This window comes from Plectropomus leopardus, chromosome 9, assembly GCF_008729295.1.
Source record: "Plectropomus leopardus isolate mb chromosome 9, YSFRI_Pleo_2.0, whole genome shotgun sequence".
NCBI lineage: Eukaryota > Metazoa > Chordata > Actinopteri > Perciformes > Serranidae > Plectropomus > Plectropomus leopardus.
This window is the reverse complement of record NC_056471.1, coordinates 12,025,329-12,169,507: the sequence shown is the minus strand read 5'-3', so window position 1 is coordinate 12,169,507 and position 144,179 is coordinate 12,025,329. Positions and strand designations below refer to the sequence as shown.

At 39.4% G+C, this 144,179-nt stretch overlaps 2 protein-coding genes across 3 annotated transcripts; one reads left to right on the top strand and one right to left on the bottom strand.

Annotated features, from left to right (window-relative positions):
- The first annotated feature begins 24,743 nt into the window (after positions 1 to 24,743).
- Positions 24,744 to 113,598, top strand: ctnna1 (catenin (cadherin-associated protein), alpha 1). 2 transcript variants are annotated; one of them, XM_042493563.1, is made up of 18 exons: positions 24,744 to 24,850; positions 26,865 to 26,982; positions 27,291 to 27,486; positions 35,264 to 35,430; positions 36,124 to 36,243; positions 37,991 to 38,260; positions 44,446 to 44,649; positions 70,672 to 70,752; positions 70,982 to 71,134; positions 78,842 to 78,934; positions 80,319 to 80,475; positions 81,194 to 81,394; positions 84,486 to 84,637; positions 88,076 to 88,186; positions 90,824 to 91,005; positions 96,881 to 96,986; positions 110,623 to 110,757; positions 111,718 to 113,598. In XM_042493563.1, the coding sequence occupies exons 2-18, from the start codon at positions 26,878 to 26,880 to the stop codon at positions 112,006 to 112,008; spliced, it is 2,724 nt and encodes a 907-aa protein (XP_042349497.1). In that variant the 5' UTR covers positions 24,744 to 24,850; positions 26,865 to 26,877; the 3' UTR covers positions 112,009 to 113,598. The 2 variants fall into 2 exon arrangements, with proteins under 2 accessions (XP_042349497.1, XP_042349496.1); XM_042493562.1 differs by lacking the exon at positions 24,744 to 24,850 and adding an exon at positions 24,857 to 25,060.
- Positions 63,590 to 65,961, bottom strand: lrrtm2 (leucine rich repeat transmembrane neuronal 2). Its single transcript, XM_042493564.1, has 2 exons — positions 65,882 to 65,961; positions 63,590 to 65,232 (listed from the first exon to the last, which is right to left on the bottom strand). The coding sequence occupies exons 1-2, from the start codon at positions 65,883 to 65,885 to the stop codon at positions 63,590 to 63,592; spliced, it is 1,647 nt and encodes a 548-aa protein (XP_042349498.1). The 5' UTR covers positions 65,886 to 65,961.
- Positions 113,599 to 144,179: the final 30,581 nt, after the last annotated feature.

The following is a 144,179-nucleotide window of genomic DNA, read 5'->3' as shown; positions in this document are numbered from 1 at the left end:
AGGATTTGAAAGATTTTGTATGTTCATGTGCTTCTGCCAACTAAAGTGATGAAAATAGCACAAAAGATGGGCGTGCAGTGCACTGTTGACCTGGTTTGAGCAAGTGGAACAAATGTAGCGGACATCACATATAGAAAAACTGAGAAGATTACATGCAGTTAAACCAAAGAATTCTCCTTTTTTCCAAATGTTTTTCCAAGTTACATTTCAAATTCAAAGTACTTGTAAAGTCCCTCAATAAATAAATAAATAGATAAATAAATAAAATGAATTGTTTGCAACTCCCTGTAGCGTGACACACAGAAGCGTTTTCTAATTTGACACCTCCATCATCAACCAGGTTATTTTCTATTGTCCCAGTTTACAGGTGTTCCCTAAATGCCTCCAAGCAAGCTGTTTTTAGGTGCCTTCTAAAATAGGCTAGTTTGCATGCAAAGTCTCTAGAAGAAATAAAAGAATTTTCTTTTGACCTCAGTTCCTTGTTCACGTAGTGGGTGCTCAAGGATTCTGCAATGACCTCAGACCCATCATGTGAGTATGAAGCCTTGATTAAAGAGACACACAGACATAATGACATGAAAACATGACTCCATATATGTGAGAGATGATATGGGCCACAGACTTTTCCCAGCCTTGTTTCAACTTCATCATGTGACATTTAAAGGAGCTGCACGCAGTATTAAGAGCATATCTGTGATTCAGAGTCTGGTGCAAGATTGCTACCACAAGGATCTCAACATAAAGGTGGCTGAACCGGCAGCTAGCAGCTTATGGTGATACCCCAGCCTGTTCTCATTCATAAGTCATCACAAAGCACCGCTTTTGCAGTGCTTTAGGCATAACATCTCGATGCCAAAAGCCACCTTTGGCATCTGCATGATATGCCGCTGGACCCTGTCAGCTGAGAACGCGGCCAGACAGAATCGTTAGCAGTGTTATTATACTCGGCCAGATGGCACCTGCCGTGGCAGCATGATATGTGGACGGGCAGCATCAGTTGAGAACTCGGCCAGATTGAACTTGTCGTGTCCGCATGATAAGCAGCTGAACAGTGTCAAGATGAAACACTGCTATTAACAACATAATATAAGAAGCAAAAAGGTCCCTACAGGGCAGTTGAAAGAGGTGGTGGATGGGTCCAGCAAACCCTGGACTTTCATATGGGATTTCAGAGTTCATGCCCTTGCTTTAACCTCACCAATCATGCCAGCATGTGTGTCTGTGGATGTCCCAGCATTGGTTGTCATGTGCTTTTGTTGCCTAAACATATGCATGTGCAGCGTTATTCCACCATGCGCTTGTGTTGACATCACGATAGTTGAATCCAGGAACATCAATGGCAGATGCAAAGAGCGTAATATGTAGACACAGAAGTCCACTGTGAAGCGGCAGTATGTGACAACTTGGAATATGTGTTGGGATAACCCCATAAACAGCACTAACAATGACAACAAGATCAACAGAGCTAACATTGTTAACCTTGGGTGAAACTGGACAGACTTAAGTGTCGAGTCAAGTCAAGAAGTGATACGGTTTGTGGGTGCAGCTCAGTAGAAAGAAAATAGTCCCTACATTAAAAGTGCTCACAAAAAGGTCTGTGGATTATCTTGAGTAACCTGGCACCACAAGCCAGGTGACATCTAGTTCCATTTGAGAGATGGGAGACATCTCTACAGCTGATGTTTTCCACACTCGGATATTCACACCAAAACAATCTAGATTAATAAATATAGGTAAGACTATAGGTATAGACTATAGGTAAGAGGAAAAATACTTTTGATTTGGGAATAAACTGTCCCTTTAAGGTTAGGGAGGATGCTAAAAACAGAAAATGTTGTATGTTGGAAACAGAAACAAACAGATTTTCAAGTTAGAAGCTTTGTAGTCGCATCAAACCTCTGTGACCTTCCTCTGAACAACAAACTACCTCACATGAAAAGGAAAAAAACTCTCTGTCTGAAAGGAGCTTTTTGCTACATGCACGGACAGAGAAGCACTGTTTTCTCTTTTGAGTACATAATGACCATGACCACCGCTCAGCAAACACTGTTATCTGTCATTTAGATAAGAATATTTATATTTATAAACGGAATCAGTGGTATGTGTGTGGGATGACAATATGTCAGGATGTGTGCCCTAGCTGCCTCTATGGGTGGAGTCATTCCAGTGAAAGAAAAGGGCAAAATGAAGTGACGTTAAAAGAATAGCCTGAGGCAGCCTGCCAAACTTGTGTTAAAGAAAGATAATTACTGTAACAAATTGTCTCTATGATTTAAGTATTGCCTAACTTTTTTTTCTTACATTACTCTGTAATTGCATTTGTGTCAATGATGCAACTGATGGAGAACTTTGATTTGCTCTTCTTTAATCACAGCTTCTGAGTGATCCCCTTTCATCTCTTTATCTTTATTCCTCCTGTCTGGGCTTCTGTTAATGTCCTGGCTCCTGCAGACCCATTGATGCACCAGGCAGTGACTGATTGCCTTCCCGTATTTTCAAAAACTATATCTATTAATATGTGTGCCAAATTTGCTGGATGTGGAAAATCTATCAGTTATGCTGCACAGTAGCGTGCACAACATTTGGTTACAGATTTTTAAAATAGATTTTTTTTGTTGCAACTGCAATCAAAGCACAAAATCACAATTTGTCTTCCTGCCATGCCCAACTCTGTTTCGCTGAGTGCCAAACGCAGCATTGTTGAACTGACAAATTTCTAGTGCTATTCTTTTTACGTCATTTTGACTTTTTAATGGCATAATTACTCTATTCTTAAGGCTTCAGAGAGGGCACCAATGTTTTGTTTTTTTCTTTCCTGACAGTCATCTAAGTGTTTTTATTCAGAAGTATAAAATGGCTCCATGCCCTTTATCCTTTACAGGTCTTTTGATGGTTGTGTAAAGAGTGTAAGTGCACATCAATCAGCTTTCCAGAAATAAACAAAATTCAAACAGCTTATTTTCACCTCCAAGATGTAAAAAGAAATCTGTATGCTGTATTGATCCTGCTGGGCCCAGTGGGCTTGATGAATTAGTGTTCACCATCTCCACAGCGAGAGCTCTCACCTCTCTGTTGCATCTGGGGATTCATACAGTGTCTGTGGGGTTTCTGCATTATCAGTATGCAGCACACATGCCCGCAGGTCTGCAAATAACTCTGTGACATGCCCTCCACCCACCCACCCCGCCCCTTTGTTGATCTATACTTTATTGCTATATTTATGAGTAATACACAGGCTCCAACACAGTCGTTCCAATCAACCAGGGCTTGTGCAAATTTTTTCCCCACTGGCCATAAAATTTGATGAATAATTTGAATAGGTGCTGATGCAGATGGAGCCGATGGTCAAGTGGGTTTATCTGATTAGTTTTTAAATATGCTGAGCGGAAGTTACATGCTAATAGACACTTGAATCTCATGAGCAAAACGATCAAATCATGTTCATCTGAACAGCCCAACCATCAGCTTGTGAGATGTAAAAATGAACATGTCTAACAGAATGTGATTCAAGATAACATCTCTTCACTGCCTTTCTTCAAAGGACTACATTCTGCATCAGTGCAAATGGTCCCAAGCAAATCGACTTGTGGCCAACCTCAAACATAATCCTCTGTGGACTTCAGTGATTTCACCATGGAGATACGGTCAAGCTCTAGGCCTATACAGCGGTGAGAATCAATAATAGATTTTTTTTTTGTACCAGAGGGGAATACTTTATGCCTGACAAGTTACAGTCTTTGTTCTTCTAGACATTATTCCATCTGAAAATGTGACTCTGGCCAAATTTTAGTAATTTGAAGCGTAGCAGATGTAGGAGCAGACAGGAACAAAGAAGTTCTTCTGTGGTATCAAGTCCCCCAGATATAATATGATTACAGCATGGTCCTGTGGATCAAAAATCCATCAGGTCTGGGTTTTTTTTTTGTTTATCGTCCTGAGTGATGGTCAGGATTGCCATTCAAGTATTCTTGTGTTGTTCCCTGTGCTAAAATTGGATGGAAGACAGTGCAACATCTATCTTTGAAGTTTTCTGAAAACTTGGCAGTATGCCCCTCATGACAAATAAGTAACAAAAGTACAAACTCATATGCCTTTGGTTTGTCTATTTAGGGCTACTGTAAAAACAATATGGCAGAATCAGTGGAGGAGGACCCGCTTTATGGAGATATTAACGTCTCATTCAAAGGTTACTATTCTTAGTTTCAGGTGAAACTAATGAAAACATAGTCTTTATTATTTTTGCCAATATAACCCCCCAAATCCTACACATTGGACCTTTAAGAGGAATGTTTGATATGGTTGAAAGCCCCAGAACAAGTATGTGGACTTTGAGTGGAGATGTTTGTGTTAGCTGCTGTTTCCAAGAGCAGGTCTGCTTTTTTTTGTGTTCCTTTATTTATTTATTTTTTTAACGAGTGCTGACATCGTAGCGGAGCTTCTCTCGTTGCACCACCAGCTCGTCACCAAAAATGGCAATTTGCTGAGTGCTCATGGACACACACATTTTTCAGCATGTCATTATCTTACCAGAAACACCAATGTTAAAAAAAGCAGTTAAGTTATTTTCAGGTGATTAGATATAAATGAAACCATATTCATGATATTATATTCCATTTCTGCCTAAATATCCTCCTAAATCCTATGCACTGGACCTTTAAGAGGACTATTTGATACAATCAAAAGCTCCAGAACTAGTGGGTTGACCTTGAGTGAAGATTTTTTTGTTAGCTGCTGTTTCCAAGGGCAGGTTTACTTTTTCCCCCCTTTTTTTAATACAGGTTCTTACATCATGGAAAGTTTTAACATTTCCATTTCCATGGCAACTGAACAAACTCAGTCTACTGGTGGTGAGAAAGCTTCATAACTTGTGGGCAAGTGGACCTTGAGAGGAGATTGTTTTATTATCAAATGTTGATATTACTTTCATGTTACTTTCAAAATAATGATCAAATTTCCCAAAACTAACAGCAAAACCCCCGAGTCATGTTTAACAATGACAATACTGTCATGTTTTCAGTGACATAGTGGATATATTTTATGTATTAATAGTTCATATATATCATACTATTCTAAAGTCAATACATCTTGTCAATAATTGATATTGGTATAAAGTAAAAAGTAAGTGTTTGCCTCCAAACTTTAAAGGTTCCTCCTTGTGCTCCTGGCACTGCAGTAAAAGCTCTTTGGCACTGACTCAGCCACTTAATATGCATGTATTTCCACCTGCTGGTCAAGTGATAACACTGCACATCCACCCTGTCCCTTTTATTCTCCAGCTTGTGATACATATCTAAATTACTGCTGCAAAATAGAGATGTGGGCAGATAGTAGACATGCATGTAAGAATTTTAGCATATTTATATAATAGATTGCAGTCAGTGGAGCATATCACTTGCTGCCTGTGGGGTTTACAGCTGTTATCAAAACAGGCTGAGACAGGCCTGCGTTGATTTGTGCCTCTGTTCTCAGGTGCATATAATTTGTCCGGTGCATCCCTGTTTTGATCCATGCTGCAAATTTCCTCTTAAATGGAACGGCAGTATGCAAGCCATTCTTGTAGTGCTTTTTACATTAAGGCTGTCATCCTGCTCTGATGTTCAGCTATTGGGAATAAAATAGGTGGTGCCTCCCCCCTCTTGTGGTTTGATGCAATATTACATTGGTTTGAAGTTGCAGCTCTTAACTGTGCCAGGTCATTAGAGCTTTTGATAACCGTATTGAGGCTGAAACTGTGATTGAGCTACGCGTTCGCAATCTGCAATTCATGAGGAAAAATGTAAGTGCACGTACAGTACTACGTGTTTCATCCCCGGCGAAAAAATCACAGACACTCATTTCCGTGAGTGTAATGTGGAGTTATGTGACTGTCTGTGACCATGAAGACAATGTTAGAGAGGAAAGGGAAAGAAATCAATGTCAGGATTGAAGTGGTTGCCTTATTTCCTTTGGAGTGCAGTGTATTGCTGATTGAACGTTCAGACCCATTCAGAACTAAGATTGCCTCTCCTCTTTATAGGCAGCTCCAGCTTGGATTGACTCTCAGTCTCATGATGCTGGTAAAAATAGCTTTATTCTCAAAAGGCGAGATTTAATTTAGCAAGCCCGTGTCTTTGCAGTGATAGCTGATGGAAGGAAGTGTATTCCTAACAGAGGAGTGGACGGATCGGATTGTTATTATTTTCCATCAGAAAACAGCAACCTCAGTGATCACCATAGCAGAAAACATCACAATAGCCAATGTGGTAGTTTTGCATTGTCTGCATTTGTGCAAACAATTTCCTCCGCCGTCATGTGTGTCATTGTGCATGTGTTTTTCCTCTGACGGCAAAGACAAGTGTCCAGAGCAGAAAATGTTTCTCCATGCGTTCCAAATTTTCTTCTTTAATCTCCTCCAAGGAAGCTCCTGGGCTTGGCTGCAAAGCATGGGTGGCTGTGTGAGTTATGGCATGCGAGCTCTTCGGGAGGGTTAAGGAGAAAGAAAGGATTTCACCCAATAGTGAAAACTTATCACTGTGCAGAACAAGAGCAGTCTTCCTAGATACTTAGCAGATATGAAAAAACTACAATATAGGACAGAAAGTATCGCGCACAAGGGAGCGCTGGTCCCTCGGGGTGACAGTAAAAAAGCCACAGGAAAGTGTGCTTTCTCTGGCAATGAAATGGTGAGCAAGGAGGCCCGGGTTCATTCGTCTTCACCCTCCTAAGGGCACCGAATTCCTGCCTATCTTTCTCTTTTCTCTCCCTCCTCTTGTGTGTTTACGTGATCGTGCATGCTGCACTCTTGTGTGTGTGTCTGTTTGTGTGTGTGTAGGGTGAGTGTGCCGGGGCATCATTGGGTTGAAGCTATGTGGAATGGAATTTATCAAAGTCAGTGGAGCATTGTGATGAAAGCTTTGTGAGGAAATTTCAACCATGACTATAACCACGGTCCATGCAAAGTGGTTAGCTTTCTCTTGCTTTTTAATGAAAATTCTCCCCAGCTATTTTGGTTCAAGGGATCTCAATATAGCTTTAACCTTTGCTGTTTATACTGTCAGCTGAATTGGACGGTGCCATCCACTGGGCGGGCTGCAAAGAAATTAGAATCATCCAGAAGTTGTTTAGCATGCTGAGAATCTGACCAGGCACCTATCTATCTGCTGTGTCCCTCGAGACAGATTCTCCATATTCAATTTGTATTTGTTCCATCCAGTTTCCATTTGGAAACTGATTGACTCTGAGCCTCCCCATCCACCATATTCACCAAATAATTTACCTTGTTGTTATCAAGAGGCAGATAATGGAAAAGAAAATAAATCCCAATCTCAACTTTGTTAGGCCAGATCATTACAATCAAATGTTCGAGTTGTTTGTTAGGGAGCAAGAAAGGAAAAAAAGGAAGAAAATACTCTCTGTGTAATACTTGATTGCTTTTGTGGGTTCTTACCTGTGCTCTGTGTCTCTGTGCCCAAATGGCTTCCTCTACCTAAGGCCAGTCATTTATTTACAATAACCCAGCACATTACTGTAAATGGCACGGCTGAGACCAGCTATGATGTCCTCTGCTCCTCGCAGAATGAGCACAGCCCATCGCCTATGCATTTACATGCCCCAGGTAGAGCACATGATATACAATTGACATGAGCTCACTACCACTGTAAATGGACCACAGTAAACACAGTCATGATTGCAGCACAATAGCCTTGTGTCTGGGGCATGATGGATGATTGATGACAGATTTGCTATAACAGTTTTTATGCTGCAGGTGTGACAGTATTGGGAGGCAGACAGCAGCTGAATTAAAAATAAAAAAAGAGTGTGCATCAGTACTTCACTATTAGCAGCCATGTGTCAGTTAACATCATTTAGATTCATTTTTTTTAGGCAGTGTTCGATCTGCTGCCAACATACAGCAATATCTTATATACACTGATGTGGAATTTCATTTTCAACTGTGAAAAAGTATCAACAGTGTATAATTATTTTCAGATAATGAAATTCACGCCATCATTGTGGATACAACATGATTACGTGTAATATAACCACAGTTTCATCAGGTGCGCAGGTAAGCATACAGAGACAGAAAAAGAGCTTTAAGTTATGCGTGGCAAGAAATCCTCCTTTCTTCACTACACACACACACACACACACACACACACACACACACACACACACACACACACACACACAATTTAGAACGGCAGTATTTTCTTGCCACATTCTTAGGTTTAATATAGCACATCCATGCCAGGCTCCAGACAGATCTCACAACACATCATTGACTGCTGTCTAAAAACCCAGTGATATATTTTCACATTTATATAAGACTTGCATAACATGCTGGATGTCATTATTTAAAGAAAAAAATATTCCACCTCATTACTTTTATTCTAATAGAAAATGCCAATCACTTACCAATTACTAAACAGATTACCGCAATCCATTAGCAGAAATACTTGTTCTAACACCATTAGCTTACAAGTACTCCAAATAGCGCTGCTTTCTCCCACTCACGCCTCTGGCTATCGTATCTGTATTTGAGCTCTGGTCCTGTGCTACTCAACATTCCTGACCACTCTGCCATTGACAACTTTGCATTTCGGTGCAGTGCAGGGAGGAAGGTCAGAGGAAGAACATACTGTAAGCCTATCAATGAGTAAACTGGTGTCAAACATATTTCTTCAGCTCCTTATGCTCATCTGTCTTATCGTCGGGATGGATTTGGCCCAGTTTTAGCGACAAGGGTTCAAAGTATAACATGCAAAAAAAGCATCTAGGATGCAACGATGTAACAGATTACAGCGCTAAAACACAGCACAGATTCACAATTCCTAAGAGCAAGCATATCTTTAGGGGCACATGATGTTTTCTGAGGCTTATTACAAGCCTGAATGCTTATTACCTCAGTTTACTCAATCAGTACAACATGTATTTTTAATCATGTCTTGTTTCCAACAACACTGGCCAAGTTAATAGCACTGCAACATAATTAATACATGATGAGTTTGTAGACACACACAGAGAGAAGGTGCACTTAGCCTCGTGCTTTACCCTCAGTTGCACTAAAAGACGTATAAATTTTAATCAACAGAAACACACAGAACTGGAAAGCAGAAAAGGCAAAATCAATTCCAATCAGCAGGAACCTGACTTAATGCTAACTATGAGGTACTGAGTCACTTGCGGTAACTGTGTAAAGCTGGGGATGACCACATTAAAGGGGGAAAAAAATAACATTTTCAGCCCGGCTTTAAGGAGATCTGCAGAGTTTGTCTCCCCAGTCTGAACAGACATAATTCTAATGCAAGGGAGTGTTGCTGAAGCTACCTGGTGGCATTGATTGATAGTAATGACCCTGAATGGCAGTGATGAATCAACAAGATCTGATAAACAGAATGATGTCAATCCAAGTAATGTGTCATCAAATGCTAGCAGCGTTTAAACACCTCAGACTTGCGGATTAAAGCATCTTGAGAAAATCCAACATAAATACTGGGAGAACATGCAAACTTTACTTCCTGCAGTGAGATGTTAGTGTTAACAACTGAGAGGCTACAGGACACTTACTGTTGTCAAAATAAGTAAGAAAAAGGTTTGTTTTGATATGACTGAGGAGCAACACACTTACAGGCATCTGTAGTTCGAATGTAGTACATGTCTAAGATGAGAAGTAACCGAAAAAAGCTTTCCTGTTTAAAGTCAAGAGTCGTCAGCATAGCAGTGTACAAAAATGAAAGCCTAATTTACAAGTTATTATATAAACTGAGTTATATGCCCTTTTTCAACAAAATGTATCCTGTATGTGTAGGTTTTTTTTACATGCGGTATAAACTCAGAAAAAAATAAGCGACAGGCTTCTTTCCCATTGCCAGTAGAAAAACATGCCTTTCTGTTCCAAACTCGGTGCAGAATTATTTGGAACAATGTTTGAGTGCTGCTCGGAGGAAATCGACGGAAATTATGGCTGAGAATCTCAGAAGTTAGGATGTACTACCGGATGTCATGTTTCCATCACTTTCAATCAGAGCTGGAGCTGATAAAAACCTGTAACTTCTGTAGAGTCATTTGTCCATGAATGAATAATGTAATCTTTCCCACAATAAACAAAAGCCAAATATTAGTGGGTTGTTTTGCACAGTGGGGAAGTGGCCAATGAAAACGGTGGTCAGCTCAGAACTGTGGTTTATTTTGCTTTAAGATAATACTCTTTTATAATTGAAATGGAAGCAGACAACTTTTTAACTTGTCCCTCCTAGTGTTTCAAACTTGTGTTATTGTTGCTGCCGTTGGCACAAAACAACGGGATTATGTTTTCAGAGCTATCACATTTTCCACAGTCACTTTTGCTGTTCCACCATCTGTTATGTCCACTATTGGGTAGCTGCAAAATGCAACAAAGTTACGTGGATACTCTTTGGTAACTGGGGATAGCTACCAATAGCTTCTGGGGAAAACAAAAGTGCTATCCTCTTCCTGTTTTGTTTGGGCAGTGGTTGACACATTTCCTTTGTTCATTTTCCCAGGCGATCGTACCCAGTGGTAGACAGAATTGCACAGTGAAAGCGAGGAACATAAAAAAAGATTTTAAAGCTGACAGTATCATTATTCTTTAGCCATTACATTGTGGAATCAACATTTATGTCTGAATGATAAGTGAAGTTAAAGCCAAAAACTACTTCCACTAAAATCTCTGTACCTACCTTCCTATGTGCCTGTTTTCACCGTTCCGGACCACAACATTGTAGGCAGGTCCCTATGATCTTAGGCTATTCAGAAGACCTTGTCAGACATAGACTAAAAGCAACACTCAGATGGATAGTACTCATAGTATTAGTGCCTTCCCTTATGGTGACATAGAATTGTTCCTGCAGTGCAGAGTTGCCCTCAAGTTTTAGTGGTAAAATAATTAAAAACTAATTTTAAAGGGAGAGGGAAAGTGCTGAAGACTTTCCAGCAGTTGATGGTATTTTTTATTTTACATTTTTAACTCACCTTAGATTAGTTAATCTGAAAGACCCCACCTTTTGTTCATTTTCAAATGCTCTAGCAGTACACCTAATTCTGTGTAATAATGTGGTGCACATGATGTTAACAACTAAATTTGTCTTTGTTTTATGTTATGTTTAAAAGTTTAGAGAGTGTGGAAGGACAAAAAAGCTGAAATAATTAAATAACAGTGAAATCTGTCAAGAGTATTAAGTGTCCTTCTACTTTTACATTAAGAGATTAGGATGTGGCTCATCTTTCTGTATAGAACGGTGTCTGCTGACGAGTGAAGGGCACTTATTAGAAAAGATGTGTTGACTCAGTCCATACTAGCTCTTAAGACACCCACCCACACACACACACACACACACACACACACACACACACACACACACACACACCCACACACACACACCCTAACGGTGTCGTCATTGAAGCTGGTAATCTTTTTTTAAACAATAAGTGAGGAAATGTCAGTATTTTGTATTTGTAGTCCATATGGAATGTCCTAGCATACAGCCCACTAATGAAATTGAAGCGACTCTGATGCTACAATGCCATAAATCCTTTTAAGCTGCAAACATGCTGACGTTTTGCCAGTAGGGGGCTGAAACATAGTTGTGACAGCCACAAACCCACTCCCAAATTATGGCATTACAAAGTTATAATGGCTAATATATAAGCAAACAACAGGATAAGTAGGCATAGGGCAACATTAGCAGTCATTTGGAGCCATTAGTCTGGGTGCATTCAAGTCTCATATTTTTATTCTCTCCTTTTAGCTCTGTTACTGTTTAGCTCTGGACTCCTTTAACTCATGAGAGAAAATATCTGGGTTTTTAGCTGCTAGGTGTTCAATTTTCCTCACCACAGCTAATAGCTAATCTTTCTCTTTGTTTGATGAGAATGGCTCCCACTCAACCTTACAGTGAATGTGTGGGCTGCCTGTACAACCAAAATAATGAGAAAAACAGCCTAAAAAGATCTGTAGAGCTGAGTTATTATTCTCCATGATTTTGGCACTTTTCATACCACACATATTTTGTTGAATTTTAATATAAGGAGCATTGATTTATTCATGTTTGGGAGAAATATCTTTACTGTACAATATTGTACAGAGTAGCATATGTAAGCCCCTCCAGGATGCTGCAATGTTGCAATTGCAACAATTAACACAATTTTAACCATCCCTATGAATTCTGTGCAACCTTGTAATCTTTTCCAATTACTGCAACTATTTGACCAATCAAATTCTAATTGTAGTTTCCAACATCATACATTAACCAATAGAAATTACTGTGAAAGGCTGTGCAAGGCAAATTCCCTAATTGCAGTTGTTGCTCTGTATGAAAGCAGGGATAAACTATGTTTTGTACCGTGAGCAATGCTGTGGTGGAGCACAAAGGCATGTTACCAATAGACAGACACTTTTCTCCAAAACACACCTGAAGATTGGCTGAAACTTCTGGACAACAGACAACGACACATGCCATTGTATCCAGATCTTTTCATGTGCTAAAGGAACCTTTGTGAGTTAGATTAAATACGTATGGTTGGTGGTAACGTTAGTGCAGTATAAATCACAAACTCAGTGGAGAGCAGCTTTATTCTCTCTGGAACAAGTTACCTTTTTTATTTTTTTTAATGAATCAAAAACAAAAATGCTGTCTTTTGCAATTTTTACGCACTCCCACAATTTAATTGCAAAAATACACCAATGCATCACAAAATTTAGAAAGCTGTGAATCAGGCATTTAAGGCCACAACAATCCCCCCAAAAATCTGTTATGTCCTAGAGGGACTGCAACATAAATTTATATAAATTTATACAACTTTTCATCTAATATCCTATGAATTAGCAGCCACAAATGATGTTCAGTACTTTACCTAAAGTTATGAAAATTAGGTTTAGGAAAGTAAAGTCACTGTGGTTGTACCCTAAAATGACTCTAAGGTCAGTCAAAGTCTTGTTTTTGTGACCTATCTACTACCCCAACCTGCTTCTTTAACTAGGGGTTGACAGATTATCGGCCTGGCCAATTAATGGGGCCGATATTTGGAATTTTGACGATTATCTGTATCGGCATTTTATTTAAATGATGGCCAATAAAATTAATTAATTAAAAAGTGCAAAGAAAGTGTCAGCATTTGAGGGACTCTTTTTATTTATTCATTTTTTAATGAATTTTCACTTGACTTTATTAAAAAAGTTGCAGGGAACTTGCTGTATGAGATGTTGAAAGTCTCAGTTTTGGTTGAACATTTGCCAAAGGCATTTAAACTAAGTTTTGTGTGGGAGTTTGTTATACTCAAAATTCTAGATTTTGAAAGAGAGACTTTCATTTACAGTCGACCCTTACCTTTAACACAAATTGACATTTCCCAGGATAGTAAAGGCATTACCCGCCCAACTCTCCCTGTTATTCGCTAGTATTTGTTTCCTTCATTGATTGGATTGGTTAGGTTTAGGTATCGGAAGAAGATTGGTTAGGGTTAGGGTAAAAATGTAAGGGTAAGCCAATCAGAGGCAGAGTAAGGTAAAGTAGGCCAGGTCATGTCTTCGCCATCCTAGGAAATGCAAATTTGCCTCCTCAATGGATCGCTTCCTTCTTTACTCCTGTCGGGCCACTGGTCATGTGGTCACATCTTTCCCAGATACGTGAGTTATGCACACGCTACTGGCTTATAATTTTGTGGGATATGTACAGATTTTGGTGCATTCGTTTACAGAGGAAAATGTATGAATAGTGTACAAGAATGGTGGCTTAGTGGCTCAGTACCTTTAGTGTTACTGATTTGCAATTATTTTCCTCAAATGCAACTGAAAGCAAGGCAGCATTGAAGAATTTGTCCTCACAGTGAGCACAGATAGCTTTCTAATCAATTCTCTGTTGGCTTAGATGAGCGTTACATGGCAGGGGAGGCAGACCTAGACATCTGTCGGGATAAATTTTTCATAAGGAAGCTCTCCTTGTGGGCATACCCTCTCCAATAGTGTATGAAACATTTACCAAAATCAGTGAAATGAAGCTAAGCAATCAGCAAGAAATGAGTCAAAGGTTCGGACTGTGGTCGTGCATGTGAGAAAGGGGCCAATAGAAGTGCTTTGACATACACACAGTGGGGGACCTGATGCTGCAACACCAAGCTGGTTGCAGATTCTTTATATATTCCTTTGCTTTGATCGCTGCCTCTTCTTAACTAGGACCATCCCTCATTTTGCACTCTCCTTTTATTCAGCCTCTCCAAACCCACTTCCCCTCTCCGATACTGCAGCAACACAGCTGGGTCATTCTTCTCTTTCCACTTGTTATTCTCATCTTTTCATGCTTCATGCTTAATGGTTTCATTATACTTAAGAGAGGACACATTTTTGGATAAGTTGCATTATATTTGTCACAGTATTTTTTTCAGGCTTGTCTCCTGTCACCAGATAACCTTGGTATGTTAAATGGAGCTACAATAGTTCTTTCCCCCGATGAAATTGCAATGTGACAGTGTCTTTTATTATCACTTTGTCTCGTCTTTGTCTGTCTTCAAAGAAATGTCAGCGCTACAGTCAACTGTAGTTTAACCCTGGGATTAGTTTTCTCTGCCATGTACTTTATCCTGCTGTGGATGTTTTGCCACAGAGTGGATGTCAGCTCTGTCACACAAAATGTAAACTGACAGGGTGTGATCAGTTTTTTCTGGACATTAATCCTTTTCTCTTAGTATCGGTCATTTGTACACATCCAAGTGCAATTAGAGGTCTTTTCAATGAAAGGTCACTAATGTCACTAAATGAAATGTCATTTTGCAACAGCCCTAATAACTGGACAAATTATTACAGTTTATCAGTGTTAGGACCTTGGCATTTAACCTATGCCAGACATCATAATTGTCTTCAAATTTGCAAACTGAGTACAATAGTAGAGATGTGACATTACAACAGATAGTCCCTATCTGTCTAAATCAAAATTTGACTTTTTGTGTTTTGTCTATCTTGCAGATAAGGAATTACTGGTTTTGCTTTGCTGCAATTTAGACTGTTGAATAGTCTTTTTAAAACTATTCACTGTATTTGTCTTCCTCTTCATCTTACACCATGGAGAGAGCATTAAATTAGTGAACACAATGATCACTGTTTAAGCTCATATGGTGAACTTGCCAACAAACAAGTGCTTTAGCACTTATTTGGAGCCACTTTTCTGGCCAGCTGATGAATGTTAATCCAATGTTCACTCCCATTTTAGCTCTGGTTTTGGTCTCTACCAGCTAGGGAAATGTCTGGCTCTTGAGCTTCTAAAACATAATAGATATTATAGCACGTTATTTGATTATAACTTTTCTAAAGGTACTCGAATACACTTTGCATGAAATGATTCTCTATGTTCACCAGCTAGTTGCTGTGTCTGTCTGTGGTTTGATCCTTAAGAAGAAGGCTAAACAACACTAGAAACAACCATGGTTGGAGAGATGTTTTCAGGTTGTCCATCCTACCGTCTGTCAGTCCAATAGCAATATCTCAAGACCATCTTGAGGGGAATTCTTAAAATTTCCCACAAATGTCCACTTGGACTCAGCAATGAACTGATCAGGATTTGGTGGTCAGAGGTCAAAAATCAAAACCACTATGATCTCACAAAACACATTTCTGGCCATAACTCAAGAGTTCACATGCTAATTGTGACAACATTTCACACAAATTTCTAACAGGATAAAATTATGACATTTTATATCCAAAAGGCCCAAGGTCAACCTAACTGCGACATCATAATGTTCTGCAAAAAAACATTTTTCTAGCCATTATTTAGTGAAATAACTCAGGGACAGAAGGGGGGCATGTTTACCACAACATCCATATTTGAAGCATCATCAACTGTCGTGGACACATATGAGTCTTGACAGATATGGATGTAAACTTTAACTGCAACTGGTTCGCAGGGGCATACAAATGTGAGGTGGTACACCTTATTTTTCTTTCTTTTTTTAGTTGTCTCTGATAGTAAAACCGAATAGCTTTAGGCTATGAGATTTGCTGCATGGACCAAACGTCTAATTAAGATAGTAGTAGAAGAACATTAATCAATAAAGCAAATAATCCTTAGTTGCAGCACTTGTAGTGTGTACAAGAGGAGTACAAATGAACAAACTCCTATTTACTTTTATGGTTGGATAAGGCAATCTGGTGGTCAAAACCAGTGAATTAAAATTACCCAGTCCAAGAAATCTGTCCATTGATTTTATGCTACAACAGAATTTATCTCCTCTTATGAAATATCATGAAATTTTGATAATAGACGCATGGGATTCCCTGTTATTGGCAACATTGACGTGTCAAAATAGAAATCCATAAACCTCCCTTGACAGTGCATTAAAGTGGACACATTCCCATGATTGATTAGACATCCAGCTGACAGATACCCAGCGATTGTTTACTGTGGTGGACCCTGGCAACGACTGGGCGTTTATTGCTGTCTGGTCCAGCAGTATTTCAACATTGCATCTCACTCCTCAGAGCCATCAGCGAGCAGCAACCACACACTTCCAAATAACCAGTGCTGGTTTGTTAGCAAACTGCAGCACAGACCTGCTGTGTTTGTGTGTGCCGTTGCTTCTTCAAACGGATGTTTTCACTCGCAGGTATATTGAATTTACAGAGAGTGAGGAATGTCAATCTGGATAATTCATGGGTAATTATGCATCGTGCTGTGACGATGACTGAATTTCCTTCAGGTTTGTAAGTACTCTTCGAGAAATAAAAACTGCTGTTTACCATGTTGGCATTGGGAAATGGTAGGTGCGTTAAACATTTGATGGATAATAACTACAGTCGCATTTGCAGTTTGTGGATTTTTTTTTCATACAAGATTTTTACATATGAGTGGCTCAGCTCTTCTTCAATCTGGAATTCATTATTCAAAACACAGCTATGTGCATGAAATGCATCTTGAATTTTAAGACCCTTGCAGGAGGGGGGGGGGTTGCTTCTATCAGGTGCTACTAAAAACTTTGTCCTCATTGTCCATTCAAATCACAACAGCACATCAGGTGAGAATGACTGACAATGACTTAAGATGGAAACCACAAATAAACGATGATACTGGTGACATCCTCCCTACCAGGAGTCCTTACATCGGAAGGAATCAATGTCAGACAGACGGAGCATCGCTCTCCCTCGCTGCATTTTCTGTCATGTGTGAGAATTTTATGCTTTCAATGACCCATGCCTTGCACCGTATCAAAAACAAAGCTCGGCCGAGTACACAGAAAGAGCAACATTACTTTCCCCCTTTTTCCGCTGTTTTGTCAACTGAAGAAAACATATGATTCTGCAAAGATGATTGCATTTGTACTATTTGGAGAACATTTGATTCTATACATCTTGTGAGCTGTAACCAGGCCAATAAACAATCTCATATTTGGGGCTATCAGTTCTGCTTTAGCTGGAGAAAAGAAAAAAACTACTGCATTTCAACAAGACATCATCAGCTGTGTGGAGAGTGGGAGGATGTGCTCATTGAATTACTACACTTCTGCTGCTGCATTCAATAAAGAGTGACTCAAGCCTAGAGCGTGGTAGTTGGTTTGATACGTTTTTATTAAAGTAAATATGGCGTAAATGAGGCTGTGGGTGAGCTGGTACTCTCGCACAGTCACATCTATTCATTTCCTATGGATCACATGGACCTAAACAGCTCCTGATGATGTCATGGCTCTCTGCATCATTAATATTGAAAGGTCATTTCCCCTACTTGGAAGTCGTGTCTATCACATGCTGGGTTCAATTTCCAATTTGCCACAAGACTGCCTGGGTCATTCCTACTATTTATCTGGGAAAAGACTACCTAATAGTGTTATAAAATTCCTCTGGAAATTAGCTGACGACTTCTCTTATTGTTTCCTATGGAGCCCTTGACATGGACAGGCAGCACAATGTACCATCTACTGTTTTCCTACTATACTCTGACCCCAGTCACATTATTTTCAGTGGATACAATTTATTCAAAAACTGATCTAAAAACGATTATGATGCTCAAAATGTTAACAATGCTGCACCATTTTTAAAGATTAATTAAAGGTGTAATGTGTTGGATTTAGTGACATCTAATGGTGAGGTTGCAGATTACAACCAATGACAGTTAGTGCCTTTACATGCATGTCCAGTTACAGCAGTTATAGCTTGATTAAGCCGTTTAATTGGACTACTGTCCTTGTTCCAGTATGCATGCACCAGGGGAGAATCGATTTATTTATGGAAGTGTCTGACTCCGCTATGGCAGGTGGAGATACGCCCTCTTACTGCTAGTTACTATAAACCTTTATTATTATTATTATTATTATTATTATTATTATTGTCATTTACAATAACTTTGATGTTGAACACTGCTGCATCACATACATATAATCAAACAGAGAGCTGAGCAAACCCTGCCTTAATTGGTTAGTTTTAGGCCACTGAAATAAATCAGTATCAGTTTAAGTGTGCACTATATTCACAAAATTTCTTTACTGCTTTACCTTGCTGTAAGACAACTTTCACTGATGGGATTTGAAGCCATTATATAAAAAACACAAGACACTGAAAAGAACAGTCCTGAACACCACACAGACTATGCATCTGTGCTGCTACCTCTCACTGTAAAAAAAGCCAAACAAAAAAAAGTCACACCTCCTTTTTATATTATTATTTATTATTATTATTTTGATGTGATTGTATAGTTTGGCGCATGTCCCATCCATTAACATGGAGGGGGCGGGGTTTATGACCTGTACATACTGCAGCCATCCACCAGAGAGTGATTGAGATGTTTTGGCTTTGCTTTTGGGCAGCTGTTCACTGTTCATTTGCTTTATGGGCCCCAAAATGCAGAAGATCAGGGTACTTTCATACTGCATAAACAGAGCATTTTTTCACTTCATGCACTACTTAGAAGCTCTTATATGAATAAACGGGGCCCACCTCTATGTTATATTCAGGTTTTCTTAATATATCCATGGCATCTTTAGCAACAACATGGTAACCTTCATGGATGAGGAGCCTCTCTGGATGTAGATATAAACAAGGAAACAATGAAAACACAGTTATGAATAGTATATACCATTTCTGCCAAATTCCACTAAATTCCTATACACTGGACCTTTAAGTAGAAATATGCTTTGAGTTAGTGTATAAAAAAAACAACAAACAAGCACAAGACCAACTCCATACATACTGTAAAATGTTATTTTCAGGCTTCTCAACTATTTGAGTCATGAACACAGATTTGTTGCCAGTCGTAAGATCAACAACTCACTGATTTTTTCCCCCTCACAAATCCAAAACTAACTCCAAATTATATTTTTTCTTTAGGCTGCTTTGTAGTGTTCTAATTAGGAACCTAAGGCTACAGCGGTACTTTTACAGGCATAATTAGTTTTGAATCCTCTAAGAAGTCTTACTTTCTATCAGCCCAAATACTTCTATGCATTTTTATTTTATTCTAATTCCATACCAATTATTTCACTTAAAAATATGTCCTTGGCATAGGACATATGATGATGTAATATATTTTTTTTTTACAAATAAAAGCTCAACAAATACATTTAGCCTCTATGTATGAAAAAATGCACTTTGCTACCAAAAGTCACAGATTGATTTTTAAACCTTGTGGTGCACAGATGTCCTCAAGCTTCTTATTAAGAAATGAAAGCCATACAGTAGTGCATCATATTAATGTTTTACACATTTTCTTCAGCTTTTCAGTGCGAGTAATATTGTGGCCTTGTTCATGTTTACTGCGAGCATTAACAAAGCGTACACTGTATACTGAATATCTGAAGCACGCAGGCATTTCGTTTAAAAGCTTTTGATGGTGTCTGAACCTGTAACTCATTACCGCTTTGAAATGCATTATGTTTCATTTTGTGGCTTCCTCCACATTCTTCACCTTCCTTTTAGCTTGAATCCCATTTGGAAAGCAAGAAATTAGGGCAGTCGCTCCCTGGAGAAGTTTGGAATAAAATAAGGTCTCTGGAATAGTATGTGCACTGTGAGTGACGAGTGTGTTTTCAGTCGCTGGTCTGCTAGTAATTGCATTTTCAGTCAGTAATCATTGATTGTGTCAAAATGATTATGAACATGCTATTGTCTCCCCATCTGTGAAACATATCCGGAAACAGGGGTAATGTGATCACAAAAAGAACTGCTGGGAGAGCACAAAAACCAAATCGCTTTTATTAATATTGTCAACAAGCACTTTTTCCCCCCAAAAAGTAATCTCTTTGAGTGGAACTCTTGCTCTGCAGCAAACACTTGTTTGTCTTTTGAAGACCCCTCTCAGACCAAATACAAAGCTTGAGATACCACTCACAGATCTGAGTTTCAGAAGTAAGAAGAGACCATCTGAGGGAAATGACTCTGTCAGAGGTTACTCAGTAGCCCCACAACAGGCACAGAAGCATGTCATTCACTTACTTCCTGCCCCTTCAAAACCTGAGGACAGGCACCACCAGTGTCGTGTGCAGACTTTTTTTCAGTGGGGTGGCCCAAGTGGGGCACTGACTTATGCAGGGGTGGCATAAAGTATGAACGCCACTGCGGGCACACGCATCAGCATATCTTTAATTTACTGTTTTTGTTTCCACTATCCACACCCACTTTCATTACTAACATTGCAATGTCTTACATTCCTATTTATAATTTAGTTTAGAAGATAAATAGACCCACCAATCACAACACGACAGAGTGACACCACACTGGTGTAAAATAAAGCTTCCATACTTTATTCCAAACGTATAGAATACAATAGCAAGTGAAGAGTGGCAACAAAATTAAAGTGCCAAAAATGTATTAAATAAGCCCGTGTAAACAGGTTTTGTTGTATACATTCATTTGTATGTAAAATGAGTCAGGCTAGACACTACTCTGACACATTACTGCCTCTCAGGTTTAAGCCTAAATTGCACCTATAAACGAAAATTCAGTGTACCTGTCAAACAGTTCAAACTGAGTGGGCAGGCAACCAGTCATACTGGGGTGGCCCTTGGGGTGGCCAATAAGATTTCAAGGGTGGCCTGTGCCAAAACAGACCATTCCCTACTAGACACGCCCCTGAGCACCACACAGATGAACTATCTCAGAACAGAAGGCAGCAGTCCGAAATAACAGTGGAAACCAGCAGGTGGAGCTCATCAAACAACGGGCTAGCAGCAGTTGAGTCATAAAGAGCTGCGACCTTCTCAGTGGTCCAGTCAGATGACAAGTGTGACCATGACGTCACTGTCCCAACATCTAACTTTTAACATGTCTGGTATGTCCTCCCATGGGACTTTCTGTTAATTCACTGCAATAATGTATGTTTCTTTTCACCTCTGCCAGAATGTCACAGTGAACGACTCCTGTCGAGGATAATCATTAGTGCCACTGTTGACTTTCCTCTCCACCCCTTGGGTATTGCAGAGGAAGAGTGACGCCTACATCGCACCATAGCTAATCACGGAGGTACAAGGTCTTACTCAAGAGATGGGAGAGCCTGCAGATGACATCATGCAGCTCCATGGACAGCTGTCAGGATGAGTCAGGTGAATGTGGGCAGACTGAAAGTCGCTGTGTTCGTAATGTCAGGGAACAAAATCCTCCTTCAGTGAGGGAGCTTCCAATTTAGTCAACGTCAAACTCTGAGTAACTGCTCTGACAGGAAGCTTTGATGTACAGTAATTTCCATGTCTTCGAAACAATAGATAACACAATTATAAAAGAAGCTCACCTGTGGCTGCAATCACGAGTGTTTCTCTTATCAGCATGGAGCGGTGCCAGGACTGCCATTTGATAAGACATTGTGTTTCCTGAATAGAAATGTAAAACTAATCTATAGTATTACTAAGTAGAAAGCCCAGAAAAAAAATGTAATAACATAAAACATATGCTTTTTGGAACATAACATTATAATAATGAATACAAAAATATCTTTTCTACTTTTTTGGATCTACCATCCACACACTACATATTTGCATGTGCTCAATTATACATTCAGTGTGTGACAAACATGTGCACTTCCTCTTAATGAGAAGGAATTATTTATAGCATGCTGTGCTCTTATCATTTGTCGGGCCCAACAGGTACAAAAAGATTGAAGTTCAAGGACACCCCAAACTTGTCCTCCCAGCAAGCTGTTACTTGGACAAACATTCATCATTCAAGCACGCAACTGCACCACATCTAATCCCTCTTCACTACAGAGTATTAATTGGATAAACAAATCTCTGCAACACTACGTAAGTGGCAGTTCCTTCTGTGTCTGACTGAAATTAATATTACACACAAGATAGTTCACTGATATATCTCCGTTTGCAGGAATTTAATATGCCTATTTAATGCATGACCCTTCAGTTTCGGCATGGTCAAAACTCTATGGAGAAAACAATTACTTGGCAAATTATTATTGCACAAAAAACATATTCAGGAGTGTCTTTCTGGAAGATAATTATATTCTGAGGCCTTCATTAAGAGCTTTGTGAGTGCATTTGTAAGCTCATTCTCTTCAGGACTGTAATTCATGCTGCACTGGTGCAGCTTCTTAATTAACACCTACTCCAGCCAACAAATAGAAGTGTGTTAGTTGTACTTGCCTGCAGAACAAAACACCATTGTTGTTTGTAATGTTCTTTGTGGCTACCTTCTTGAATTGCAGATGACTGTCTCCTCTTTTCTGCTGTATTTTTCTGGACGTATATAATTGGAGTTACGACCTATCGGCATGCATTGCTTTTTCATATTTGATTACATATTGCTTTTGTAAACACACTTATCTTTTGCCAACGAGGTTTACTGAGCACACACAGCAGTGGAAAAGGTGCTAAAAGGATGCAGGCTGAAAAAACTTAATGACAAAATTACTAACTGTCAGACTCTTTCCAGTGACTTTATATGAGGTAAAATCTATTAGCATGGTACTACAGTTTAAAGAGGCAGTGTATCCTGTGTGTGTGTGTGTGTGTGTGTGTGTGTGTGTGTGTGTGTGTGTAAGGTGAAAAAGTGAGGCGGGAGGGGTGGCACCTGGTCTCCTCAGATAATCTATTTATGGCTTTCACACTTCATTAGGCCCGAACCAAAATACTTGGCTCTTGAATATGTTTATCAAATATCCCAATGTTATCAGTCACAGCTGCAACAAACCATAAAAGTGTGACATCTGCATACTGATCACAGCTTATATAGTTTTTCTTGACCTTGAAATTGTAAAATGTGTGACATCTGCAAGCCATCTCCAGCTATTTGAATAAAAAGTCGCTTCCGAAATGTCAGGCACTGCTGTAGATAGATGTTTATTATATATTAATAAAATATGAGAAACCCAAGCTACAGCCTGCTCATTGTGCATGTGCACCTGATGCTGTGTCGGGTGACTTGACACTGTCTTCCTCGGGGGTCTTCTGCTGAATTTGTTTGCCCAGCATTTGAACCCAGTGACTTATAAAACAAACATAATCTTAGTTAATCATTAGTATGGGATGTGTGCAATAGTAAATTATTTCTGGGACACTGCTCTATATTTTATTAAAATATTAAAGATAAACAAACAGAGGGAACAGAGTGAGCCATATGGTAGCAATGAAGATAGACTGCAAACTACTAAATAAATAGTTTTAAAATCTGGAAACATCAGAGACTTTGACAGACCCCTTTAGACTGTAAATAGACAAACAAGAAAGTAAGGTAACTTTCAAAATGATGCATCTCTGCCTTTACAAAATATGATACATATTCTGTCAAATAACTGCATGTAGAGCAAAAATACTTTGAAGATTACAGTCACTTGTGATTTGAACAATTTAGTAATGGTAAAAAAGTGGGATTTTCCACAAGGGGATACATATCGCTCGAGAATGAAATCCTGAATCTAAATCATTTTTTATTGTAGTGAACAAAAAAAGAATATGCTGTGTTATGGGGTTTAGAGCATATTATGTATGATCCCATTATTCCAAGGCTGGAATAATGGGATCAGTTTTTGATTAATTTGGGTTGCGGGTTTTGACACGGTACAGCCGGACAGTATTAGAAAACTGAAGAGAAGTGACAAAGGCTCAATTAAATTCTTACAACAGAGAAGAATTGAAATCCCTCAGGGGCAGTTTGTTATTTATGACAGATAAGGGGGGTTGCGAAACATGGAAGGCACTTTAAATTGTTTTTTAAGCACTGGGGAGAGAGTTATGTTTTTGATTTGGCATAGGAGACCCAGTAAACATGTCAAGAAAACATAACTTGCAGATATCCTAACTTCATCATTGGCAAAATCCTCTTTGCCGTGATCGAGTAAAGTCAGACTAACTTGGTTTACTGAGGTTGCTAACACTTGAAAGGAAAAAAGTAATTTCACCTGTCACGTCGTAGCAAGTAGCAACAACTTCATAAAATTAAGTAAATACAGTTTTTTTTTCACTTTACATATAAAATAAACATAAATTAACATGTATAGTTATATTTACTTTATTTTTTCAGGGTTTCTAAGATGATTTTAGGTAAGATCAACATGTCAGATTTTACAGTGTAGGAGCTGCCACAATTTTAACTTCATGCTCTTTCATGATGATCTCATCCCAGAGTTTGACAACCCTGATGACTTGTTCCTTCTTCAGAATGCAGACTGTTAGGAAGGTTAAACTGTTGCCCCACAGCCTGGCCTGGTGGTAGCTACACTGGATTTATGTAAGCAGTAATTAATCCATATATGGACACATACAGTCAGCGCCACGCCCAAAACACCTCCTTGTTTTGTGGACTTGCTGTGTCCTGTGGTCGCCCTGCCCCGCTGCCAGGAAGTTCAGGAACTCGGTCACCGCCCCAGCCCCCCTCTGCCTCATCCATTGTTGGGCAATAGTCTGCGCCATCGAAACAATCTTAACCGAAACTTTTCAGGTAACTAACCGCCGAACATCATTTCAAGCCACTCTTTAGCTTAACTTTCTCTGTTTACTTCAATACGAAGTACCGTGTGAGGTTAGGAGGACAACTAAACTGAGTCAGCGAGGGGAGGAAAGGGAGTAAAACTTTTGAAGCAAGGAACTCCGTAATTCCCATTCCTCCATTTTGAACTTTTAAACTTCAGTTTTCTAGTGGATTGTTTCGGTAAGTTTACAATATTTCCTTACTACTCTATTTATGCCGCGGAATAGTTACTCGGACAGCGCTTTAAAACGAGGGTTAAAGTTTCGCAGTAAGTTTGGCAGCATTAAAGTGGGCTTGTGGAGCTAGCGCTGATGTTTGTTGTGTCGGTTAGCATTAGCATTAGCAAGGTGCAGTGTTTGGCACACTGTACGTTAGCAGGTAACGTTAACACACCGTACGTTAAGCTTAACTAGCTCTAGTGTTGAGGATGGCCGATTACAAAGAAAACGGCTATCGAAAATAGGTTAATTTGATCATCACCGGTTGTAAAGCACGCACAGTCGCATACTTAACTTGCTACAGTGGCGATTAATGTTGATTTAGCCGGGTCAAATCAACGTTAATGTAGGTAAAGTTAGCAACAACAGGTGCAACTTAAGCTACTTATCATTCGTATTAGCGCCTAGCTAGCGTTAGGTGTCCGACCCACCCTTTAGCTCCTCCACTAGTAATTAGTGCTAGTTTAAACGTATTATTCTTTCAATACGGGCTTTAGTTCTTTGAAAAAGCCATTTTGATTATTTCAAAACACAGTCTTGCTGATATCTCTTAGGCCAAAAGGTTTACTGTGAGTTTGCCGAGAGTTTAAAGGGTAATTTCATCAAAATCATAGGCGTCTACTCCTAGTGGTATCTAGCCTTGCAGATAGTTTTAGTTTCAGTTGACCAGATTTTGAGATATTTGTCTCTGATACTTTTTCTGCCACACCCATACTGAGGGAGTGAGCGTATTTTCACATGCGCTGTCACAGTGACTTGAAATAAAAACAGTTTTAATGTAACTACTTCCCAGACATTGTCCACACCTCAGCAAACGGCACCAAAACTATCTGCATGGTGAGATTCTGCTGGGATCACACATTTAGTGATGTATTATACATATTATGTATATTGAATGACCATTTTGAATTATAGTGGATGAGAAGTCTTACAGTGGTTGAGAAGTAATTGTAGAGCGAAGGTCTTTTGAGTAGTTAGAAAGTGCGTTAAGATTTTTGTTCATGATAAAATGAGTTACAACTGCTTCAGGCAATCTGCATCCATCCATACTGGCTGGCTTTTTTAGATTAAAAGTTAAAAAGGGGCCATAGATCATAACAAATGTACCCCCATCCAAATGCAAACATTAGTCAGGATTTTGAGGCAAAATTGAAAGCACACCCACCTCATAAATAATGGTTCAATATAACATTTAGGGAGTCATCATTCACATGACCTTGTGGTGTTGTTAATATTTTAGCCTCTTTGTTAACATTGTAGGCTAAGGGCTATCTATGGCATTCTTCTCATAATGCAGCTGACCAACTTTTCAGTTGAGGCCCCTCAGCCCTCAGGGCCCGCTGATTATCCCTGCTCCTCCATGTTAGATAGCTAATCAATGGAGTTGCAGTCGCTGCCTGAAAAGAGAAATCGAAATTGGGCTACAGTGCTACTGTGGTCTGCCTTTGGCAGTCATTCTGCGAGGGATGGAGCATTGCTGGCTCAAAGAAATACCTTAATATTTTGACCATTGTACCAAGTTTTAGAGACTAGGCTGAAAATCATAAAGAAACTTTAATTTAGCAAGAAAATGTTTCATTTTTCTTGGCAAACTAGAAATCTGTCCTCTATAACATACAGCTAAAATAATCTCAGATGGATGTAGATATTCAATGTTTTGGAAGCAGTATAAATTGTTTTTTATTGTTGCATCTAAAGAATGAGATTGACTCAGCCCTGGTGATCTGTTTCCGTGTTTTTTTTTCTGTCATTTTCTTTATCCCTAGATTTCCAGACACCATGACAAACATCAACACAGCTAACATCAACTTTAAGTGGGACCCAAAAAGTCTGGAGATCCGTACTCTGGCAGTGGAGAGGCTGCTGGAGCCCCTGGTCACCCAGGTAATGTAATCACAGTGTGCATTTTTATTTAGAATTATAGGACAAGGTCACATAACTCATAGGTGGCATGGATTCAGACTCTTTGGTTACAAAAATCCTTTAAAATACCTTCATTTAAATGTTTATATTAAATGAATTTTAAAAAAAATGCTAATTTGAAGAGAAGAAATTACAAGCATTTGCTGTCAATGATATTGCAGTGCTACTGTTTTCTAAGTCAAAAGAGCTGTTGGCAAAACTTCAGTCTGTCAAATACCTCTGAGATCCCGAAGCAGCATCTTCTGAACTATTTTGTATCCCTGCCATAGGTCACCACTTTGGTAAACTCCAGCAACAAAGGCCCGTCTAACAAGAAGAAAGGACGCTCCAAGAAGGCTCATGTTTTGGCGGCATCTGTGGAGACTGCCACCCAGAACTTTCTGGAGAAAGGAGAAAAGATCGCAAAGGAAAGTCAGTTCCTTAAGGATGAGCTGACTGCTGCCGTGGAAGATGTCCGCAAGCAAGGTATATTGAAAATACATACTGCAACAGCGTGTGGCTTCTGGCTTGCACAGAGTGCTTCTTAAGATAGGAGGGATGATAAATAAACCATAAGCTATGTACATATCATCTGCCCCTGTGGAAGACCTTGAAATAAGAATATGCTCTGAGCCTGATAGATTTCCTTTCGCTATGGGGTATTCAGAGAAACCCATTAATAGAGCCTTTTCATTTCAGCATGGAGACGGTTCACTTTCATATCAGCCTATACATTGTCATTACCTTGTCTTCTAGTAGGATCCAATTTAACCCTGTTTCCCCTCAGACCTGTGTTCTTGTGGCCCAGGTTAAGGTTGCTTAGAAGGCATTTGCACTTGAACATCACAAACCTCAATCCTTTCAGTCTTTACTGTTATGTAATGTTTCCCCTCTTCTTTGTTTTGTGTTTTTGTATGACAAAAAGTGAGAGATCGTTAATAGTAGATGTAGGTTTAAATCATTAGAGAGAAATAAGGGCGATTATGAGGAGTATTGATTTATCATTTGCGTTGCTTCCTGTGTTCCTTCAGTTTGGACATTTTGGTTTGATGTGACTTGTAGAACAAGGTGCCTTACTTCCCTATCTACTACAATCTACGACTGATACAGGAAGAGAGTATATTGTATATAGAGCAAAACCAAAACACATCTAAGTCATTACAAGATGATTGCATCATTCTTGTACAGAAATCTGTTGTTTAATCAAGTATCGCTAAGGATTGAAACAATAGAGAAATGAGGTTAAGTTCTCAGTTAACATGTTTTACGAGTTTTATTCTGATCTAATGTATAATGTATGATGCACAACATCAAAAAATCACCTGCAATTTAGGATCATATTCTTTGATTTAAATCATGTTGTCTATCACTATAGTAGTGCCTTCACCCTTTTGTTTGAGCGGCGTCTGACCTTTAACAGACCTTTGTCAGGAGTAGGAGGGCATGTCAGCTTGATGTACTTGTGTTATCTCGTTCAAACAAATGGCAAAAATGGATCCTTCATGGATCTTTGTGTCAGTCTGGAAGACATATTAGTTTGTAGACCCTGCAGCTAAATTTGTCTATCATGATGATGACAAAGTCAAAAGTGAATCGTCACACACTATGGGGTTTGTCTTATCTATGAAGATTATTGAGCGAGCGTGATGATGGTAGAGATTTGTCTGGCATTCTGCGTATGAGGTTATCTGCAGGGTTTCTTAGTGGAGTAGCATCTCGAGCATCTCGAGACTAAAATCTACCATCAACTCATCAGTCAATTACCCAATTAAATTACCATTTGGCTTGCGATAGCAGATTCCATCATCTAACAATCACACTTGCAAGTCTCATTTATTCCTCTCTGCTCTGGATATCGGACTGTCTTCTGACATAGTAGCAGACCACTGAGACCAGGGAGCTATGACTTGAGGGTGGCTGTTATCACCTTGTGAAGCGACATCTGTGTCACTGTGTCTTTTCTCCCCAAATGCCCAGCGAGTTAGATGTCCCCCGCTCGAGCTCCGCTCTGAGTAGTTGGGAGGTAGATGACATGTCGCTAGATAGCCTGCGCAGTGCTCAGTGCCCAGGAATGTTACTGTAGTTGTGGTAAGCTGTCACTGGGCTGGAATTCACTGACTGTTGTTAGCTGGTGCCTAGGCCTGGCTGTCAGCTATGCCATGCTGCTCAGTGGAGCGTGCTTAGACTGATAATACGGCTATTGAGTAGAGTAACACCCCCCACCCCCTGGATTCAGAAAGCATTTTCCACCCAGCTGTGGCTTACCAGCTGTTTAAATGGGAGAAAAATGTCTGACATGATTATTATGAATTTACATACAAAGCATGTTGAGATGGCTAGTATACCAAGTTTTTCTTACTCAAATCATTTGAAATTAATGGACTTAATGTTGTTTCTCCACCCAACATATTCTTTGAATATTTTCAATCCTATATTATGTACCATATACTTCAACGAAATCAGAGGAGATTTCTCTCCCCCTTTTCAAGACTTTCTCTTAATGCAGCCCGTCCTGTCTGCTCTTGTCCTTGTTCTCTCTGTCTTGCCCTTCCCTCCCTGTCTGTGTCTTTGTTGTCCTGCTGTTTGGTGGGCTTATTGTGTGATATACATTTTAATCATTTCATCATGCACTTGGTGGGCCGCAGGTAAGCGTTAGATGGATGGAAGTTTATTAAAGGAGCACTGATCACTATCTGCCCCCTGAAAATGGCCTTATTGATTTTGTTCACAGGGGGGAATAACAGCCTTAAGGTGTGGACTGTGTTTGATGTCCGTGTTGTCCATCATTTGCACAAACTGCTTTAGCTCTTTGTTGAGGTAAAATGTTCAGAATCTCTGTGAGATCTCTGTTCCATAGGTTTGATAGTGCAACCTTTTTCCCTCTTGAAATCTTGACTGGATTTACAGGTTAATTGCAAAATGCCCATTTGGAAATAGAATTTCTTTACAGGAATTGTAATGGAACAAATACAACTTTTAAAGTCAGTCAGTTGTTAAAGTAATTGAACCTCAGTGTCTCAATGTGAATATTTGATGCTTTACTCATTTTTTGGTACCCAGATTTAGCTGCGGAGTGAGTGCTCTTTAATTTCATGCTACTCTTTGATACATGGAGATGCAGGCATGCAAGCAGTGGCACAGAGGAGGAGAGAGGAAAGACCTACACGGAAGTGGTACATTTTCAGCTCACAGCAACTCAGTGCGATACAGTCATCAGCTTTTGTTTGTTATCTAGTGTCTGCAAAATATGTTGTTGCACATTTGCGACAGTTTGTTAGCGCAGTAAGCTTGTGTACTAGATTACGTGAATGGTGCTGTCACACCACAGAGCCTGTTCAAACTGTGTATGGAAAATTAAATGATTGTTGAACAGCTAAATTTGAGGCACAGCCATATTTCCAGCTGTTCTACTATTTACAGAGTTAAACCCTGAAATATAGATTCAGAAATAGAAAAATAGAAATCTGAAGCAAACATTACAGGAATAAAGTAAGGAAAGATTATTATACCATGCAATTAATGAGAACTCAGATTGATACCATGATACTGTACACAAAAGTCTACGAGTTGATTAATATCATGACATTGTGATGTCCTGAGTTTTCAAATCTTGTCATCCATAGATGATGTAAAATGCAACACTGCAATTGCAAATGTTTTTCTCTGGTTGGTAGGACTGCTTGCACACATCGAAACCTCTGATTGTTGAGTAAGTGATTGTAGACCTTTAGTAAGTAATTGATGAAATGTGCATTTATTGAACTGAAAGTGCTGGTGGGCATACATGATGCTGGCGTTAGCAGAGGTTGGGGGATGTGTGTACTAGCACACCAAGCAACATTTATCAGGGTTTCTCACAGGTTGTCAGTTTACTTTCCCCAACGAGGGGGGCTGCTTGCTTGTTATTGATGTTTCATTTACTGAGTAGCTTTTTTTTCTGACACTGAAGTCTCTCAGTCCAGTCAAGCTTGTAAACATTGGGACATTAGCTTACACTTATTCCTGATTGGTGGAGTTGCATTTTATACAGTCTCCAGCTACTGCTACTGATTTGGAGTACTCGAATGGGCACATATTTGATGTGTCAAACAATAAGTCTTGATTGTAACTGAAGGCTTTAGTACCAGTAACCATTTTTTGCAACATAGTGCTAGTAATTCATACATAAGAGGTTAAAAACTATAATTAAATTTCTTCACCTGTAGGAATTTTTATTCATTGCATAATCACGTCCACTGTTGGATACACAAAATAAGTCACGATACTTGACAAGTAATTTTTGAAGAACTAACATGAAAGTCCATATTGCTGCTACTGTAGTTGCAAGGTGATTATTCAATATATCATAATTTTTCAGTCTTCTTTTTTTTCTTTCACAGAGTTTGATGAGAAGATTTATAACACTTAAGTGAGGAGCTGGAAGCAAATAACCTAGCATAAAGATTGGAAGCAGGGGATTACTAGAATGGCTTGATCCTAATTTTCTCTTGAAAGTTAAAGGAATACGTCACCTGCAAAAGGACTTTTTGTATATCTGATTCACTGTGTGTTTCAATTTGCAAAGAAAACATTTTTTTTCTGGCATGCCTCCACAGTAAACAAAAAATCCAAAAAGGTGAACATTCTTCATGTATTGAAGTAAATGGGGACCACGTTTAACAAAAGCAAAATTATGTCAAAACATCTCTTTACAAGCTCTCATGCAAGTTGTGCAGTATAATTCAATTCTTATTTATCCAGTCATGTGCCCAGTCCTTCCCAATCATGTGCATTTTTGCAAAAACATAACGACTCAAAACAAGTCAGTCCAAACAGTGCAAGCAGGGCTGATCAGCATGTCCAGACAAGCACACGTGTTTGAATTTGCTCAAGCGGAGCTCACACACAGCTGCATGCTCAAGTCAGGGTGTGCTACTGTAGGCAGAAGTGTCAAAATTGTAATGTTTTACCAAAAATACATGATTTGGAAGCACTGAGCATATGACTGGATAAATGTGACTTGAATTATACTTAAAGAGTTGTGTAAGAGTTTGTAAAAGAATGTTTTGATACAGTTTTGCTGTTGTTAAAAGCAGCCCCCAATGAACTCAGTTTCATGAAGAATTATCCTTTTGCAGGTGAAGCATTCTTTTTAAGAGCAAATTTATAAACTTGGTTGGACTACAGTCATCAAAATAAAACATTCAAATGACAAATCCCAATTTGCAAAGCAAATGCTGAAATTCAGATCAATTTAACATTTCTGAGAGGCAACATGAAGCAAGTCATGTCTGCATTAATGCAGGCTGCATCAATGCAAGTCAGCGGATAGATCTGAACATAGACAAACAAAGGCAAATGTGCTGTAGATGATGCAAATTATGCTCAAGTTGAAACTGTTTCTACTCAAGTGTAACTATGTAGTTATTCTGAGTTCTGTGACTCAGTGAATGTTGAGACATGGGGGCAGAAAGGAGATGTTCTAAAGGAAAAAAACAAACTGAAGTTCCTGATGAATTTGGGAATCAATCTTTCTGAGCTGTCACACATACAGTCGCCTTTTGTTCTCACAGCAAGCATTATTTGGGGGGGGGACTCATCCATTGACTGCTTGTGGCCAGACCACAAAAAAAATATTCCAGAGCTCAAAGCCATGAAGTCACTTAACGTTGTATCTAAATACGGCTTCCTGGTTATCTTGGAGTGATAGCGTACACTGACACTTTGACGGCACTCAGCTCTTACACTGTAATGTTCTCATAGCCAGTTCATAAGATTGAGATGATATTGAGTTCCACCCCTCATGTGCCTTCTTGCTTTATGAAATACCATGCTGCAGTATTTGTTTCATCCCTGCTAACATATTTTTGTCTTTGAAATAATAATGTCTAATAATAATTTTCTAAGCTGCCTACCCTGTTTAGGCTGTGGTAACTGGAGTCAATCCAGGTACACTTTTGGTAAAAAGGGAAGTACATCCTCTAACATAGCACATCTATTTAGGTAGTATTGCCAAAAGAGAAGAGCTGCTCTATGTGCATGATTGTCAAACAGAAAGTATTAACAAGATGAAAACAACTGATGAGAATGAATGGTTGCTAAATAGTTTTCAGTTGTCTTAAATTTCCAGAGCACATCTCATCGCTGTAAGAAAATAATTCGTGTTACAGCTTGTCATATATATTTTTGTCTCTGTACCAGAGCTGTATCAAATCATAGGAAAGCGGACAAAATAAGTACTTGTCTCTTTTCTGGCTTTGGATCTCCAATACATACATGGCAGTTTTAAGGCATTTTTTGGAGTTTGAATTTGTCTGTGTCTCCACTGAAATAAACTACTTACAGATTTACTGTCTTGTTCATAATGTGAGCTTACAAAGTCTATTTGTGTGCCCAGTCAACTGTGCAGGCCCATCCAATGTAGGACAAAGCACGGTGCTGGACAAACCAGACAGTGAGCCCTTTGTCGTGGCTTTGACCTCTTTTCTTTTTTTTAGAGGGCTGTGTGTGCATGTCTGCGTGCAAGCAGAAATCATTAATGGACATTGAAGAGGTGTGTGTGTCTTTGTGTCTCTGTGTGACACGTGCTGACCCTAAGCAGGCAGGGAAAATGCGTCAGACTGTTGCTTTCCTCCTGCACACTCCTCTTTATCTCTGAAGACTTATAATGCAAGTAGCTTGTAGCCTGGAACAGGCTGTCTGCTCTCAGATGTAGACTACTACTACTGCTAATACTGTAGGCTAAAAATACCACTGCTACAACTATTTACAAAACTGTTCCGTACATGAAGAAGTGTCTGATTGAATGGATAACAAAGAAAGGCAGATCATTGCATTGAAAAACAATCATTTTATTTGACTTTGCCAAACACGGATAAAGATATATATATATATATATTACTTATATATATATATATATATATATATATATATATATATATATATAAATATATATATATATATATATATATTTATATATATATATTAAATATATATATATATATATATATAGTTTGTGTCTCATATTTCCATATCACATCCTGTTTGCTCAGCATATGCCTAATGATATAGCCTATAAATAATACTGCAATATTTTTTGGCCTACCACAATACTAAACTACTAAATAAACTACAGTTTCACTAAAGCTGAATAAAGTAGCTACTATTATGTAAATAAACTTCTGTTACAATAAAGTAAAATAAAATACTTTAATACATTTAAAGTAGTGTTTTAACAAAATTCTCTGGAATACTATAATTACATTAAATAAATTACTGCTATGATCAAGTTAAACTACTGTTACAATAAAGTTAAATAAACTACTGTTGCAATAAAGCCAAATAAAATACTCTTACACTAAAGTTAACTTAAATACTGCAATTATATTAACTATAGTTCAGTTATAATTAAGTTATTAATCTACTGTTACAATTAAGTTAAAGGAAATACTATTATAGAGTAAAATAAAGTACTGTTGCAATAAAGGTTAAAAAAGTATTGTCATAATGAAATAAATCAAAGTGGAACCACTGGTGCTTTTATTTTGAAGCACCTGGCTGGGCTCGGGCTGGAAATGTTTTGCTGTGACTTTGAAGCTTCCGTTCAATAGTTGTTGTAAGCAGTTAGTGAAAAGTTACACTGTGACTGTGGCACCACTGAGGATTTATTCACTGTAAGCTGAAAACAACACAGCAGCTTTTCAGTTCATTTATTTATATTACTTGCTAGTCTTACTGTTGCTCCATGGTTATAAAATATTACTAAATAGTCGTGGTCTGGAGCCCTGCAGATACAAAAACACAAGCGACACATGCTCACACTGTTGCCCAGGAGATAGTGGTCTGGATTGGCAGAGGAGTGTGCGAGACATATCATGTTTGTAAGTCTTTCTTACCTTTTGTATGTGTGTCTGTGAGAGAGAGTGCCATAGTTGAGAGCCAGAGAACCGAACGCCAAAGCAAGTCTCATTCCAGTTGCTTTAAAAATGGCATGACAGTTTACACTTGATGTCCACATTGTAGTCATTTTATACACCCCATGTGGAACAAGACATTGTACATTGAATAAAATCAATAAATCGCCCATCTCTAACAGTAGGATATTTGGTCTGTAATAGTTGCAAAAGATGAAAACACTGCTGCCTTTTCACAGACTACCAGGGATTAAGTACACATATTAGCATTATGAAAGCTTGTTCATAGTGCACTTTTGAACCATGTATTTGAAGTTCAAGTTTAAACCTTGGAGTCACAGCAGATGTTTTGTTTTGTCACTCATTCTCAGGAGAGTCGATGCGTCAAGCTTCTGGAGAATTTGCAGAAGACCCTTGCTCGTCTGTGAAGAGGGGCAATATGGTTCGTGCTGCCAGAGCCCTCCTGTCAGCAGTGACACATCTGCTGGTGCTGGCAGACATGTCTGATGTCTACAAACTTCTACTGCAGCTTAAACTGGTGAGATAGTTACACTCTTCTGCATATTATACATTACAAACAAGCTTAATTATAATTGTAGAAAACCAGATTATTCTACTTAGTAACCAGTGCTGCGAGTTTATATGAGTCGTCTGATGAGAACGTACTTCTGGGTCTAGACTGTTGTGTAGGATGCTTTGACCAAATAGGCCAGATTTGCCAAAATTTCTGTGCTTTTTTTGAACAGAAGAAGGGATGGGTGTCAGTTTGAATGGATGTTGCCTTTTTTTTGTCAGTAACTTATATTTAAAGATTAAAATCATGCTTGAATTTCTCTGGGAAAAAAAACATTTAAATGTGTCAAACAAAAAATGGGTCCTCTTTGAGTCTTTTTTATTTTTGATTGAATTCCAAACTGATATAATTTCAGATGGTTTATCACGTCTCAAAAATTAAGATGACAAGCTACAGCAAATTAAAATCACAGCTCGGTTGATTGCCTTCAGTTAATTGCAGTTTTGCACATTGTTCTTCGAAATGTTGATGTGTTCAGCCCTAGCTCACACCTGGTCATTCTAAATAAGCTAAATAACTATAAATGGCTTGTATTTTATGAGTTATAGCTCAGTATTTTCAGAACTGATCATTCAGTTTATTTAAATTTGCAAACTGGCGGTAAAGAACTGTATTTTTCTCAAGTGATGTCTAACTTTTTCAACCTGCCCAACACAGGTGGAGGAAAATCTTGTGAAAGTGCGTAATGCGGGAACAGAGCAGGACCTTGGGATCCAATATAAGGCCTTGAAACCAGAGGTCGACAAGCTGAACATCATGGCCGCCAAGAGACAGCAGGTAATGTACAGTAAGCAAAAAAGAGAGACAGGGTCAGATTGTGGGAGCAGAGGAGTCTGGTGGATTTAATTGGGTTGGGAGGTTATTGGGCACCTGAATGGATGTTAGTGGTCTTGGCACTTAAAACAAAACATGCTCTTCAACCCACGTAGCAGTAACGGCAAGTGAAACATTGACAGAGAGTAAGCGAGGAGAGTGCCTCACGCTTTAGCTGGACGATTAGATGCAGTAAGCATGAACAATCTTCTTATTACCAATTGCAGTGAAGTGGGCTGAGAGTGCAAAAAAAGAGCATAAAGACCTGACTCTAAATGTGACAAAACCAATTTCCTTGTGATGAGAAATGGCACATCGTTTTTTCTCCACTATGATAAGTGGCAGTCAACAGTAAAGCACATTTCATGATGCCTTTTCCAGATGAAATGACTTCATAAGCTTCTTGGTGCAGATCCAGGAGATGCACACACCTGCTAATTACTGGAAAAGAAGAAAGCTTGGTGAATGGAGTTTTTATATAGATATACCTTTACATCTCACCGTTATTTTTTAAGATTATCATCGAGCTAAGTGCAAACAATACAGTATATATTGTAGAAATATTTTTAAGCTGTCCTTCATGCTGGTTTAGATGTCATGTCTGGGTGTTTAGGTTTTCTATAGGACCACTACAGTAAATAATGGATCACAATTAGGGATTTCTTTATAGTATAAACTTTTAGAAATCATCAAATACAATCAAACTGCAACCTTGTTTGAAAGTAAAAAGGAATGTGAGTCACAAATGTTTGCTTTCTTTCAGTCAAATGCCAACCTACTACACATGCTAATATTATTATGTAAATTAAAGCTGTATGATTGAATGGGTTTAAGTTTCCATATCCTAACACCAACTTTCGCCACTAATTTCGCCCCCTGGCCATATTATATGCAATAGCGTTCCTACAAACTTCATCTAGACACTTTTAGATAAGTTAAATATGAATATATAATTTTCTTTTTTTCCAGTTGTTACATTACACTGAAAAAAATGACAGTGATGTAATTGCATCAAGTCAAAAAGTTGAGGCAGTGATGAGTGGCGGCTACTAATTTTGCACTTAAGTAGTATCTCACATTGCCTAATCCAACCCATGACTAGACAATTCATGTTTCCTGTATAACTCCCCTTTTAAAATGGAAAACTTGCCAGAATGATCACTGATTATCTTGTGAGGAAATTGCTTTTACTTGTAATTGCGCTTTTTTATGGATAGCAAATATGCTTAACCAAAGTAAATGCAGGAAGTAATGGGGCTTAAAGACTGTGTTTTCTCTTAGAGCATGTCTCAAGCAACAGTGGAAAAAAAGCCCTGGGAGTGTTCCATTTGGAGGGGAGGCTTTCGTTTTGTGTATGCAAGCTGGTTTTTTTATGCCATAAATCTATGCCAGTGATCACTATCTTCTCTCCTCTCTTCTATGAAGATGTATTTGCAATATAATGCTGAGGTCTGAATAGCAACGCATTAATTTGCAAAGGCATATTATAATGGCCTGATTATGACTGTGTTGTGTTACCGCAGGGGACAGAAATAAATCTGGGTCATCCAGAACAAACTCTGTCACACTTAGTGTCTCCATAAGGGCATGACAGGCCCATTTTGAATCTAAAGTACATTACCACCCAGCCCCCTGTAAGTATCCCATCCTCCAATTTAACCCTTTATTCATTTGCATCCTTTTCTGCTTTACTTTCATTTCATTCTGCCAGGAGCTAAAGGACGTCCACCACAAGGACCAAATGGCTGCTGCTCGCGGGGTGCTCCAGAGAAACATCCCCATGCTGTACACAGCGTCTCGTGCCTGCCTGCAGCACCCTGACGTGGCAGCCTACAAGGCTAACCGTGACCTGATCTACAAGCAGCTGCAGCACGCGGTCTCCGGCATCTCCAACGCCGCTCAGGCCACTGCCACTGAGGACTCAGCACTCAGTCAGCCAGCAGGGGGTGGAGAGCTTGCCTATGCCCTCAACAATTTTGATGTAAGTCAAATTAGTGGCTTACAAGTCACAAACCTTTTACCGTTTTTTCACATGTCCAGTCACACATCCACGTATCTGCTAGATTAATACAAATATGAACAACAAAACCATATTTTACCCCACAACAGTATGGCTCAGTTCCAAAGGTACGATTACAATATTTATTAACAAATGAATGGGAGCTTGTTCAGAAAGGTTACAGCTAGGTCAGATTATGAGTGTCTAGAACTAACAAAACTGAATCATAAAATGACCAAAAACCCTTGAAGGGCTTGGGGTCGAGGTGGAAATTAGGACAAGATAAGCGGACAAATTGGGACATGGCTTTGGGGTACATTGAATATGTTCTTGAGTCACTGCTACTTCATTCCTTGATTTGCTTCTATGTCAAATGAAGGAGATTTGCACCGCTCAAGCTTTCAGAAAGCAACATAGTCTAGACTGCACTTATAAATACATCAGGTTAACCACTTCTCTGCTGGTAGTTACTGAGATTTACTCTACTGTTGCTGGGTTGGTTGGCCCTGACGAACACAGCTAGGGCATATTTTATTATTGTTAGAAAGCATGGAAAACTGACACAATATCTTCGGCCCTTATATTGCAAACAAAAGTGGCCCTAATTTTGACATTTAACTCAAGGTACAATTTTAATCTGTTAAAAGCACTTTGCATGTTGCTGTCTAGTCTCTTATATTTTCATTCTTAAAAACTTTCTAAGTCTGAAAGTCAGTTAGTGATATCCATTGTTGGCTCAAACTTTATGCAGCATGTTCCCTAAAATCCTCAGTTGACTCAGATGAACTAGTTTTTAGTTTTTTTATGCCTCTGTGCCTGCGATTATGTTTCCCACTCTCATAAACACAATATCTTAAGAACCTCTTGAACGAACCTCCTCAAATTTGGCAGAAACATTCACTCAATTTTGTAACTGATCAGAGTGGTCAAAGGTCAAGGTCACTGTGACCTTGCATCTGTGCTTTTCTCAAGAACGCATTATTTCAGGAATGCTTTGAAGGAATTTCTTAAAATTCAGCTCAAAAGTCACTCAGACTCAAGGATGGCCTGATTAGAATTTCGTGGTCAAAGGTCACTGTGACCACACAAAACATGTTTTTGGCCATAACTCAAGAATTCATCCACTAATTAACACAATTTCACTTGAATGTCTAATAGAATAAGATGATGAAGTGATGACATTTTATATCCCAAAAGGTCAACGTCACTTTGGCATCATAATGTTGCGCAAAAAACATTTTCTGGCCATTGTTCAACATCATAACATCACATTTGGAGACACTAATGTTTGGTGCCCATCCTGAAACTGTGGTGATATATTAGGTCCTTGGATGTGTGTGAAACATCTATGTTTTAAAATATGATGATTGCTTTGCACCAGCACCCATGTTTGAAGTAGTAACTGTCATGGCTACATATAAGTCTGAACGGACATGATGTAAAATCTAACTGCAACTTGACTGTTTCGCAGAGACATACGACCACAAGGCATGCAACTCAAATTTTCATAGAGATGTTATTGGATTAAAACTGCCCTGAGCTGGATGAAGGACATGCTGCATATTTTTTGGACCATATTCAGTAAAAGAGAGCTGATAATAAGATAAATAAGATAATAAGATAAATAAGAATATAAAACTACAAAGGTATATGAAACGTATGACAAGTCATCATAATATTGACATGAAACAGCATCAAGATAGCAGCTGGATAAAACACTGCGCTAATCATCTTAATGCTGCCTGGGGTGATAAATGCAAAGATGATTAACCTGATATTGTTTATTTTTACTGCTTCTGACTTCCGTCAGACTTGCAAGGCACCTTTTTATTTACAGGGGATTTGTTAATATTCACACAGCTTCCAAAGACATTGAACATATCCACAATGTCAACTTGGCATTAAGGGACAATTTTTTCCATTTTGTAGATGTATCACTCATCTTGCATTGATCAGCTATTTAGTCATTTAGCAAATAGCAAAGTGTAAATTGATGTGTTAATCCTGCAGTGACATTGTTTACTTATGTGACCAATGCAATCTGCATGCTCATGATTTATGTGCCCATGGCCATATGATGTACTTTTTAATTACCCATGGCCTTTTGAGGACATCTCAAGGTGGTTATTGCAAACCAAGATTTTTCTGTTGGCGGAGCATGGGATGCAAGTTTGTATTTGTTTTGGTTTAAACAAGAGGGGAAACTTCCTTTGTAGTTAATGAATGTTTATCATAATTACTTAAAGATAGGATCTCAAGCAATTAACCGGATGCCCTGTTTCACACATGTAATTTGCATTTACATGTGTAATTGTGGATGTTAACAAGATGACTGCTATGATGGCATCTATGTGCCTGTCGCTTTTCAGGCAATGCTGCTCCTATGGGCAATCACAAAATATGTTTGACAATTTAAATTTGTACAGTTTGCCTACATGGGTTTAAAGCAGGCATGTGCAGAAATCTAGAAAAAAATCTTTGCAGAATTCAAAAATACACCCTCCTCCTGCAGCTCTTTTTCCAAACCCCTCCCACCAGATACCACAGGTATATGCACGTTGTTGCCTTGCACAGTTACCCTGTGCTTGCCGGTCGGTCTCCTCCTGTTTATTAGATAACAAATGAGACGGTACTTAGCTAGCTAGCCACCCGCCTCACTCCCCACAGCTGGAGATTGTTCCCTTAGGAGGAGAGCAGGCAGCAGCTTGCGAGGTGGACTTTTGGTTGGTGGCTGTAGCAGCTCAAAAACAGTAGGCTGGTTGCCAGCGGCAGCTCCATTAATCTGTGTAATGGCAGCAACAGAAAGTTTACTGATCTGGCAGTGAGTCAGGGCTGTCTGTTCCCTTGAGCTTGGATTTGCACTGGCTGGATTTGGGCTGGCTGGATTTGGCTTGCTGTGTCCGCTAACTGGTGGTCTGTCTTTGGAGCTGCTGCCCACTCTCCTCCTGGGGAGTTGATCTGTAGAGCCAGAAAGTGAGGTGAAGGACACACTGTGATTTGAGGCTCTTGCTAACGTTAGCTACATTAATGTGAACTTGGCTCTGGTTAGCTGGTTAATTAATACTAAACAATTAGCAACATCCTCTGTGCATCTCTGAAATACTTCACTGATATTGATATATTGATAAGTGTTTTATTTAGTTTATTGTCATATTCTCTTCCAGACTCTTGTTTTATTTAGTTTGTCTTCTTTTATTGGTTCGCTAATATTGAAATGGCTGCATTCTATGCAAGACTCTCCCCCAATTAATCCATCTTTCACTGACATGCATGCACATCTGCATTTGTAGAACAGCCAGTGGGAATGCACTCTCTCTGAACTGACCTGTGTTTGGCCACAGTCTATATTCATGGCCTTTTCTAGGGCCTGACAACAAAGGGAAGAGAAGGTGCAAAAGTCAAGTGTTCTCTCGGTCCACTTGAATTATAATACATTTTACTATTTATTATGGGATTTTTGCCCAATGTAGCCAAAGTTTGACTGCCTACCTGAGCTTTAAATGTTAATACTGTATGTTATTTATTGTATTCCTGCCTCTAAACATATGGTAATGGAATTCTTTTTGTATCTAACCTTAATTAAACTAGGAAGTCTCTTTAGGTACATAATCACTTTTTCAAGAGCAACCTGGCCAAAATGATGTCAAGTGGGTATTACATATTGTAGTTACATGCTTAAGTTACCTGCTAAATTGCTTAGCCCTGTTTCTGTTAGTAAAAATGCTTCGGCCCACTTTTTAGATTATCTCTTTGAGTCAGTAGCCCTTAGCAAAACCCATGAAAAATTTACATAAGTTAACCTTTTTTTTTTTTTAATATAAAATTTTAGTCAATACTCTTAAAGCGTCCTTCATCATGTAAACATTTACTTCCAAAGTAGTCTAAATACTGAGTATATAAAAAGATGGCATTCAGCAAATTTGTATTTTCAGTGCAATGGTAACCTGATGGCCTGAGGAAGACTGTTTTTGTGTACTTGATGTGGCAGTTTGCTTCACTCACAAGATTTTGCCATTTTGAGAGTTAAGACAGAGCTTTGCAAGTTTTGTATTCAGGAATGGACTGATGTCTGGCCACTCAGGCTGAGTGGATTACAGTCATGGAAATTTATGTTACACTGTTATAAACTATAAAAGCTTTTCTCTCTGACAGATGGTATGCCAAATGATTAATCTACATAAAACAAGTGTCAACAATGCAGTCTGTCAGAGCTGTTGTATCAGTTGTTGTTTTACAGGTAGTCATGCAGAAAGTCACTCCCCCAAAAAACTCATATGCAGGCCTTTTCCAGACTGGCTCCTTTCTGATGCCCAATTTCAAGTGCAAGGCAAAAATTAGCAAATGAGTCAGCCCCCCCCCCAATTCTCTCTCTCTCTCCCTCCCTCCCTCTCTCTCTCTTTCCTCCTCCGTGTCTCTCTCGTGTGCCTGTTGCCATAGTGATATGACACGCAAGCAGAGGAGGTCAGATGAGACGGAACGGAGGGGGCTGGAGGTGGCTGTGATAGAGGGCGGGCTGCCTAATAAACCACAATTCTAACAGATGAATTGTTGAATATTTTGTAGCAATGAGGCATCTGAAAAAGCCCAGAGTTGGTTTGTCACCGGGGGAATTGGCTTCTCTTCTTTAGCTGCCACAAGCATCTTGGTGATACCTTAACCCTCTGCAGTACCTCTTCAGCATGTCAACTAGTTGCCTCTCTCAGCAGGCTTGCCCCTGTGAAATCAGACATTTAAGTGTTCTCTCTCATCCTGCAGATATAAAAGAGAGGACAGTGGTGTACTACAGCACTTCAGTGACTCAGAAGAAAGGTAGCAATGGCTATAAAATCAAAATTCCTTCACAAAAGGGATTATATATTCATAAATATATAATTACATATTCATAGTCACAGCTGTTGTTTTGAAATGGATCTTGTAGTCTACAATCCAGACATGGTACTTCTGTTTTACTTCTGTTTATTTTTTTTATTCAATCATTAGGTCTTTACAAATATTTTTTACTGTTATTGAGCTAACATTCCAGATGATTAGTTACTTTTTTCCCTTATTTTCTCTTCCTCACCTTCTGTTCCTCACCAGTGCGAATGTAAACTGACTTTTCCCGACTACAGTTTTTGGATAAGCCATTTTATTTTTATATGAGTGACATGGATATAAACAGGCCAGTCATGAGTTTAATTTTGAGAAGCCAGTTGTGTTATGTCCACAAGACAATGAAGTTGTTTTTCAGCTAAATGTGTACATTGCACAAAAACAGGATAGTCCTCAAAGGCTAAAGTACTGCATTATTCATGCTCTTCTGACTACAAATTTTGTGCTCAGAAGTATTTATTTCCTGTTTTCATGCTTTTGTTCATCGGGGTCATATTTGGATGAAGGACATGTTGCTTTGGTTTTGAATTGAGTGTTATTCCTCTTTACTTTTTTCCCAAAACATTTTTAAATATTAGATTAAGGGGATTTGTCATTTAGCTTTTTCTTTTATATTTATTTATTTTTATCTGTTATCTTTTGTTTTTGTTGTGTTTTCTTTTGGGTGCTCAATGAAAAACAGCAGAGAAGCATACAGCTACTACTACTACTAGCATCATGATAATATTTATAGTAATAGTAATAATAAAATCAGGGCGAGTGATGCCCTGCTCATCCAAAGAAAAGCATAGCAGGGACACAGTCAGGGGACTCTAGAATGGGTCAGCAGGGTCAGTCCTGTGGAATCACTCATGTTTGTGTTTAATTTTGTAGTTATTGATTTAAAATCTAAATTACTTTTATTATTGTTATAATTTTTGCCTCACTTTATGCTGATTGTGGGGCAATTTCTTTGAACTGAGGGCAACGGTGAGTTACTGTACCTTGATTCCCTGGTCACTGTACCTGTAACTGGTCAAGCCAGGTATCTGCCAGAATATGCTGCTACATTACTCCACTGCTACTAGAACTGAAGGCCAAGTTATTGTCTTTTGGGCCTGTAGACACAAAAGAGACAGCTTCACACACTCTTCCCTTCAGGTTTTCCAGCAACCCTGTCAGTCTGTCAAATCAGCCCTCCCCTTGCCTGCCAGATCTCTCTCTTTGGGCATGTAGAGGAAGAGATCAGTGCACTGCAGTGACTTTTAGCATTTTTTCATCCATGTTTAATTTCCCCTCTGACCCTTTCCTTACAGAAACAAATCATCGTGGACCCCCTGGCGTTTAGTGAGGAGCGCTTCCGTCCCTCCCTGGAGGAGCGCCTTGAGAGCATTATCAGTGGTGCTGCCCTCATGGCCGACTCTTCTTGCACACGTGATGACCGCAGGGAGCGCATAGTGGCTGAATGCAATTCTGTGCGCCAAGCTCTTCAGGACCTTCTGTCTGAATACATGGGCAATGTAAGTGTCTCACCTTTCCTACCTATTGCCATGCCACATCCACTTCTGTATCCATAACACATCAGCACTCTTAATTAAATTTGATATTTACATTTTGCCTTTATTTGACTGTTGGACCATAAAATTTTGTGATGTCAAAAACAAACAAGGTCTAAAAATGAAGTTCAAGAGATCTCAGTTTCTGCCTTGATATACTTAGAAAAGACAATTAAGAATTACTTTTATGCTGAACCTAATAAATAAATGCATTTTAGATGAAGTTAACTTAATTCACAAATACTGTCATACTTGTGCAAAGAGAAATCCACATGAATATCAGCTCTTCCCTGTAAAAAAAGCCCTGTGGAAAAAAATCCTAATGGTTAAATTGTCATACAGGCAATCATGTACATTGCATTATGTCTATAAGAAAAATGTGAAGTCATCTTACTCTAAACATTTTTTTGTTTACGTGTGGCCTTTTGTTTACATGCCTGTTGTTTACATAAGAATATTCCAGACATGTGAGGCGTTACGATACCAGTAAACAGCAGGGTTTTTCCCTACCACCATAAGTATAGGATGCAGAGCCCAGGCGTCTTTTGACAGTGCCTAAGCTGAATGAATTGAAAAAACTTTGTTGAGACACGTTTTACTGTCATTTCTGGTCACGCTGTTACTGTCCTCTCGTCTGCTCTCTGTCTTGGAGTTTCACCTTGGGCAGGGCTCAGCCAGCTCCATCTCTATTTCTCTCTCTCTCTCTCTCTCTCTCTCTCTCTCTCTCTCTCTCTCTCTCTCTCTCTCTCTCTCCCTGTGTTGAAAGAGCAAATGTTTTCTCAGAACAAATGAACTCTCTCTCTCTCTCTCTCACACACACACACACACAGAATTACACTTAAAATGACAAATGACAAGAATATTAGTTATCACAATTATTTCCTGGACAATATATTGTCTAACAAAAGTATTTATCATGACAGGCCTAACACTTCCTTATCTTACCTTCAGTTAACCTGTGTTGAAAGAGCAAATGTTTTCTCAGAACAAATGAAAGTACCGTCAGCCAGCACTGTCCCAGGTCATTGTCTTGATAATGGCACTCTCCTGCCTATTACATGATTAATCTATGGAAATGAACACTGTCACTGTGTCTTGAAAAACATTCATATACTGGGTTGCAATCAACAGTGTCTCTTGGTAATCAAGTCTTTGTAGTTAACATAAAATGGACTCTAAATTGAACTTTTGTCATTGCTAAGTTGTATAATGCTCAAAAAGTAATAAGCCAGAATAGAAATAGTAAGCACTGGTGTTCCTTGGGTCAGTTTTTTCTGATCAGAGGAATGGTTGCAGCTACACTTGGGTGCATAATGACTTATACAAAATCATTCCATTTGAAGATAAGTGTTACTATTAAACTATTTTCAATAATCAGAATAACGTGGTTTGTTTATTACAATGCATACTCTGTATATTCTTACTTTAGCTTACAGTTCTACATCTCTACTTCTCCAACAAGCTCTACTTTTCAAATGCTTTAGGCCATAGTTGATCAGGTTAGCTGGGGTTAGGCTCTGTGGATTCCTGAAAAAGGAGATGGAGTTTCTATAGAACCTCATCTTCCATCTATTCTATAGAACGCAGAAGAAAATCTGCCTGTGAGACTCAACCCAGGGCCCAGAATTCCCCTGGGCAACCTCTAAGGGAAACAGAAGCCCTCAGCACACTTCTTAATTGCCTGTGTGACTGGTAGGCTATGTGACATGTGTGCTTTGTGATTGTGTTTTTAACTGGAGAAGAAGTTTGGTGGTTTTGATGTGGACTATTGGAGTGTTTGATCTATTCGGTTCTTAAACTGCTATGTGGTGGTACTACTTTAATTGGGTGGCTGCTGTTGCTGCTACTGTTGTTGTAGTTTCAGTAATTGAATATGTCTCTTTTTGAACTACATGGTTAGTTGGATATAGCATTTTGACTGACTTATGTGTCTAGGAGAAATTGAGGCATTTACACCTGTTTAACACCTGACTACAGTGTGTTAGATTACCTTGGATTTCAAGATGTCTTGGTTGCTTCTCGAATACTTCTACATTTTTTTTGAGATTGGCTAGCTATCTAATCGCCATAAAGTAACTGTCTCAATAGTGTTGGTGGGATTTTGGAAAACATATGTCTAAACAAATAATTTTGTTAAATGATGTTTGTGAATGCCATTGAAATCAACATGTTTGTATTTGGGCAAGAGAAAGCAGTTATAAACCAGGAAATCTCCCGAGATAGAAATTAATTTTTTGAGGGAAACCTGGCAGTGCACCAGCACCAGTTACAGTTTAAATAGAAATAAAAGACAACATACAGGAAATACAAGACACAAGGAAAAAAACTGAAACAAGCAGATATAAAGCAGTTGCATTTCTTTGTTAGATGAACTTTTAACATGGCTTTAAGTTTTAATAAGGGGGCTATACTTTTAAAATGTGTTATGTTCTGCAGCTTATTCCAAGTCCAGGGAACAAGACCTTTTTCCCAGCTCAGTGCAAACCCTTGGAAACTGATATGAAAGCCACCTGGTAAAGCAAAGCTGAGAGCTGTTGAAGGTCTTCGTCAGAAGATTACATATATATGAGGGTATTTTACCCCAGCATGGCCTCGTATAGAAAATGTACAAGTGAAGTTGTCTACATAAACTTGGAGATTGCCAGTCTTCCAAATCATAAAGCATACCGTGTTGAGTACGGGGACCATTGTTGGTTATAAATCATAAAGCACTGTGGTACATAGAATCTAAAAGGTGAAGTGTACAAGTGGCAGCATGCATGTAAATAACATCACCACAGTCCAAAACACTTAAAAAGGAAGCCATGTCAAATCAAACCTTATTTCAAAAATAAAAAGGTATCCTTAATTTCAGCTTCTTAACTAGATTTTCATTGTGCACTTTAAAAAAAAGCTAGTCATCCAACAAGATGACTAAATACTTATATGATCACGCCTCTTCAGTTGAATTTACATTTAGAGTGGAGAGATTTGTGTTACCTGTTTTTTGGGATTGAGCCCTAGAAAATATCCCAAATAGGGTTAACTTTAGCTTATGTACTACTGAAGCTTACTAATAGCTGTGCTAAGAGAAAGGGCAACTGATAGCATCACTGTGCTGCCGTGTCAAGGTACAATTTAGCAGTTTGCAAGACCTTTCCATATAGAAAATAAAATAGGGGCTAAAATCGAACCTTGAGGGACACCCATGAAAGTCTGATTTATGACACTATAAAACCATTGCACTTAAAGTAGATCCACTCAAGCAATCAAATTTGTCACTTTACCATTTAGTATATCAACAAATCACCATAACAGCACCATGATCTGTACAAAGCATTAACATTAGCTCAAGCTGACTGACTCAACAGGGACTAAAAATCTTCTCCGTTGCTAGGTTGTTAGTAAGGTTCGACCTGCTTGCTGGATCAGTAAACCAGATTTCATTGCATATGAGTCTACTGACGTGACTAATTGTTCTTCATTTATTAATCAGATCTCATGTATTTCCATGGAAACTGACGTTACTTGCGAGAAGTGTTTTACGTGGAGCACAAATTGCCCCACAATATGAATACTTTTTTATTGTATCTTTTATTTTGTTGGTTACTGTTGTATAATTGCAATATTTCACTCCAGGGTGAGCTTTACCGTCATTATTTGCGCCAAGGTTCATACACATCACTGTCATGCCAAAAATCACAGTAAAGCAGACCCTCTTGTGTAATATTGGCTAATTATGTGTTCTCTGCAAGACCATTTTTGAACCATTTTATAGCTGTGCTTTCTATTCCAATATCACCTAATTGGTTTAGCAATAGCTCATGGTCTACAGAGTGATTTTTTTTTTTTGACAGATCAACAAATAAAGCAGAACAGTCTTGTTTTTTTGTCAGCTCATTTAATACCAGTGTGTTTGCTTTAACAGTGCTGTTCCCCACTCCAAAACCTGACTGTAGTGTTCTGTCCAAAAATGATTTCAGTTGACAGTTTACTTGGTCTTCCAACATTTTAGCATGAATGAAAAACCAGTTCAGTATAATATGGAAAATTTGATTTTGAATATTTAAATAATGACTGTCTGTTACTTGTCTGTCTGAACCTCTCCAAGAGATCATCTCAGTAGAACATCTTGTTGAGGTGGGGACTTTTTTTTTTCAAAGAAGTTGCAATGAAACTGATAACTCTCATCATGTTTTCATTCTGTTCTTCAACTGATGTAATTTTCTTTTACATTTTGTTCCCATATTTTTTCTTTATCTGTTTGGAAACAGTTTGGTTTAACCACTCCCTGAAAATCCTTGCTGTAACAGCAGAGTTTCAGAGTGAGCCAGTCACCCAAATACATTTCATTGCTGTGGTAATGCCTTATTTATTACTATCTATGAGCTTGAACTTTATCTGTTTTCTGCTGTTCTTGCTGTCTTTTAGAGGAAAAATCATAAAGTGCACCGCTTTCCCATTTCATTAGTAAAGTGTTACAGTGGTCCTGTGGCTGTAATGGATGTCTGGCCAGGCAGGGTGTGATAGTGGTACAGATTCTAACTCTTATCCACACACACAGTGGTAGCTCTGCCAGAGCACAAATACCTTAACAATGCAAATGCTTCAGATTGATTTCCAATTTGTCCAAGTACCTGCTTTAAGCTTAAATGGCGACTGCTAATTTTAGTATGCCTGGCATGACTTTCTTACTACCTATAGTAATAACCTTCCTAAACCAATAGGTAACCACCATTATCTATATACAGTATTTTGTGGGTCTGTAGGTTATATTATAAATAGGGCAATTTAGGACTGTCACTGCTGCTGCATGGCTCCTGGGCTCAGTTATTTACTATAGCAGAGAGCTGGGCAATGTCCTGAGCCTGCCTGCTTAATATGTGGGCAAAACTGCACCCAAAAGTAATCTGTGTCTTCTTGGCCCTTGACCAAAGTCTCAGTGCAGTGTCTCAGAGTTCTTTTAGGTAGGTTGTGAGGTTCTCTGCAAAGTAACAGACAAACACACAGGACAAATACACAACCCCTTCTGCAGATGCGATAACTGCATATCAAGGTGGTACTTAAATATTTATGGAAGTCGCAGTAACTCTGCAGCTTGGAGAAAGTGGCTTCATTTCTGTATGGTGAAGTAGTACTTTGTAGTAGTACAGTAGTAGTTTGGCTAAGTTCGGTAGTCAATGGGGGCAAGAATTTGACCCAAAAGGATACATTTATGGCTAAATCTCTGGTTGTTGTTTTTGATCCATATATTTTTTTTTTTAACCTTTTCCTCCGTATTGATGTCTTGTGATTGGATTTCATGGGATGCATTGCACATGAGAAATAGAATACAGACTTTTGAAGGTCTTTTATCATAATCCAAAAAAATGTTGTGGAGATTTATTACATAAACCAGCTTGAAAGCTCAGTTTTTAAACCAGTTAGGAGCTGGTGGATACACATTTGTAACCTAATAATTGTTACAGAGTCAGTAACTGTGGACAAAAAATGTTTCAGTCCCAGAACATTTTCTTGTGTTTTTGTTTTTTTACTGGATATCGACAGACAAAATGACAAGCAGTCAGATGTCAGCTAAGTTTGCATGTCATTTTCTCTCAATAATGTCCTGTCCATGCTCGGGCATCACAGCCATGGTTTGCTCTCATTGCTCATCCAGAACACTGCCAGTTTATTTTAAGGTTCAGGCCATTCATGCAGCATCTCTGGTTTGCTTCAGAACAAGTTTTCTACTTGACTGGACTCCTCCATGCCACTCATGTAGCCCTGTATGACTTAGGAACTTAGATTTACAGGGGGACACATCTCATCACCACAGTGATGATGAGTGGACATGACAGGGATTTGGCCACTCATTTGGCCAGATGAAAGAATCTGATGAGGGGCATAATATGTCTTCGTAGTTAGCATAGTGAGAACACTGGTGTCTCGACCTGGTGCCTTAAACTAATAGTGTGATTGGTAAACTGACTGTATCTGTGATTAAGCTTGGCAGACTAAACAAACCTCAGATTGACTTGACGGGGCTGTGTGTGCTCTCATTCTAAAGCAGAGCTGTGGAGGTGCGATGAAATGTTATTTATGCAGTGAAACAAATGTCCTCCTTGAGCTAAGTATAGACCACAGGGCCATACTTGGCACTTATCTTACTGTATGTGTTTTGGTGGCTATGATATTGTCCACATATTATACTAATTGTAGATGGGACAGTTCAAGTCATTGAACAGTATGTTGCCATTACAGCATATGGGTTTACACTCACAGCTGAGGCTGTTGGATGGACTCCTAACTCATTCTCTCTCTTGTTCCCATCCCTTCTGCTTCTTCATGCCCTCCAGCTACAAGTTGTGTTTACCCCCCTCTCAGTGTTTCTTCCTCTCCTTCAGACTGACAAACATTCAGTCGGACATCCTTACCTCACCATCTTTTTAGTAAGAGATTTCAAGTATGCTTCAAAATCACTCACTAACTACTAGTCTGATGTTTAGAGTCTGCCATAATTTATTCAAAACATTATTTCACGTCAAAATAATGTATGTACTGATATCTTATTATCTTTCAGTTACATATATATACATTACATTTAGTGACTCCTCTTTCATTATACAAGACAGGACATCAGGAAACCCCGCCAGGCCAAAATAAATCTTTTATTAATGCTGCATATAAGGCCAAATAACCGTTACAGTGATGAACTGTAGTCTATGAATGAGGCAAGTATCTGTGGTGAGTTGAAGTGTCTAAACATATAGAATACATGATGTTGTTGTATTACTGGGATAAGGCCAAATGATTTTTTTTTTGGTCCTGGAGTGGAAATTGTGTACTGTGTTGTGATGATCATTTAACAAGACTCGAGCTTGTCTACTCATCCAGTGAAGGGGAAAGGCGGGTGGGGGTAATTTAGCCCCAGCACTGCCACATCGCGTGGCCTCAATTATTCCATATTGTCATGACAGTTTGGCATGGCACGTGTTGAGTGTAACTGTTTCTGCCACTTTTTATTAATAATGCATCTCTGGTTCCCAGCATCTGTAAGGGTTTTGTTTCACAGAAGAGAGTGATGCTAGGTTGCTTTGACATATTAAGCTACTGACATTTAAATTCCTTCAACTTGAAGTGATACATTATCATCTAGACCTGCATTAAAAGGACTTGCCTGGCCACTGCAGTGAGACCCCTGCGTCTCCCCTCGATGGCCTTTTTTCTGTGTATCTCATATACAGTCCACCCACTCTGAGCTCTTTAGCATTTCCCTTACACTTTGCTTTCTCCTTGCTGAATCCTCTTTTACATTTACTCCATCTTTGCAATCTTTCTTTTCCCGTTTGTGTCCCTTTCTCTCTTGACAACTCACTCATTCTCTGACTCTTGCTGTCTTTTTGCCTCTGGCATCTACAGTGAGTGGTAAAGTTTTTTCTTTATCCCTGTTCCTCTGTGCCTACATTGTTGGTGCTCATTTTAAAGACATTAGGTTTGAGTGAATCTTGGAACATTTACCTTGCCTACCTGAACCTGTTGTGAGTTACAATATGTCTAACCTAACAGAAAATGATGGTAGTTTTAATTTAAAAAATATATATATTCGTGCTGGGACAAGTTTCTAAAATGTTAGATGTGATGCCAATTTCAGTGGGTGACAATATAGTGTCCATCCAGGGCTAGAAAACTAACAGACAGTATCTAGAACCGTATAAAGTGTTTTTTAATCATTCTCTAAAAAAAAAAAAAGTGGAAGAAAGTTCAAAGGGGGCTAGACCTAATGCAAGACCAGTGTGAAAGCAGTTCAATTTATCTAGTTGTAATCTCATCTAAATGCATAATTAAAACAAATTACACCCCACACAATGTAACGGGGAAAAGATTTAGTGTCCCCAAGGCTTTTCGTATATTTACAGCCTCCATAAAACACTGGTCTGTCAGTAACAGCCTGTCAGGCAACGTTTTCCAGACCTGGCCCTTGATCTTTTGCTGGTGAATTCTAAGCTTTTTGATTGACTTTGCTGGCAGGTAGATAAGATGCACCCTTTTACTTCCCAGCAGTTAAACCGGCTAAAGAATGCCATGGCCTCACAAATGGTCATTTTGTGATGTGACGACTGAACTCTACATCACAGTTTTGGGTGAATGAACTTGTAGGAAACATGCTTGCTGTCCTTACAAGTCTGTCTGCTGCTTTTTGTACCAGATGATTTTACTGGCAAATATGGCAGCCTTTGTCTGTGCAGGTTGATACATATGTATTTCTTCAGATTAATATTTAATTTTTTGCCAGTCTGATCTTTTCCCCCTTTGCGATACAGTCTGAGGCACAATGTGTCATCACCATGTAAAGCTACAGCACTGATTTGAGTATGCAATTTGCCTTCCATCCTAAAAAGCTCTCTGTTTTGGCCCTTGGGATTACTTAATTCCTCCAAATATCCCTTTTGTGCACACATGGCAGATGTGGTGGTGCAGAGCAGTCTAATTCATCTTGCATTCTTGTTTATAGGTGGAGTTTTATTTCTCCTAAGGAGTGAGGAAAAGTAGTTTTGAAGGTTAAAAACAAACTCTTTGATTATTATCAATCTTTTAACAGCTGCTGCTCTAACAGCACAAGCTAACTGGGCAGGCGTTGACTCGGGGGGCAGTCTTCAGTGCGTTCTAACCTGTGTAATGGTCGCAACAGCAAGTTTACTTATCTGCCAGAAGGCTGGATTAACAAGGACTTCAGCCGAGTAGGTGGTCCTTCAATGTAGCCTAGGACACATTTGTACACACTGCTGACAGAATGTGGCCATATGAAGCCCAGACTAATCCAGAATGTGCGCTAAGTGATCAGATCAGTAGATGACTTGTAGACGCACTGGGTGAGTTCACACCTGTAGGTAGAGCTGTCAACTTGTGATCATATTACCCAAGACTCATGTTAATATCAGGTATATACAGGTCATTTGCCACAATAAAGCCTGTTGACACAGGGGTGTACACAATTTTGCACAGCATCCTTTGCATTCATTTACATTTTATCATAAAAATGCAGACTTTTTAGCTTTTCAGTGCCTCAGCGCTGTAGCAGTGCAGGAAAGGAGTTTTGAATGGATTTCGTTTGATTTTACGACTTACATTAGACGAAAGGCCTATTTTTACCAGGTCATTTAGTGTTTTGCAAACATTATTCTGATATAATATAATGTTGATTAAAAGCTGATTGAAAGTGCCCAAGCTCAGTCGTCCCAGGTTGCAGAAGAAGTAGAAAACGATACCTTAAAATGAGCAAATCTTATAATCTGTGGCCCATGGCGATATTATTTACTTACTGGTCGTCATATTGGTGCATTGGCATTAGCTCAGGCTAATGGTGTGGCTGGAAATACCCCAACAAGCTGGCAGCTTATCAGCCAAGAATAAACAGCAGTCTAATGGAGTCTATTAAAAACTACAACACATTCAATAAGGAATGCTGTGTCCTCTGTTGTCAAGGAACCAGGTCCTTTTTTTGGTGTGTAAATACACAAAATACTCTCACCCAGCTAAAAAATATGATAAATATAATGATAAAAACTTGATTTCTTTTAATAATAGTTTATAAGGCAACGCCAAAATGCACTTCCATAATAATACTGGAAATTTAACATCAGTTATGTGAATGATACTGCATTCAGTTTACTTCGGAAGTCAGAGGTCGGAGCCGGGAATGATGACATACACAAGTTGAAAGCATTCCAGTACAAGTCATAAAACTCAGATGTTTTTACCAGTTCCATTTCTAGTCAAGTTAGCCATTGTAGCATTACCATTATTAACACATTATGCCGTATTTTGCATGTACAAATGCTGTAGAAATGTGTCCACAGATAGAAGTTGGACAGGACTTTGTGAATGTTTTAATGAGACACAAATAAGACAGAAGTGCTAATTAACAATATGTACTGACTTTCCGAGTTAGAATGAAATCCCACACCACGCCAATGAAAATATGTGATGTGCAAATGAAATGCAACATAAGCCTCTATTTCGCTTTCTCAAAAAGTTGTATTGACCATCTTCCTAGATTGTAAGATTGCTATTAACACCTCTGGAATGCTATCACATAGCATGAAGGCTACAGCACGCTCAAGATTAAACCTGTAAAAACTGTTTTTTCCTGTGTGTGTATTCAGATTTTAAGTGTACAGCACTTTGTCATGTTGGTTTTGATAGGTGCTATATACATAAACTTAATTACTATTATTATTATTATTATTATAAACACAAAACTGATATTACCACCTTTCAACTTAGTATGGCAAACTTGTTAGCAGTAGCTAAATACATAGAGAGCTTTAAATAAAGAGAGAAATAATAAGTGTACTGTTGGTCCAACTCCTTGGGGGCACTGTAATGAATTTATTTAGTAATCACATACACAAATCAAATAAATTCAACAAAAGAATTTATATGCTCAATATTATAACACCATTCAAGTCTGTTTCTTAGTCAGATAAGCAGTTGTCCTCCAGCCAGTGGCACATATATTGTTAAAAAGGGGGTAATAAAACCAGAATTAGAATCGCCTGTTTGCAGGTGTGTTTAGCCAGAGAATTACATTGGCTTTGAGGTGGAATTAATTGAAGTGAATTGAGCCGTGATGAATATCTCTGAAAGGGAGGCAAACCACATATATGCACATTTTAACACACACACACACAGACACACACACACACACACACACACACACAAAAAAACAGATACTCAGCTGTAGAGAGGTCCTTTGTTTTCATCAGACATACCACTGACCTTGGCAACAGGAAATTACTGTTTATAACTCTGACATTAAATGAATTATATTAAACAAAAAAGGAGAATGGGTATTTCTTTGCTTTATTATGTTAACCAAATAACTCCTTTGAAGTCATTTCCTTTTTTAAGTTTCCTGGAGACAAACTCCTGTTCATTCAACACATTCTTCACTTGAGATCTTTAATATTTATCAGTTATACATTTTAACCATCCATTACCTATATCCTGTTCAGGGCTCAGAGGACTGGAGCCTATCCAAGCACACATTCAGTGAGATATAGTGGCCACCACAGACAGGTCATTGCTCTGTCACAGGGTATACACACATATATACAGAAAAAAAGAAAAGAAAATACATTCAGAATCACTTTCATGCCGCAACGTGGTAAGTGTTTCCACTTCACTTGACCTGCATGTCTTTGTACTGGAGCACCTGGGGGAGACTCTAGCAGACATGTAGAAAACATGCAGGTTTGACACAGAAAAGTCCTAGTTTGCATTCGAACAAAGTACTTTCTAGCTGTCAGAATACAATGCCAACCACAAGTGTTTGTAATCTGCAGTTTGGGGTAATGTAGCAATATTTTCTGGCATCCTTTTATTTTGTACAGATAACAAGGTTAGTCGAGACTTGAGGTGGGGCTGTCAGAGCTGTACTTAAAGCAAGTGCTTTCAGCAGTGTATTTTATTTAATGATGTATCACATTTTGAACCATTTGCCTATAACTTAAGAACATTGCTTTCTGGGTAGGAGGCAGCAATGGGTGACTTGTCATCTGGAGTGCCAATGCATCACTAAATGAGAAACAAAAACTAGAACAAATCTAAATAATGGGGGTCCTTGACAGCTGATGTGAGTGAGTGAGCCGCTGGCTGATGCCATCAGTCATGGATGCCGTCAGTATGGACACAGTCCTATAGGTGATAGAAATGCTCTTCCAAAAGTGGCTCATTAGTTTTTGCTTTCAGGTGTTTGTGCTCAGATGTTTGTTGGCTGAACATCCTCTCTCTTGCACTTTGTAGCATAACCTCTAAAATTGTCTATTTGCTGTTTCTTTAAGGGCTGGAGTTTGCAAAAATCACTTTTGTTTAACCTGAGCTCAAAAGTACTTGCACTAACACCTTTGCATCGCTCGTCTTCAATACGTTTAAATTCTGTATAGTTGTTTTTAATTCTGCATGGTCATGTTCAAAAATAGTTTTTGTCTGGGCCTGTCACTGGATTCACTCTTATCCTTGATTTAAGGAACCATAACTTTGACGAATGAAGGTTTAGAGCTAAAGATGGGGAGTCGGTGGCTTCTACAAAACAGATCAACAGCAAAGTTAACCATTTTGCACTTAGTTGGTTTGCACATCCCTCTGTCGTTTGTACTTGGATCCCCCAATTATATGGTTGAGAAATTGCTTTAAATGTATTAAGTAATTAATATATTAAGCAGGTATTTTATGATTAGAGTTCAGATCAATATGTCCTTCATAGTAAGCACTTTCTAGATTTATTAGTGGCCTCAGAATGAGAATGTGAAGTATACATGAGTCCTTGAACCATGCAGACTACTGATGCCGTGTAGTCAAGCTCATCAGTTTAGTGCCTCCCCCACCTGGGTACCCTCTGCAGGTTAATTACTGAAGCTTGCGTTTTGTAGGCCTCATCAAAAAAGAGCAGGTGAAATTGAAGTGGCTGTTCTAGCTGGATAGCCATGTCAGCCTATATTCCTCACAATGTTTGCATCAATACTCCGGACTGTCTAAAATTCAGTCATTTGCCTTCAGATCAAGTATATGGTATGTCTTATTTACCTAAAACTACCTACCTTAAGCTTCAATGCACTTGGCAGTGATGTGTAAACAAAAACAGCACTCAAGTAAGATTATTGTTACTTTATATTTATATTGACTCAAGTAGATGTTAAGGTACTCATCAAAATAACCTATTGAGTAAAAGTAAAAAAGCATCTTGTAAAAAAGTACTTGAGTAGTGAATTAAGTTGATAGAATTAATTACATCCATGTAATGTCTTTGAACAGGTCCTCAACAGTTATTAACATATCAATATCCCGAACCAGATAAATGGCAGAATACTTACTGTTATGCAATGTTTAATCTCTTAAAATAAAACAACAAATGAAACACTTTTTGGCACTAGCAGGGCAGAGGGGAGAGATGCCTCTCGGACACTTTTTAAAAGCTCGGCATTTTGTCTGGTAGAATCTTAAGCACTGGCTGTCGCACAGTTGGTTATGCGTGTGAGTCATGCCCCAAGAAAGTGCACTGAAGCCAATTTTCTTAGTGGTCAAACCGTGGAATTACATGTCATGTGGTGCTAGGTCGAAAAATCCTTACATGGGAAAACATAGACTTTGACCCATTCGGTCTAATAGCATTTGGAAGGTTCAGAAGAGTTCCACGATTGAATCATTTTATCTCCATTCTAGTTAGCAGAGCACTAAACTGTAAGTAGCCTGTTCGGCTGGGGGAAGTCTTTAGAGCGCCTGCTCTATGAGCCACAAAGTTCGGTAGCAGTGCAGATCATCCAGGTGATTTAGTAAGCTGCAGTTGAGTGTCTTTGGCTTCATGCGCCACTGAGCAACTTGAACAGGGCTCCTCCACCACTATATGTAATTCTCTTTCTACATCCATGGTGTGAGCTCAGTTGAATATCAAAACTATTTCCAGCATGCGAACATGTATCAGTAGTAAGAAGTGTGTAGTCCATTGTATTGGAGGAGATTTATGCTTATTTCTATTACAAATGCTATTGAGTATGAGTAAAAAAGTATTCTGCAAAACAAGTACTCTTAGAAGTACAATTTATTTAAAAAATACTTAGGTACATTTACTGGAGTACGTGTAATATGTTGCTACCTGCCACTGCAAATTAAAAAAGCTTTTATTAGAGAGTTGTTTTGTTTTGGTCCCCAGTCTGTCCCAGCCAACAATATACAGCTGATACACTATAAATTATAAAACCAGTCAAATCAAAAAATGTTTGACAGAAGCATGGCTGTGCAGTGAGAAAATAGAAACTGTATCACAACTTTTAAAGGTCTGTTGCTATTTTTTTTGTAGTATCCCACAGAAAATATTCCAGCATTTTATTTCTTTATACAACATTGTGAATTCACAGGTACTGATTCTTAAAAATTGGCTATGTATGTGGTTCATCGTTTTAGTTCATTGACACGGACTGATTGTCCAGTCAGCATAATAGGTCAGACCTGTGAAATGGTATATAAGCAGCTCTCGGCCACTAGTAGATGTCCTATCAATGAATTGTCTCATTTGAAAAAAATATCTCTCTCCTTGCAAAAAAAAAACAGAACTGTTTGAAGAGTTACTTGGACTTACCAGATGACACGTGGGTGCTGTTTCTCTTCTTGTAATATATCTATGTAAACATTAAATGTGGAAAAGGAGTGATGCAGTTTTTACTTGGTTTCCTCAGAGATGACTTTGATCTTTACATTTTAACAAACAATTCATATTGTGTATGAGTAAGAGATAATTCGTGCTGTGTTTCTGTTATATTCCAGGTGCACATAATGCAGCTGAAGTTTGTAAATGTGTTACATGGTAGACTACGTAGACTTGTCTTGATTAACATGCATACAGTCTGCTCAGCTGGAAAACCAGAGTTGCATCTGTGCAGGTAGTTTCTGCCATGAGTACAAAGCCAGCTTTTTAAAAATCTTTTTACCCCTCCCTGTTCTAAAAACCCAACGGCAATAATGTGTTTTCTGTAGTTCTGAGTCATTTTAGGTTTTACTGGGTTGCTTAGAGCATTTGCTAATCTGTAGTACCTCTGTACCTCTGTGCTAGAAACACTTGCTTCACAGTACTTAAAACTACTTTTAATTTGTTAAAGATTGTAGTCAGTTAAATGACAAAAGCATAATAGATCAATGTCAGTGACTCAGTTTGTCTAACATGCTTCAATTAATATTATTCCACACTTTGACATTAATCCCAAATCTTATACAAGAAGAAAATGTAAGTTTGTTAATTTTGTATTCACTTTTTTCCCCAATTTAAATAAACAAATAATTGTTACATTAAAATACACCAGAAAAAATGTACTTCACTGGAGTATTAAAGGACAACTGCCAGGACACCCTGATGACAATTTGACATTAAATTCATATTCTTAATTTTATCTGAAGGTTGATGAGTCATGGCATTACTTAGATTTTTTTTTTTTTTTTTTTTTTTAATGAAAACGTGAGTTAACCAAAGGAGTCAGTTAATCGATTAGTTGGTTCAGTCCTTTATCCAGCAAAAAAAATGCCTGAAACATTTGCTGCCTTTATTTTCTTAAATGTGGGAATTTAAGCCATTTCTCTGTTTAACTATTATTATAAATTCAATACCTTTGAGTTTTGGAAAACACTTGAAGTTAAAAGGCACTGCCTTGGGTTCTTGAATCTTATGATGGGCATTTGTCGACATTTTTGGACTCTTAATAGACTAAACGATTGACCTTATTATTTAAAAAAAAAAAGCAGTTGCGAAAGTAATTGATTATTAAAACAGTCAATAGTTGCAGCCTTCTATTAAAGCTTCTTAGGCCCCTTCCTGCAGAATGAATACCACTAGACATAATGGTTAACCACCAAAAATGTCTGCATTGCCCATAATTCAATTTAAATGCCCACATTCAGAACTGTAAAAACACTGCATCACTCTGCCTTAAAGCAGGGATTTTAAAGCTTCCTCACATTATGGACTCCAGAAGCATATGTTTTGCATAACAACATAATTCAACCTTATTTTTTACATGTCATCTACCTGTTGAGTGGATGATCTAATCATGATGTCGACATGCATTGAAATGAACTGGAATTAAATGAATTTCCTAAACCTTTAGGGCCTTAAACTGTGTGTTGCAGAAATAATATTAAAATTGAAGTTTGACTTTCTGAATTTTCACAATTTACTGATGCATATCAACTTCATCAAGGGTTGGGTTTGATGTGCTTTGCCTGAGGATTGCTAAAGATTTATTCATTAAACCAAACTGTAATGACAGACCAAACCAAGTCGTAAGCATCCATCAGTTAGCAAACACTCCGCAAATTATAACCATTTTATTTAAAAAATATATGTTTTAAGGGGAAAATGTTTTTTTTTTCAGTTTGGCACATCTTATCCACTATACAGATATGAAATTGTACATATTACAATACAAAAGGAAAATGGGAAGAGAAAAGCATTCATTTTGCACAAAGAGGTTGGGTAAGAGAGAGGGGATTGGTTCACTTGTTTTTTTTCTTTTTTTTCTTTTTCTTTTTTTATTTTTAGGCAGGGTGGGGACCAGGGCTAGAGGATGACAAGAGGAAACAAAAACAGTTTACAAAGAGCCAGAGTGCAAAGGGATGCATATTTCTACAAATTTTGTGGATTTTCAGTCACTTAGTACAACTGTAGTCTGAAACAGTGAAATGTCAAATGATTGACAAAACTTTATAGGAATTTCACATACATCCCCATTCTTGGTTTTATCAAAAATGAGGTCTCTCCATGTTTGCTGAATGACATTAAGAAATATTCAACTCAACTGACTTTTGAACATGCAAGACAGATTAGAAGGGCAGTAGTAAAAGCAGTGCGAAGCTGGAAGAAAAAGAATTAGAAACAAAGTGGATGTGTTTGACTTTGGAAATCAGAAGGATCTGTGTATGCAATGTTTTTCATTGAATTCAAATGTGAAGTGTAACAGTTTTTGGTTTACACAACCACTTTCTTAGAAGTTGTTTTAGGCATCCTATGACCATGTGCACAGAGACATTGACACAAGCATTCATTTAGAAAATTTAATTTTGACAGCCTCAATAAAGAGACAAAGCCACAAATGGAACATCCTGGCTACCTCTAGGGGGCACCAGCCAAGAACTGCATCCCAGCTGCTGAAAACCAGATATCTCGTTTCCAAGTGCTGTGCTGTCAGAAGCATCTTACTGTCGTGATCACTGACTTGGTTGAGCATAGCCAAACGTTGAACTTAAAATGGCATATTCTAATTTCCAGAGTTAACAATTCAAGAAAATGCCATATTTGGATTTTGTTAAGAATTGCACTTGATCTTGTTGTACTTGTTGGACTGCTCAAACACTGGATAGCACATCAGTTTACTTGAAGCAAAATTGCTGCTGTGTGATCAGTGTGCCTTTCAAGCCCAAGGTGCTGTCAGTCTGTATTTATCATTTCGTTCTCTGCTACCTTTACTCGGCAAAAAAAGATTGGTTGGTTGGTCTTAATAAACCCAGACATTACCCCATCGTTGCCCCTCTCCATCGTCCCATCAATTCCTCTCAATCCCTCTCTCTTTCACCCTGCCCCCACCACCAAACTGAACACAAAGAAGTGCGGAGCTGCGGCAGCAGCTTTAGTCTGATGCTAATGCACATCCTCTCCCTGCTGCATACAAATGTGTCCTGACCCAGGCTTGCTGTTTGCTTATCACTGGATCTCCATTTGCTTTCAGGCTATTGACCGCAGTTTAACTTGACACTTGTGACTGCTAACCAAGGAGCTGTTGTATTTATTATTCACTGTAATCCCTTTTTTAATACTGTGAATGACAACTCGGTATCCCTAACAAGAACAATGTCCAAAAGTAAAAGGTTGATGTTTTTATGTGGAACAGAGGATGATTCTACTTGAACTATTTTTGAGTGGCTGAACAAGCTAAATGTTGCTGGATCACTGGTGTGGGTGACAGAATATTAGATTCTTTTTGCCTTGCCTTAATTGGTTCAATCTTGGGCCTGTCAGTCCTGATTAGTGTGTAAGCAGTAAAGAGCCTGGGCTACTGGGGAAAGGTTTTGTTTTCAGAATGAGATGCTCTCCTATCTGGCATATTGCGCTGGTCATTAGCCTTTGACTTGCCACCCTTACACCTCTCACTAGCTCGTCTGTATATTGATCTTAGAATATGATAGCAAATCGACAAATGGTATTTACTAGGTTAAGTTGTTGGATATATTATGGTCACAGTGTTTATGGCATTTGGGGGCTAGAGAGTTCAAGAAGAGGAGGACATCTGTGTGTTTTTGCCAAGCAGTGTAATATGTTGTAGATTAACCACAGATGAACAATGCTTAGTGTTTCCCACAGGTTGAGAATTTATTTGTGGCGATTGGCCCTCGTGGGCGGGAGCTCCAACATCTGACAAGCTGCAAAACAGCATTGCATTTACGAGCGAACATCTGATTAAAGAGGGCATTTTTCCAATATATATAATTGAACATAAATTCAACATTTCTGCAGTCTTTTCAATCAGTACACACTTGTAATTGCATTTCCACTCAAAATAAAATTTTGGAAGAAATCCAGATTTAAACAAAAGAATCCCTTTTTGGCTAAGGACTGCTTTGTTTTGGGTGGGCCACCCAAATAAATTCTGTAAACAGGAAACACTGAGAGGCCTTTGATCTGATGGAAGGTTATAGACTTGCCTAACTGACTCATGTCTTGTTTGGTGAATGTAATAACATTTGTGTGTATTGAATAGAATTTCAGGGACCCTCTATCCTCGTGAGAGGATTAATTTTTATTGTAACATAACAGTAATGACATTTATTTTTCATTTATAATTCAGAATTTGATGTTGGTCTTAGTGGCCTTTAATGTATCTCTTAAACCATGAAACTCTAAAACAAAAACATTCTGATAATTGATCCAATTCATTTGCCCCAGTGATTGAGTGATTGGCTTACAGTGCCTGTGGTGCAGTTAGAAACATGGTTTCAAATATTTACTTTTTAAAGGAAATAAGACATAAATCACATTTCTCCACTTAATGTATTCTGTTAGCAGAGGGCCATTTGGCTAAGTATTTTCTCTGTGCTGCAGAATATAGAGACAATGTGGAGACAAATCTCACAGTTTACAATTTTCTCGTTTAAAATGATTGCCCCTGCCTGATATGAACAACCTTGCATTCATAGAAAAATAAATTTGTGACTATCTCTACATCATCCCTAAACTGTCATGTCCAGCTTCTATCATTGTAGCATTCAACATTTCTCACATATTCTCAAATCTCACTTGTAGAAATTATGCTTTTTACATAAACTGGAAAAAAAATAAAAAAAGCAAACCCTGTATCATCTGAAATGGTCAAATGGCAAACCATATGCTCTAGGAATAAATAAGAGTTCATACTTCACACTCTTTGTAAGGCAGTTGCTGACACTTGCACTGCCCGTAGCCGTTAATGATCACGAGTGCCCCTTCTTCATGGCTGGGCTCATACTCATTATAGGGTACCTGTGTAGCTAGATCTGCCATAGGCTGCCGCTGCTGGGTCCTCATCTGTCTGCGGTTCTGAATTGCCGAACAGTGGCGTATCCGGCGCAGGGTGGGAGGGCAGCACTTCCGTGAGATATACACAACGAAAATGATGAAAAAGAATGAAAATAGAAGGGCCATAGTTCCAATGATGACCCTGTGAGTCATAACAGTGTTGTCCATTGCAGAGAAGTCCTCCGTTACAGCTGCCTCTTCTAATGTAGCAGTAGTTGCTTGAGCAGTGCGTGGTGTTGTTGTTGTGGTTGTTGTAGTGGTGACTGTGGTAAAGCTCCCAAAATCCTCTGCATAGTCCTGCGTGGGGGTCGGCTGCATAATTCCAAACAAAGAGCTTGTGAACTCTGCAGCTACAGTAGCGTCTGTGGTTGTACTAATGGTCTGAACAACCGGCGCTGAAAAATTCTGGCAAAGCTGGAATCCATAGACAGCATCCAGTATCTCCTCACCTTGGGCATATTCAGGACTATGGCAGAGAATGGAATGTTCCCACCTTCCCTTAAAGGTGCTTAGCCAAGTGGCCAGAGAGCAAATCCTTTTGGTACATTCCCAAAGGTTGCTAGACAGCCCAATGGTACCCAGAGACTGCCACATATCCATGACTTGGGGATCCAGACTGCTCAGTTTGTTGTTATCCAGCAGCAAAATCTTTAAATTTGGCAGCGTTTGAAACACATCAGATGTCAGGACTCGAATCTCATTTCCCGTGAGGTCCAGCTTCTCTAAAGTGGTCCAGGTCCACTCCATGCCACATGTTAAGTTGCTGATTTTATTCCACTGCAGATAAAGAAACTGGAGAGCAACAAGGCGAGGGAAATGGGCCAAGTTGATCTTGGTCAGCTGATTGTGCTCCAAGTGGAGCTCTTTAAGCTTAATGAGCCCAGCAAATCCATTCCGGGCCAGGCTCCGTAGACGGTTGCTGCTGAGGCCCAGATATTCCAGGCTGCGGCAGTCCCAGAATGCTCGGACAGGTGTGGTGCGAAGTAAATTGGAGCGAAGGTGGAGTATCTGGAGCTTCCTCAGTCCATGAAACAGTTCTGGTTCCAGTGCAGTCATCTGATTGAAGGACAGGTCCAGTATCTGGAGATTGATGAGGTGGATGAAGGTTGTGTTGGGCAACTTGGTGATACGATTGGAGCTCAGATTGAGGTCCTTCAGCTTGTAGAGCCCTTGAAAGGCATCCTCTTGTACTGTTGTAATCTGATTGTGGTCTAGGTGTAGCCAGGTGAGCTGGCTGAAGCCATAGAATTGATCAGGGCTGAGCTCAGTGATGCTGTTGTGGCGTAGTGACAACCCCAGGGCCCCCTTGTCCACACCATCTGGGGGAGCTTGAAGCCCCTGGGTGTCGCAGTAGAACTGCAGGTCCTCACAGCGGCATTTTTGAGGGCAGGTTGTGCACGATGCAGGAGGCAGCAGGCACACCAGGAGCATGCTGATCACACACAGACACAGAGCCGCTGGTGCAGGTCCCACCAATGGCCACCTTGAATGGAAACCTGGGTGGGTTCAAAGATAACAAAATGAACTGTGGGGCGGGAAAGCTTATCTCTGCAGAGCACTTATTACTAATTCATGGTGACGATTGTGCTTTTTATGTGTGCTCTCGTTCTTTCTCATACATACACCAGTTTAGACATTACATTGACAACTTTCCCCACGTACGTAAATTTCATGTCTTTGAGCTTCAGTTTAATGGAGATGTGTTTTATTTAGGCATTTAATGATCCATTATGTAAATAAGCTGGACTTTGCTTCCACTCCCTTGCTATTTATATTTAGCCTATTTTCTTCACATTTTGTGCTCTGTAATTTGACTTTAATTCTAATTTACTGCTGATGGCTGTCATGCATCGATTGTTGTCGTATGTATTCTTGTTTAGCAGCTCAAATATGCTGCTAAATCTGAGTTTTTTAAATTGATTGAGGTTTTTTCAACTCCTTTTTATCTCTTATGAGGTCTGCTACGCAGTACAAACGGTATTTTAAATGAATATATTCCCAACTCGTGTGTCAGTGAAGAAGGAAAAATGAAGGACAATTGCAGTAAATAGAGTCGGCTGAAGAGCTTTTAGTCCTTAGCCTCCCTCGCTCTTACTTGTATTCCCTATTCATGTCCAGACCTGCCATATAAAGGGACTAACTTACCCATTCTTTTGTGCACATCGGAGGCTGCATTCAACTGTCCTTTTCCGCAGACTCTTGGAGCAACCAGATGGAAGGAAAATCCAAAGGGAAAAAACCCTTTTGAGTGAGCACAAAAGGAATCAGCCTCTTTGGAAATAAAGCAATTCTGAGCCCACCCAATTGAAACAAAATATGAAATTCCATGTCCCAAGATGATGTTTATTCCTGTTGGTTTGCTTAGAGTCCGTTAAAATCCAAGCTCAAAGAAAGGGTTGAATCTTTTCCTTCATCCCAAAAATCGTTGAAAAAAATATTTATATATTTATATATATTTTTTTAAGTTGATCAGTTGCATCCAGAGCGACTCCGGTGAACAGACCCCCCCCCCTCCTCTCCTTTTTTTCTTTTTCTTTTTTTTACCCTTTTGTTTCCCTTCCACCGCAATGATGTCAGCTCAGATGGTTAATTGAAGATCAAGCGTTCCTCTTTCATGGCTGTGGTCTTCCAACCCTAACTTGTTGATGGCAGCCAGAGATCCTGCTTCCGACGCCGGCTCAGTCTCAGCATAGCCTCTGCAGAGCTGTGAGCGGAGCCCTCGTCTGCTAGCTGAGACGCAGGGAGAGAGAAAAAAGCAGAGCAGGGAGTCAGGGATGTTATTCTGTGCTTTTTGTTGCAGCCACTCACTGCTACAGAGTGGTGGCAGCCTGGCGTCGATCATCACTACTGTTTCTCTCTCTCTTTTTCTCTCCCACACTCACAAACACCCTCTCACTCTCTTGCTCAGTCACTTGCTCTCTGCCTCATACACACTGCTTGTGCACCTCAGTCTTCCTCCACCTCCCTCTTGCATCCCCACTTCCCTCCCACTGGCTCGTCACCATCAGAATATTGATATCTTGAACGTGTTGCGGCAGCTTGCTGTTGAAATTAACTACAGCTGTAAATCTTAGCCTCGCCTTGCTGTTGTTCTGCATACGCTATGTATTAATGTATATTGGAGACATAAACAAAATAATGTAACAAAGCAAAATATAGTTTCTAACGTGGCTGTGGACAACATAAACACAAGCATGGGTGAGCAAAGACGTGCTGCATTCCTGTATCTCTGTACAGGAGTGAGCATGCTATAGCAAATCTAACGTAGGGTGTCTGGCTTATATTCATAATTTACATATCCTGAGTGCAGTGCTGACATGTGATGTATGGCCAGCTGCTCTGAAGTTAAATTAAGATAGCTTTTAACATGTAATAGACAAGGCTGAGTACTTGCTTGATGATGTGAACCACAAGGTGATATCAAAGAAACTAAATACAGTTTTAATGTTGTTTTTTTTTTTTAACCTTAGCAAATGGTTTTTATTTTGTTCAAAGAAGGCTTCATTTCAGCTCCATTTAAAGTGCTAAACAGAATGAGATGTCTGTAGTTCAGTGTATGAAAGTGCTGACTTTTCCTTAATTATTTAATGTGGGTGGAGATGGGTGTGAGTGTAATTTCAATGAACTAGATCTGAAGCAGCTGAAGATTAGATACAAGAGACTCTATGAAGCACGGATATGTTTGTCTTTGGCACTTTAACACCCTCTATTTCACTGAAGTATCTTTTATTTTAACATGACCTCAGCTTGCCATAGCCTGCAAAATCCTTCCCTGCTTTATACTTATATCTTACTTTGATGAATTTACAGTGATATATTTGATATAGATTTTAACTGTTACTGGGACTGTTACTGACAATATTTTATACTTAATGAAAGCAAAAAAAATACATTTCCTCTGTATGCTTTGGAAGTTTATGACAGCAAAGGAGTAACTGAAAGAAACTTTCTGTAATTTAAATTTAATTTGCATGGTAAACTTGAAAAAGATGTTTCTAAAATCATACTTCCTAATTAATTTTATTTCGTAATTCTCAGGTCTTTTAGACAAAACATGCATCTGGCTGTGACTTTCCAGGTCACTTGACCAGCATGCTGCTGTCATTCTCCACATTTATTGTGGTAGACTGCATCTCCTGCTGTGAGTTTTCTGCAGAATGTGAGAGAGGAAAACATGGGGGAAAACTCTTACATCTCAGGGGGCATGATGGATTTTCCCTCTATTTATGTGTGCCAGCTTTCCACTCGGGATTCAAGATGTTTAAGTAGCATTTTAGAAGAAAAAACATGAAATTATAATGTAGGTCAGTTCATTAAATAAATTTGCTGAAAATATTAAAAATCAATATCATAGAACTCTGTGATCATTTGACACTTGAAACATACTTTATTTCCATTGAATTTTTCCATAATCCAGCGGACTAGTGGTTTTGTGGAAAAGGGATGTTCCTAAATCTGTCCTAAAGGAGATGGATAGAGACTCACTTGAGTATCATAAAAGATGCCGCAGAGAAACTGCCTCCATAATAAGCACCTGAAGAAGTGCTTTAGAACCCTCTGGCGTGGAAATGAAATATAGGCTAGGCTTGAATGAAATAGGATTGAGAAAGTAGGGGCAGAGCAGACTAAAGCCCTACCGCAGCATTGCATCCAACCAGCACAAAATCACAGGGGATTAGTGCCTTTGGAGCTCCCTGGCCCCTAACTATGTACACGACCCCCCAATGGGCAAAGGGCAGTGGGGGCAGTGGGGGATGGTGCAGGTCAATGCCACCACCCTACATGATGTGATGTCGCAGTTGATTTGAGCTTTGTAAGGGGGATGAACAGCCCAGAGTCCAACTGGTTCTTTGCCTTTTCTCTGTTGCCCTTTCCTCTTCATCTAATTTTGCTCTAATTGTATTATCCTCTGGTTTCTGTCCATCTATCTGTCTCTCACCCTCTCTCTCTCTCCATCTCTGCATCCTCCCTGAAAGTTTTAGATTTTTCACATTTCGCTTGAGCAGTTTTCACGATGTGACTGAACATCTCTCTGCTCTCAGTGGGGACCAGTAGTTAGGGCCTTGACTACTGCGTAGTGCTTAGCTGTGTCACTACTACCAGTGGTGTTGCAATATTACTGTACACGATTTACACAGTTAGCCGTGTTTATTCAATTGTAACCTTTTAATCAACACCAATTTCTCATTGAGTATGAGAAAGAATGCTCCTGTGGGGAAAGGATTAGAATATTGTTTGTACTGTTACTTTACATTATTAGCGCTCGCTGCGATTAACCTTTTTACAGCTGCTTCTTGTGTATGAACAGAGAATAGACCCAAAAATGTAGCTCTGTGGAAAATAACAATCTCAGGGTGCACTGTTGGTGGAGAGAGCAGAGTTTTTTGAAAATACTTGCATGGTTGTCAGCATGTCAACCTTTCACATGGTTAAAGTGCTTTTGGTAGGCAGCAATGTCAGAAAGTCCAGTTTTTCACATAAGCCAAACCAATCCCTTTGTGGAGAACAGTGTTTCCAGAGGTTTTGTTTTTTTAACAGCTGGGAGCCGTTACTGATGTTAGCCTGTTAAGCCCAAAAATATGCAAGTGTAAGCAATATTGAGCTATACAAATACATTTTAACAGCACAGCCTAATGTTGGAAATAGTGGATTAAAAATTAATGGAAAACACCAAGACAAAGCTATTAAAGCAGAATTAAATTTTATTTGTCCTGTGTCCTCTTCTGTGTTGTTAAAGATTTAGAATCTGCCAATACCATGTCCATCTCTCTCTCTCTCTGACTCTCGGACCTCAGTGTCTATCTCATTAAGAAACTAAAGGTAGCCTTAATTGGTTTGCTGTGATATATTGTACAATGATCTGTACAATATTCTTGTAGAGAGCTGTGGTGGCAGGAAGGCTCGGACAGGATTTGGATAGCCTTTTTTTTATCCCTGCATAAATAAAAAATTCAAATGTAAATGCAGTTTGCAACAGCAGCACTTAAGAGGGTGTGGTGCCCATGAATTACAGCACTGATATAGATGCAAATCAGCTGTTTTTTAACCCAAAGCAGCTGTGCCTTTTACTGATGCATGCTTTCAGCATGTGTATATTATTAATTTAAACTGTTGGCCACTGTTTGTTTGCCTGCTCCATGGTTCACTCGCAATGCTATCAGTTAGAAAATGATTCCAGTGTTTCAACAGAGGACAATGGGGCGCTTTTGACAGCTGGTCTACCACAATGGTTTACAATAAATACAAGGATCAGAAGTGGCTCAGCCTGGGCATCTGCAAAACACGAGCTGTGCTAAACTGTGAACATCTCTTTTACTCTCACTGGAACTGTTTACATATGAATGAGTACTTTTATATTAGTGTGCGATCATTTCAGCAACGCGTCCCTCATGACACATTCATTAACAACAAAACAAAAATTTCTGATGTGTAAACCCAACAGCGTATGCTGGTAAATATACAGACCTCATGCAGAAAGTTTTAGAAAAAATAATTTTATTCAACAGCTAACTTGCAGTTTTCTACTAATCCTGCAATTCCTTGCAAAATAACAGAAAAATGGACACAAATTGCAGTTCTTTTTGGAGAGACTACAGCAAATTCCATAATTTTAGGCAGCAAACACACAAAAACAGATCCTGGAGGGCATGCCTGATGTAAAAACATGTTTAGGTTGTTTTACTACTCGAGTAGTCTAAACACTAAAAACAAGAAAGAGAAAGAAAGCAAGAAAGACACATGACTTAAAATGATGAACGTTCTTTTTTCACTGAAAATAATGAAGCAATGATTTGTCTGCAGAGTTGTAAATTCAGTCTAATCTTTTGATTCATTACAGTGTATGCGTTATGAGCAGCCATATAAGAAATGTTTTGGCAAATACTTGTCTCATCACCAACCAGTTCAGTAATTCCTCTCCCATGTTCATGTTTCAGGCTGGAAGGAAGGACAGGAGTGATGCTCTGAACACAGCCATCGACAGGATGACAAAGAAGACCAGAGACCTCCGCAGACAGGTTTGTTTTTTTCTTTGTCTTAATTTTTTTCCCCCCATTGTGTCTTCAGCACATGACCTGTTCACTGATCTTTTAATGTAATATATCTATCTAGATACATGAATTTGGAGAGAAAGTGTACTATGTAGTCAGTTTAACAAGCTGTAGTGAAAATGTCAGTGCATAATCACAGAGGGATACATTATTTTAACAGTGCCTTTTCTTTTTTAAACAATTTCTTACTTCACAGCTGCGTAAAGCTGTAATGGACCACGTTTCTGACTCTTTCCTGGAGACCAACGTTCCCCTCCTGGTCCTGATCGAAGCTGCCAAGAATGGAAACGAGAAAGAAGTCAAGGAATATGCACAGGTGTTCCGTGAGCACGCCAACAAGCTGATCGAGGTAATGGAAGATTTTGAATGCTTTCACAGTCAAAACCTAATATGACCCAAATACGGAACATTCCTATTTTTCTTGTCCATCCCATTGGTTATAATTTAGCTTCGCTTGTAGTAAACATCCGTCTTGATCCAGCTTCTCTGTTCTCTCTCTGTGGCTCTGTTCTCAGAGATTCCCTTGTGATACAATTTTAGGATTACAGCACCTCCGAAAACAACAATGTGGGATCTTTCTTCCCCCTAATGAAAACAAAGACGTAAACATTGAAATTATTTTCTGTCGTTGCTGTTTTTGTCTGTCACAGTGTGTGTGTGTGTGTGTGTGTGTGTGTGTGTGTGTGTGTGTGTGTGTGTGTGTGTGTGTGTGTCTCTCACTTTCTGTCTCACACACACGCACATTCTGCAAATAGAAGATGATTCTAATCTGCTGCTGTGATGCTATAGTGAGCAGACAAGCAGAACATTGCTATGTGTGGTTGTAGCAACAGATCAAATTTTTAAGCAGAACCAAAAGAGTGAAACAACCACAACTCAAGGATAAGTGCTACCTCTTGGAAAATGTCGTCCTTGCCACAAAAGATTGATGTAGTTCTTCTTATTGGCCAACTCCACATGTGTGCTACAGTGATGCTTAGAAAGATAAATATCTTAAAAGGGCATCCTGCTTCTCAGCCGCTCTCTGTGGTTGGTCTCATGTCTTAACAGAGGTGCGTGTTTTGGGGAATGACATGGATTTTATGTCTCCCATGCTGTATACATAGCAACAAGAATACAGATGCAAAGGCAGAGGCAAAGTGTTAGACTTGAACAAGCAACAAGCCAACAGAGACGCAGACAGTCCTCAGTTGTCATATTTTCTTCAATTTCTTGAATGCCGGCGTCAGAGCGTCATATGCTGACATTTGAAAGTGACTTCTTCCCAGGGGTAGATGACCAATAGCATAGCTGGATTGGTTGGTCTAGTTAAAACAGGGCAGTATCAGCACTCACTGGGGAAACCGCTGAAGCATCATCGGGGAAAGGGGAACTCATTTGGGAGTAGACCCTGAAGGCTTGAGTGTCAGAAGTGGCATTAAAGCATGACATTGGTGGCCTTCCCTTATGCTCGGGCACTACATCTGCTTATAACACTTGGATAGGATACATGAAGAAGCGCTGCTTTGATTAGAGATTACTCATGAATGACATTAAATAGAAAATACTTGTTTTAGTTCTTAAAGGCCGTTGGATGTGATGGAGTTTCGCTCACAATGAACTTGAATACATTAGCATTGAAATAGGCGGCGTGTGGTGTCAATCTAAGCATGGAAGATAAAGGTCTTAAATGTGTTTTTATGCTGCATAAGTGACAAAAAGAACAAACTGTCCTCAAGACCAATTAAATGTCAACAATGAAACTGAAGAAAAAATCTGCTGCAGGAAAATCTACCATACAACCATACTAGATGATGGTAGTTTTCACTATCATGCCTCATATTTTATTACCTGCCCAATCGCCATGTCTATAAAGTGGCACTGAACTGCCAGCTCAGTCAAATTCTTACTAAAATATTTATCAGCAAAAGTATCTTTTGTCAGACATAAATTAGAAATGATAGTTACATATCCAAGAAGCACTACTGGATAGCACATGAACACTGTGCTGTGTCATAAAATTTGGCCAAACTTGAATTAATCTCTAAATATGATACATAAAATGTTTATTTACAACTCAAAGTAGGAGAGAAAAAAATATTTTGTTGCATGCCGATTTTAGACTATTGTGCTGCTATAACCAGTCAGTTGAAAACAGTCAAACATGGACACAGATTATAAAAAAAATCCTCCATATAATGCTGTTAGTTACATTTTAAGCATTTGGCAAACTCGGTTTGTGTTTTCCCCTCAGATGAGAAACTATTGTGTCAAAATCACATATCTCTTTGTTGCTTTAAGGCAAATACTATCAACACATTCTAATGACGTTTCAAGATAATGACGTTGCGCACACAAGGAAGGACACGGATGTAGACAGCTGAATTCATCTTAAGGTATGTTCAGATGCTAAGTGAATTCTGGAGGCGCTGTGATTGTAACCAGAGGCAATGAAGAGACAGGAGCAGATGCATCCATGCGGTGATTCATTCTTGCTGCAGCAGTTTGAGGAAAAATGCGTCTGCGTGACTTGAGTGGAGTGATGATGTCATCAGTTAATTGACAAATGCATGTTTTGTTTTAGCTTTTCAGTAACAAATTGAAGTTCTCCACCTTCTCCAGCAATTAATGCAGTGGTACTTATTAAATGGACATTTTATTGTATTGTTTGTAATAAAATATGCAGAAAATGCGATAATGCCTTCATTGTGGCTAAGAATTGCAATGTTTAAAGGAGCAGCCAGTTTTGCATTTTATCATTTTTTATCAATGGTAAGTTTCCTTGAGCACTAGCTAATATAATTGCCAACGTACACAATCAAGCATCGTATCATTTTTCAGGAAAAACATTCCTGTAGCGCAAGCCAACATCAGTTGTCTTAGAAATAGGTAAGTCATAGTACAGTCTCAGAACCCATCAGCTATTGGTCTGATGATGATGAGCCTCTGAGAGAGAGGGCCTGTGTTTTGGGCTGATCTGGTGTAGCCATGAGATATCTGTGCCAAGATTTCCTCTTCTGAGTGCAAGTCATTTCAGCTAATCGCTATAAGCATATATTTGCATATGAATGCAGATAAACTAAAAAAGCTAATGTAAAGCCAAATGGTTGTCAGACAATAGCTGATGGGTTCAGAGATTGCATTTCAGCCAACCTGCCTTTCAAACATGATTGGTCAATATTTCTTGGACTACAAACAGACTATAGACAGACTACAGACGGAAACTAGAACCCCTCCAGTACCAAAAGATTCTGCACACAAGTAGGTCGTTTCTAGCGATAAGTCACAGTAGGACCTTCAGTCTTTAGCTCTGACTGAAATTGTTGACATTTCCCTGCAAATGCAAGTGAGTATTGAACGGTACTCTTAAGTTGCTGTGGAAAAGGGCTTCTGCCAAACACTATAGATGTAAATGAATGGAGTTACAATGTCCAGAGCGAAGAGTAACACAATCTTAGGTTTCTTATCACATAAGCAATGAATATGTTTAAAATTCAATATGTCCTGATTCAGAGGAAGGAGCGGCGAAGTGCCAGCCATCTCAGGCTCTGCTTTAATGACATCATGAGCTGTGCAGATGTAGGCTGCCTTAAGGCAAATGGTCCATTAGGTCACACACATTTGTTTGAAAGTGACATTATGACTGACCCACATTCACCATTCTTTTGAAGCCTGGTATCTGTATCATGAAATACAGAATAATTACAGGTTTGACTATAGTGGGCTCATGTACCTGAAGTGTCAAATCCTGCTGATACACTTTTTGTAAGCTATAAACAGCAGCCTGTAATTGTATAATGACAAAGTTCAATTCGTCTCTAAATTAAATCAAGTTTATTTGACTTGCCACCTCTACAGCCTTTTGCTGCTGGGAGTCGAGCAGAAATATTCTGCATTGCATTTACAATATATTCACTCTTTTTGTGTGTTCAAATGTAGTCATATCTGAAAGGAAACTATGGCAATAAATGTTCACATTGCTATGTGTTGCCGGATCCAACAGCTAAGTGATTTTTGTCCCATGTTACTCTGCATTTTAAAGCAGTGAAATTCATCATCTTAAGAGCAGGGGAAAAAATAGACTGAGCTTAACGTTGTTGCCTCAAGGCCATGTTCTTAAAGGTTCCAGGGTGCTCAGGACGATGTGGATATTTTAGCACTGAATTAGCAGAGAAAGAGTGTAGCATAGAAAAAAAACCCAGCTGAATAGATTCAGCAGCTGTATTGTCATCATGCAATGTCTTCTTTTAGGCTATCAACAGGGAAAAGGGATGGTAGTGAGATTAGATAGGGAGTTAGCCCACCCTATTTAGATAGTTTGATGTTTGTTTTGAGTGCAGTAAAAATGCACTCTTAAGTCATGAAGATTTGGAACATGACGAGTCAAGATGCAGAGATGCCTCCATTGAGGGTGTGACCAGTGATTCAAGGAATAGTGTAATCAGTAAGGGAAACTGCTAGAATTTACTCAGAGAACCCTCCTCTGAATTTTAACAGAAAATACCATTAGATAACCCTCATATCATAAGATGTTTTCACATATCTTTATTTAATTGTATGATAAATAACTCAGTTTTCAAGTCTCACCCATTAATAAAATAATGGGGTTTTTTGTTAAAAATAAAATAAATGAGAATAAGCTGAATCAGTTTTTAAGCATGTCTTATAAAGTTTCCAGCCTTTTTATTAAGAGAGCTTCTGAAACAGATGTTCAGCTCCAGATTTTTACCTCTGATTTTATTTAACACGATCATGACATTGCATATTTAGCTTCTAAAACCCCTTCTCCTCCTCCTCACTCCTCTCCTCCTGGCAGCCAAGGGGGAAATATTTACGATCTAGTATCTTACCCTGTTTGGCTTTACTTCCTCAAGCTTTCTGTCTGCAATTTCTGAGTATTTCACAGTCAGCTTATTAAGACGGATACATATTATCTTGCATGATATTCATGGAACACTGTGATTATTGAACCTGCTTTCTTTGCATAATGTTGGAACAATGAAATGGTAGTGGTGCTCGTGTATGTCATCTCATCTGTTTAAATCTACATAATACCCATCATGTTTCACTTAGACTCACACAAATAGCATTTCCACTATGCAAGTGTGCAGTGAGCAGTAGTTAAAGAGATGGCGTGGTAAAAAACAGTACACAGTGATAAAGTTGGAATGATAAAGTTTATAGGATTGTCTTTCCATCTTGTTTATGCTTCGACAGCATAATTGGTCCTTACTCATTTCAAGTGATTTGACATGTTAATTATTATTGAGTGAAATACATACTGTTGCAGGTTGGTATAACTATGTAACATGATACACAATAAAGCAGTAATCATGTCTGGGGGTTTTCTGTGGAAATGAAGTTAAACGACCGCATTTTGATAATTATTTGCACAGGCGTGGTAAACTGTGACTCCCCTGACACTTAAAATGGTGCAGTTACAGCATGACAAGTGGAATATTGTAACTTGACTTGAGGGTAGAATCTTCTTGTTTGGCTTCCTCCACGGTCCCTTTGTGCTCAAATGGCTGCTCTCCCAGTGGTATCATAGTGAGTAAGAGTAAGCTTATGTGAAAGATCATGAAAGTGAAAACTGAGGTTTCTCCATAAAGTGGCAGTTTTTCTTTATGTAACCGCTCTCTCACCCCTCCTCTTGGGTTACTGAATGTGCTCCCTGTGCCCCCCCCCCGTGTGTTTGCATAGTGATGTAGGATGTGTTTATATCAATGTTTCAGTGCTTCACCAGCACAGTGGAATAAGTGCTTCTCATCAGCAAAATTGCTCAGGATTTTTTGAGGTGGGGGGTAGGCATCTTCTTGTTGAATTGAAGTGTCAGAGGAGGAGGAGGAGGAGGAGGAGGAGGAGGAGAGGATCTTTCACACTCTCATTCACTCTGCCACTCTTGCAGCCAGTGATGCATTCCACCACCAGTGCTTTAATGAAAATTTCTTTTTCATTTATTTATTTGTCTTTTATACAACCTGAGTCTTATTTTCATAGATTTGCCCCACATTTTTATGCTTTTAGAATCACATTTTATCCCCTAGCAAAAATCTTGAGATCCCAGTCCTCAGTGGAGTTCATTAGGGCAGACATAAAGAAATTTTCTTTTTTTTTTTTTTTTTTTTTTTTGGAAGAAAGAACGATTACAAAAATTAAAATGAATACCTCTGCCTGAGCGGTAGAAACATCCATTTGGTAGAATGCAACTCTTGGCTGTGGTTTTATCCAGTCAAACCTATATAGTTGTAAATGCATGTAGTGTTTAAATGCAATGTCTGATTACAACTGAAAGCTCTGACAGAAAGTGTTGCACTTAAGTTTTACAGTATTATGGTGAAACAAGGGTTTGGTGTTCAACATATACATAATATTCTCCAGGGATGCACAGATTTATGGGCTGAATTTTGCACAGGCTAAAAAGCAGGCCTCGAGACTAACTCCAAAAACACATATTTGGGACAAACAGCCTTTCCCTTTGTTTGCTTTTGGGACAAAGTAATGCACTAAAGTCACAATCATAAAAGCAGAGTGTGTTGAAATAGGCAGGAGGAGAGCTAGTTAGTGTTAGCAGTTAGCCACTGGTGCCTTGACTAACAGCTCACGAAGATGTATCGAGATACATGATGATGCACTAAAGCTCTGTTCAGTAAAAATAAATATTGAGAGAAAGAAAATTACAACAGTCTCATGATGATTTCAAATGTTATCTTGATAAATTTAGTTTTTGGGGAGAAACTTACATAAATAAAGATAAAGAGAGAAAATAATGATGTATGTTGTAAAAAGGCCTTTGAAGCAGTTATTTTTGAAAATTAAAAAAAAAAACATATTTCATGGGACAGTAGGATATACTTAAGGTTGCTTCAGTAAAGTGTAGTATTGAATTTGTGCTTGTACAAAGGCAATGTACTGAAGGTCTGAATGAGTAATTTTTAATAGTTTAGATTTTTTTGTTTCCCTGTCTCCAATGGGGGAATACATGACAAAAAAAGTAAAATGGAAAAAAAAAAAACAGACAAAAATACACCAGTATCTGTATTGGCCATATTGCTATTTTAACATTGATATTGGCCCAGAATTTCACAACTGATGCATTCCCAATATTCACCCTACTAATGTTGCTGTGTGACCCAGATCTCATTAATTAGATTAGTGAGTAATGGCCAAAACTCCAAAAATAAGACCCAGGTTGTTAAAAGATAAAAAAAAAAAAACCTTTCGGTGCTTGTTCCTGCTGTAGCACAATCAAGAGTTGTGTTTTTTTTGCCTTTGTAATTGATTATGTTTCAGCACATTTTCCGTCCATTGGATAATCCCACTCTGGCACAGTTTCTCGCATCCCAGGCATTCTGTTTCAGGATTGTTGCCAGCACATCCCAACCAACAAATGGGAATCTTTAAAGTCTCTGACCTAAATTTTTGTGAATATGAGTAGATGCATAATGTTACTCTGGGAGTTGCAAGAATATTTAGAAATAATTGTGGGAAAGCTTGATTTGTTGATCAATACAAGAAAATATACTCACAAACCATAAATGTTGGCAGCTGCAGGGAAGACTTGCTTAGCTCAGCACTCCCGTTCTCACTCGTTTTTGAAAGTGTCAGGAATATTTGCCTCTCTGATCCAGGAGTGTAATGGCAATCTCGCAGCCTCCTGATTTAGTCACAGAATAACCACGACCTTGAGTCACCAGCTACAACTTACATTTACATTTGGAGCAATGTACTATCTTTTGAGGGGAAAAAATACAAAACTTGTATTTTATCTTTTTACACAACGGCTTAGCTTTTGTTTTCCCTCCTGCTTCTCCTTTCCCCACTCTGTGCTCTCGTATTGTATCATTTTAGCAGCTTTATAAATTAATCCTCAGCAGTGGGTTTGTATTCCACGGGGACCAGTTGTATTGCAGAGCTGCTCCATTTCTGATAGATAAGTTCATTATGGTAGCCTGGGTTAGGGATTCTTCTCAAAGTTTAATTATGCTTTCTTTGTTTCTCTCCAAATAAGAGTCTGTCGGAGTTCTTGTCTGTGGCTAAAAAAAGAGATGTGTGTGTGTGTGTGTTTTGTGTTTAGGTGGCCAACTTGGCATGCTCCATTTCCAACAACGAAGAGGGAGTGAAGCTGGTTCGCATGGCAGCATCTCAGCTGGAAACTCTTTGCCCCCAGGTACCTGTTTGTTTTACCCCCAACTTCCACCCAGCTCACTGTGCACCTCTTTGAGAGGCTTCCACATTAGCTTTTAATACTAGCATTGGGAGCTGGGAGTTTAAAATGAGTTCATACGCATAGTGGCCTCACTTTTTGCAGAGTATAATTAAAGTTGCAGCTCTGATGTGTTTGTTTTTTAATTTTCTCAATTCATGATTTTGACATAAAGACTTAAACTTGTCAGGAGTACTTACATCATGTTAATTATTTAATAACCAGATTAGGAAATATTTAATTTTTGCAGTTGACATATAAGCATCTTAATTGGGTAATTGAATAAATGTAGAAAGAGCATGATGCAAATAATAGACCTCGATTTCTTATCTTTTGAATCAGGGTGGTGTGAATACACTGCAGTCTAATATCTTTCACTGTGATTTTGCATTTGTGTTAGAGGTGGTGGAGTGAACTTGACACAAAACTGTGTGTGGGTGTTGTCTTTCTTCTCACAGTGTGTTCATTTTTAACAATAATAAAATTAAATAGAATATGGAAAAGAGTCACAAACATGCCACACAGGGTGGCATATTTAGTAATGAGCTGCCAGCAACAAGGACATCATCCCCCACTGGTTTCCCAAAGGTTTTTCATGTTTGGAACATTCAACCATGCCAAATGTAACGCAAGGGTCTGGCACAATGTTCCTACTGCAACATTGTTGGGTCAGGATGGTGTTACTAGTGGTAATCACTGAATGAGGGGCGCTACTAGCTAGCTCCTACCACACCTGGTTGGTGTGCAGTGCAGTAAACTGAAGAGTAGTATAGTCAACCTATAGATTGACGTGTAATATCCTTTACTATTAACGATAAACAGTTAACCTTTGACAACCCTTGTTTAGATACATAATTAAACATGTCAAAATTGCAAATGGCTTGATCCAACTCTGTGGTTTGTGTTCCACACATACTGTGGTAGATAAAGGAGTAAATATAGGCAAAACTTCAAGTCGTGTTGTCCATGTGTCCTCCATTGAGCCCATCTTTTCATACCACTTACCATTTTATCTACCAGTCCCTCATCTGTACCTCTGAGTGTTGCCAGCCCTCTCCACTGTGCTGCCACCGCTCCTTTTAATCTCATCTAATGACTCCCATTCATCCTGAGCTTTGATATTCACAGATGTTTCTTCCCCAAAAACAAGCAGCTATTAGTTTTATTTTATTCAATCCCTCAAAACACTCAGTGTCTATAATCACTCCCAGGAATGAATTGGCTTCATGCTGCAGTCCCAACATTGGGGTAGGAGAGCGGGGGGCTTCGCGCAATCAACCTATGCTAATGTTGTGGCTGAGGGCTATGCTGTAATGGAGCTTTAATGGCTGTAATTGGGTGATTACAGGTGATTAATGCAGCGTTGGCCCTTGCTGCCAAGCCCAACAGTAAGGTGGCCCAGGACAATATGGATTTGTTCAAGGAGCAGTGGGAGAAGCAGGTCCGAGTCCTCACCGATGCTGTTGACGATATAACATCCATTGATGACTTCCTTTGTGTTTCTGGTGAGTGTTGCTCAAAAGAATTTTTTAAAATGTGAAAATAATGCACTGTTGATTGCTAGACAGCGCTTTTGGTTAAGATAAATTTGCAAAGAGCACTTAAGACGATTCTTAAGAGGATGTAAAATGGCTGTAAAGTATCTGTGGTATTAGTCTTTTCTGATGAGAGCCATACATACAGAGGCTGATTGGGCTCTACAGAGGAAAGCACTGAAGCATCAGCAGCACTACGTCTGAAATTGACATCCTGTCACGTGTGTTAAAGCGCACAAATGGTTTGTCGAGCATAGCCTTAAAGAGTTCTCGTTAAGCATTAAGCAGAGTGACTTCTCTCACCTCCAGCCAAGGACAGACTATAATTTACACAGTGGACATTTGCATTTTACAGGCTCCCTGTTAATAAGCAGTGTGAGAATTTGTCTTCAGCCCTCCCCGCCCTATACTAGAGCTTCCCAGTGGCCCTCTTAATTTGAGGTCTGTGCAAACACAGAATGAAGGCTGAGGATTTCCTGACTGTGCTTTTTCTCAATATTACTCATATAAACATGTTCTATCTTTGATTAAAGCATGTCTTGTATGAAAAAAAATGAAAATACTATCCTTAGTTAAACTTCCTGACTGATCTCTTTACATCGAGGCAGGCTGATGGCATGTTTGGATTAAAGTGTTAGAGTAATACAAAGTAAACACCACTAACTGCAACATTGTTTTCTGTCCCCAGAGAACCACATCCTGGAGGATGTGAATAAGTGTGTCATCGCTCTGCAGGAGAAAGATGTTGATGGTTTGGATCGCACTGCTGGGGCTATTCGAGGCCGTGCTGCCAGAGTCGTCCATGTGGTCACTTCTGAAATGGACAACTATGAACCCGGAATCTACACAGAGAAGGTCTTGGAGGCAACCAAGCTTCTTACTGACACAGGTACTGCAAAAAGTGGATTATTTAATGAGCCAAAGAACAGTCAAAACACTGCATTTACATACACTTCGATAATTGGACTATTGTAGAGAAATCTGATGATTGCAACTTGTACTTTGACACCTCTGGATTACTTTTGAGTCATTGTAGCATGTTTTGTCCTGTCTAAATTGTTTTATTATTTTAACACTGCACATGCGCTAGAAAATTCATGGATACATTAGAAAATAGAGGCTGTGTTTTATATTCATGTAACTTTATATATATGACACTAGAATATAGTGTAGTGTCCTACCTGATTTCTTATCTCTTCTTAAAGGGCCCGTGTAAGTGATGCGGGCATTGTAAACACACACAACCTTCTTTGAGTTTTTTTTTCTAGTTTATTGTTCATTATGAATTCAGCATGTGTCAAGTTATCTGAACCCATTTGCCTCGGGTTGGGTGTGGTTTTGTGTACCACTATCCTATGGGAAACAGCATCAACAACAGCCTTTGAGCTAACCACCCACACACTGCAAATTGGAAGTTTTTTGTTTTGTTAACATACTTTTGGGGGCTTTTACTGCCTTTATTACAGTACAGCTAGAGAGTGACAGGAAAAGGGGGAGAGAGAGTGGGGATAAGACATGGCAAAAGGCAGCAGGTTGGAATTGAACCTGCGCCGCTGCAAAGGACTTAGCCTACATGGGGTGGATGCTTTACTCATTGAGTAAGAGGCCAACCTGAAAATGGCAAGTTTTGATGAAGATTTGGATCATGCAATAAGGCATGCCAGTTTTGTTCTTTCTTTGAATTGTTGTAAAGTTTGGTCTGGCTATAAGAGAGTATTTTTTGCATTTTTAAGCCTTAGTTATAGCTTTTTTATTTCTTTCCAGTGAGTGTTTCAACTGTGAATGCTATTGGCATTTTCAAAAAAGCAAAATATTTTTCAGATACCTCCAGAGGTGGCTTGGAAAGTGAAGTTTTCTGTTCAGTGAAGTTAAGACTTGTTTTCAGACTTTACTGTATTTATTATGAATGCTGAATTGTGAGATCCAAACACCCTGACTCAACTGACACCACTAATCTGCACAGCCGGCACTGTTCAGTTGTCAGATAGCCCTGAATATCTTAACCCAAGTTATATCAGCGAGTTGTTTTTGTCCATTTTCTGTGCTATATCATTATCAGCCAGTTTGTGTGAGCTGTGTTAGCTTCCATCAGTAGCAAGCTAACAAGATGGCAGAACGATTTGTTGGTTGTCAGATTTGGAAACGGTTTGGTCCTCTCGAGGGTGGGCCCATTAAAACTCAGGAAATGCAAGCTGTAGCTCAGGCAGGATTTTTTCTGTGAGCTCTGGAGGCATAGACTGCCATGAGACTTTTTGTCAGATTTTCTCATGTCAGCACCACAATAAAGTGATGGGATTCAGGTTCAAGCTCAACAGAGCAGCTCTTTAATGTGGACTTTCTGCTCTGACATGCACTGTCATCTTTGTGACAAATAAAGATGAGTATTTGTGCATGTAACCAGGCCAAAATTCCAAGTTTTTTTATGGGTATACTTGGGTTGACCCCAAGTATACCCATACCCATAATTTCAGTGACTTGCATCGAAAGAATATCAAACGAAATGGTATTTTGACAGTCAGTATGTTATTTCATAGGTTCAAATGCTTTCTGACTCAACATCAAACACCTTTCACCTTTCATTTGTCATACATTTAAAGTAAAAATAACTTCTGCATTTATTTAGAGTCCTAGTTGTAAAAAGCTAATTACATTAAAAAATCCAAAGAAGGACTATATGTCACAACACAGTAGAAGAATACAAAAACAATCTTTGTCTTAATTAGATGGCTGACTGAATACAAAATATTGCAGTGAAAAAAATCATAAGATGTCTTCAGGCTTCCATTTAAAAAAACATAATGTGGTGTTATGTATATTGTGATGTGTTTGGTATTAGGATTGTGCTACTGAGAGAAAAGATGTGACTGAAAGAAAGTGGAGTTCATTAGCTGTACATTTGACAAAAATGGCAATGCATTGTTGCTGCTCATTGTCCTTTAGTGTGAAATGAATTGAAAGACTCATCAGTAATTGGGTTGAGGAAAGTGAACGCTGTGATGGTAACAATCACAGCACTACCAGATTTTCTGTTTCCTTTTTAACATCATTTCCACACAGAAGCCTGCAGGTTTTATGTGCTCTGCAAGCACAAACCAAATCCTCTTTTTTTATTTCTTGCTCCTGCTGCTCTTGGCCTCCACATCTGCATCCTGACATGCATGCCTCTCCCATGAAGGCCCAGCTGAATCCTAAATAGTGAATTTGAAATACTGTTAATGCAGATGTGCTGAAGAGCCCTCTGGAGCTGTTATTTTATTGTCAATGGGGCAAAGTACAAGCCTGCTGGGAGAGCTTTGTGAAACCTTCTGTTGGAAAACTCTTTTATGCTAAATCTGGAATCTGTTCCCTTGAGCATTTTGTTCGCTATTTCTCATGCAACCCAAGAAGGCAGTAAGTAAGCAGACCAACATTGCAAAATTCCAACTGTCACAGCTGAACATAATGACTACACTTTTTAATGTATCATTCAAAGGCCACTATCTTCACTGGCACACTAAGAGGTTTTTTTCCTGTCAAAACACAAGGAGGCCTTACTAGTATCTTTGAAGGGATCATCTAGAATGATCTCAAATATCATTTCCTCAGTAGACTGATTGTGGAGATGGTTTATGTCAAGTAGCTTTTGATCACCTGCAATTTCAGGAAGAATTGCACAGATAGGGAGTAGTAAGAAAGCTGAGCAGAGGCATGCTCCTCTTATAAGTTCTCTCACATACTAACAGACTGTGTTTGTGTTGGAGGTGGTAGCCGGACACTTTTTTTTCAACACGTAGCTCGCTCTCTGTTCACTTTTTATCAAATATTCTTGTGATATAACACGTTCCATCCCTCACTCGAAGTATGCGTTTGTTGTCTGTTCTTTTATACCATGCTTACTCTGGCTATGCGCTTCTCTTCTCTTTGTGTTTTCTGAAGTGAATCTTCATCAATATTGTTTTTCTCTCCCCTCTTCTTCCCACCCTTCGTCTTACCTTCGACAGTCATGCCACGGTTCACAGAGCAAGTGGAGTCTGCAGTGGAGGCCTTGAGTGCAAACCCCTCACAACCCGTGGATGAGAACGAGTTCATTGACGCATCCCGTCTGGTGTATGATGGCATCCGCGACATTCGCAAGGCCGTCCTCATGATCAGAGTAAGTCCCACTGTTTTCCTCTGCTCCTGCAGCAGACTTGATTTTCAGAGGGCCATGAGCTCAAAACAAATATGCTTTGTTCTCTGTTCTGTATTAAATCTGAACAGTGCAACCTTTTCCTTACTAGAGCATTGGACACGGTTGAAACTGTCAGGAGTAAATAAATGCTGTTCCACTTCAGGATGTTTTCACATGTAAAGAAAGGTTTGCCTTTGGCCACATTAAGAAGCTGTAACTCCCTGAAAACCACACAAGCTCTGGTAAAGGTTGAAATCCATTCACCATGGACAGCATCAGTTTGATGTAGTTTAATTTAAAACATTTAAACAGAAGTACTCTAATCCACAGCATTGTGAGAGTCCTTGGTTATTGTAGTGTAATGTAATGTAATTATATATACTATATGGTCATGGGTGTGTGCACCAGATGCTGTATTTTAATGGTATGTAAGAAACTGTATGTGCGTGCAGTCCTAGAAGCCAGTGATTAACTTGTCTCATGCAAGAGCAGACCTAATTGACCAGACTTGCAATCCAGTGCAACAGCAGCCCTAGTTGTCTGTGGGTTAATGGCCTTTGCTTGAGTAGAACTATAACTGAGACAGATGGTAGTTGGGTACCTAATTGACTGACAACGAGCTAACAACAAAACCCGCCTCAGTTATAAAAAAGAAATGGATAGTTCTTAAGGCTTTATACTATAACTAGTTTAACTACTCAACACTGCCAAATGAGATTTTGTGTATATTAAGAAGTGGGTTTGTTTAAACCGCGCCTCATGTGTAGCAGTACCTAATTATGTATTTACTACGTTGAGATACAATGTGCTGGTTGGTTGTATTATGCCATCTTCCATTATTTTCAACACTTTAGTCTTTTGAATTGGAATCATTAGTCTTGACAGCACATTTTGTGTTGACAGTGGTGCTCCAAAACTGTGCCTGGGCTCCCATGAATAATGCTGCTCAGACAGACAAGAACCAAATGAGAGAGGGACCATTATGCAGTATTTGCATTATAATAAGCAATTGATTTAAGACGGAGGTTTTAATTAGCATTCTTGAGTTGGACTGTGAGCCAGAGAACTACGTTCACTTTCCATCTGCCCCAGCTCCACTCTTGTTATCCAGATTGATTAAGCTGTTAACATTGGGCCTGTGGGGCGGGCTGCACACTACCTGGTGTGTATATGTGTGTGTATAGGTGTGTGCATGCGTGTTGAAAATAACAGAGAATTTGTGAAAAATCTTGTTTACTTATAATTAATCTGCCAGGTTTCTCCTGCCATTCTTAACTGTGAGCACATGATAAGAGTCAACTTAAATGTCATGCATTATCTTGAAAGTAAAATTATGCAGTTCCCCATGGGGATTGCCAGGATTTCTTGATCAGGCGCATGAGGTAATCATCACATTTATGGTGTTTATTCAGCAGAAAGTGCCTCAGCTGCTTCACTGGATAGTTATGGAATTTCCAGCAGCATCTGCACAGCAGTCTACTTAAGCTTACTCCTAATTGCTGTTGTTTGTAATAAGATTAGACAAGTGTATCAAAAACAATAATTTCAATCTAGAAGAACCGTTTGCTCAGCTGAACTGTCACTCAGAAGAACAGTTTACATGTGAAACTGGGCATATTCTGCTCCAAGTCCAAAGAAATATGAAATATTCCTTATCAGCTGAGTTGAGCACTATGAGACAACTTCTCTAGAGGATACGTCCACACACACACACAAACGCACACGCACCAGCCTGTACACACAGTAGCCCACTCTGTAAATCAGAAGAGACAAGTGTGTGGTTGGGGCAGCTTAGGATAGACAAGTCTTTAACCTCTGTAAGTGGTGCACAGGCAGCCTATGTTGGACATCCCTCGGATATTTGACAGGCGGACAGAGCCCTCTCTCCACCTACAGGGACATCAGAGAATATGCCTCCCAGACATCAAACTGTCTCAAAGTCAGGGAGCTGCTGACAGCGAGATACAGGGGGCAGCTGTCGTTACCTTATGATTTGTGCAGTGCGTCACGGCCCAAGGTGATTTTGTTGGCTCTGTCCTTAAAAAAAAGCCCGCTCTACTTGCAGATGCTATAAGAAGAATGTCACAAAAAGAATTGCAAAGGGCAATTTTACTGTTGGACTGTCCTGTCCACATCGAAAGCAGGCAAAAAAGTACTAGATAACATCTACTTTTTTCTGTTGTCACAATACTGTAATTTCAGCTCTCTCCCTGTCTGCTCTCAGCTATCGAACATCAGACAGCATGTTGTCATACGTGCCACACAGAGGCGATACAGGTGGATTTGATTATTTCAGCTCTCAGACAGTGTAGAGTCTGGACATTACAAAATTAAATATTGACTAATATTTTGCCACAGCATGAAACAAGTATTCAAATTTCGTTTGCTGTGTCAAGAGCACTACCTTAACAAAACCTCTTTTAATTAAACGGCAGGCTGTCGTTGTCACTTCTCTCCAGTAGTGTCCCATTGGGTGCCCACCATGAGCCATCATTTCTGAGCCTCCCACATTCACAGGTTATCTGTTGCACAGGCCACAGCAGGTGATATCTCTGCCCCACTGAGCAGCATTGTCTGGGTTGAAAGAGATGCCTATGAGTCACTACAGCTTTGTATCTGAAACCATACCCCTATTCCCCCGAGAACAAGAGCATCTCTACATTTCATAAAGCAGTGTAAGGTTGTTCAGAGACCTTCAGCTATTTTTAGACATGAGGGCTCCAAATCCATTACAGAAGGGTGGTATTGAGACAGCTGGATAAGCACAAGTAGCGGCACAGGCGTGATAATGCACCTTTATCTGTCCACATCATCTTCCCTTGTGCCCATATCGCCACCAAATACATTTTCCCGTCAATCAGTATTGTATTTTGCCTTAAGCGTGACCTGTTGAGATATACATTCTTTTGAATATTAATATTTATGGAAAAATGTTTGCTGCTCGTGGCTTGTTTTGCACTCAAAGCTGAGGAAGAGGTGAACAATCAGAGATGAAGTAGCAACACTCTTGAAGAGCACAACTCATGCCTCACTTGCAGATAGCAGCGACAGATGGGATGCTGAAGCATTTTGCTCCCAATATGTTTCATACCAGCTTGTACCTTCATTTTCCCTCTCAAAATGCACAGGCAGCACATTACACTTGATTTACAAATTCATTTAGAGTTAACAGTCTACCAAGCCATGGAGAGGAAGACATTTATCTGAAGCTGCCCTGGCTGGCAGCGTCAAGGCATTTCTCATAGATAGTAAGCAGGTCGGTTATTTGATAGTGCTCAAAAGGCTGTGGTATGCCAATATTATTTTATGTTCTCCCCTTACAACTAACTGCCTTTTCTAACCTTTTTTCCCCTTGTTTTTCTCCCCACCTCTCTTCTCTCCTCCTTTGCCCCTTTCTCCCTCTCTGTTGATCCATTACAGACTCCAGAGGAGTTGGACGACTCTGACTTTGAGACCGAAGACTTTGATGTTCGCAGCAGGACCAGCGTGCAGACAGAGGATGACCAGCTCATCGCCGGCCAGAGTGCACGGGTAAGATGTCACAAGATATCACTTCTTGTAGTATTAACAGACATTTCTTAGTCTGATCTCCTGCCTTTTAAATCTGTAGTTGTCAAATGGCATCAACAACACCTGATGAAAATGTGAGATATGTGCAAAGAAAGACATTTCAGCTTTTTTGAATATTCCACAGGAGATTGTATTGGCTATTGCCCCACGAAACAGGTTAAATATTGACTTAAGCAGTTGTGCCTCATTTATGGAGCTGAATTTTGCCATTTAAGTTAATGTGCCATTGTTTGACAATTTATTAGAGGAAAGATTTAATCATTTGCCTTGTACAATAAAATAAAGTTCAAAATACCACATAATCAAAAGAGATTTGATATCTCCTTTTGCAAGGCTGTGGCTTTAAAATGATTTTACACATTTTCTAAAAATGCTAGAAGATGAATTAATGGTGCATTTGTAACAGTATGCTCATGTTAATGTCAGAGACACTGTTTTTTCTTTCAAACACTCCACCCCCATATTTACTGTTAATGGGCCACGCACAGTAGGCTTGACGCCACCATAACTAATGTGACCCAAGTTTTTCCGCATACAACTCTCGTTTACAACTGGGTCTCATTTTCTCTGGTGAAAATATTTGTTTCCGAAAATCTAAAGGCGTGAAGTGAGTCCAAGTCTTCAGAAGAAACTCTAGCCTTTAGTCCTGTAACAGACTGTTGATCTGTCCATGATGTCTTCCCTCCTTCAGTGTAATTCATGCTGTTCTGTTATAACTCATAGTATCTACAAGAAAGTACAGTTTTAAATTTTTTTTAAATTTCTATTATGTGTGCCATTTGTTTTTTGTTATCCTTCGGCACATATAATTTCCTAGTCTGAATCAGTCAATTTGTGTTGGAGGTTGATGTTGAATGTTCAGATTTTTCAAGCCAAAAAGACTCTCATTAGAAAATAGGTCTGCTATTGTTTGTCCTCTTCATAGAAGAGTTGAATTTAAGTGTTTAAAAAATACAAAGTAATCAATTAATCTGCCTAATTATTATCCCTTATGATGGAGAAATCTCTATGCAGTTTTTGTTTTGTTCACCGAAGATTATCTGGCTGTTTTGTTTTTATTTTCTTTTTTTGTTGTTGTTTTTTAGGTAGGGGCTTTTCATCTTTGGGCTGGACTGAACAGCTGTATTAAAGCTTCGGTGACTTGAGAGAGAGAGAGTCCTATTTACCAGTAATAGATGAACGCTCTTGCGATGATATTCGATTTCCTGCTCTTAAGCGTCTGCCCACTTTGGCCTCAAGAGCCCATTCATTGAATGTCTGATTGCCTGTTTGGAAACTGCCCTTTAACCGTCATGCCCAAGAGGATATCTAGAGATAGTGCTAAACACATTTGCACATGATATTAAGTACTGCTAAACAAATGCCCTTATATTGATCTTCTACAGTGGCCAGAGGCACAGAGTTCAATAAATGTATATTTTTTCCAGAGGATGTCACCTAATATTACTTAGTGGCTGTGAACCTCATTTTGAACCCAGCTTTTGTAGTTAAAAAAATTACATTCTCCACTTAACTGCGGCCAATCAAGGAAATGTCCGTCTTAGAGCACTGGTGGTGATGACATTTATTTACAGGGAAGACAAGAACCAATACATGGAGTCATTTATTTCTGTCTTGAGACTTCAATACCATATGCTTATTATATATTTAATGGCTAAAATTGCACACTAAAACTAAAAAAACAAGTGACTGTCCTAATAAATGTATTCTCAGTGCCCCCTTTTTCAGGTACACCTGTAAAATATAATGCAGTCCAATACAGCAGCTCAGCTCTGAATTCTGCCTTTACAATGAAATATGTATAATGCAGTCCAGCACAACACCAGCAACTACAGCCACAGTAATAAACATTACATCGAACACTTCTCAGAAGGTTTTAACAAAATCTGCACATTGTGACAGGGTTCCCAGAGTCATGGAAAACCCGGCAAGTCATGGAATTTCCAATCTTATTATCCAGGCCTTGAAAGGTCATGAAATTAGTAAAAATCATTGAATATTTTGGAGAAGTCATGAAATTTTGTTGTGTAATGAAATTAGTACAGTAATATTGCATGGATAACCTTCCACGTTATGTAACATAGCGACAAATTTATTTTTTGTGGTTTTCGACTGAATGCAGCTCTGATATGCGTCAATATGCGACGGTTCGTTTACCATTGTGTATGTTTTTTTCCTTTTTCTCCCTGAGTTCTATCTCAAGTGTGTTTTTTTGTTTGTTTGTTTTTTTGTAATTATTATTATATTTTTATTTATTAATATGGGCGCTTGAAAAATGGCAATTTCTGTAGATTGTATAGGTATACCTAATAAAGTGACCAGGGAGTACCGCGATCATTTACACCTGGTAAAAAATTTGAGAATGCAAGTTAAACAAGGAAAACAATAGTGTAGTGCACTATAGTACAACAGTGGTCCTCTGCCTTGATCTCAAACAAGACCATCCTCTTGCCTGGGGAAAAAAAAAAAAGCGTGCATCTATGGAAACCATTGGAGATGATGTAAAACAAAATACCCTGCAGACAGAAATGGCCTCAGTAAAAGTATGTTGAGGTCTAGTGTGCTAACTCTCAACGCTTTCCATAATTCCTCCTCCAGGCCATCATGGCACAGTTGCCCCAGGAGCAGAAGGCGAAGATTGCCGAACAGGTGGCTAGCTTCCAGGAAGAGAAGAGCAAGCTGGACGCTGAGGTGTCCAAGTGGGATGACAGCGGCAATGACATCATTGTGTTGGCTAAGCAGATGTGCATGATCATGATGGAGATGACAGACTTCACCAGGTGAGCTTGGACTAACAGCTTGGCTCATGCCCAGAGCTATTTTTCTCCCCCAAATGATGCAAATGATGGCGTGTTCTGTATTTGTGGATGTTTTTCTGGCTTCAGAAAACATCAGAATGAATGGTTAGTAGTATGGCTGCACAATTTAAGTTTGTAGTCTCTGTCACAGGGGCCAATATGCATATGTCATCTTACCATACTCACATTAATATTCTAAAGTCGTGCAATTCAAGCAAAATGCCTCCAAGACTGAATGTATGTTTAAGCTAAGCCAAATACAATTACCAAATAAGCCTGCATTTGTTTCCCAACGTTTGCTCATATCTGCACAATACTATGCACCCAGTTTAACACTACTGTTCATGCATCAACGCTCTTCATTTTCCTTAAGCAGCACTGTAGGTAGGATTTTCTTCTTGATTATTTTTCCCTCCTTGGCTAATCTTCATATGCACAACCATAAGCAGTGCATCAAATCTCCCTCCCTGGTACACGAATAAAGCTGGGTGTGCACTGTAAATTTTAAATGGACAGATTCACTCAGCAGAGCTGCTATAAGGATGCCATATTCAAACCTGTCAGTATTTTTTGAGACAATAAAGGTGGAAGAGAAATGGTTGAAACAAAAAAACAAAGAAATCTCGGGAATCCTGATGTGTTGTGAAATAGTATGAAACCTATTTGCAGTAAACATGGCTGCAACAAATGTCTCCACTAAAAATCAGTGTGTCTGTGGTTACAAGCAGGGTATTTGCTGGAAACTTAGACACTTGTTTCATATTTCAGAAGTATTGATTTCTGCAGAAAAGCTGTTGTTTGGCAAATCTTGACAGTGTAAACAACTACTTGAGAGAGATGAAAAATGTATTTGAATTTAATCAACGTCACATAAGTTTTATAGCATCAGTGATCCAAATGTAAACGAAAGGATGGCACCAACGCCAAGAGAAAAAGGAGGATTGAAATCGATTTGACACTCCTGAATTAATCATCACTCTTGTCCAGACAACATTTATGTAATGATTTCTCATATTTTAAAATGTTTGTTTTACTAAGTGCTGTCCATAACCTCTTAAAGGAACAGTGTGTGAGATTTAGTGGTGAGGATTGCAGATTTCAACCAGCTGAAACTTTTGCCGGTAAGAATTCTTTCATATTTTATTGTTCAGTATGTTTTTACTGAAAGCTGACTTAACTCCTCACCAGAACAAAAGGACCCGGTGATTTAAACTGGTAAAAGCACTGAATATAGCATTACCATGTTAAAAATCTGCTCATCACAGATGGGCTTTGTGCAACTGCAGCTGTTAGGAAAACGTAAATGGCCCCATCTAGAGCTCGTGTTTGATTTGTCCTTTCTGGGCTACTGTAGAAACATGGCAGTGCAAAATGGCAATCTTTGTATGTTTTGATTCGAATCTAATGAAAAAATACCAATATTTTATTTCATTTCTGCCAAAATATCCACTAAATCGTGTATATACTGGACCGTTAAAAACAAAAATATTGACATACCTTGAAGGATATATAGGATTTCTTTTTTTTTATATATATATATATATATATGTATACTATCTCAGTAGTTGTGTCAATGATGGTGTGAATGCATGTGTGTACATGACAGTGAAGTTTGTCACTGGATGTGGTGATATTGACACTTTCTGATTAGGCCTGGACAGCGTTTCCATCTCTGCGTGATTGTCTAGCTCACACAGTGTGAGTGCATTCATGTGGTGGTGTGCGTGGAGGATGTGAGGAGACACTTCGACTAGCTGACTGTATTTGCGCCTGACTGTATTTGTATGACTGTGCCTTTTTCAAATTTTCAAGTGAATTACTCAGAGGACATTTTGTGCCTTACTCTGAGTCACATCCGTAATGACGACGAAATGCTGCCTCTCTATCTTCATCTTCTGAATGGGTCAAAGATCCCGTCTCCTCGGCCAAAGAAGTACAATACTGCAAAGCTGCAGCAGAGTTTCAAATACCAACACAGCCAGCGATCTGACTGAGGTCACACAGAAACCCTGCAATTTTTTATTTGTTGCTTTTTCCTCCATGGGACCAAGAAAAAAAAAATTATTGCTGCCTTTTTACGTTACATCCACAGTAGACACGCATGTAAATGGAATGCAAATGGCGCTGCTTCCATCGCAGAGAGCCATCCATGTTTCTTTATTAGATGGCGTCAGCTGTGTATATATTTTAAGAGGTTATTGATTGCAGTGGCATCTTTATATCAACATAAAGGCTGCCTCTCTCACAGTTTTACAATATAAAGCAGACCCAAGGAATTCAAATGAAAAAGATCTCTCCAAAAAGGAAAACAGCCCACTGAAGGTTTATGCATGCTGCCTTTACTGGAAAACATTTTCTCCATTTGCACCATTACTGGCCGAGCATTGCTGTTTATCAAGTTAATATATTCAATTTGCATGATTCCAAATGTAGTTTATGTTTGTTCTATTGGACGTTTCCAAGCAAAAACAGCAAAGCTAGACTGGTAGAAAAAAAAATTGTGACTACATTTTTGAGAATCACAGCATAGATTGCTTTTAAGTACTGAGCTGTCTGTATCAAAACTGGTTTGGGCTGTTTTTACAAATCAAAAGGGATTGTGTTTGTTACTGAACATCAGTTGTTTTTGCTAAAATGTTGCAGCTTACCTTGAAAGCAAAATACATAAACACTAAATGGCGGATTTACTCATAAGGCTTAAAGGGACAGTTACTCCAAAATAAAAAATAAAAATACACATATTTCCTCTAACCTATAGTGCTATAAATCAATCAGATTTGTTTCGGTGTAAGTTGCCAGTGTTGAAGATACCCGCTGTAGAGACGCCAACAGACACAATTGAAAAACTCAACAGCAATGTCTCCAGAAATCAAGACCTGGTAACTCAGACAATCCACAGATCTTGTTTTAAGCAGTTTCATGTAGGGACTATTTTTTTTCTACCTGACTAGATCTGGCAACTACAGGAGATGCACGAACAATATCTCCAACACTCAGCAACTCACACCAAAACAACTACATTGATAAATAGCAGTACAGGTAAGAATAAAAATATGTGATTTTGATGTGAACTATCCCTTTAAGAGAATGGTAACTTGTGGACAACTCATGGAATTGGATGCCTGACAAGGTATTTTTATAGGCGATGACTGCATTTTAAAACCATAAAAAAAAAAACCAACAATCCTCTTATCTCCTGCATATTTCATCCAGGAGTTAATAACAAATGAGTCACCTTAATCATCTTGTAAAAACAGCTGTTTTCGATTTGGAATGTCGTTTCATAGTCAGACATCATCGGCAGCCAAGGTTTTTCCATATGAAATGTGTATTTGAAATGCACCATAGCTAACCTGCGTCACTGTGACCAAGAAACTGCACCTATGCACTGTCACAGGCTTATAGTATTATTTGCGTAGTTCCTCTGATTTCCCACAAAGAGGTGAGTCCAAAACCCAACTAACAGTTACTTTATTTGTTTTCTAAAAGTTTGCATCATTCATTAAAGACATATGATAATAGAATTCTAAAGAAAGCATAATTCTTAGCTCAGGTTTTTAATACCTTAAAAATCAATATTGTTGAGTAATATTTATCCAGGGTTGCCAAGTTTTGAATTTACAAAGTATTTTGGGTCAAACTTTAATGTTTTGACCTCAGTAATGGTCAGTATGGCCAGAATTCAAAGCTGTTCATTATAATGCCTACTCGATGCCCAGTGATAGCCATTGGAAATAGTGAGAAAATACAATAAATATGTGGGAATGGTGTTTGTGTTGTTTATAGTGCAGTTATGCTGCTAATTTAATGGCAAACAGTATTGTGACTTTTCTTATTTGGCACTCTGAGAATTGGGATTTGCAGTCTGGCCATGCCAGTGTGAGTGTCTGCCAGAACACACGTGGAAGTTTGTCAGGCTGAATATATATCTTCACATTATGCCTTGACTCATGCATGTGGCAGTAGCACATGCAAGGTCAGTGGCTGGCTAATTTAGCCGGGCCCAAATGATTGCCCCCTTAACCTTGAGCTGGCACAAACCCCTGCCAAGGTTAATGCTGTATGAGGTAATTGTTCTGGACCTCTCTCCTGACAAATCTGTGGCGAGTTAGAGAGATTCTTTTCGACTCCCGTGTACCTTATGGCTGTGCGGCGGCACTCATGAATAAGGCATGTGTGGCTTGGAAACATGCGACATATTTGGACGCCACCTGTCTTAGAGCATTCTGTGCTTTGGAGTGCTCGGCCCGATGTGGCGTACACCCATCTGGAGCACTGCGACTGTCAGCAGATCTGAAGCCCCCAGTTTTTTTCTCCATGTAATCCACTGCGGAAATCTTTAAAGGGTGTCCTCCTCTGTTGTCTACCTCCGTGGCCTCTTTGTGCCTTTCCCTCACTCGGCCACCCAGGCAGAGGTGAAGAAATTTAGCAGCTGGCCCTTTTTTCTCGGGGCTAAAGCAAAGGATATTTTTAGGCAGGAAATAAGTGGTTAGGGCAAAATCAGTGGTTGCTGTATTTATGCAATGTGATGTGATGTTTTTTATTGAGGCAAACTACAACATTATACTAGCAACACTCTATTAAACGCACTCCATGTAGGCTTTTTTCCCTCCCAAACCCATCACAATGCCTCCAGCTCTGTCCCCAGGGGTTGACTGGTCCCCGGGGAGCTTCCAGTCTGTGCTGTGACACGTGGCCTCTTCCACGAGGACCCTGACTTGCTTTACAGCAGAGCAGCAGAGGGAGAGCAAGAGAGGGGAAGGGTTGGAGATGGGAGGGGAGGGAAGAGGAAGCGAGAGAACAGAACACAAAATTCCATCTGTTCTGGGTTGGATGGCTCATTTTTTAGCCTGGAGAGAGCAGCTTTGAATCCAATTTGTGCCTCTTGCCAACTGTGTCCCAGAGTCCCTTGTGGGGGCAGGAAAAAAAACCCCGCAAATGGCTGACAAGCTTTACAGTGGGTCAGGTCAGGGCTGGACTGACCTGTGTTGGGACAGGCTTCGTTTGACTCGAGAAGGGTCAAGGATGGGTGTTTAACATTAGGACAGTGACCAAACAATTGAATTGTTCTCTCAATTATCTCCTTTTTTTCCCCCTTGGCTCTCCATCTTTGTCCCATACTTGGATGAACATGCAAACGACGAGCTGGTGTGTGTGTGTGTGTGTGTAGCGTGTTTGAGGGCAACCGACATTACTCTGCCATCAGACACGAAACCAGTCGCATTTGCGTCTTAGCCTTCAAATAAACCCTCTAAAGCTGCTTGAATAAAATGGGCCAAGTAGATTGAACTGAGTATTTCTGTTGCGATAGAAAACATATGGCACTGGTGACCACCATAACACGATGGCCTCGTGAATCTGGGGTTTCCTGAACAGTTCTAGTATTTTTAGAGCACAGCATATCTTATATGTTATATATTTTTTCTACCATATGCTTAAATTACAGGAAAAAATGTTGAACACACAGTTTTGTAAGTGAGGTAATGGTGCTACAAAAGAGTGTGATAGTACAGCAGCATGGTCTCATTCTTATAGGACATCCCTGTGAGAGAATGCCGCCCCTCTGCATTTAATGGGTTATAAAATGTGCTCAGCTCTGACTGAACAATATGGTGCCAGGCTGTTAGTGTTTTGTGTGTGTGGCATCATCCGTGCACCAGCATACACATGTATTTCTGTGACGTTTCCCTGAACTGTTCCCATTAGTCATGCTTCTCTATCCATACTTGCGTCTGACCGAAAAAAACAACCTTCCAAAACAAACAGCCGCTTCATGACCGAGATGCTCCTCCTGCATATTGAATGAGGCTGCAGCAGATCAGAAACAGTGACTGATCTTTCCACTTTTTCTCCCCAGGGGGAAAGGGCCACTGAAGAATACGTCTGATGTCATCAGCGCTGCCAAGAAGATTGCAGAGGCAGGGTCACGAATGGACAAGCTGGGCCGCACCATCGCCGACAATGTAAGTCATTAATGAACCTCCATCCCAAAGGGTTCGATGTAGACTACACCTTTTGTGCTCCCGAGCCCGATTTATAATTAGAAAGGTATTGTACCACATCAATACTGTCAGAGGACAATAAATTAGCAACAAGTACAGCAACACAAAGAACAAATAAAATAAGTTTACCCATTTGTTTGTGTAGAAAAAGTGGCACAGGTTTTTTGAGGTAATGCTAATGCCATGTGAATTACATATAGGGATGAAACAGGGACCTGTTTCACAATAGACCAAATTTTAATTATCATTAAAACTGTGTTTGATCACCGGACTTTAAAAGTCATGGTAAAACTGCCCAACATTAGGCGCACCATGCAGCATGGGTTTGTTTTGCATCACTGAAAACATGGTGGAAGGCAGTGACTGTAGCGCAGAGACATCCCTGCCTGATTGTTTACAGAGTGGGCATGCAGCAGGCAAGCCCGGTGATGCTGCTGGTCCCTTGTCCTCATTTCCAGTGACACTGACACAATCGTTTCAAATACAGGCTGCTTTTGAACTCATTTAAAATAACACTTTGAGCGTGTGCATCAGTACTTTTTCAACACATTTCACAATTCTGCAATAATACTTGTAATCTGTATAATTTTAGTTGCTATAATCATGGGATTTTCACACTGTTCATCTCTAATTGCAAAATGACATGTTTCAGGCAGGTGGGAATACATGAAAGATGTTGTTAAATGCAGAGCTACAAATTAAGTCATTTCCTCCTTAAACTCTGCGTCAGTATGATTTTAACATTACTTCCCTCTTGTGTTTTGGTGAAGCACAATCTCAGAATGTGCCCATAATATCAGACCTACATGTAATTTCTGTGTTAGAAGTCAAGGGCACATATGTCACTTATCCTACTCTTTTTAGCACAAGTATTACTTTATTAATCAATAAGGGGTGCGTGTATTTTACTTGTGGTACAGTCACTGATTTGCCTCAGAAGTTACATTTACCATCTATTAAGTCATGATGGTCTGACTCCATTACACAAGTTGACACCATGTGAAGAGCTGAGTAAAGTTTTTCATTACCCAAATGCACAACTTGCTCTGCGCTCCAGTGTTGCTGAAGGAACTGACATTGCTGCGTGCCTTTGTGCTTGGGTTGAGTTTGAAAAAAGCAAAGCTTTCATACTGATTGCATCTTGACACCCCTTCTCTTTGTTTGTAAATGTTGTCCTTAACAGCACTGTGTGTAAGCCACATCTAAAGACTCAGAATAGAAGGCAAACTTTTCTTGTGCTTACTTTTGGAGATGTTTACAAAACAGCAAACAGAAACTAACCAAAATTAATTTTTACACTTGTTTTATTTAATTTAATTTTTTGACTCATTTGCACATTGCTCACACAGCAGAGCCCCTCAGACGGTAACAACTGCTATGATTTCTGTTATTCATGAGACGCCCCTTACCATCTATGCCAATTTCCTTCAGGATCCAACACTCTCTCCTTTACTCTTCATCTCCCACTCCCCAATTCCCGATTCCATCATCCCTCTACATCTCTCCTTTACCCCAGAGACTATGGTCCTTGACATTGGGAAACACACATTCAATTATCCATGGCCTCATATTTCACTTAAATACTTGCACTGTACCACTCCTCAGGGAGACGCTCTGCGTGATTTATTCCCCAACTTATTCATTTGCCATCTCTTAGGCAGAGACTTATAGCCTCGGTGTCTGCAATATGTATACATTTTGTTGTTAAATCATGGAAGAGTTTAGTTGTGATGTTTGCAACAAGACATGGCTGTCAGATTGAGGTCTTCTCCCGTGAAGGCATCGGTTCCCTCTGTGGTTTAGATGCAGCAGCTGCTGGATTTTTTCTATTTCTAACCAAGAAGACACACACTGGTTTTAGATGTTTTCCGCAAGATTTTTGTTTTGGTAACACTGGAGGCATCATCAGCCTCTTGCTCAGGTTTTGTTGACATCTCTACTGAGTTTTTTTTTTTTTGACAAAATGTTGAAACATCATAAAGCTTCGTTGTTAAGTCATGGGCTTTTACAGGTTGAATGTTTCATGGCTAACTTACAAGGATTTTAAAGCCATGCACTGGTCAATAACAAATCTGTTTAATAGCACCAGAATTAAATATTAATTTCTACACAATCCAGGTTTCCCTACACAAGGCAGTTTAATAAGTGAAGATGTCACATCATAGCTTCTTTCTACTGGTTGTGTGGGCCTTTAGCAGAGATCCGTTGGGGCTGCTGCACATTCCAGATGTACTTATGTTTATACAAAAAGCTCTTGCTTATAAAACACTTTTTAAACTGTTCTTGCATTCAAAGGGGATATTAGAGTACTTTTTTTCTATTGATGCAGGACAAGGTGTTTCAATTATGCCAACACATACTGGAAACATCTGCATGTAGATCTCCCCCTTATAGTCTGACATAATGAGCTGCTGGCCTCCAAAAACCCTGCACGTCTGATATTTTATTTAAGGTGACCTCAGATCCTTAATATACCAGGCCCATGTCTATCACAAAGTAAAATTCTTATCTGTTCTGACCTAATTGCATCCGAATCATCTGAACAGGGAATAAGCTGTTCTGGAAAGTGACTTTTTTATGCCTCACTGCCGCTTTTGAAGATGCTTATTCACTTTAATGAAAACAGTGTTATCCCCCAAAGAAAACAGATGGGCAACCGTGCAGGTGTGTGAGTGTGCGTATTTGTGTGTGTGTGTGTGTGTGTGTGTGTGTGTGTGTGTATGCCTACATATGAACACGTCTGTTGACTGGCCTGCCTCTCTGAGATGCACATGTGTATGGATGTGTTAGATTTGTGCGACTGTTTCGTTCACCCATCATCAACTATTTGTAGGTACTCGTTTCTTTATCCAGTCCTCTGTGTATATGTATGTTTGTGTGTATGTGTTTGCACTATTAGGGGATTTTGGGGTTTGAAGCACTCAAAGTATGAATAAATGAAGAGCTTTGGCTGTTGGAACAGAAGTCTTTGCCAAGAGTGAGGACCCCTCCAGCCTCTGAACCCATCCAGCTGTCCCTCTTAGCCTTTCTCTCTCAGCAGAGACCAAAACACTAGCAGACCAGGCGACACTCACCCGTAACACATGAGCCACGGCTCCCAGGGATGGACACGGAGTGGGGAGGAGAATGATGGAGAGATAGCAGTGGTGGAAATAAGTAGGGGGTGCATTTGAATGGAGAGAGGAGCATCCCTCCTGAGAGATGAATCCATTAAGAGTGCTTCGCCTTTTAATTAGCAGTATAATTGCCAGGTGGCAGTTTTTTCAGATTTATTTATTTACGCTGGCAGTTTATATTTAGGGCCATATCTCTAGCAAAGCAGGAGATGCCACAGGCCCACTTACAGCAAAGGCATGGCATGTTGGATGGTCTACATACTCCAGCAGCAATAGTAAAGTGAATCACCACCAAGATGCACACATACTGACAGAGTCAGAGGAGCTAAGGCAAAGCTGGGACTGCTCATTAACCTAGGCATATTAATCACTTGTGCTCTGTGCCTCTGGCCTGGAGGGCCTATGAGGGTTTACTCCTCATATAAAACACATCAGCAGATGGTCCCAGACAGATAGCACAGCATCTTATCACACATTTTCCTTCACAAGTCCGCGTCACGGCGTGTTTTCTTACGTGCATATTGTGCTCCACTGAGATGTTTAGGTGGACATGGTCTAGTTTGGGTTTTCTGCAAAACAGTTAAATATGTGTAATAGAGCCTCATTAAAGTTTCAAGAAATGAGTGTAGTGCAGAGATGAGCTGCAGGATTTAGGTCAGTGCCGTACAAAGGTCTGCACTGCAGTTTATTAAGAATTTATGACCCTCCTCTGCAGGGCACCTTATGAGAATTCCATCTGAGCAGGCTGGTAAACAAATAATGCTATGTAATTGAGATTTATAATGCAAATGTGTTAGCCACTATGTAGCCCATAAATTTCTGCTGCTTGCCTGCTCACCACATAAACACTCGCATGTACACATACCAACATGTGCACATAAAATAAGGCTTGCATATTTAGAGAATGGGCATGTGCTTGCTGTGTGTGTGTGTTTGTTGTGCGAGCTTTATTCTCATGATGTATACTGACATACATAGTGTACTTTTCCAATTTGCATTCAATCAGTGGAGATTTATGGTGATCCATGGGCTCTGTTGCTGGTCACAGTCTAATCCCGGCTCTGGCCCTAGACGCTTTACAGCAGACAGGGTTGTAAATTACCTACTGCAGTGGAGGAGCAAAATCACCCAGAGAGCCCACAAATTCTCAGCTCAGCAGTTCAAGGGTCAGCCCTCAGCCAACTGCAGTTCAGCCCAACCAAGGGAAGCCCACCTTATTTGCTGGTTGAGAAAATGTATCAACTCCCAATTGATTGTTTTAAAAGGCATTTAACCATGGTAATTCAGTATCTTAATGCTTTTTGTCAATCCTGAAAGCTAGATGAAAAGGGTTTGGGCTTGAAAGAGCCACCTTTTGCAACAAAGAGCTCCCACAGGTGGATAATAATTTGAAAGGACCAAATGCTGTATTGACTGTAGTGTCGTCAAGATCATGGAATTTCTTACTCTGATGCAGTACCTTGAAATATATATCTTCATTCAGTACCATTTTAGATACCACAAGGGAAAAAAATTCTTGTACTGCTTTATCGATACTGTGGAAAATTTAAATTATTTAAACTGTTTCAAATATTCGCATTGGTAAATCACTTTTGGCTACACCAGATGGTTAAATGGCTTTGATTTGGACAGCCAAAATAGTGTAAAGCTGTTGAATGTTTTTTTTTTTTTTTTTTTTTTTTTTTTTTGAACCCTTAGGTACAGTCTTTGACTTTCAACCTGCAATTTTAAATCAGAGGTTTTGGGGCAGTCTGGTATCAAGTGAGCCAAAATGTAGTAAAGGACCCTTCAGGCCAAAAAAAAAGTCAAAGTGTGAATGTCAAAATGTAAAATGTTAATGTATAAATGTTTTAACATGCCTGTTGGTACTTACCTATTCGGTAGCAGCCGTGTTAAGTTATCTGTTTTGCTTACAAGCACTACAGTGAAATGCCGGACTGACAGGTGCAGCATGAACATTAAAAAATGATGAGGGCCATTTAATTGGTCCCTGTGGCTACCTCTAAAGTCTGCCTTTTTGGCTTGCCCCCAGCTTGATTTTCTCCTGTCATACCCAGACTCTCTGTCTGCCTCAGTGTCACATTAACATTCCCAGAGTGCCAGTGTGATTGAATTGGCCCCACGCAAATATGGAGCATCTTTTTAGCAGATGCAGTGAGGAGAGGAGATCTGGCTATCATCATTATGTTTGAAATGGATCCTGATTGATATTGGTAGTCCATGGCAGATTTATATTTAGCCATCAGCAGCAACAGAATCAGCACCAGACAGACAAAATCTAATGTACATCAGAATAACTGCAAAGCTCATTAACTAGGCTGCGCACACAGAAAGCACCAGCATTCCCAACTTCATCAGAGGTCTTCTTGTAAAAAGGACATCTGCTCTGTTCAAGGTTTTATCCCGCAGTAAAACTCTTACATTTTTTGGTGCAGGATTTTCAAAAAATTCACTTTCCTCTATACTTCTGAAGTTATCTCATCCCGCCTCAATTTTGTATTCACCGCCACTTTTTTTTTTTAGATTTTAGTTATGTTTATATGTTTTAAAAAATTATATTACAGTGCATTCATCTTAAAATTTAAGCTTGGAATCGATCATTTCCTATCCCTGTGTTGCCACATCTTCTATTTGAGTTTCTGCCTAAAGTACAAAATGTTTTTACCAGGGCTTTGGTTCCTGTATCTCCTAACTTTTCCGTGGATCTCTGTCACACTATTTTCCCCCATGGCAGTGAGCACAGTGGAGCATATATACTGTATATATCTCTGCATGCCTGCAGCCCTGTAGCAGTTTTGAGGTGTAATGGCAGATAAAGGTTCCCGGTGGCTTCTTCTCCCGAAGGTCCTTTCTCAGGTTAGGCACAGCTAGTTATCCACAGCCCTCTACCGCACACACACAAGCACACAAATGTCATATTTTTCTCCCCCTCCCTGCTGCTAAATGTTTTGTATGTCACAGCAATAAAGCCACATGCTGAAACGTGTTGGCTGATCTAAGGTTTGGGATTTGTTTCCTTCCCTTTGAGCTATGAAAATCCAGCCACAACACCACACAGTGAAGCTTGGCTGAATGAAGGTTTCTGTGTTTGAGCTTGTCTTTCAACTGTGGCAGGAGAACAAATTGGGCTGTCAGTACGTTATGATATGGGGTGATTTATAGGGTTGTGGTATAACCATCTGTATTCTTTTGGAAGTAAAATCATATTCTTTTTAGCTGTTTTGCTGTACTGTCTCTGGCTCTTAAATAACCAGGCCAAAGTCTAGAGGATAAAGCAACAGGCAAATACTCCCTTAATGAGAAAAAACAGTCAAAATCACCCCACTGGGATCTGAGAACAGTGGGAGTATCAATTTTCTCATGACAGGAAGCGACTGAAAAACAAAACATATCAAAAAATGGCGCTGCGCTCACGGCCCTGTGGCACCCCCCCAACAGGTTGCTGGAAGTTGCACATTAGAATGCTGCCTTGTCAGTAAATATTGGAAATTGGCATTTCCTCTGGGTGATGCGTCCTGAAAGGTCAGTGCTGGGCGGCAGCAGCATAGTGGCTCTGCCTCAGTATAATGGAATTCAGTGGAACTGCATGGCATTTCCAATGATGGGACCTGACCTTACTGATCATCATTTATATCATGAACATTACCCAATAGCACAGTGAAATCCTTTGGTTCAACATCCTGCTCTGTCACTGTTATTGCCTCATTTCCTTTTCTTATTTCGTGGGCTGTGCGTTGTTAAAGGGAAAAAAGATCTTTCTCACTTTGGTTTACACTGTGCTCTGAACCTTCTCTAGAGCAATAGCTTAAATGCTAAGGAATGCAAAATAAAGTAAGAGCTACACACACACACTTATGAAGTGAAACCCTCATGAATATGTAATGTATTAAAAGTCTTGTAAGGCATTGTTGCCTAAGAGATTCAATTAGCAAATTAGAATAATGATCTACTAGCCTCCGACCCAACTTTGATGTTTCACTGGTATTTTTCTGAGAAGACACTTAAAGCCAGCAGTGAAGAGACAAGGGCAACTCCAGAAGAATCACTGACATTTCTACCTGTAGTCCCGGCTCCTTTTTGAAAGATGGTGACTCACCTTTTCTATTAGTTTGCCTTGAAAAATATATATCCACAGTCCTGTGATGAGGTCTCTAGTGCCCGTCTCTCTGCTTTGCTATCTCTCAATAGTAGCTGACCAAGCAAGGTTAACAGTCCCAGACCGTAACTGGACACACAGCATGTGGGAAGGGAAGAGGCCATATCATCAGACTTGATGAACACTTTATAGCAGCACTCAGAGAAGACAAACAAATAAAGTAAAATACTGGACTCTAATGGTTGAAGTCACTGTTAGAGGAGAGCATCACTCATACCCCCTTTTTCCACCAAATTATGTCTGATTCTTAAAAGTGGTTCTGTTCAGGATTCCTGAAAACTTGCTATGTGCTATTTAGAGAACCAGTCTGTGTTTCCACCAGTTTTAAGCAGAACCTTCCAAATAAGGATGTGTCATCAGTGTTGGACAATGCACAACAGAAGTAAACAGTAGGGATGGACCAGTTTTAGAAATTCTGGGTTAATACCGATGTTTAAAATGACAATGTGGCCGATGGCTGATCCTGGTGATTTTATATTGTTGTTTATTTAATTATAAATAATATATAATTTTTGTTGTTATTTATTCCTCCTTTTGTGCCATGGTAACTGAGAAATCTGCAAAATATAAAAATTAATGAATTAAAAAAAAAAACAATAACTGAACGATTTTAAAGTAATTAGCTCTTCATGACACTAGCTTTGAATGAACACTAATTCCATCAAACAGATTTCTGAAATAACCTTTACTTTAACCTTACAGATAAAAACTTTTCTTTAAAATAACTACTTCAAAGGCTTTTTACTCTTTTTACTTTTACTTTTTATAATTCCCTCTCTAATATCTTTTTTGTATTGCTGTCAAAACATTAACACATTTCTTTCCCTAAACAACTGTAATTAAAGTCTCTCTCCTAAAACTACATTTTGCTAGATTACATCGAGCACAACACAAGAACAAGCACAAGTTATAATCTACCTTTATCCAATACTCACTTTTACTGAATAAAGTGCATCAGAACAATTTTTTTATTTTATTTTTCCTTTATTTTACCAGGTGAGTCAATTGAGAACCAATTCTCATTTACAATGACGACCTGGCCAAGAGGCAGCATAAAGCAAAGACACATTCATACAAGTTAATACAAATACAAATGCAATGCAGTGCAACCTTGTAAGTCACAGGCTGCTCATAGCTGACGTTAACTGACTTGCATAATGCCGATTTAAACATGGAGTCATCACTAACAACGCAGGTGGGGTACTAGAGGGGGGCAGGTCCTCTGACACAACAATAGTTAGTTTACTGCTACTGTCATCCTGAGGAAGATCTCTGTCCCAAACACGTTCTCCATTGCCTCTGGGGGGCTGGGACCTTTTTATTAAAAAAACAAAGGGGGCCGGTTCAAAATTATATGCAGGAACTGGAACCAGAACACAACCTGCTGCATGTTGGTAGACATAGGTATTAGTGGAAACAATAGTGATGATCCTGAACAAATACAACTACAATATATGCCCCATTTGTTATTTGCTCTAATAATTACACATACCATTAAGTATAAAAGCAGAAAGATTAAAAAAGGTCTTTGTGAAATATTTACCACCTGATTCGTCTGCTTTTTGGAAACATTGAAACAGCACAGCACAGTGCAGGCAGTCAGTGAGGTACTTCAGCCCCTGAAACAGTGATCAGCTTGTAAATATCAGCCGAGTTAATCACACTCACAGTGCTTATATTTGCATTAGCAAAACAATCCAAGGTGTTCTTGTCTCTTCTCTGTGCAACTTCTGTATTCACATGTCACACTCAGAGCAGCCTTGCAGAGTTTCCTGAGTGCTGAGTGAAGCCAGCAGCTGAGCTGAGTATGAGCACAAGTGATGCTTTCACAGTGCCCTGCTCTCAGCCGTCTGAATACTTCCCCAAGCCCTCATTAGCATGGCTGCTGCATTCAGCCTCATCCCAGGTCTGTGCCATTGCATGTGTGTGTGTGTGTGTGTGTGTGTGTGTGTGTGTGTGTGTGTGTGTCTGTTTGTGTGTGCGTGCGCACACACACACACAGACACACGCTCTTTCTCTTACTTACTTAAACCCCCCGCCCAACTACAGTTGAATCCTCCTGTCTACGTCCCGTTTCCCCAGTTGGATTTCTCCCCCTTATTTACTCCTCCATACTGTTCCCCCTCTGGCTCACTCTACATCCTCATCTTTTCTACAACTACTTATTTTTCCCTGGTTCTTTCCTCTTTTTTTAACCTTCCTCCCTCTTCCATTTTCTCCAGTCTCTCAGCCATGTATGATGCTCATCCCCTCCAGCTCTCTTTCCCCTCATCTCCTCCTGCATACCTTTCTTTAATAGAATGTCAACTCAGATTTTCCTCCTCTCTACTTAGCCCATCCTTGTATTAATCAGGAGTGGATGGTTGTGACAGTGAAGACAATTTTATTAATATTGTCACAGAGCATCTACAGAGCTCTCAATAGGGAGAGACATAACTGTAAGGCCCCCCCTTTGCTGTAATTTACGATGTGTATGGCGGAGCACAGTTGTGCTGGCTGTGGCGGTGTTTGAATGCATGCATGCATGGCTGTATATCTGGGAGTAAGTGCACTGTATTCAGCGGAGCGCTCTGCACTCCCACCAGGGATGCTGACGTTCTCAGCAGGATTAGACGCATCATAAGTCCTACTCTTTTGAAGTGTCAAAAAATCTTGATACCAGAGATGTTTCCTCTTTGCATAGAGAAATGAGAAAAGGGGTTTCCTCACTTGGACTGTACCCGACTCTAAATTATGACAGTCAAATAAGATTTGGCTATTTAATAGGAATATTTTTCGATTTATTCCTTTTTTCCCCACATAGATATAGGTTAAATAGCGTATGGCAGGACATTTATGGTGACAGCGACATTTATATAATATAATAAACAAGGCAAGATAGCCCTCTGAGCTAATGCATACTAACAATGGACCTGGAATTTACAACAGCATTTTTGCAAACACTACAGATCAAACAAAAGCCAGAGAAAGTATCGTATTAAGTTGCTGTGAGCTGTAAATTCACCAATCCAAGCTAAAATATGTTTTGGGAGACAGTACTCATTTGCAACAGTATCGATACCAACAGTGCCTTCTCCGCCTCCTTTGAAACACAGATACACACACAGCATCGCTGCTGTAGGCACACAACCCCTCCCTTGACTAGCAACTAAATGTGTTAACTGTCGTCCACAACGGTGTCAGCTCAACTTTGTTGCCAGCTGACGCCAAGTCTTTATGAGGAATTTCGAGAGGCTAGTAAAGTTAAACATCGTTAAATTATTAAACAATTATCATAAATGTTAACCTGACAGGTTGTACACATTAGGTTTAGCTGTTTTATTAATAGCCATTAGCCGACAAACACAATTGCTGTCTTTTATGCTGTTGTTAAGCTAGCGGCTAATGGCTTATAATAAAATGACTAACGTTAATGTGCGAGCCAGGCAGCCAATGTTATCAGCTGTTCCATTCAGTAACGCTAATCAGCAGTGTTCATTTAACAAGTTAACAAAATTATTTGTGTCTGAAAAGTTTCTCTTACAGTCCCAGATTGAAGCTGCGAGAAGTCGATTGCAATTATACAGAAAACACTCACAGCCTACCCTACCAATTGCATTTGATCAGCAACGAAAATATGGTGCCAAGTCCCCAGAATAAACAATAAAACAAACAGAGCTTTAGTGAAGTAGCCTTGTTTTTTTTCCTTTTGCACTACCTATGGCAGCTTAAAAATATTGTCATTGGTGGTGTTGTTTGTGTTGTTCTTAACTTTGTATAAAAAATTCCGCCTCCTAATTTTTTTGTCATTTTTTTTCCCCCTGTGGTATAGAAAATGGTATCGAGTATCAAGTATTTTTGGTATCGAGTTAGAAATTCTAGTATTATCACAACCCAAATGCTTACTGACAAAAAACAAAGAAACAAAAAAAAAAAACAATGACTGCTCGCTTGAGGGGTCTCTGACTGATGATTCGAATCTTCAACTTTCAGGCAGTTCTACTCCTCACCCTTTGTGGATTTAGTGCTCTTTAATAGTGTAAATCGTCATTGTTGAGAGATTTCGACTCTCTGTGTCATTCGCTCACTTACAGCCAGACGAAATGCCTCTTCAATTTGTCTAGACACATGCAAACACTCTTCCACACTTCTGCTTGTCAGCACTGACCTCACCAACTCTTTCCTGCAGAGATTCCATCAATTAAAAGATTGGCTGCTATTACCTCCCTTTCACCTTTTCCCTGCACTCAGAATTAACAGCTGCCAAAGGACTCCTCCTTCAGACTGCCAAGCACCTGCAAACGCTGGTGTTTCAGCCAGTATTTTCTCTTGGCTTGCTCACTCTCATGGTCACACTGATGCTTTCCACAGGTAGAGTTAGTTTAGTAGAGGATGTGTGAAGCTGCCAGGCACTGACTATCTGTAAAAGAGACCGTCTCACCATGTCATGATCATTGCTGACAAACCGTTAGTATGTCAGGTCGCTCTGTGGAGATCTACAATCTGATGTAAAGCGTCAGAGCCCCATCAGGGTGTTTACATCTCTTACTTGATGAGCAGCTAACAAGAGTACTATGGCCTAATTACTATGCTGGCAGGGGACTTGTTTAGCAAACTAGGAAAGAGATTGGAAATGGTTTTTCAAGGTAGAACCCGACTGTAATTATGATGAGATGAAATAATTCAAAAAGATTGCCAATGCTAAATGACATGCATTTGTGGAGCTCTTCCCATACTGCCACTTTCAAGTGGGTTTTATGATAATTTATTGGATTTCTTGAAGTTGATGGATTTTTTTATGGCTCCAATGTATTTTGCTTTGTGTTCCTAGCTGACGTTTGACAATATTGTAATGCCTTTTTGGAAACAAGAATAAGAAGCTTTTTCAGCTTGGTACTAAACCTGCTGTATTGTAGCTGTTTTGCCTGAAATTTTAAGCTTCCCCTCCTCTACTGCATGTTTCCTTTGAGAATTAAGCATGTTTTAGTGCTTCTGTAACCCTGAGTGGTTTATTGGCACCTTTACACCGAGTCATTGTTTATATTGCTTGGATGGAGGATTCTCAGACCTGTTTCTCAAAAGTACAAAGATTACTGATGTAATTAATTTGTTAAATTTTGAAAATATTATGGGGTTATCTCTAGCTCACCTGATAGCGGGTGTGTGCTAGGCTTGCGTGGTATGTAATATTTCGTACCTTCATACCTAAGATTTTATCTCGATGTACAATATATGACGGTATAAGTATGGGGTGTTACTTTCAGCTTTTTAGACTGATAAATACACAATAGAAACCCACAAAATGTTAAAAGTAATATTCTCACTCTGATTTTCCGTATTAAAGAGAGAAATGCAACTGTACACCTCTTGGTTACAGAAGGCTGATGAGGCATAATTGCCATGTTTACTCATCATAAAACACACTTTATTCAATCTTGACAGAAACAAAACAAAACAATCACCAAAATAAATCCTTTATTTACTAAATTTGATGTTTAAAAAAAACCCCCAAAACTCTGTTTACAGTCCTGTAACTTATCCCTCCACCTCTAGGTGTGTAGAGACTGGACACTGAGCTCTGATGGTGCATGCTGTGCAAAACATACAATGAGTTCAATAGAAAGAGGAGCACCTGTATTAATGACTGTATTGAAAAACATACTTTCGGGTTTTTCTAAATTCCCTGGTATACGGTAGTACTTTGATACTGCACAAGCCTGGTATGCACCCCATATAGGCGAGTCCTCCACGGTGGGCCAGGTTTGCATCTGACTTGCAGCCCTTTGCTGCGTGTCATCCCCTGCACCTTTCCTGTCTATCTGCAGCTGTCCTACCATTAATGGCGAAACCACTCGAAAAATAATCTTTAAAAAAAATAACTTCTTATCTACGAACAGGGCTGCTGTTTCCACTTCAGATCAAGTATTTTTGTTTCCAATAAGACTTCACACAAGATGATTACACCACCTGAAAGTAGTTGATTGACAGCCGTGTTTGCCTCCTAATAGAATTTGCATTCTGTGTGACTTGATCGTGCTTAACCCTGTGAAGATGAGTTATCAATCTACCAGGTTGTGGGCGTGTGTTTGTCATTTTGGCTCTGAGCACGTCCCTAATGTGGGTGTCTACCTTACCTGTCACACTGCTACTAACTCATCTTGATAAAGTGTGAGATCATTGCGCTTGTAGAATCACATCAATATTCAGATTGAGTAGTACCTGCAAATGACTACATTGATTCATTGTGCAACCTGCAAGCAGGTACTGTTATAACCACCAACATTGTTTGTGCTTAGATACAAAATGATGTGCACGATATTTGACACATTGTCTTCCCCCCCCACAGTGCCCAGACTCCACCTGTAAGCAGGACCTGCTCGCCTACCTGCAGCGTATCGCCTTGTATTGCCACCAGCTCAACATCTGCAGCAAAGTCAAAGCCGAGGTGCAGAACCTGGGAGGAGAGCTGGTTGTCTCTGGGGTAAGTTCAACATCATTTTTGACAGTTTACAATCTTCATCAAAGCGGCAGTGTACCAAAAAAGAGGAGAGCGAGAAGACAAATATTGCAGGTTTCACAAAACAGGGTAAACATGTGAAGCGAAGGAGGGAATGCATTCTTTTTCTTAATCCTTCAGGATACACACAATGTATTTTGGCGAGAAACAATGAAAGTACACAGAATTGCTTTTATTTACAAAGAAGTCTCCAGCTTGAAAATAATTAAATCAATAGAATATATTGGTTACTTTCTAAAGTTTTATCATCTGGTGTTGCCCACATAAATTAAAAATACTAAGACTTAATGGCATTGGCTGTTGGTTGTGATTAGTTAATGATTCATTCTCTGCACTGTAATCTGCAGCTTTTATTTTATATCGAATAAACAGATAGCAAAAATAATGGCTTTTTCTCTGCTGGAAAAGGACTAATGTAGCACAAATGTTTCCCAACCTTTTTACTACTTAAGATAAGGCTGTAAAAGGCCAATGTTTACAGACCCTTTAAGTGTTACTTAACTACTTATTGGCCAGTCAAATTAATTAAAATAGGTCGTGTCTGTCTGTGGGAAATAATGAATTCCTCCCTCCTTTCTGTGTGGTGAAATGAGCCCATGCTTCCAACAATTCCAGTCAAGTGTCACCAGTGTCTCTGAGGCTATTAAACTGTGGAGATTAAATTAGTGTGACCTTTTTCCATATTCTCAAATTTCTCACATCTGTTTGTATGCCAGACAAACTCTGAAAGGTCGTTAATTCGTCTGTACAAACACTCGAGTGTGGCTTTTCCCCAGGAAAACTTGCAGTACTGGTAGACATTAAAAGACAGAGATATCTTACTCTTACTTGACTTGAATTCAAAACGTGAAAAAAAAGGCTTTGCTTTCACCATTTTACAAGGCTAATCATTTCTCTGGTGTTCTCTCCTGTCACTTTACCCAGCTGGACAGCGCCATGTCCCTCATCCAGGCCGCAAAGAACCTGATGAACACCGTGGTGTCCACCGTCAAAGCCTCATACGTCGCATCTACTAAATACCAGAAGAGCAAAAACATGGAGGCCCTCAACATGCCTGCTATCTCCTGGAGGATGAAAGCTCCAGAGAAGAAGCCTCTGGTGAAGAGAGAGAAACAAGACGACGGTCAAACCAACAGGGTCAAGAGGTCCTCCCAGAAGAAGCACGTCAACCCTGTGCAGGCTCTGAGTGAGTTTAAAGCCATGGATAGCATCTAGACTCCCATACGTTTGATTCAAAGAGAACGCAACATAATGACCAATGAGTTTATATATAGATAGAGCTTTCTAGAGCATTCTATCAAACAGAAAAGGTTTTATCGTGTTTGTTCCACCTTTGTTTGACCCATTATATTCCTTACACTGCCTCATTTCTATTCCATAAGTTCAGATTAGTCTGTAGCATTAACTGTCTCTTCTCTGGAAAATGCAGTTAAAGGGGAAACCAACTGGACAAATGCATTTTTTTTTTGTGTTTCCTTTTTTTTCCTATTCATGTGTATGGGAGGAATGGATTTCATAGATACTATAAGAACTAATTCCAAGAGGCTTTTGTTTTGTATTCTAACCAGTTTTATAATAATACAGTTGGGTCGCTGGTGTTTTCCACTCCAATGTTTGATTATGGCAAAATACCTTCTATACTGCAAATATCAACTATGCAAAATCTGTCTGCCTTATTTTAACTTGAGCAATAACTGTAGTTCATTCGGATGTGCTGGGCTAACTGGTAAGATTTTAAATATGTTTTGGTTAAGGAACCAAAGTCGATGTATTTCCATGTGTGCCTGCCTTTTTCTGATTTTATACAGACTTTGTTATGCCACTACAAATTAAGTTTAAAATGATCTAAAACACTATTTTCAGTGCTAAATTTCTACCACATTTGGATAAATGTCTTTATAATTTAAGCATCTCAAGTTTTATTTCTTGATGGTTTTTTTCATGTTCACATCATGCAGCAAACCAAAGGTGATTTTTTTTTTCCAGCCTTGTGTGTTGCAGCAGAACTGATACATGCGCTTAATCCGACACTAAAGGCACCACAGATGATCCACCCAGTCTCAGTCAAACTTTGTAAATAAGCCTCGGCTCCTCAGAGTCTGCGAGAACCCAGTGGGCTAAACAATGAGTAGACCCCGTGTCGTTAACTCTCCAAAGCCGCCAAGCTTCATTAACTGTCAATGAGACCAAACGCCTCCGCAATCTAAGAATGTGTCCAAATTGAGGGATCAATACGTTTTTCTCTGCACAGCTTAGAGGTAGGCGAGGAGATGAGGGGGATTTCTTCAAACTCCTGCTTATTGTTTATATTCCTTGTCCTTAAGCTTGAACACTAATCAAGATTTTATGTCAGGCACAATCTTTACAGAAAACAAGTTGCCAGGAGTTGGAGCTTTAAAATTAAACAGGAAAGAGTTTTGTTTTTCTTCTAACTTCAGGTAACAACCGTGGGATGTTTTCTAGTCATACATCGTATCCTGCTGCATGGTGGTGCATCGGTGCACAGTGAGGCTTTGAAAGCCTGCTGCTTTGGTCTTGGGCTGAATCTTTGTTTTGCTCATTTGACATCTGTGAACTGTAGCGGGATGGGCATGTATGATTATCTGACAGATGGATTTTTTTTTTTTACCGTAGAAAAAGGCATTTTGACAGTTTGTCATTTGCTGTATTTGAGTTTGGATTTGAGTGATATCAAACTACTTTGCTGTGGATTTTTGTTTTGTTATTGAGAGCTGACTTATTAGTGCACACGTTTCTTATATTCATGTGCCTGCTTTATATCTTAATAAACAATTAAAACTAAAACCCCAGTCTCTTTCTTTCTTTTCTGCAACTTTAAGTTTTTCTCCCCTCCTGTGAAACTTTCCTTGATATGCTTTGTTTTGCCATTTTACCAGATTTGTGTTGCAGTAATACTGTTTAGTACTCAGAGAGTGGAGGCCCTGAAGAGTCATCCTCGCTCTTGGAGGTAAAACGAGTTTTAGCATGGGTTTATGCTGCTGTGCATAATTAAGGCATTATATTATGTATACATGCCTTCCATACAGTCTGCATTACTGACTCGAGGGCTTCGCACAGCATGCGCTTGTAACTGTAATTGGGTTGCTCTACTGTTGTGGGTTATTTTCTCAAAAAAAAGAAATAAGTGCAGCATTTAACATCAAACAACAACGCTCCTCAGTCTTCTGGTGCTGTCTCTTTAACAATAGCCTGTGAAGAAAATGCAGTGGGAGACCCAAGAAAGTGCACAGTGTGAGGATAAATATATCTGAAGCAAGAAAAAGAATTTGGAAAGAATTGTCTACTCTTCCAAAAGTGCTGTAGCAATCGCACATCAGAGTCAGTCTGATTCATCTCTGAGAGGACACCGAAAAGACAAATCCACATTTTCATATCCTTACACATGCAGGTCAGGTTAAGTATAACAATGTTTGGAAGGGGTATTTGTGAGTTACCCAAATTCATCTACGTATACTTAGGATGTTTGGTTTTTCTTATCTGAATAATTACTTTCAGATGTATTTTACAAATTATTTCATTAAATTAGACACAATTACCTTGACACCAATAAATAAGGATAGTAATTAGAGTTAGAGGTGGAATAATACCTCGGAGGTATATAACTTTATAAATATACCTCTCTCTCCTGTCACTTTGTATAAGCTGGATGCTGTTGACTCATCATTGGTGGCACCTTTTTCCACATGGTTTAGAATTGCGCAATAATACGTCTCCAGGGAAAATGTTATAAAATCCCTTGGTTGTAACATCCCTTGTGACCCAGTGTTGTGTTTAAACCACAAATAGGTAGTTTTATCTTAACTCCACAAACAATAACTGGGTGCGAAAAAACATAAAAGTGAGTAATGATTTGGATCTGATGCAGGACCATTGCTCCATACATTTTTTAGATTTCAGAAAAGACGAACTGCAGTTTTGGAAAGACATGCATAAACAGAATAACTGATTATGGAATACAGCTTCACATTTATGGCAAGCCACGTTCACATTAAATATTTAATATTAATCACACGCCTATCTGTAATTACATTTTCGATATCCACAAAAACATTCCTCCGAGTCAAAACTATACTCACTAGTCTGAATGGTAATTCAAGATATCCATAAAACTCTTACATGGAGAAATTGTATTTCAAGATATCTACAACTTTGATTAAACATCTCAAAAATAATTTGAAGATGTCCTTGAATCCTTAAAAAATATAAGTAGCCATATTAACATTTAATAGCTATACTGGATTTATATCAGAGATATCCATAATTCAATCCTTCCTCGTCAGAATGAACATTTCAGATATCCACAGTGACATTCTTGCTAACCACAACTGTCATTTGAGAAATCCAAAAGTCATTCTTCCTTGGACAAATTATGTCATTTTTGCAATTCATGTGTACTGGGCTTTCAATTTTAGATATCCACAATGTCATTTTAGATATCCCGAATGAACGTTTTGGATATCTGCAATACAATTCTAACTCCCTTTTTCACTCCCTATAATAATGACATAATTTTCATTTCAGATGTCCAAAAATACAGCTAATTAATGGTAAAACGGCTTGCCACAACACATGTTGTAAAGATGTTTTTGTTTAAATATTTTTGACTTTGTTATATGAGACTATGCTTTTAAATATAAAGTTTTTTGCAGGGTATTGACACGTATCACGGCCGTTCTTTATAAATATACCTTCAAAAATAAAACAAAAAAAAAATAAAAACAAACGCATACATTTGGATAGACCCCTTTCATGGCAGAGTCCCAGTTAGCCATGCAAAATACCATAGCACTTGAACTTTTGCATGAGTTGCTGAGTTGACATCATAAATACAGAAACATGCAAAATTTAAAAAAAGTTAAAATATATATTTTTTATAATTCAGACATTGCATGTCATTTTTTCCACATCTTTGTAATATCATGTTAGGTTGTAACTGTTGCAACTGTTAGTTGCAGTTGCAGCATATTTATGATACATTTCACTGTGTGTCCATTGCACAACCTACTTTAAACATGATGTTACTGTCTTGAATAACTTATACCAGCAAGCCCTGCCAATGTACTTCTTAGTTTGAAATCTAGATGATGCTACTTCACCTTCAGCAACTGATTGCTAGTCTCTAAAAACATTTACCTCAGTAATCATAGAGGTGTACCACAAAAGACGGAAGATAGAGAAAAAAAAAAGTAACACAAGGGCACACTAATAAACTGCTGGAACGTCATCACAAAAAAATAATTTATAATTAATTTGTGATTGTCATTTTAAACATATATTTTTATTTTCATTTTTTGATTTTTTCTGTATATGGCCCCGTTCAAAAAAAAAGAAAAAGTAGTCACCTCTGGCACTAAGAACCATAGATGAGTAAGATTTTTTTTTTTTTTTTTTTGGATGCATTGGTGCAGCAACAAGTTAATTAAATTCACTCTGCAATATGATGCTTTAAACTGTTTTACCAATTTTGGATGGCAACATGAATTTTCACCGGGGAGTAAACATTACCTCTAAGTCGGAAGAACAACTCTGCAACTGGGAAAATCTGAGGTGCACCTGAATGCAACTTACTTTACCTAAATGGAACGCAGCCATGTCAAAATGGCTAACGTGAAGTGCTGTGTGATGACTGAGAAGAGTTTTTAAACTCGCGCGGAGGAGAGCGGCTAAAAATGAACTAGAATCTCAAACACACGTGCTAATATTATCAGTTTATGCGTGCGGGCTCGTGCTGGTGGCGCGCCGCCCCTCACCCGCCTTTTTCTGTTGCTATGTTTGAAGCTCTGGGATTAATTTAATTAAGACAAACCAAACCGAGTGTGGTTACACTCAGTCCGTTTAACAAAGGTAAATTCCTGTAAGTGCGTGTGCACCGTGTGTGGACAGAGACCAGCTGGATTAACGGTTAGCTGGTTTTGTGCTGCGTGGACATAAGTGGACTCAGCAGGCCTCAAATACACCACAAACCACACGCATCCGGACCTCTCCATTTCCTGCCATGAGTTTCTGTTGTAAACAGAACATTTTCACTGAACGCAGTGCTTTACGCACTGATGGACCAGTTAGTTGCATAACTGGAGGTCCAGCTGACCTTTTGAGAGAAACATTACCTGCAAGTGCTCTAATGACTGGAGGGAATGGATGTTATCATGAGATGTCTCCACACCTACACTCGCTGCCCTCAGCTGTTTCAGTGGTAAGTAAAACTTTATTTATTATTTTGACCGCTGGTATTATTTTGTACACATGGGCTGCGTTTTGCTTTTGTCATGTCCTGCATGGGTTGCTATGTGCTGTTGATAGATGCAGATGCATTGGTTATGTCTCCCATTCTGCAGTGTGCTGCTGTTTGATGTGCTGTGTGCTTGCATTTCTGGTTTGATGTCAAAACCCTTGATGGCCTTGAAGTTGTTTCTCCTTGTTGAGCAGCCTTGAAGCCTACCTATAAATCTTGTTGCTCATGCAGTTATACAGAGTGGGATGCTTGTGTCTGGTACCTGTGTTAGTATGCAGCCTATAGCCAGTGAGGGCTAAATGAGGGCTGTTTTTTCCACATTTAATCTGTTGGCTTTTTTAGGAGATAAGTAATTCCTTGGCACTATGTAATATTTAATACTTTAATATTTTCCTGAAATTACACCAGAGTATACGCTATATACGACGGTTTAGGTGTGCAGTGCTAACACCCCTGGACAGCAAGTACACTACTTACTTTCAGCTTTTTGAACTAATAAATACACAATAGAAAACCCACAAGATGTTAAAAAATATTCTCAGCCCTATTATCCTTATTAAACAGAGAAATACAACTGTGCACATTTTCAGTTTTAATTGCCTTCTTAACTCATTTTAAAACACACATTCAAACACAGTAGAAACAAAATAAAACTCACCCTAGCCATCTTGGTTACTCTTGCTGGTAATCTAGTCTGTAAGTCCACTGTCCCAGTTATCACCAGCTACAGTTTAGTCAAAATAAGTCCTTCATTCACCAAGTTAGATGTAAAAAACATGCTGTTATTCCGCGCAATCTCCGCCATTGCTGGCTGCCAGCTGTTTACAGTCCTGTGACTTATCCCTCCACTACTAAGTCTCGCTAAGTCTTTTAGCTAAGCTGCCTGTTCCACCAGTAGCAACAGGAGACTGAGCTGTGGTGGTGCGTGCTGTGCACTACATAAAGAGAAGTGCCTGTATTCATGCCAGTATTGAAAAAACATTGTGATTTCTAAATATCCTATTATATCCCAAAAGTGTGATACAGCTCAAGCCTAGCTTCAAGTAAAAGTTTGAGTGCACGACTTGTGATCCACACTTTTTAAATTGTTGGGCTGCTGCTTCTTTAAGTTAAGGATCTACTTGCACCACCACACAAAGTTGAAACTATCCTCCTCACTCCAGAAATGTCACCGACACCTGGCCCTGACATCTTCACAGAACTTGTGCTTTATAGAAGGAATCAGTATGTGGTACCATGCACACACTGTTGACTGAAAAAAGAGAGAAAGAGAGGGGGGGGGGGGGGGGGGCTGAGCAAACCTAGTCAGCATGGGCAGCTTTTGTCTCAGTGGTATTTAGGCTTGTACCCTAAATTCATTGTAGGACAGGAGCTTCATAATGACCCATTCAATATCAGCCATATTCATTATCATGAATAGAATTTTAAAATATAAATCTTCCACTTCATGTCTGTGTAAAGTGGGCCCTCACTGACTATTACGAGTGGCCACGTAAGGAGTAAATCTGTTCCCTACAATGTTAATATATCCAGGGTGGTTTGAATTAGTCTGCCTGTAGGAAAGAAGCAGTAAAGAGTGAAACTGTAAAGGCCTCACACATCAGTTAATGGTCATAATAAATCTCCCATGTATTTCAGTGAGTCCTCAGTGTTGATGTAGCCTTTGACGTGAGTTGACACAGTGTTGTAGTGCATTTTACCATGCACAGGTAGACAGGAGCGAAAATTGTAGCGACTTAAAATTGTACACAGTTTTACAGACAACAATGTCGTCAATTAAACATGCCCAGAAATGTTATTGATTTCTGTTGGGCTCACAAACACTACATGCTGTTGTGTTTTCCCATCAGTGCCTGCCTAATGCACAAAGTAAAGTTTTCAACCCTTAGTGGTCACAGTGGACATTTTTTTTAATTTTATGATTTCACATTTCATTGCAATAACTTTTGAATTTTCTTCATTACTGTTTGCATGCACTTTTAATACTTTGCACTACTGTCCTTGTTTTATGGAGACCCTGAAGGGCCATAGAAATTGTTGTTTAAGTTAACTTTTGCAGTAAGTTTTAGTCTACCCTTGAAAAACTTTGCGTTCTTTCGCAGTTCATTTTCCCTGCAGCTGTCGGGTGTTCCTGTCTTTTTGCAAAATCGTGCAATCCCATACCTACGCAAGTCCAAACCTTCCATGGCCCAGTTATGGTAACTGTCATGTTTATAATATGCTCCTATCAGAATACATACCAGAGGATGTTTATCATGTATCATTTAACATGTTTGTATAGGCTTCCCTCAATCCCAAATGAATATAGCCCCGCACAGGATCCATAACACAGTTGTTTCTATTTAACTCAGGGCTGACAGTGAACCTTGCTGTGCTTGAGGTGGAGCTGTCCAGACTGCTGTGGTGCTGATTACTGTCTGCACACAGCAGCTTGTTTGTGTCAGAGTTAGAGTCTAGTGCATAACTTCAGCTACAGCTGACGTGATCGTGAGGTCAGGCAGCAATCTATTTAATCGATATAAACAAAATCAGTCGTTACCTGCTTTGATAATTGATTTAAGTATTTTTTTAAAGCATAAAATGACAAAGAATGACTGTCTGACTTGCAGATGTGAATATTTCCTGGCTGTATTGGCAGTAAATTGGTAGTAAATTGAGTATTTTTTGAGTTGGACGAGAAAAACAAGCAATCTGAAAGCGTTGACTTGGGCTCTGGGAAACAGATTGACTTTTAAAACTACTTTCTAACATTTTATTGAACAAACTTTTAACAGATTTATTGAGAGAGCAGTATTTTAAGCCGTATAATTTGTAAATGTGAATTCTTAGGATTTTTAGATGATTGCAAACTCTGCTTAGTTATGCATGGCTCATGTACTGTCCTGTTCAAATGTTAGTAGAGAGAAATACAATAGGAATCGAATCTGCAGCTTTGTAAGCATGCACGATATCTGTAGGACCTTAAAGTCTTAAGATGTCTTAAATTCAATTTTATAATTATTAGGCCCTGAAAGTCATTAAATTGTATTAAATTTGAATTTGATAGGTCATAATTAATACTAACTTTTGAGCTAATTTCATATGTCCACCTTTTGATTTCTTTTTGTCAAAATAAGTCAAGCTCATATTCGTTCAACTGCACATTTCTGATTTCTGGTGGCAAAATGTGAATGAATCTAACTCACTCTAACATCCGTGTTTCTGAATAAAACCTACTTCTGCATAGGACTACATATATACCACCTACCTTTTCACTTGTAATGCTTAATAATAAAAAGATCATTTGGCCAAAATTTAATGGTAAAATATCTTGAAAATGTCATTAAAGCATTATATTAAAGTGTCTGACAGCTGTGGACACCCTGAGTATGTAAATGAAAGTATGATGGTCATTGCAGCTTGTCTTAGGGTTAGACAATATTACTTCTCTATAGCACTCACACCATGGTAGTTATTCATTTAATATCTCTGGGTATATGAGGTCATTGAGGACAATGTTGCGAATCAATGAGCAGGACGTGTTTGCGATGGTATTGAATTTTAATGTGATTGTTATAAGAAATTCAATCAACTGGATTCGCTAAAGACAAACATTCCCGTCTGGTATATTATCTATAAACTGTTTTCCCATTGATTCTCCATGAAATGTACATTATTACGATATATATTGATATTTTAATTGAAAAATTACAGATACTGTGACGGAAGACTTCATCCATATGGCCCACCCCTGGCTGATTTTATGCGGAACAATATTGAATACCTTTATACAGCTTGCAGATGTCAACATGTAATCTGCAGTGAATGTTTTAGAAGCAAATGCACGAAAAACATCTCGCTTTACCGTCCCGGTCAAGCAAGTGCGAAACCATACATCACAACGTCCATCTAGTAGGCTTTGAAAAACTCGTTGGCGAGACCTGGTGTTGCAGTCCATTTTTTAAATCAGTTTCTAATAATATGACACCTTTGCAGGGCATTGTTTCACAATGGTTTGTGCTTCATTTCTCCCATCACAACTATTCAGGGAAATTCATGCCCTATTAGGCAAGACTTCCCGTCATGTTGGCAAAATGGAGTCGTACAAAACACGATTAATGTCAGAGTTGTCTGAGGCATGTCAAAATTGTATGCATAGCAGTAGGTGGCTAGGCTTATAGATTCTAAACCTGGTTTAGCGTGTCATTGCTCCCATATCACCTCATGTTAAAGCCTGAGCCCCCTACAGTTGTCCCCAGGTGAATACATCTCTGTAAATATGGCTGATCCCCTGAGAGTAGTTGAGTCTTGACAGATAAAAGGACGGGTTCTCCTCTGCTGTGAAACCTAAATCTTCCGGAGTGAAACAATACAGTGCAGCTGTGTGAGACATTTGGATGCAGATATGATGCAAAGGTGACAGCACAGACCGGCCCCTCATGTCAACCCCCCGCCCACGCTGCTGGTTTCTTCCCATCTATGTTTTGCTGTGTCACTCAAAGTGCTGTCGTCGCATGACATTTTTGAATGAAGTTTTATCAATCACAGTGGTCAAATGTGACAGTTTAATCAATAGAGTAAGTTTTCCCAGAGATTCCCATTATTTTGAAATTAGAGGAGCAGGGCTGGGGGGGCAGGGACAAAGTGGGGCAGGTTGTTGAAGAAGGGGTGGGGCAGGCTCATAGCTGTGGAGCCACGCTGTACATAAACGCAGGAATAGAGAGGCTTCTGGAGTATTCGCCCTGAACCAAGCGAGAGAGAATTGGCAATAAACGCAGGCTGCTGGACTGGCAAATCTGTCAGTGCCAAGGTGGACGTCTCAGATAGATAGACTTGGCTCTGGTGGAGTATAAATGTTAAATATGACTGGTTGAAAGGACCAGTGAACCACACTATACAGATGCCAGAGTGCAATCATGCCAAATATGGTAGTCCTTACTAAAATGTCAATAGCTTTACGCGGCATCCAAGAGTCCATTGAGTTCAGCAGGACACCCAGTGCAGCTGAGTTTTAATGCTCTGCAGTGCTTACAAACACATCGGAGCCGGTCTTTTTGTGCGTCGTGTCTCTGTAGTAGATTAATTTGACAGGTGGAGGTTTCAGATGTACAATATCAAAACAGGCGAGGTATTGGCGCATAACCTGTTTATTCAGATGAGTTACTTAACAGTCACAGCACAGACAATGAAATGTCTCTTCTCTATTTAACAAACACTAGAGGCAACTTGCAGGAGTGGAAACTTGGAAGAAAATGGGCTGTATTTAATCCAATTTGAAGGTCTTCCATCAGTTCCCCTGACCTTATGAGTTTAACCTTTCCAGGGCATCATTAATACTGACATCTTCACATTAATAAAAAAAAAAAATTGCCAGGAGCTGTCTGGAGGAAAAAAGGTTCCAGAAGTCCCCTAAAGCCACAGCTTCAGGCTGAGAGCTGGGAATTTGGGAGAACATTAATTACCTGAAGGCCAGCAGGAGAAATGGTAACTGTTGTAAGGTACTGGATTGTATATTGGTGAGCCGGTGTCAGGTTTATAGTGGCACAGTAACCCACTTATCATGTTTAATGGAAGTATTGTCCTGTGGGGGATTTCATTTTGCTTTTCTTCCTAGAAGTGTAATTAGTGATGTGGTATGGGGCTTTCAATCTCCTCAACGTTCATCTCATAAAGTTTAAAAATCCTCCTCTGTTGGCTGGTCAGAGATTTTTATTGTGACTGCTGAGTCTTACGGCCAGTCTTTTTTTATAGGCATGAGTCTGCCAATGGCGAACCATGTTAGCCAAAGATGAGAGGCAGTTCAGCGTCACGCGCAGCACTACCACTCAGCCTGTCAGCACTGGTTATGGTGATAAAACCAGTGACTGAATGCTACAGTGATGGAATTAAATTTAAAATGAGACTTTTAATGGTGCACTTGAAAATGGATGTTTGTGATGATGGTGAAAATGAAACATTGACTCCAGGTTGAAAAGCTTTGGTTCATTGTTCTCCTACATGCTGTTAAGCAGTGGCGCAGCACGGCTGCTTAATGCATATAGGGGAAAATGATTAGCGCTGCTACTATATTAAAAAAAAAAACAAAACATATGCAATTAACTTGCTATCTCTACTTTAAGCAGCAAGAGACCAGGACAGGCAAGGATTATATATGGAACATCTCCAGATAAGGAGGCTCTGATCAAACTATCATTCTCAATAGGGATGGGCATATTGGAGTACTCGCATTAAATTATTTTAGAGTACTTGAGTACTTGCGAAATGTTCAAATGTAAGAATAGGAATGTAGATTGTCAATTGAAAACCAGTGCAACTGAAAATTCATTTATTGAACGAATGAAGTCTTCAATTAGCCTACTAAACCATAAATTGAAAATTAAAATGAGACAAATCAGCAGACTTTCTATGGCAGCCATTAATGTTACAGGCTAACCCTTTGAAACCTGGACATTACTTTTCTTGTGCTGCTTTCTTATGTCTTTTACAAGTATTTAAACATTTGAGTCCATAGCAAAAAGGTCATGAGGAACTTGGTAAGAAATGCTCCACAAATTGCTAGAAATTTGTAGATTTAGGAAAAAAACATAAAAAAGCTAGGAAAATGTCTAGGGGAATAGTAAAAAAAAAATTACCCTAGGGATTTCAGCTATTAACATAATTACATATTTTATATTATGTTACATACAATTTCTTTTCAGGTGTTTTCCCTTTTTTTCTTGCTTACTTTTCTTTTGTGATAACTTTTAGGATAATTCCTTGTACTTTTTACGTTAATAAATTTATAATTGCTCATTGCCTTCTTACCATGTTTTTAAAAGAAATTAAGCAAATTTGCTTAGGTTTTAAAAGCTCCGTCGTAGCACTGCAAGATTGTTGCAGAGCCACTCTTATCCAAGTCAGTTCACCGTCTGCCTGGTTGGTATGACCGAACACAGCGGCTGCGGCTCCAGCATGGAGCCATTTAACTGTCACACCCAACTTGAGTACTCAGCCCATCCCCAGAGCTCAGTAATATGAAAGCTGATCGGAAGAGCTGACCAATGACACAATATTGATTCAAACGCTATGTCAACTCTTAATTTGCCCCAACGTGCAGCATGTGGAGTACAGGACGCATTTAATGAAGCACAGTTCGACATCTGCATCTGTACACAAATATATATCTAAAGCCCTTGTCTCGTGGGACACACTAAATATCTCCCAGCAGTGCAAAATAAAACTCATAGGAAAAAAATCCTCAGGGAAACACTGTAGTAGTAAATTACAGGTGAAAGTACTTATTTCCTCAAAGAACCTTCACTCACGTAATCGTCTCGACTCGTTATATAAAATCTATTCTCTAAAATCACCTCTTTCTAATGTGAGTGCAGGCCCAGGCTGCTGCTGCTGCTGCTGCGAGTCTGAAAACATTGTAGAGTTGGATGCTATGTAATCCAGTGAAATGGTGCCAGCATTAGAAAGAGCACTATCTTTTCATTTAAAGTCACTTTTATAATCAGCTCCCATGGAATCACAAAAAAAGGCAGTAAAAACTAATAGAATCAGCAGTGGCACAGACACAGGTAATTATGTTAAAAACTCCTTTCACAACGCAAGCTCGGAAAAAAAAAGAAGCTTAATACTGTAAGCCCTGCGGTGAGGGCTGCTGTCATTGTGCTGTAAATAAATGGCTGTGGTGAACATGTGTGTGCTGTCCGGGACGATTTGTGTGATGTAATTAGATGTAAAATGCTTTTTAGCTGGCTCTTTAATTGACTTTTGGCGAGAGTGATTTGTGGCTATCAGGTTTTCCCCCGTGGCACAGTGTTGTCTTCAGTCAAGGCCAGCGGATTATTTGCAAACACCTAAATCCAGTTTCTTGAGCTGGACTTGTTCGATCTGCTCTTCAGCTCTCTCTTGTGTGGAGGTGATTTTTCTAACCTCAAAGAAGAAGTGCTCTCGAACATACAGCGCATTCCTTTTTCTGAAGATTCGCTCAGTGATAGTCTCCAGTGCTTTGCTTGAAATACGTCCTGACAGCTATTTAAACAGACCCAGGTATTAAACATTCAGTTGAACACCTTTGCATAAGGTAATCCAGTGGTGTCATACAGCATTGCTGACTACCAATCATCTCATATGTATTCCGGGTACCCAGCACTGTATTTTAATGGCTGACATCTCAGGGCTGCAATTCAAGTGTGATTTATATCTTCTCAAGTCATCAGTTACAATCGGATCCAAGGATCTGACTTTGTGCTTGCTGGACAAGCATAGCTAATCCAGAGAGGAGGCAAAATAAAAAAGAGCTGTGTCACATTGCCAAGTTTTTGTAAAGATTTGAATCAAAGGTGCCGCAGAAGGGGTGCAGAAGGTTAGATAGAGAGAGTAAGAGAGGGGCGACAGGGCGCCGCATTGGTACGCATGTCCGTGTCGCATCCTTAAACCAATTTCCTTCCTCAATACTCTGGGGAGTGGTCTGATTTGCACCGTTTCCTTTCTCTGAGTAAGTGTTTATCCTGCTTTTACAATTAGATCTTGCTCCCAGCTGCAGCATTAATCAAATAGCCAGACATATTCTCCGCATTTTAAGATTGAGGGAATGTGTCCTACACGTCGTCCGCTGTGGTAACAGGCTGTGAAGCAGCTCCGTTGTTTTCCAGTAAGCGTCTCACACATACTGTACATAGATTTGACAGGTCGAGAGGGTTGCAGAGAGCTCAGAAAGGGAGCTGGAGTGAAGGTTATTTAGATATATGGTGCTGGGAAACCTGCTTGTGACCTATTGATTATGTCAATATTGCTCTTATTTATCTTGCTTTGGTATTTTTGCTGTGTGTTTTGTAAAGAGAAGCATAAAAATAATGTCCTGACATCATTCAAAAACACATTATAAAAATAATATTTTGTGGAGCCCGCAGTCAGAGTTTTGAATGATGTCTCGTCCTTAAAGTAGAGATGTTTTCTGCACAGTGGAAAGTGAAAAAGGAAGGCAAAATAATTCTTTGATTGAGAGTTGTTTTTGAGAGGCAGAGAGCCCAGCACTACATAATAGAGCAATTTAGCAGAGAAACCATGGACCTCATAGTTCATGGTTGCAGTATTGTGTGGGTGTGTGTGCATCCCTCTCTCTTCATAGCATAATGTCAATAGAAATCCACTACAATCACTTAATGTACTCTACTGCCCCACTCTACATATGGGCTTTAAATGCTTTAATCGAAGACCTGCTCATTTTTATTGGTGTTCTTTATAGGTAAGGTTAGTGATGATTTTCAAATGCACTCAGTGATTTGTGCCTAATTAGGGCGAGAGTTAGTTAGACCACAAAAATGTATGTTTGCTCGCGGGGGCAGCGAGTTGGCCGGCCATGAGGGGCCACGATACACAGCGGGACCAAATCTCCTTTGAAAACAGGGAGCGAGGGCCGTCTAATACAATACAGAGTGCAGATGAAAAGACCAGCATGGAGTGTAGTTGTTGCCATACCAGAGGGGAGAGCGGCATTGTGGCGTCTCTCAGAAAGAGATGATTTACCAATTGAGCGTTTCCCTCTGTCACCATGGTTACCTGTGAAAGTTGTGACATTCAGCCGGGAACATGCATGACAACCAATTTATTAGTCTGGAATTATTTGCGATAGAGCCAGAATTAGGAGTGATGGAGTGGGATAGCGGAGATATAAATCACTAATTGGTCTGTTGCTTTCCCTATGATGCTGTGTACTGCTGGTGTCACATATTAATTATCATGAGCAGGACCTGCAACAATAACAGCTCCAGCAGCAAAGCACCCAGCTTATTATTCACTTATTAATCCCTCCTCAGTTCTCAACTTTATCTGCTCTGAAACCTGTCCCTCTACACTGGTGGAATTGTTTATTCTGTATTTCTCCCCACTAAGAGGGCTTTCCCTGCCGACTATATAAGCAGCTATTTTGCTGTGTTGGCCTAAATCATCCGCATCCAAAGGGAAGTGGCTAATGCAGCCCTCAGGTGGGGTGTTAACACTTTATGTGTATTTCAATATTTAATGAGCTAAACGCCAATGCACCCAAAGAGTCTTATAAAACTCTGCGATGCAAATTAGTTTTCATGGACAGGAATTATATGAAAATGATGTTCTTCCACCGCAAACTGGATAATGCCAACAGCACAGTCCTTTTCATCTGTGCGTCATGTGGAAGCATTAGCCTAGCTCATGGTCAAGTGTAGCCAGTTACAACGACTGTGGCTATGATGGCTGTTTGGTTTGTGCCATTAAACTTTAAATAATAATTACTTTATTCTAAATGTGTTTTCTTTTTCACCCTTGCTACATATTATTAAAGTATTTTGTGGGTGGTATTCTATACTTTTCTTATTGTCAACACATCTTGTGAAAAGACCAAAATCAGCAATATAGTGTCACAAAACTGAAATTTCCAACTTTGATACCTTGAAAAATATCTGTTCAATATTAACAGGAAAAATGCGCACAACATTGAGAGCATAAAATATTGGATTTGAGCTATGACTGCAAGTTGTCTTGTCTTGGCTAATAGTAGAGACCAGCAGAATGACTGTAGTAAACATTAATAATAATTAGATTAAATTAATTAACTAAATACAAACATATTTTCACAGAACCTCAAGTTAAAAAGCAAAATAAAACCATGCAGTATTTTCTTTTTTCAGCAAATGAGTAAAAACAAATAGATGGAGGTAAATATTATTCTTATTGTCTATCACAATTAATTATGCAAAATGATTTTGTTCCATGGCTGTGTGGCACTACAGCAGTGTGTCTGTCACCTCGCTGATAGAGTAAAGAGAGAGCAAGAAAGTGTAGCTGCTATTGATGGTGTTGATTTTGTGGAAATAAAGTGCAGAAACAGTTTCAAATACATAGAATCTATCTATCGTTTTTAAAATCAGCATAACAATGTGTTTGTCCTATCTGATAGAAGTGGGGGGAAAAAATCAATTCACTTAAGTATCACGATTTTTCTTTTTACGATTTTTTTTTAATGCGTGAATTAATAAAATCAAAAGGTGGAGCTGGGAAGAAGTTGTTGCTTTCACTCAGGTAATCTACGAATAACATGACTTTATATCCGTTTCAAGAAAAACAAAAAGCTAAAAGCTAAAGTGAGAGACAGAATAGCAAATGGTCCGAGAGACTTTTAGCTGCTGGAATAGCAACTCAGGTTCTCTTGCTGCGGTTACACAGATTAGACCCATCCCGCCGTGAATGCACGCAGCTCCAACAGTGGAATAGGAATGTAATCATTTTATATACCACAAAAAAAACAATAGTAAAAAATATATGAATAGAAATAAAAAAGTGGCAGTCAATGTGGATATTTTGGCAGCTGCTACAAATAAATCAATATATGGGAAACACTGCAAGCTTGATGAACAGGGACAGTAAATATAGCGGTTTAAGTTTACTTAAAGTATTTTTTTTTCTAAATGTAACGTACATTTTTTAGAGTTACTGTAAAAAACACTGTATCTTGAGCAAGGTCACAAAGGGCTTAACTGGAATTCAGTTCTTCAAAATAAGACCATAAAAACATTTACTTAGAGTGACTTACTATTTTCTAAGCCGTAATGCTAATGAGATAACAGACAAGAAAGACCGACTGACATGTGATGTGCATTGTTTTTTAAAATATGTCATGATACACAGTCTCTAGAAGTTATGATTCAACCTTTCCCACGGTCTAGTGATAAAAAATTTAACAAAACCTGCGAAAAATCGTAATAGTGAATTGCAGTTTTTGTAGAATCACAGTACTTGAAAAAATCGGAATACATATTGAATCAGCACCCATCGTAGTATCAATTTGGGAGATTAGCATATCACATTAATAAAAAAACCTGCTAAATAACTGCATAATCCACTGGGCACTGTAGTTTTTAGCAAATGCAAAAAGGAACATATATAGTACATTTGTTTGGGGCTTCTCTCAGATACATGTTTGGTGTGTGTTGTGGCACCAGAATGGTGTTATTTGGGTTTGACTTCAAACAGTGCCCATGTTAATCATAATTAAAGAACATGTTAGCCCGTGCAACAGTCTGGCTCATTAATGTGTTACTAATTATTTTTGGACAACAACAGAGTTCTATGGCAACAGTGAGAAAGCTCTATTGGGTTTTGGCTTCTTGCACAATACTTGTTTTTGGCTGTGATATACTAATTACAAGAAAAATATAGAATATCACTCGACTCACTTATTCTCTATGGATGTGTGTCGATGGAAAAACTAACACAAGAGGGCTCGGGTTAACAATATTCAGCATGACCCGTTATGATTTAGCGTTTTACAACAGTTTGGCTAAGGTGAATGTCAGGTTTTGGTCAATGTTAAATAAGTAAGCAAAAAAATTCAGCCTCAGGCATAATAAAATAGTCATGGCACAGCTGGGAGTTGAACCCAGGTTGCGAAGCTGAGGAGGAAGGCATACACACGGTGATTCGTAACCTCAACCACAACACCCTTGTTTTGCACTTCTCTGCCAGTGTCAAACAACAGCACTAATCCTTTCATGCTGAGAAAAGTTTCTCACTTGTTGTGCATGGAGCACGCACCCTCCTTACTCAACAACATTTTGGAGGACCAGACTGGTGCATTAAGAATGAATTAATTCCATGAAGGGCGAGTTTAACCTTCAGAAAAACAATGCATGCTCAAGATGCCTACGCCGCTATTGACTCGGTATCTCTTTGGAGGTCATTTAGACTCATGCATCGCAAAGACCAACGCTATTCTTATTCTGCTGTCAGTTCCCATATTACCGCTGCCATGTATGCTGTAATGCTTGTAGGCCTGCAGTGACACCACCGAGCATGGGAGTGAGCCTGAGCGGACGCAGACACAGGCATAAACGCCGATGAAGTGAAGTGAGCTCGAAATGCACTGAGTAAATCAGCCTTCCATTGTAATGAGCTGCTGTGTGGGCTGACTTAATTAAAAGTGATGTTAAATAATTTCTCTGTGGTGATGGTGCCGTGAACTCGGCTCAGCCTCACAGGGTGACCTGGTACTCTTCTCCACGCCTGATTTCAGTCATCATGCACACTTGAGAAGCTGTGCTTATCAGAAAAGGGTGTATTTATCTCGCCTAAGAAAACCACCCTTAACATTAAATTTGGATTTGTACATTTGCCCCTCCCCTCCCTAGTAGTGAATCAGGATGATTGTCCGTCTGTGTATGTGATGAAGCGGGGTGCAGAACAACAGAAAAATGAGGCTGTGCTTTGGAACAGTGCCTCAGGAGTGTCTGCTTTCTTGCCCTGATTGCTCCGTGTTCCTCGAAGGCTGTGTAATATGGACGACAGTTCAATATGAAAGTAGAGGGAGGGAGTACCATTAAATTTGTCTGAGGGCTGAGTGAACTTGTCATGGCATCACTCACACACACACAGACACAGACACAGACACACACACACACACACACACACACACACACACCCCAACAGTATCCCTATCCTGTTTCTCCTGGAGATTGATTCTGTCGCACATAAATAGGCTCAGGATAAAGTCATATATTACAACATGATTCAGCCTCATTAGAACTACTTCACATTGCGTCACGGAAGATGCTGCTGACATATTTTCAATTTAAAAGCAACCAATGGGATTTTTTTAAGCACAATATGACACCAGATGATATCAAGTCTGTCATGCGAGAGGATCAGTAAATGCATGCAGGGCTTTCTTAGTGGCAACTGGAAATATGGATTATATTTTCTGTTGGCCATCAACTGAAAAATGGAGGAAAAAATGCAACATTTCACAGTGTGAAATGTTGTAATTACCATGTCAAATATTTTAGAAGAGAGAAGTATAAGTTGTCCCAAAAGAATCATTAAAAATAACCAATATCTCTTAATACGTGGGAGCTTGATTTAAAATGTAATTATTGTTGGAAGTGTGTAATTTAATATTCTTTATCTTGTCATATCCTCAGTCAGCCAGTTCTCAAACAGCCCCCAGCCCCCATCAGCCTGTAGAACAGCAGAGTGCTGACAATGCAGCCGCCGTCACACTGCTTTTATAATAGCATACATCAAGCCTTAAACGCTTCGGAGAAACACTCAAACATCTGCGTGCGGGTAATTTTTGTTGCCCTATAGATTCTGCCCAGACAGAGAGAGTGCAAAGTAATAGGTGTGCAGCAAAATGAAGAGCACACACTGTTTCTAGCGGCAGCAGTGATTTTTGGACTTTGGTAATCAGCGAGTCGGTGGCATCTGCAGAGGCCTCCTGCTTTTGCTCTTGCCCCAGGCGGTGCAACTAACTTGAAGTGCTCCAGTATGTAGAATACTTTTCAGACGGTCTTAATGTAAATACTTCATAGCATGCTGAGTGGCCCCATGAATATGTGATAAGGACACAGGCACCGATGTGAATTAAACGTTACGCAGACTAACCGTTTGCATTGAAGTGTCCTTTATTTTCGACATAAAGTCACACCCCTATGACAGTATGTGAGTAGCAGCAAACGGATGGCTTCATCTTTTAATGCATTTACTTTTATGCAATCTGGTTTTATCTATTTTAAATTAGGTTTTAGTGATGTGTGATTACGTTGTTTGGAAAATGTAATGTTTTGTAGCAGTCAGCCAGCCAGTGGCCACCTGAACTGCACGGGTGTTCAGTGTGACAGCTGCACTGGCAGCCGTCACTGCACATCATAGCTGATGTTGTTCTGAACTCAGTGCCCATGACTGCAAAAATCACTGGTTAATTGACCTGCAGTAACTGCGGTCAGCAGCCCATCTTTCCCTCCCTGCATGGTCAAACAAGTTCAAATATATCCTGAAGAGCTGGCTTTGTATCCATCTATAAACAGACACGCACATATTGTTGTGATCTTGTTTCTCTTGTCATCACACTTGTTCTGTTTCCGGCAAAAAAAAAAACCAAACAAAAAAAGCATTGAAAACAGCCCTCTGCTGGGGAGCAGTAATGCAGTACAACCCAAAAGCTTATTAGTTTGTCTCTCAATGAGTGTCAGCCTGAAAAGTGAAATGGATGAGTTCTTTTGAGTTCTGTCGGTTGGCATGACAACCGTGCCCTGAAATAAGAGCACAACATCTGTTTAGTCAATAATTGGACCTGAGCTTCTTGTTAAAATGTTGCACAATGTTGAAGGTTGGTTGTTCCAGCCAAACGTGTACATTTGAAGAACCAGCTAATTCAGATTTACCACAAGACTGATCACTCTAAATTTAATTTGTGCCTGTGTTTTTTTTTTCCCCGTGGTGTCAAGTAGAGATGTCAGTTTCTGTTAATTTTGCTTTCAATAGCTCGACACCCATTAACTGGTGACTAAGTGGTTAATTTAAAGGAAAAAAAAGACATGAAAAACAAAGGGCCTTTCCTTTTACTCCAGTCCTCTACTGACTCAGTGAGCTTTAGAAACTGCATTCAAAGCTATCCATTTAGAGGTGGTGAATATTTAATGTTTTGTGATGCAAATGCCTTTTATTTCATATTCCGTTTGCTGTTGGTACATTTTAAAGGTCGAGTGTGTAGAATTCAGGGGCATCAACCGACAGAAATTGTATATGATATTCAAAACTATGTTTTCATTAATTTATAATTAACTGAAATTAAGAATTGTTGCATTTTTTATTACCTGAGAATGAGCCGTTCAGTGTTTTCTTAAAGAATGAGAGTGTATGTGTGGTGATAGCTGATCTTTCAAGTGTTTTGTTTTATTAATCTTTTAAATGCCTGTGTGTCCTTTGGTATCATTCAGTGTCTTCTCTCTAAACTCAGATGTTTTCATGGGTCTGTGAACGCAGCACAGGTGGAGCTCTTCTTGACTTCCTTGTCACTTGCGGAGTGGATCATTGAGAGGGCAGCTGTTTGTAATTGAAAGCAAACTTTTAGACTCAGCAGAATGAACGGTTCAGTGTCACGCTGAATGGAATATATCCTACACAGTGGACCTTTAAAGAAGTGTATAACTTGAGACTAGGGATCCAAAGATTTACGAGAATTGGATATGGAAGTTGCCTCATTTTGAGCTGCAAAACCCCTCTAGTATTGTTAGTTACGACAGCACCACTAGCAGTGCTGACACTGCTAACGGTGCTAACAGAGCTAACAGTGATAACATAGATAACAATGCTTAAAGGGATTTTTTGCTCAAAGTATAGTGGCTTACTCATTGGATCGACCTGGGGACAGACAGGTGAGACGGGATGGTGTTAATAGTGGTAACTGCTGAAGGAATGGAGTCCCTAACTATTTTTCAGCAGACCTGGGTGGTGCATGGTGCAGTAAACTAAAGACAAGCATGATTGACCTATGGAACAACATGCATAACCACTCAAAAATATTCTGTGTGGTTAACCAACCCTTGTGTCAAGTGATACACAATGTATCAACACCCAGTGTGGAGTGTTTGGTGCTCAGAGGACAGCGGTTGTGTTTGTGTCCTACAATGCATTTCATCACTGAGCATTTTTTTTTTTTTTTTTTTTTTTATAAATGAGGCCCATTGTGGGTAAGTGCATCGTTTCCATAGACACTTTCATTTTTGTTTTTTTGGTTTTTTTTTTCCAGCTGCAGAGGATACATACAAGCAAGCACCAATTAATGAAGGAGTTAAATCATGGGCAGACGAGACTTAAAACACACCACTGGCCAATTAGCTTCTCCACCAGGGTGTGATCCGAGGCTGTGCACCACACCGCCTCTGGCAATTCTCTCTCTCGTCCTGTTCAGAGAGTTTTGTGAAGTCCAGCATCTCACCCCATGTGACCTGGAACTGGCTGAGTCTTACTCTTTTGTAGCCTTCCAGTTGCAGACTGACAGTGACGCATAGGTTGCTGCCGGCAGAATTAGATAGATAAATACGAAGAAATCCGTAACACCTCAACGCAGAGTCTATGTCTCGCTTATTGATCGGGTCACGCTCCAGTAGATCTCCATTTGCCTCTACTAAAGTACATTGTGCTTTTCTTGAGGATGACCCTGAGGAATTACAGACATGAACAAAACTACCTCAAACTTCAGAATTTATGTTGTTCGCATGACAGAAAAACAGAGGACGGATGCAACAAATCTGTCAGCTATCATCTCCCGGAAAATCTTTCATGGAACATTGTTTATATATTTACAGTGTGTATTCATATTCATCCCTCTTGTGTTGAGCTCTCAGTGAAAGACTATTGTAGGCAGGGAATCATGTGACAATGTACAATGTCAAGTTGCTTTTATTGCAGCTTTGCTGCCAAAGCCCAGTAGTGTTTAAACCGGATCATAGCGGAGCAGGGAGTGATGGATGTTTGGAGCTGCTTTTTTCACTGTGTGGTTATTACATAGCCCTAGCGTGAAAAATCCTTAAGGACATAAATTCTCACATACCATTAAGTGAAATGTAATGTTAGAGAGGATATTCGTCCTAAAATGAAAGGGTAAATTACAGAGGATGTAGCTTAGGAAATGAAGGTCTGGCTTCATATACATGACATATATTATGGGACTGTAATGCTCATCCGTACGTGTGGAAGAGAAAAAGCAGAGGGAAAAGGTAAGAGGGGGGACCTTGACGTAGAGAAGTGCTGAATGAGTCATCTTTTCATGTTACCTGCCACTGTGTAGAATTGACTTGTCCCCTTTAAAGTGAATTACACACCAAACCATACAAATTCACAAAAAAGAAAGTGCATCTTTCAACCATTTGTGTTGCAGTTGCATCACATGGTCCTTTAATCTCTGCTAAATATATCAACACTGTGAACAGATCACTGCTTTCTCACAGCTCAAAGCTCAAACCTCTGCATCTTATCTGGAGGGTGTACTCACTTTTTCCACAGATTTAGGGACTCCTGGACTGCTCATCTGCATTTATATAAGCAGCCATAAAAGCTGGTTTCTGGTCTTTTTGCTTCCCTCTTCCTTGGACAGTGTTGAAGAACAGGAATAGAATTGAGATGCTGGCATAGGCTACTTACTCAACGGAGGCAGCAGCTGCATAAACAATGCTTTATTTCACATCCTCTTAATGTTTATTCACTGGCTGCCATTCGTACACTGATAGTGCTGAGTCACACCCTCATGTGCTCGCTCTCTAATTATTCTGTACCATAGCAACCGTAACTTAGCAATTGCTAAACCTCTTCCATTTGAGAGGTTTAGAAAAATGTCATTATTTTATCTCTATTTATCCTTTCAAACTCGGGAAAGTATGACGTTAAACCAGCAGTGGCTACATTATTATATCAAGCCATCTCTCCATGAACCCTCACCCACAGAATCCCATTTGTGTTATGCTGATTTAAGGTCTATAAGGATGAAATTAAGTCATTAAAATGGATTTGACTGTCTTCTAAATGACTTGTAATTCCATGTAAAATACAGAAAGTGCATTGTTGCATTAAGGTGCAGGCTATGAAAATATAGTAAGAGACTTCTATCTGATGTCTTCTCTGCATGCAGCACTGTCTGGAGGAGAGCCACTATGAATTCTGGGCTCTCTGACAACTAGTGACACTCTCTCTCAGCTGATGTGTCTTATACCACTTTGACACACAAAACTGTGAATCGCACAGGATATTAGACGCCCATTCATACCAAAATTATGGTAATAGGTAAACAGGATGTTGGGATCCTAGTCCTTTACTGTAGTTCATAAATTTCAGTGCTAAACAAGTTATTATACACGGTCTTGTGTAATGTGCCCAACCGTGATGTCGTTATGTATTTAGCTTTTAAAGTTTTTTTTGCAGAAATTTACACTCCACAGTCGTGTTGTGGCTTTACAGCTGTGAGTGAAATCTCCAGCTGAGCCAGCTGGAAGTTGCTCAAACTATCTGCAATATTATTTTTACCATTGAGATGTGAATTTATTTTAATACTATTGATTTTTACACAACCGGTACATAATTGCAGCCTAACCAGAGACCAAACAGATGCCGCTTTGTTTGGTTCCTACTTTTTGCAGCTACTTACTAAAGCATATAAAGCACCAGAAAAGCACTCTCAGTAGTGCTGAAGTATTGGGCTCACACAGATAACACCAGCCCAGCTGCCATAGCTGGTGTTATTGATGGGCTGTCGCTTCCACTGCACAAGCCAATCATTGCTAACCTGGACACGGCTCACTTACAAAGTGGGTTTTTATTTTTTTCAAGTTGTCTCTCCGATGTTTTTAAACGACTTGGCAGCTGAAAGTTCCCATCTCTAATTTATAATACTTCAATTGCAGTTACTGTTGTAACACATGGCCATCCTTTAATGAGCAACCTGATAAGTGTCCTGTGACTTGAGTAAAACATTAGTTAGGTGGAGTTTTGCAGATTTGTCAAGATATTTTTTGGGCTTTTTTGGCCTTTATTTGACAGGACAGGAGTGTACATGTGAAAGAGTGAGAGAGAGGAGAGAGAGGGGACCACATGCAGCAAAGGGCTGAGGCTGGAGTCAAACCCGTGACCACATACCAGGACTCAGCCTCTGTACATGAGGCGCCCACTCTATCCACTGAGCCAGCGACACCCCAGATTTGTCATCTTTATTTTCTTTAGCTTAGGTTTCCATTGACTCTGTCAGTCTGCTGGTGCAGGTTATTTTTTTTATGACAGGTTAACATGTAACTTTCGTTGACACGATGGGCAAATATGAATCCTATGGGTTTTTTTTTTTGTCTGTGTGTTAAGCCTTAAGCCTCAGAGAGAGTATAATTTAGGAGAACAACTCTGCAGAAGAATATATGCATTCAAACCGGGACAAAGAGAGGTCACACTAACAGCTCCTTCTTTGGACTCGACCTCCGGTGACCTGTCAGGCCGCGACAGTTAATCAGATCTTCATCTCTATCATGACTTTGGCTTCTTTCATTTCCATGGACAATGATGGACAGTGATATTGACATTTAAAATGTCCATTGTGCTCATAGGAAACTCCGCTGCATATCATATCAAGTGCTTCCTTAACTAACGCCCGCAGGTGTCATGCCACTGTGCACAGCAGCACCCCTCAGCGGCAGCTCGTGAGAAACTATTACTGAAGGTTGTGGCTGCAGTCCAGAGTAAAGTAGGAGAGTATTATACGACAGAGAGCAGATTGCTCAAACGAAAATCAGTTGTCTGGAGCATAAGTAAAGAACTAGTCCCCCTCAAGTAGAAGTATTTTGGATTTAGAGTGCATAAGATGCAAAACAACTCAAATAACTTTTTTAACAACCTGAAACCACAAACTGCAGTACAATAAATGCATCAAGGCCAAAAAGAAAAACGCCGCAAACAGTACCTCAGTGAGTCCTTGTACAGCATCAGCTGAAACATTCAGCAGTGCTGCACAGAGCGTTACCGTGTCCATGCAGCTCCCACAGATGGACTAAAATAACCAATCACATTTCATTTGGCCAGAGATGTGTGTCCAATTAACACCTTTATTTTTTTGCTTCTATGAGATGCACTGAAGTAGCCATTTATTTTAAGGCTCATTTTGATGTGACGATGTCTTAATTAGAAGAAACTTAGCACAGTGAAAACACTGCTGTGTTGATTTAAAGGTCCAGTGTGTAGGATTTAGTGGCATCTAGTGGTGAGGTAGCAAAACTAAGACTTTGTGTACCAACCCTGTAGGAGGACCACAGTGGCAGACATGGCAACACAGAAACGTGATTGGCCCTTTCTAGAGCCAGTGTTTGGTTTGTCTATTTAGGACTGCTGTAGAAAAACACCACAGACTCCGGGGGAGAGGACCTGCTCCTTATGTAGATATAAAAGGCTCATTTTAAGGTACTGGAACACTAATTCTTATTTTCAGCTAATTGTAAACTAATGAAAACATAGTTATAATATTATATTCCATCTCTGCCAAAAGATGCCCCTAAATCCTACACACTTGACCTTTTATTTTGGGTAAAAAGTTCTGGTCCATTGCAGTTTATATTGTGCTTCTAGGAGATGCATGGTGAATAAAGCCTCATTTTTGAAGCTAAGATTTTTACATAAGCAGAAATATTGCACAGCATGGGAGTTAAAGCAGTGCTTGGTTTCTTTAAAGCCACTGTTGGTAACTTTATGAAAATGTTGTATTTGCTGAAACTGTCACTATAGAATCAGACTGCGGTGCGGTCAACAACAACCAGTCAGAACTGAGGATTTTCAAATGCAGCAGTTGAATCTCGTTTGCAGCTGTCTGTCTTGTCAATTGCTCCATAAACTGCTTTCAAAGTGTCAAACTGGGTAACGCTGATCAAATATGACTCAAGATTCTGTCACTGCATTGCTTATTTCTCGTCTCAAATGTTTTCACAAACCTATTTTAGTGCGCTGTTAAGCTGTGAAATGAGAAAGTTGGTCCAGCTGTTTAGTGTACTAGTACTCCATTTAACTGTATCCAGCGGGGCGGTGAGGTCACAAACCTTCTCATTTGACTGCATGATGTTGGATATTTGTGTGGTGGAGGATGACCTAAACAGTTCATATTCATACTGTTTACCATTGCAGTATTGAACAGCTGTTTGTAATGGAGCGCTAACTGAGATTTATTTTACCTTCTCTGGTTCACATCAATTCAAAACACACTGAGAAACAGCTGAAAATAAGTGAACATCCGTCAAAACTGTGTTCAGTTTAGTATGTTTAATCCTCCCAGGTTTCTAAACTTCATGTAAAGATCATTAGAGCATCAGTTTGCGGTTGTTTTTGTGCAGGCGGGTTGGTTTAGACCAGGGAAATCTATAATGTGTGAAAACATTGTTAAATATTGCGATGATGATGTTGAAATGCTTAAGTGTGTACATCAGCTATACAGTGTCTATCTGCTTGACAAATACTGCTGATATAGACCCCAAAGATTGAATAGCCTTTATCCGCTAAATAAAGAAATGAAATAAATTATTTTAAACATGCATATTTTTACTTGCCAAAATGTATGCATATTGGTTATGATTTTAGTATTTAATTGTTATAAAAACGCTGCAGTTAAACAACTTTGAAGTGATCACAGAGGTACTTGGGGACCTGATGTACAATATTGTGGTGTTCACCAGTAATAATATTTCTTCTTATTATAGAATATTTAATATCTGTCTATGTGGAATTAAAAAAAGGTTATTGTCATGACTTTTGCTTCTAATTATAAAAAAATGCTACAGTAAAAGAACAAGATAGTAATGACAAGTGAAGGTCTATGTGTATTTACAAAGGAAAGAGTGTTTTATAATATGACTATTTTTTACAGGTACAAACATGTACCTGCCAGCGTGGCAGATAACATTCTTGTAATTTACGAGCCAAATGGAAAATTTACTGCATTGAGTGCAGCAGCTTGTGAGGGCGATAGTTAACCAAATTATTTTTCTTATTTAGCACGTTTCTGGGGAGTCTTTTATGCCGTATTGGCAGCGCATATTCACATTGTGATGAGGAAGAAAATACAATGGTTCAGCAGTAGTTTTGACTACATTCTGAGGAGACAGATTGTCAGGCAAACTCAGTGGAGTTATTTTGGTGCACACCAAATAATGGCAGTGTTGACACCTGCCCAAACAACCAATTAAAAGGAACAAACTCTCTAGAATTTTCAAAAAGCAGCCACAAAAGTGCTCGCTGTGAACATTCCCTTACGCCTTATGGCTTAGAGTATCACCTTGTGCGTCTCAAGAGCTTCCTCTTGTTGAGGATCCCCTAAAAATGTCTCCTCTTTTCCTTCACTGACTGTCTTATCTTGTTTGTTACTGCCCAGTCTCAGAGCTCGACTGTGCCGGATGCATTCCACACACACACACACACACACACACACACACACACACACACACACACACACACACACACACGAGCACGCACGCACACACACACACACACACACACACACACACACACACACACACACACACACACGCAGACTCTGAGTCAGTCACATAACACCATACACACAAACACACACTTTTCCTTTCCTGCCCTCGCCCAAGGGTTTGGTTTGATTCATGCCCTTTGTCAGAGTTTGAGTGGGTCTCAAAGAAATAATGGTGTGACTTCTCTGGGAGTGTGGCGCCTTCCTTAATTGGTGTCTTTTCTCGCATGTACATCACATTCGCCCTTGTTCACTAGAAATCACACATCAAAGGATCTAAAAACTCCTCTCCTGCAGTGTCAACTTGAAGTTCATACCATGGAGGTCCTGCGAGGAGCTGCGCATCAAAAAAAAGTGAGGAAAGGAGAAGGAGAAAACAACAAATTAGAGCCATCTACAGCACACATCCAGTGTACACTGCATGCATTCCATCATTCCTTTGGGAACACAGTCAGTATCTCATTGTTAAAAGAAAAAAATACAATTACTTCCATGACATAAAAACAACAAGTTTGTTTTAAATGTTTACGTAAAAGGAGAAATTCCATGTTTTAAAGAGGTTTGACACAAGAGCAGCTCAGAGCCTCTCTGTAAACACACTGCGTAACAAAACATCGGTGTCAGTTATTATTATTCCAGCGCGACTTGACACATGCCCTTTAATATTAAAGAAACAAGATTTTACCGCTGTTGTACCACTTAAGACAAATGCTGTATGGTAGAGCGCATTGCGTTCATGTTGTTAAGCAACGGCTTTTCCCGCTAAAACCACAATTAAAAATAATTCATGACTATTTTTTATTTTTTTATTAATGTTAAACAGTTAAGTCCATCATCGTAGAAAAGATAAGAGCACCACACTTAACATACTGTATATTTTGTTTACAATTGCTTACTATAATCATGAATAAATGATCCGTCTGAAAGCTGTTGTTTTTGTTTTTCACCAGCCCACGCATCAGACACGGCCAATTGGAGTTAGTCATACTAAAAGTGATGTCACATTATTACACTAAACTGTGACTTGACATCTAAACACAAAGAGTTGTTTGTAAGAAAACTAGTAATCTCGGAAAATAATTGAATAGATAATTATAAAGAAATAAATGCATTGTCTTCACCAGCTGCTGCAAACTGCATGGTAAATGATGGGGAACATATGTCTCATACAGACTGAATTTAAGCCGTGAGGTTTTCCCTGTCACCAGCAAAAATGAATGGTCATGTTTTTATCCACTCAGGTGTGAAATTGCTGCTGTATTTGGCAGATCGGCGCGGGTTAATGTACTCTCTGAGGTCCTACTTCCTATCCCTATGCACCGCCCTGGCTAGCGCGAGCAGTCCGCATCACACATGGTGTAGTGGTTTCACAGCGGCCACTTCGGTGATAACAAAAGATTTGTGAGGGTGCTTGTGTGCAGGAATGTGTTCAAATGTGGAAACATGGCCGCAAACTGCTCTGATGGATCTGCCTAAATGGCCGTAACTCCTCAATGGTCACGCTGGCTCATTTGCTGGCTCTCCCAAATGAGGACAAGACTGGCGTTTTTCCCCCCACAGTCAGAATGATAGAATTGGCGTTTAATAGCTGGTTGTTTTAGGGGAAAGGGGGCAGGGAGCCATTAAAATAGCTCTGCACCTGCCAGTTCTGCAGCGCTCACATCTCCTTTTGCTGCAAACGCTCAGGTTGGAGTCGTTGGGTAGCCGGTCTCATCTGTGCATTGATTGCTCTGTTTTGGCTCCTCTTTCATCTATAAATAATGTAGTCATCTGCAGAGTGTGCTCCCTCTGAAACCCCCATAACCAGCACCGGGGAGGCAATCAGCCCTACCAGGCATGTCACGCCTGTCTATGATAATTGTTTTATGGATGCCACTCTCACTTTCTAGCTCTCTGTTTTTCTCTGTGGCAGATGATTGTATGGTTCAGGTAGACCTACAGTTCGGGGGACATTTTCCTCAGTCCTCCTGCATCTGAACTCCCCTCACACCGACCCCATGACGGTCATTCATAAGATCACTAACGCTGCATCAAAGGGCTGAAGCACAAAGACCACAGCTGATAGCCATCTCCACTAGAGGGGTAAATAAAAACAAGAGTTGACTCTCGCCTTGCACTTGTCGGCAAATATTGCCCAAGTAACACTTTCTCTCTCTCTCAGTCTCTCCCTCATTATCAATGCTTGGTTGCGTGTCTTACCCAGTGTACTGTAAATGCTTTCAATAGCAATCTGGGAGGGCTGAGAGTGTTGTGATTTCCATTCTGTTGCACATTTCTCTCTGCTGGTCTCTAGAGAGTCGGGGGATTGCCGGGGCTCCCCTGAGGTTGGACACCAAGCCCCAGGCAGTGTGAACAGATTAAATCCAAGATGGAAATTCACATTTCTTCACATATTTTTTTCCAACTACATATAATCCATACTGTCGTTTGTGTGCCATGGGGCAGGATGGGCGTCTGCTTTTTTAACTCACAGCACGTTGTAAATAACTCCAAATAGAAATGCTGTCAGTCATGATATGGGCTCACATGCAATGTGTTGTGAAGTTTTCTTGAGAAATGAGGTATTACACAATAATGAAGTGCAGTTTGTTTTTTCTTCTTACGCTGGCACGGCTTCACATTAAAGTATGCAAATGTTGCAGGAGTTGCAGGGCTGCCATGGCTGCGCAGAGATGTTGCAGCTTCTCTCCGTGATTGTTCGCTGTGCCGAGGCTTCCCAAAGCACCTGGAAAATGTGGAATACTGCGATTCATTTTATTTCTTCACAGGCCTAACACTTGTATTCAGTTTAATCTGGCTCTTGGACTGTTCACAAGCAAAAGAACTGTGTGAAAAGCACATCAAAACGTAGGATTTATCCTTTAATCTTTCCCTTCATTGCCGCGCCACTTGACACGGACCACGTCCCATTATGTGGCTTCATTGTTCGGATTAGGGCCAGGGTCCTTTCTAATAAAATGTGATATCTTAAGTAAGACAGGGAAAAAGGAATAATAATGACCAAGCAATCGAAAGAATGGCTTTGAGTCCTGTGTTTGTATCAGTATGTATTGATTCTGTTATATTTAACTCACTGCCAGCTTACATGCTATTGCCAGGAAAAAAAATATTTTTCCACAAAAACTTGCTGGTCCTGAATTCCCAGTGTTAGACACAGTATGACCAGACTAGATCTCTCTAATCTCCTGACATTTCACTTGCCAGCACTACAGTTCCTTTGCTCTGGAGCGTATCTCTGTGAGAATACTGCTGCATAGTACAAACTGATAAATTATTCTGTCGAGGTTTCGAAGACACGCTTGGCTAAATAGCTGCCAATAAACAAGACTCTGAGGAACCAAATCACCCTCGCAATCATCCCGCTGCTGTCACAGTTCTTGAAGACAGGTACGAATCAGTGTAGCATTTGCTTCCCGCACAGCTGAATAGGAAGACTAGCGAGAAGAAATAACTGTAAATGCAAGGGATGCTTTCTAACAACCAAATCTGTGGATGGAATCTGGTGCCTGCTGTTGAAACATTTCAAACTTACAAGTGGCTTTCTGTTGGTATTTATTTATTTTTTTCTTCACTGAATGTTTCACATGAGACATGAAGACTGAAAGCACGAGATGTGATGAATAATATATGTCCTGTTTTGACATGCCTATGTGTGCTGGCTGAAAATCACATTTTTCTTTAAAGGTGGTTTTGATGTGCCACTTGAACATTAGTCTCAACCGCTAATGGTTGTTTACACAGAGCACCTAAACCTTCAAATAAGCTCAATTTGTTTCTAAAATAGTTTAATCAAAGGATCAGTTCACCCCAAGTGGTATCTAGCCTTGTAGATAGTTTTGGACTTTAGGCTATGTGCTGAGATTTTTGAGATTTATGCTTCTGAAAGTTGTATTTGATTCTTTTTGGGAGGAAGAAGAATGAGATGAAGGCATACTTTATTAATCCTTCAAGAGGAAATGACATTTTTTCCACTCAGTTTTTTAGTACACAAACATAGGCCGAAAATCCTTCACATAACTAATATACACATATATAAGGATGTCAGAGTGAGGGGGCTGCCTCTTAGGAAGGTGCCCCGGGCAGTTTGGGGTTCATTCAGGGGCACCTCGGTAGCTGCCCAGGAGGCAAGCTGGCACCCTTCCAGCTACCAGTGTGCCGTACTCGATCCGACCTGGACTTGAACCGTTGACCCTGCGGTTCCCGAGTCAAATCTCCACAGGCGGAGCTATGTCCCTCAAGCAGCTATTTTAGACAACACAGAAAACAAACAATTCATTCACATGTATAAAACAGAACGTTGAAATATATAATGATTAATGGCAATGGCCAACAATGTTCAACACTACAAGGGCACATTACATC

Bases quoted from the DNA above. Each gene is read 5' to 3' on its own strand.
- ctnna1 (XM_042493563.1), top strand. From the start codon at position 26,878: ATGACAAACATCAACACAGCTAACATCAACTTTAAGTGGGACCCAAAA. The intron at 71,135-78,841 runs GTAATGGAAGAT...TTTTGTGTTTAG, and splicing joins ACGCCAACAAGCTGATCGAG to GTGGCCAACTTGGCATGCTC. The intron at 80,476-81,193 runs GTGAGTGTTGCT...TTCTGTCCCCAG, and splicing joins TGACTTCCTTTGTGTTTCTG to AGAACCACATCCTGGAGGAT.